The sequence below is a fragment of the Aotus nancymaae genome, unplaced genomic scaffold (genome assembly GCF_030222135.1).
Source record: "Aotus nancymaae isolate 86718 unplaced genomic scaffold, 86718_ANA_hifiasm-v0.15.2.pri h1tg000007l, whole genome shotgun sequence".
Lineage (NCBI taxonomy): Eukaryota > Metazoa > Chordata > Mammalia > Primates > Aotidae > Aotus > Aotus nancymaae.
The window spans coordinates 48,294,031-48,434,110 of NW_026988418.1; the positions used below are offsets into that span (position 1 = coordinate 48,294,031).

Genomic DNA, 140,080 nt, shown 5'->3' on the forward strand with positions numbered 1-140,080 from the left:
TCAAGCAATTCTACTGCCTCAGCCTCCTAAGTAGCTGGGATTACAGGCTTGCGGCACCACACCTGGCTAATTTTGTATTTTTAGTAGAGACGGGGTTTATCCATGTTGGTTAGGCTGGTCTTGAGCTCCTGACCTCAGGTGAGCTGCCCGCCTTAACCTCCCAAAGTGCTGGGATTACAAGTGTGAGGCAGCGTGCCCAGCCTATTTATTCTTATTGTATGTTGTTTATTTAGCTCCCAGGTTAAATTAAGTATAGGAGTTCATTCCACCCTTTACTGCAGACTTTATCAGACATTAAGGCTCCATCTATCTCCAGCTGGCCACCATCTAGCAATCTTCAGTCATGGCTGTGCCTTGTTGGAGCCTGAATACTTCACCTACTGCTCCGTGCCCTGAGCCTAAATATGAACAGGGCTCTGTGTACCACTCTGGGCTCATGTCAGTCTAGCAGCCAATAAAAACCTGATGTTAGCCGTGTCTTTCCATACTAAAATTGGGTAGCTGTTCTTTTAAGATCTAATTTTGTAGTTATCCCTATTAAATGTTATTTGCTTCTTTCTAACTTGTCTAGTTTTGATTCTGTCATCTCGTGCATTATTTATTACTTCTAATTTGTGCCATCTGAAATTTGATAAGCATACCTTCTGTCTTCTCTAAGCAGTTGTCAAAAAGTGTTAGAATGTATGTATTAGTAAAAGGATAATAAACATACCAAATCCAGTAGATGATTGTTTACAGCCCTTCAAGCTTCAGCAATGAAGGACTGTTTTTAGAAAAATGGACTTTATTGAACTTAATACATTGATATGTTCATTTTTCCCATGAATATTTATGGAAAATTCCCAAGGCACACCACCATGTTATGCACTTCAGAGTCACACAAGAAGCAAGCACAAAGACATGATCCTTACCTTGAAGAGCTCACGATCTCACTAGGAAAACAAAACATCCAGAATTGGAGCTGTGGTAAGTGCACATGAGAGGTATAGATAACAAAGTGCTACAGGAAGGTGAGGGAAAGAGAGATCTCTATGGCTGGTGGGAGTGGAAGAAAGCTGCCTGAAGGTGATTGGACTTGGTTTAGGCCTTGAATAATTTTTGGATATGAGTAATTGAAGGAGAGAATGAGAATTCCAAAGGAAAGGCATTTTCAAGGGACAGTAGGTAGATCAATTTACACATCTATAGCTGCTGTAACAAAACAACTCTAACACATATAATGGCACAACGTTGATAGAAGCTTATCTCTTGTTCACTTAAAGTCTAACTCAGATGTTCCTGATTGGCTCTCTCCTCTTTTTTTCCAAGCAACATCCAGGGATCCAGCCTTCTTCTACTTTGTGGCTCCAACCCTTCAACATGTGGCATCCAAGTTTACTGTGCTCTCTGCTATCAGTTCTCATGCTGCTAATAAGGACATACCCAAGCCTGGGTAATTTATAAAGGAAAGAGGTTTAATGGACTCACAGTTCCACATGGCTGGGGAGGCCTCACAATCATGGCAGAAGATGAAGGAAGAGCAAAGAGACGTCTTAACATGGTGGCAGGCAAGACAGCTTGTGTAGAGGAACTCCCCTTTATTAAACCATCAGATCTCATGAGACTTATTCACTACCACGAGAATAGTACAGGAAAGACTTGCAACCATGATTCAATTGCTACCTCCAACCTGGTCCCTTCTACAATACTTGGGAATTATAGGAGCTACAGTTCAAGGTGAGATTTGGGTGGGGACACAACCAAACCATATCATTCTTCCTCCTCAAACTGAAAGAACAGGAAAGAATATACAGCACCACATGTGAAAGGCTTAATGGGTCAGCCCTGGAAGGGATGCATATAACCTCTGCTCCCATTCTTCTGGCTAAAATTCTGCCACCCAGCTACAATAACGATGAGAGAGGGCTGGAAAATACAGTCTGCTGTAGGCTCAGAAAGAAAAGAAAACAAGAGGTTGGGAAAACAGCTAGCTGGTGTCTGCCCCCAGAGAAGTAGTGGGGAAAATGGAAAACAGAAGTGAGCTAAGCCTTCATCACATAAGCTGTGGAGAGGCATATGGTGTGGAAATTAAGAGCATAGCTTCTGGAGCCAGACTGTGGCTCTACTATTTCCTTGTTGCATGATCTTAGGCATGTTACTTAAAATGTTACTTTGCCTCAATTTCATTGTCATCTATAAATGAGGAGTAATGAATGAATTATCATAGAGTTATTATAAACGTTAATATTGCAAAGTGCTTAAAATGTGTATAGAGTAGTAACAAGAGCCTAATAGATGCTCAGTAAATATTATGCATTGAGAGGTTTTGAACAGAAAGCTTTGCACATGGTTTCCTACTGAAGGCCAAACCACACATGCACATTCATTGAATTACCAGAGTCATATAGCTACTTGAAGGTATGCTTTCCAATAGAACTAGTGGCCTTCCTAGGTTAACAGGCCAAATCTCATCCACAAGTGTGATCATAGATTCAATAAATATTTATTGAACCCTGGTTATATGTCAGGTATTGTGCTAGGCACTGGGGATGTAATTATGAATGATAATGTATGGCTATGGTCAAATTGTTCCTTTTGTTCTTCTGGACATTTCAAGACCTTTATAATCAATTTCATTTAAATTCCCTCTGTTCAACATACCTAAAGCTATTTCTGTTCTGGTTGGATGTTGATTAATACAGGGGCAAGTTTCTTTTCCATTGATAATATTGCTGGTACCTAGCTTTATTTGAAGTCAATTTTAGATAGTGAGTATCTGAGGATTAACACAGGCATTCCTGTCTTGCTCTTTTCTTATTCCATTTTAGCAGAGACAAGATTTACTTTCATAGGAGATAGGTGCTTTGAGGTGGAGGTGTGTATTAGTCTGTTTTCACACTGCTGATAAGGACATACCCAAGACCAAGTAATTTATAAAGAAAAAGAAGTTGAGTGGACTAACAGTTCCATGTGGCTGGGGAGGCCTTCCAATCATGGCGGAAGGCAAAAGGCACATCTTACATGGCCACAAGCAAGAGAGAAAATGAGAGTCAAGCGAAAGGGGTTTCCCCTCATAAAACCATCAGATCTTGTAAGACTTATTCAGTACCATGAGAAGAGTATGAGGGAAACTGCTCTGCATGGTTCAATTATCTCCCACTGGGTCCCTCCCACAACATATGGGAATTATGGGAGCTACAATTCAAGATGAGATTTGGATGAGGTCACAGCCAAGCCATATCAGAGTGGGAATTCTCAAAGAGAATGAGGGCTTAAGGGTGTCCTTGTCCATCCTAAGTACTAGAAATATTGGATCAAGTAAGTACCATAAATCTGCAATTTGAACTAAGTCCTGAGTGTTTCAACATAATCATTACATACATGTTTACTGTGAAAGAAACCCATTGCTGCAGATTGCCTTTTATATCCAAAGAGTGAGTGACGTTTGGTTGAATGGGCAGGCAGTGAGTTACAAACCAGGAGATGGTTCCATGGTAACCAGGACTGTTGTTCCTAAAGTCATGATATATAGCCTTGTAATCTCAGTTTCTCCAATTTTCATTTGGGATTTCATTCATTAAACAAATATTTACTAAGCATCTACAGTATGTATGGTAGAGGAATACATAAAAGCAGTGGATAAGCCATGGGTTTTAGATTCAGACAAACCTGAATTTGATTCCTGGCCCTCCTGCATTCTGGCTGTATCATCTTAGTGTACCCAAGATCTGTGTTTTACCATTTTCTATCTTGCTTGAAGATGTAGAGGACTGATCTTCATGAACTTCGTCACCTGGGATTCCATTTTTGTTGGTTTTGGCCAATGGGACACACCTACAGGAGACTGGAGGACAAGAGGGGACACAGATTGGGGTATTTATTTCTCTGACTCCCTTCCTACTTTTTTATGGTTGTAGCAACAGCTCCATCCTTCTAAAATGCATAGCTTCTGCTGGCGGCCCCTCTTCCATGGTTCTAGCCGTCAGCTGGGTTCTGATAAGGCTGTTGCCTTCCACAATGCATAGCTTCTGCTGGCCGCCCCTATTCCATGGTTCTAGTTGTCAGCTGGGTTCTGATAATGCTGGTGCCGTCCATTATTCCATCTAGGGGTGGTATTGGCTTCTCGTTTTTTGCTAATTCCTGGGTGCCTCAATGTTCCTTGCTGTTTCTCTTTACGCTGCCTACACCTCTGAAAACATTCCTCTTATTAAATATGCTCTTCAGAATTCTTTAAGTATGTCATTTGTTTTTTTCACCAGGGCCCTCACTTAGAACTCACTTGTTATACATACATATGTGTATATGTGTGCACACACAATGTCTTGAATTAATGTGTAAAGTGGGAGTTATAATACCTTGTTCTCAGAGTTGTTGTGAGGCTGAAATGTGACTGCATATACAAAGGATCTGAGCATTGTCTCTAGGACACAGGAAGTACTCAATTATGATAGCCACTGATATTAACAGATACTATGCTCTTGTGCCAGCATTGTATTCATTATGAAGTATCCGTCTGCCTCTGTATAAAATGCCCATTTTCTCCACTTAAAATACCCAAGTCCTTCAAATGAGATAACATAAAGTGCCCACCACAATGACAGGCACACTGCAAGCACTCAGTGCTTTCTGCTCTTCAAAGCTCAGCCTTCTCTGCTCCCCACCTCCTCCTGTGCAAGCAACACATTCCCTTTCTGAATTTCTGTAACTCTTTATTCCTCTGTTGGGGCTCAGAAAACAATGCCCCAAAATGAAGGCCTCAGAAGCAGCCTCAGATGTGTAGGTTTGTTCTGTGACCTTCTCCTCTCTTCCTGTCTCTCAGTCCCATGCCCTGCTGAGGCTAGCCTTGGAAACTAGAATCCTTCCCCAAGGTGGGTCATAGAAACCAAAATGCCTTTTTCCCCAAAGCCAGACATAAAACCTAAAAATATTACTCTAACTTTCCTTCTGCCCTATTTCTGTGAAAACTTGCCATAAAGAAATTATCTGACATACCTTGTTTGTAGATCATAAGACCCCCATTCCAGAGAGGGTCCTGTCCTATCCCCTGAAGGAATGCTACTCAGAGAGACCAAGAAGAATCTAGACAGACAGGCCTGGCTGGGCTTCCTCGTTCAGTTTATTAGCATTAGATCCTACCCTTTTGGTCCAATCATATTTCTACACAGCTGTCCAGACCTTCTTAAACGTAAGCATAAAAATGGACAATTTCTCCTGTGTCTTTGGGTCTTCATTCTGAAGCCTCCTATGTATACACAATAAATAAATTTATATGCGTTTTCTCTTACTAAACTGCCTTTTGAGAGTTGCTTTTTCAGTGAAACTTCAAAGGGCCCTTGGTCTCCACACCACTCTTATCCTGCTTATTACTTTCTCCTAGCACAGTGTAATAACCCACTGATGCCAGAGTCATCTACTTCATTACAACCACATTAGGGGCTAATGAGATAATCAAAATATCCTGCAAAGTACAAAGTACTATATAAATATGTTGAATTTTAACAAGTTTGTGATGTATTATGGTAATAAGCAGAGGTGAATGTTGCCCCAAACTTCTTTTTTTAGATTCAGCAGGTACATGTGCAGGTTTGTCACATGGATATGTTACATAATGCTGAGGTTTGGGCTTCTATTGAACCCATCATCCACATGGTGAACACAGTACCCAATAGCAAGTTTTTCAGCCCTTCCCACCTTCCCTCCTGCTTCTTTTTGGAGTCCCTAGTGTCTGTTGTTTTCATCTTTATATCCATGTATATTCACTGTTTAGCTCCCACTTATAAGTGAGAACATGAAGTATTTGATTTTCTGTTTCTGCATTAATTCACTTAGGATAATGACCTCCAGCTGCATCCATGTTGTTGCAAAGGACATTATTTCATTATTTTTATGGCTGTGTAGTATTCCATGGTGTATTTCAGTATACACCAGTATTCCATATACGCCAGTATTCCATGGTGTATATGTAACACATTTTCTTTATCTAATACAACACCGATGGGCACTTAGGTTGATTCCATTACTTTTCTGTTGTGAGTAGTGCTGTGATAAATATATGCGTAGCAGTGTCTCTTTGGTAGAACAATTTCTTTTCCTTTGGGTAGAAGGGGATTGCTGGGTCAAATGGTAGTTCTCCATACTTTTATATCAGCTACTTTTTTTTTTTAGTTTTTCAGAGCTTTTGGCAACACTATTTTTCCAGAAGTATGTTTATGACCATTTGATATTCAATATATATTTATAAGGAAAGAAATAGTTTGAGGGGAAAGACCTTTCAAATTCTAGGAAATCTAAATGTAGAAGAAAAGAAAAACATTTCTCTACAGTTAAAACTGTTATATATGTACATGTATGTATGTGTACACACACACACACACGTAACAGGGCTCTGATAACCCTCTTCATTTCCTTGTGAAATGAAGTTGCTTCATTTTCTTATGAAGCACAAAGAAATGTCAGTTTCACAATGCCAGGAAATCACTCCATTTGCTTTTGTGGCACTATGGTTTTAACATAACATTGATACACACATATCCAAAGAATCCTTTGCTTCAGTGATGCTTCTCTCTCATGGCTTCTTTTTTTCTGCTAGTCTGTCTTTCTCCCTCTGCTCCTACTCCATTGCTTTTCCTCATTCTTTCCTTTAAATGTTGGTATTTCCCAGAGTTCCCTAGCCTCCATCTCTTTTCTTCCAACTTTACATGCTCCCTCCTTTGGATGAGCAAATCTAGGCCCATGACTTCAAATATACCCCAGCGCCAACATGGCTCAAACCTTCATTTCTGGTCTTGTCCTGCCCAGCTTCAGAACTGCCTAAAAGTCATCCTTATTTGGATGTGCTCCACAGGCACTCCAAAGTCGACATTCCAAAGCACAGCTCATCCTGTCGTGCCCAGGACTGCTCCTTCCAATCCCGATTCCATTCATACTGGTAGTTGCTTAAGCCAGTAATCTGAGTGTTATCCTTTGCCTCACATTCTCCTTTACCTACACATTACTCAATCACCATGTTTTGACCAATCAATCCCCTTGAAATGATTCAAATCCCCCCATGTCTCTCCATCCACTCTGCTACCACTTAGTCCAGAAAATAATTATTGGTTTCTTGGATTACTGCGACAGCCATCTTATCCAAAGCAGTCTTTCTAAACTGCAAATATAACTGTCACTCTCTTGTCTAAATCCTCCAATAGCTTCCCAGTACCCTCAGAATGAGGTCCACATGTCTTACTATGGCCCACCAGACACTCCAGCCCTGTGATGTGGCTTCTGCCTACTTGCATCCTCATTCTGATCTCTTCTCTATTCTCTCTTACTTGGGCTTCTGTGCATGGTTTCCTATTTCCTGGAATGTGTGTGGCCCCATCTCTGCTTGGGTAATTCCTAATCCTCTTTAGACTCACTAAAGGCATCACTCCATTCAAGAAGACTTCCCAGGGTCACCAGGTTGGATGAGATGCACCTGTATCCCTGTTTTGACTCCTAGGACAAAGCACTGTTTTACTTGCTAATCCAAGGAGCTCTTGGCAGACAGGCATATCTTGTTATTACTGGATCTTCAATTCAGGTGTACAGAGAATGGCTTAATTAAAGCAATAGATGGTATTCCTCTCTTCCTACTCTCATCAGCCCACCTTCATAAGAATGGGTTTCAGTTCCTATAAAATAAGAAGATTATACTAGGCCCTCTTCCAGCACTAAGAACCTATGATTCTGTGGTTCCCAATGCTTATAAATTGCTGTGGGAGTGTGGAGAGTTCATGGTCAGGGTTTGGACCTTGGCTTTGTCACAGCTGTGTGATCTTGTACAACTTGGTTGACCTTCCTGAGTGTCAGACCCTCACTTGAAAAATGGGAATAGTAATATCGCTTTTACATAGTTATTATGAGGTCTAAATGAAATTAACTTAGACAACATATGAAATATGTTCTTCCTCTCCCTTCTGCTGAGGGAGCCCTTTGTTCAAAGGAGCCCTTTGTTCAAATGCTGGCTCCACGACTTACTATCTGTACAATCCTTGTCAATTAACTTCACACACAGAGCTTCAGTTTTTTTCATTTGTAAAATAAAGATTACACCTATATTATGATGTAATAAAGATTAATGAGATGATCCATGTAAAGCTTTGCAGCATGCATATATAGCAAGTGCTCAACAAATGTTAGCCACTTCTGTGATGATGGAGGAGGAGAAATAGTAGAGAAGGGAAGAAGAAGAAAATATGCAAAGCATCATAGCAATAGTTGACTTTCGACAAAGGTTACTCCCTCTCCTCTTTCCTATTCCATTCTTGGTTGGGGAAAGCTTCATTTATCCATTCTAGGGTCAAATCCCATTACAATAAAATTGTTGCCCAACTTCCCCTGCTGAATGGGAACCTTCTTGTGTTAAATTTTATTAATAATTTCCTAGACTTAAAATAATTCAGGTTACTTAATTCCATGTTTGACAACGTATAGGCATAACTCTTAGATACATAGATCATATAAACACTGTCAGATTATTTCCCTACACTTTTTTTCTTGCCAGCACCATTATAAAATTATAGAGGGATTCCATATATGGGCACCTGCATCATGCATAAATGGTTGGAGCGGAGTGGGGGTAGGGGTTCCAAATTTCCAGTGGTTTTATGGAGAAAGCCTCACCATCCCTATTGCCTAAACTCTTACCTCTGAGGTGGTTGGGGGTTTGTTTGTTTTTGTTTTTGTTTTTTTTGGTTGTTTTTTGAGACATGGTCTCTCTCTACAACCCAGGCTGGAGTGCAGTGGCAAAATCTCAACTCACTGCAACCTCCACCTCCCGGGCTCAAGCAATTATTCCACCTTAGCCTCCTGAGTAGCTGGGACTAGAGGTGCACGCCCCCACCCCCAGCTAAGTTTTGGTTTTGGTCTTGGTGTTTTATAGAGACAAGGTTTCACTATATTGCCCAGTCTGGTCTCAGACTCCTGAACTCAAGCGATCTGCCTGCCTCAGCCTCTCAAAGTACTGGGATTACAGGTGTGAGCCACTATGTCCAGCCTCAAGGTAATTGTTACAAGTGTCTTTATTTTGCCCTTCACCTACTTTCTCCTTTGAATTCTCTTTCCTCAGCTCCTTCTTATCATGCATTTACTTTTCTTACTCTTTGTTTCAGTATTATTGATGCACAAAAAACTACCCTGAAACCTAGTGACTTAAAACAATCATTTTGTTTTGCCCATGATTTGTGGACTAGGAACTGGGGAAAGACTTGTGTCTCTGATCCACATGGAGTCCACTGGGGCAGCTGAAGCTGGGAACCACTTTCCAGCTGATTTTCTCACTCACATCTCTGGTGCCTCAGTGTTGCTCAGCCAGACCTTCCCACTCCCCGCTCACCCCCTCCGCATAAGTATCTTCTTCCAGAGCTTCTTCATGTGGCTTAGGATTTTCACAGAATGGTGGTCTTAGAATAGTCTCGTTTCTTGGTGGTTGGCTTCCTACAGGTGAGAGGTGGAAGCTGCCATGTCCTTTAGGGGCTATGCACATAACTGGCATGGTGTGATTTCTGCTATCCTGTACTGGTCGAAGAAGTCACAGGCCTGCCCATCAAAGGGAGGAGAACAGACACCTTTTCTTAATGGAAGGAGTGTCTATCATTAACCAGTCACACTCTTAGTTTCAAGTTCTGTTATTCTTCCAAGATAGTATTTCAATAATATTTTCAGAGAATTTGTCTTTCATCTTCTGAAGTTTTGCTAACTTTTTCCTAATTAAAATCAGGGTCCATACATAAAAGTTATTTACACAACTAGGAATAGTCACTGACTAGTAGGAGGTGCCAATACTGTCTAGCAGAGAGACAGCTATGAATCAAACCATCACTAAATACTCACAAACTAAGTGCTGTAAAGGAAAAGGACTGGGTACCATGACCATGTATAATCATATAAATCCCATACATCTGGGGGAATTGGAAGGCTTCCCTGCAGAGGTGACTTCTGAGCTGAGAAATGAAAGATGAGTAGGTATTAATTAGGAGTGGAGAGAAATTGCCAAACTGAGCCAAGCATATGAGCAAAGTCACAAGATGGGAAGGAATTTAGCATGTTGGAGGAAGGAAGAGAAAAATCTTTGTGCTACAGCTAGAATGTCAGTGATATTGTTAATCTTGTTTTAAAGCCGAGGGTCAGCTCCTGGCTGAGAGCCCTGATACAGGTAAGGGCTCCATAAATATGCACTTCCCCACTGTTAGGGAGCCTGTCAATGATATGCAACCTACCCTCAGGACTCTTCTACAGTCTTTGCAACTAGAAGAGTGTCCCCTACAACCTCATCACATCTTACATGAGAACCATCCAGATTCAGAGAAGTCAGCATCGAAAACCACCCAAAGAAAACATTACTGAAAATAAAACACATCCTGATGGTTATTATAGAGTGGAGTTAAAATGTAAATCAAGATTAACTCACACCAAGATTATTCTACTCTTTAGAGATGATATATTACTCACACTACTATCTCTGCTATACTATATATAGTAGAGATAGTGTATACATATAGTATATTTTAATGTGAAAGCCAGAAGAAAATGGTAATTTGTGTTCATACAGGTCACATATGTAGCTACTTACTAAATTTTTCAGGGAATTTATTTAAACATCTCAACCGTCAAATTAGCACGTGCATAAATAAATGCTGTACAGATTGTCTATAATTTACTGTATAGGATATTTTATGCCTTTATACCCTAGTATACAGACTTCTATTCTCTGTTTATTGTTATTTTAATATATCAACCATAATTGGAAAAAAATGATCTATGCCATCTGCCAACTCAAAGCCTCCTAATCTCAGTTTCTCCAACTTTCTTTCTAAAAAATTTTTTTAGAAAAACCTTTAAAGAAAGGATTTTTCAAAAATATAGGGAAAAAAGGAAAGGAAATTGCCTTGGAAAGCAAATTTTTCTTCTGTGAAAATGCTGACAGATAAACCATTTTGGAGAGATGTGGGCAAGAATATTATATAGAAAAATCAGAGTTTCACTTTTATGGAAAATATGAGTTCCCACTAAAGACCATATCATCGGATACATCTTTAAAAAGAAAAGAGAAGTTTCCACTCTAACTTGCTTTTTGCTAAGAACTCTTTCTGACACCTGAATTAATTTTAAGAATTACCTGTATTAGTTTGTTCTCATATTGCTAATGAAGATATACCTGAGATGGGTAATTTATAATGGAAAGAAGTTTAATGGACTCACAGTTCCACATGGCTGAGGAGGCCTCACAATCATGGCAGAAGGTGAAGGAAGAGCAAAGTCACGTCTTACATGGTGGCAGGTGACAGAGCCTATGCGGGGGAACTGTCATTATGAAACCATCAGATCTCATGAGACTTATTCACTACCATGAGAAGAGAATAGGAAAAACCCACCCCCATGATTCAATAACTTCCCACCAGGTCCTTCTCACAACATGGGGATTATGGGAACTACAGTTCAAGATGAGATTTGGGTAGGGACACAGCCAAACCATATTATCCTTTCAGTCGTATCCTTCCTATTGTGTCTTGAACTTTACAATATTGTCTGCCTTGTTGCAATAGTGTTCAGATCCTCATTAGAACTGGTTATTGACAGGTAAGTTGGAGATCAGGGCATAGGTTTGGCATTGTCAGGGAAGACTAATGACTATCAATTGATAAAGAATGGGTTGTCAATATTATGGGGGATAGTCTATAGCATATTACCTGTATAATGCTGTATTCTATATAATTGTGTATTACTTTACAATATTTATTCTAGAAATATGGTGAAACTAATAAATGCTTTAAAAGAAATTATACTTTTATTGCTTTTTGAAAGTTTAAATTTAATTTTTATTTTACTTTATTTTGTATTTTGCTTTTAAAAGATTCATGATTTGCTATAGCCCAACAGGTAGTAGGTGAAAAGCTTAAAGTAGTTAATAATCTGAGATTATTTTTTCTCCCTCCTGTTTTTCTTTTATAAAGACACCAGAAGGAAATTAAATGCTTAATTAAATTAAACAAATTAGGCACTAATATTACCACAATCAGGGTTTGCACCACTAACTGCTTATTAAGTGTTGCAACAGTGTTCACAGGGTCTGAAAGTAAAGCGGTTTTGGCCACATATCAAAACAGGTAGTGTTATAACAGTTCCAGATGTTATGGTAACAGGCACTCTGGAGGTGGAGTCCATGTGAGCATTATCAGAACACCAGACAATTAAATCTTGCTAGTTCAGTTTGCTGGGCCTTGTCTTGATCCCTTTAGGATGAAAATGGTGCTTCCAGCTTCCATCTGTTTGGCCCTGCTTGGGAGAGAGTCATGTTGGGCCAGGCTAATCACATGTTCTGGAAGAGGTCACAAAATTCTGATTTGGGAATTTTTAGAAACCACTATGCCCATCTTACACATACTGAAATCTAAGAAGATAATATTTCCTTGTCACATTGTTCTGAAGCAGACATTCAATTAAATTCAAAGAGCACATGTCTGCTCTCATAGGAACAACTATGAGCAATTAAAAGAGAAACAGAACATGTGACAAAACAGCTCCTTCTTCAGAAGAGCAGGAGAACTAACCCACTGTGGATGGTTCAACACTGCTGTCAGAAGGCAAAATTGTGACAGAGTTAACATTCATCTTAGAAATTCTTCTATGTGCCCCTGCTCCACCCCACACACTGTGAGCAGTTCTCTATCCCTCTCTTAGTACAGGCTTAAACTACTCCCTTCCACACCAAAATGTATGTGCTCTGGAGTTCATTTCATTTTCTCAGATTCCTCTTAAGCTTCTAATAAAACCCAATAAGCTTATTTGGGCTAGGATCTCAGATAAAAGTGACTTTTCAATTCAATACTTTTATATTAAGTGACTAAGTATACTAGATACTGTGGCTAACAATCTGATTAAGAAACTGTTTCTCTATTCATCATTCTAAAAATTAGGGACAGGCAGGTGCGGTGGTTCACACCTATAATCCCAGCACTTTAGGAGGCTGAAGCTGGTGAATCACCTGAGGATAGGAGTTTGAGGCCAGCCTGATCATCTCTACTAAAAATACAAAAAGTAGCTGGACGTGGTGGTGGGCACCTGTAATCCCAACTACTCATGGGACTAAGCCACAAGAATCACTGAACCTGGGAGATAAAGGTTGCAGTGATCCAAGATCATGCCACTGCACTCCAACCTGAGAAACAGAGCAAGACTCTGTCTCGAAATAAATAAATAAATACAATTTTAAAATAGAAAATTAGGAACAATTGGAAAGCCCTACAATAAAAGAGTAGTTAAATAAATCATGGTACATCCATGCCTGTGGGATATTTTGTAGCCATTAAAAATAATGCTTTTGAAAATAATGTTTTAGTATGATCACAATTTTATTTTATTTTATTATTTTTTTCTCTCAATCCAGTAACAACAATTTTATTTTAAAACATACATAGGAGAAAAGGCTTAATAAAATATAATAACTTTTGTTATCTTTAAGAAGTGGGATTATGTGTGATTTTTGTTTTCTTTAAAATTTTATGTATTTTCCAATTTTTCTTTAAGAAGTATATACTTTATAAAATAATAAAAATCATTTCTTGTGTTTTTTTGTGGTTTTTCTTGAGATGGAGTCTCACTCTGTCACCCAGGCTGTGTGCAGTGGAGTGATCTCAGCTCACTGCAGCCTCTGCCTCCCAGGTTGAAGTGATTCTCCTGCCTCAGCCTCCTGAGTAGCTGGATGACAGGTGTGCACCACTATACCCAGCTACTTTTTGTAGTTTTAGTAGAGATGGTTTCACCATGTTGGCCAGGCTGGTCTTGAACTCCTGGCCTCAGGCAATCTGCCCGCCTCGGCCTCCCACAGTGTTGGGACTACAGATGTGAGACACTGACCCAGCCTAAAGACAATTTCTCTATGTTTAGTCCAAATTAAAAGATTGAAAACAAATTATTAATACATTATGATTAGTGCTATAGTTACATCCAAGATGTTAGGAGAACAACTACCCATATGGATGATATCACTTAATATGATACCACTCCCAATGATTTCTCAAAAATCTTCTTTTTAAACATTATAAACCAGCTAGTTTATTATTTTATAGTAAGATGTAGAACTTTTACCATGCAGACTGAAATACCCACGTCAACATGAACAGTACTTTTCTTCCTGGAGGCAGTTACATGGAAAACCCGGTTATTATCAGTTTATTATGAGTATGGAATTCCAACAAGAGGAGACTTAATTTTAAGACCTGTAACTCATCCATGAAGGCTAGGGGCCACTTTCCCACATGGGAACACCTTAGCCTCCAGAAAGCTCATTGACTGTTCCCTCCTCGTCTTGGTCTGGCTGAGCACTGCCACTGGTCAGTCACCTCCTGTAGCCATACAGTCCAGCCAACTTGGCCTAAGAGCTGTGTCTCTGCTCACTGATTTGTGTTGTTACTGCCACTGTTACTGATAGTTAAGGTTCTGAAGGGCGCATGTCAGTTGCTCCCTTCACAATAATCCTGTTTGTTCTCCCAAACCCACTCCACTCAAGTTTATCAGGTAATATGCTCTGTAAGGTTCTTTCCAACCCCATTAGCACACACACAGATTACCTACAATTCACCTAATACAACCTACTTCCTACTGAGGATTGAAGTTTTAAAGTTTTGTTTTTCCACTTTCTTGATCAGTGATTCCCAACCATGTAGGAGTTAGCAAAACCAATTCTGCATCACCACTGCAACCAAGAGAGAGATGCCAAGTGATATGTATTTTTCAAATCAACAGTATTTTGTTCTCTATAATGTAAAAAATGAGAAGATGCAGTACTCAACTTAGTACTCAATACTAGGAAGAGTCAAGTTGTCAAAAAATGTCTTTCAATGGTAGAAAAGGTTGCTTTCCAATTAAAAAACAATGCATGTATTGCAATCATGTAATAATGATAAAATTACAGAAAAAAAAATATATTCAGACTGATCCACAGCATGAATGATCACACCACACTAGAATTTTGGCTGCAACAAAACAGTGAATTTTATCCCAAAAAGTAGGTTAGGTCCATGCTGGCCCAAAACTTCAGTACCAGACCCAATAAATGAGAACATAGTGCATGATTAAAAGACATAGCATATACATCAACCATTCTTTAGTGCCCCTCACTAGGGTTTTGAGGGATGGAGAGATAAAATGTGGATGGACATGTGCATTCACAAAGGCAGAATTTTCTTCCAATTATAAAAAATCATACATGTGACCCTTTACTATGTCAAGGGCAATAGCTAAGATTTTATCTGTGGGAATCTACCTTTGAAAATCACAACAAAAATCAATAGGACTTAATATAAAGTATATAACTTTCTTAGGATGAGAACTTTTACAGAAAAGGAAGAAGGGGACAACAATAAAAGTACATTTTTGGCCAGGCACGGCGGCTCACACCTGTAATCCCAGCACTTTGGGAGGCTGAGGTGGATGGATCATCTGAGGTCAGGAGTTTGAAGCCAGCCTGGCCAATGTGGTGAAACTCTGTCTCTACTAAAATACAAAAATTAGTCAGGCATGGTGGCACATGCCTGTAATTCCAGCTACTCCGGAGGCTGAGGCAGGAGAATTGCTTGAACCTTGAAGGCAGAGATTACAGTGAGTGTAGATCATTCCACTGCTCTCCAGGCTGGGTGACAGAGCAAGACTCTGTCTCAGAAAAAAAAAAATTTTTTTTTCATAAAAAATAACATTCCCAGGCCAGGTGCAGCGGCTCACGCCTGTAATTCCAGCACTTTGAGAGGCCAAGGCGGGCAGATCATGAAGTCAGGAGTTAGAGACCAGCCTGGCCAACATGGTGAAACCCCATCTCTACTAAAAATACAAAAATTAGCTGGCATGGTGGTGTGCGCCTGTAATCCCAGCTACTCGGGAGGCTGAGGCAGGAGAATCACTTGACCTGGAAGGTGGAGGTTGTGGTGAGTGGAGATCACACCACTGCACTCCAGCTTGGGCAACAGAGCGAGATTCTGTCTCAAGAAAAAACAAAACAAACAAAAACCCAAACAAAAATTCCCTTATTTTGTCCCCTTATTTTAACCAACACTCAAAAACAAATCTGTACAAAACTAGGAACACAGAAAAGAACCAGAGAGGATGTAACATTGTAAAGTGTTAGGACCTACCCTAAACTTCTGCCCTCATCAAGACCGTCATCTACAGAGTTGAGGGTTCTCAGGTCCACTGGAGAAGTGAGTGGTCTCTGATCATCACCCCTGCATCACCAAAGATGGCCCCGGGTCACTCGCTGTCATACTTAATGAAATTGACCTGGACAGAGATTGAGCCTCCCGAATAGCTGCCCCATTTATTGGTTTTCTCATGCCAGAAGGATTTGCCTTTCATGAACTTCAAAATCTGATTGGCTCCCTCTCGCTAGTCAAAAATCTTTAGTATTTTAAGGAAAGATAAAGTTAACAATTCCTTATCCAAAATATTTGATGCCAGATATGAATTATTTTTAGATTTTAGGAGAATAATTTGGTGAGTTTATCTGTTTAACACCCCAAGTGGGTCCTGGGCAGCAACCCATAATCAAACATATTAATATTTCCATTAAGTGAGATGAATGGGGACTATAAGCCTTCACATCAATTTTGGCCACCGAATTTTGTTACCACAACTCTTGCTTTTCAGAGCCCTTTGGCTTTCTGAATCGCAGATCAAGGATTGCGAACCTGTGTGAGCAATGTGGAGGCTCGGTGCCACAGCCTGTGAAAGATGCATCTTCTGCTATCTAGTCTCAACTCATTAAGCCCAACACTTGCTCTGATTGTAGAAGTCATAAAGCTAATTTCAATTCAGAATAGAGCATGTGATCATATTTGATCACAATTACATACTCCAAGAGTGAAAATTCTCTAATGCCATGTCTTAAAGACATAAGTGCCTAAGGGTTTGGGGTTGTTTTGAAGGATGAAAAAATGTTAGAAACCCAGTTCACAAACATTTAAAGAATATCAAGAAATATGTGGGTCATCTAGATAGAAGTAATATTAATAGAGCTGGCAAAAATGCACTTCTCAGTACCTTTTAAACGTTGTCTCTATGCCAAACATTTCTTAATCTCTCTTGGAAGGATACTGGTGGCAAGTGACCAAAAGGCTGTGGTTTCAGAACTTAACTGCAAAACTGCTGAGTTTATTGATACATAACTGGTTCAGGAGAAATTTTATCTATTTACCTATTTATTTATGTTTAACATATAATATATTTATATATATTATATACATATATATATTCAACTTTGCAGCATAATGAATTATGTGTAATATCTGAGCTAATATTACATACCACTGAGGACAAGTAGCAATTTCCACAAAGTGACAGATAAGCAGTTTTAGGGGGAAAAATGCTGCCAAGGATGACTCATTTGAAATCAACCCTGACAGTTTTCCTGCTGATGAAGCTGACAGAAGGAAGGACTAGAACAAAGGTTAAATTCTTTACTTCTAGGAAACTGTGCTCTGTGCTTAAGGCTTCCTCCTCTGAGCTCTGCTAGTCCATCAAGACTAGCATGTGGATATAAGATCTATAGTCAGACTAACCATGTAGAGCTTTTGATAGAAACAGAAATTTCTTCACAGTTCTACAAACAGTGAATTTGATAATGCATGTCAATTTACTGATGCAAACTGACCACTAAAATGTAAATTCCACATTAGTCCCTAAAAATAATGGTTTAACAATCATTATCACCATCTCTCTCAGTAACCCTATCACCAGAACCACCAAAATGTAGAAGTTGGCTGATTTGACCTCCTGTATGCCTTTTCAGCCTCTTTCTGGAAACATAAAGGCTAAAATGTGGCTCTAGAGCAAAAGCACATGAGCAATTTAAGGGACAAATGTACTCTGAGTCATTGGAAGCTGGCTATTTTGAACATTTCATTGACTGCTTTCACATAATACTAAACCCTTCTTAGGAAATGATGCAGGTTACTGTGTACTATGAATAGCACACCAGAGCTTCAGTAACTTTATTTTTTGATGTTAAATTCACATTTCATCAGCATGCTATAGATTCCTGTCTTCATCACACTAAAATAATAATTACCTGTTTAATATCATATAATGCTGTGTGGGTGTCACAGAAAATAAGGATACTCAGGTCTTGCCTTTTGGAACCTAACAATTTTCTACAGATAATGACAATGACAACACAGAGAGACACATAAGCCATATGATAAAAACTGCATGAAGTAGGTAAAGCATCATATTAAGAACAAATAAGAGAGTTAGCTTAGGCAGCTTCTTAATGAGTAAAAAGGCAATTATAGAAGCAAACCACAGGAGAACCACTGGCTTTTAAAAGAGCTTAATTAATTATTTAATTAAGACAATGTTTCCTGGAGGAGGACAGATCCAGAAATTCTGCAGATTTGGTAACTGCAGAATAACTAAAATCCTAGAGTGGGAAAAATATTCCAGGGCCTCCTGTCATTTTTATCCCCAAATTTTGCAAGAAATGGCATCAGAACTAAAGTCCAGCAAATTTTGTTGGATTTATGTTTTGCCTTCAGCCACGTCAGTAAGATCAAATGTGCTATTTATATTGAGATTAGTGCCAGGATTGTGCTCAAATGTATACTGAACTCAGGCTTGTGACTATGCTCGTTACTACAGAAAATGAGCACTAACACATGAAATATATCAATGGACACATTTAAACAGCATCCATAGGACAATTAAAGTCAATGGACTCTGAAAACCAACTATTTATAAAGCCATATTTATGCAAGCATGTCTAAATAGGTGGGGTTCAAGCATTTATTTTGTCTGTTTTGTTCAGAGTGAACTGAATTAACAAAAGATGGGCCTATCTCTGAAATCTGTCTCACTAGTGGCCTATTGACACAACTGAAGCCCACCAAAATCAGCCCTTTTAGCTTGGAAAGTGAAGTATTTTGGCTAGAAACTGTTAGATTTTTCTGGAAATTTCACATTTTAAAAGAATATCTTTGAGAAAGACACATGAGAAAGACATCTAACTACAAAGTGGTTGAGTTTGCCCTGCTGTCACTCTTGGTCTCTGGCAAGCAAATGTGGATCTGAGGTTTGAGCTGAAGACTCACTTTCGTGAGGTGATTTTGATAGATATGGAACTTACTACCACAATACCTAAGATAAGGTTGAAAATACTACCACAATACCTAAGATAAGGAGATAAGGTTGAAAATCCACTGGACTGCAAGCTGTCATCTATGTTTTAGAATGTAAGAAGTAAAATGCTCTTAAACAGAGGAGAGTGTCAAAGAGCTACCTTAGTATGGGGATGCTCACCAGAGTTTTCAAACGACACATACACAAATCTACAAAATTGAAAGCCTTCCAAAAATCAAAAGGCTCAAGGAGAATTGTCCTGACAGCATTCAGCTCTTACAAGTCAATCTGAGGCTGAATTACACTCTTAAAATGCAGAGTTAGAATCCTCCTGCAAGGCACTTTTCCTAAGCCTTGGTTAGGATTTTATTATAGGGTATTACAATGTTCTGTCTTTAAAACTTCAGCCAGACTACATATTTATTCATTCATTCAACCATCAAATGCTTACTGGATGCCAGCACTGGAGATGCAAAATGAATCTGCTATGGCCCCTGAACTTCTGACAGAAAGGATAAGCACATAGAGAATCTCAATGGTGTGCAATAAATATACGGTGATATAAGAAAAAGAACACTCACTTTAATTTGGAAAAGCATCATCAAAAGGAAGAAATAGAAGGGCAGTACAGGCAATGGAAATGGCATTTAAAAGGGTATGGAGGTCTGAGAAAGAAAAGCACTTTGGGGTCACTGCAAAACAGCTCAAAAGGAACAGATGGGGTTAGATAGGCTGAAGCTGGATAACCAGAGTCTTTGAATATCGTATTTTAAACTTTGGATTTTACCATGAAACTAATGGAGAAGAATTCTTTGATAGATATTAAACAGAAATAAAATGATCAGAAATACATAAGGACAATGCTTTAGGGTGTATAATATAGTGTCTGTAAATCAATTGGATGTTTAACTGGCCAAAATAGGTTTGAGAAAAGTTACATTTGTGTTCTTGGAATAGACATTAACCTACTTCAAATGGATGACTGGATCCTTTTCTCAGCAGTTGCTATCCTTGTATTTAGGACCTCCAACCAAGGGAAGTTGAAGGAGGTGTTACTCTCAGGCACCATTACTGAGAGAGTACTTGAGAACTTGTGGTCATCATTTTTTAATTGAATACATGTCATGTGGGCACTTCCAGCTCTGCTGGCAGTAGCCAATGCAGATCCAAGAAAAGGTCAGTAGGCAATAAGAACTGCCTACACTGTCATGGGGGTTATTAAAGGGCTGCCTGAGAAAGCTACTTAATACATGTGCTCCTATTCCTTTATCTTGCTCAAATTGTGCCTGCATCAAATGTAAACTTCTGCTTTAGCTATTCTGCTACTCAGCCATCTTCTTTCAGTATAATCAGTATTTTTCTTCTTTGAATATAACCTGATTTTTCTAAATGCTTTTGTTATTAATGTTTTGTTATTAAATGTTTTTGTTTTATTACTCTAAAAGAGTAAATTTTATTTATTTAATTTCTTGAACTGGTAGCACATTCACATAGTTCAAGCATCAAAAAGCATAAAAAGATACACAGCAATGTCTTCTTTCCTCCCCTGTTCTCTATCTGCCAAGTTTGTAACCCCACAAAACAGGTAACCAACATTATCAGTTTCTCATTTATACTTCAAGATTTAAAAAATATATATGCAAGCCAGTACAACTATGTTTCTCTTTTTTTTTCACTCCCATTGCAGTATACTTTGGCACCCTTTTCTCTCCCACTTAAAAATAAATATTGAAGGCTGGGTGCAGTGACTTACACCTATAATCCCAGCACTTTGGGAGGCTGAGGCAGGAGGATCACTGGAGGTCAGGAGTTTGAGACCAGTCTGGCCAACATGGTGAAACCCCGTTTCTACTAAAAATACAAAACTTAGCCAGGTGTGGTGCCACACACCTGTAATCCCAGCTACTTAGGAGGCTGAGGCAGGAGAATCACTTGAACCTGGGAGGTAGAGGTTGCAGTGAGCTGAGATCGATCACTGGACTCCAGCCTGGGTGACAGAGCAAGACTCCATCTCAAAATAATAATAATAATAATAATAATAATAAATCTTGGAGATTATATTAGTCAGCTCAGACTGCCATAACAAAATATTATAAATGGTTGGCTTAAACAATGGAAATTAATTTTCTTACACTTCTGGAGGCTGAAAGTCCAAGATCAGGGTGCCAGCATGGTCAGGTTCTGGTGAGGGCTCTCTTCCTTGTTTCAGATAGCTATGTTTTCGCTATGTCCTCACATGGTAGATAGAGAACCAACAAGCTCTCTGGCATCCAGTCTTATAAAGGCACTAATCACATCACAAGAATCCCACCCTCATAATGTCATCTAACCCCAATTACATCCCAAGGCCTCATCTCCAAATATCATCATCATATCGAGGGTTAGGACTTAAACACATCAATTTTGAGAGAGATATGAACATTCAGTTCCCAATAGAGATCTTTCCATATAGACACATAAAGAGCTTCCCTATTCTTTTTTACAGCTGCACAGTATGCTGTGGCATCAAATATCCTTAATGTCAAAACTGGGAAAACTGAAGCTGTCCTTAATCATTTTTTGTTAATAGGATCTGTAGAAATAAAGTAAGAGAGCTAGACTCCTAAAAACTGAAAGGTGATGTTTCTGATGAGGTGAGACATAAACTGGAATTATATTCTGATGACTGGTGAAAACGTATTAAAACTCAGACAACATGTTCAGTGTATATTAATTAGCATGTCTTTAGATCCTCACAATTTCAGCTTTCTGAATCAAATACGGTTGAATTTGCTAATATGAAGATGCTGACTGTATTTGAAAATGCAAATTAATAAAGACATATAGCTATGAAATGTATTTCTGTCACATCACTACTTACAAACAATAGTCAACTTGCACCCAGCTATTACTTACCAGGCACGTTATACAGTCCATTCTAGCCATTCTAAATATGTTCAGTGGAAGTTCTGAGAAAGGTATTAGCATAGAAGATTTAACACTCTTTGTGAATAAAGTTAAAATAGTTATTCAGCCCAGAAAAGGGAAGGAACTAAGGAATGAAGAAGAGCAAAAGAGTATGACCACAAAATACGTTCGGACAACCCCACTGAAAGCAAAAATAATAGTCTATGTGCTATTCCAGCAGCCTGAACTATCACTACCTGAAGGAAGAGAAGGCAGAGACAGAGTAAATGTCTGCAAAATATGACTGAAATTAGATTCAGGGATAAGAGGGAGGGAAAAATCAATCATGGAACTAGGGTCACCAACTTACCTAGGTGACTTGGTAAAAGAGTAACACTGCTGGCTGAGATATTTGGAGTGGGATAAGAAGAATGATAGAGACCACTCACATTTAGAGGTTGAAAAGAAAAGATGGGCATTGAAGGAAAGAGGAATAGTTAAAGGGAGAGGAGGCAAACCAAGGTAAGGAGGTTACAGAAACCAAGGAAGGAGGATGTAGTTAACCTTGTCAAATATTGGAAGATAAAGTTATGAACCCCCGAAATAGCATTTTAGGAGACAGAGTCAGATTTTAAGATATTAGGTAATGAGTTGAACAGTGATATAGTAAAATCAAAAATACTTTATACTAACGGTTTTTTGAAATGATCATGGAGGGAAGAAGAAAGGCAGGATTATGATATTATTCCATATTTATTTTCCACTTCAGAATAACAGAGCACTTTCCCATACATGATCTCATTTGATACTATTTCAATAGGTGGCCTGTGGTGGATAAGTGAAGAAAGGTGCAATTAAGAAAGATAGCTGAAGATGCAGAGAGAAGATGAAGTAATGAATGAAATTAGTTTTCTAAGGAGATGGAAGAGGGAAGAATTTAGTGCTGAAAAAGACCAGGAATACCTCTAATTTTGAGAAAGAAAAGAAGAAAAAGTGAGTTCAGGAAAAGATAGGAACATTTTGAGGTAAAAATAGTTTAGAAAGATTCATGACTAAAAGACCTGAAAGTTATAAAGGTAACCTTGAATTGAGGGCTGAACTGATAGGAGAAATGTGAAATGAGTGGGAAATAATGATGTTGGCATAAAAAGTCAAAACACTGACTCTTCACCCAGTCACAAGCTCTCCATATCTCTAATTCAGCATAGTAGTTCTCCTACTAATGTAATGATGAGTGGTCACTGAACCACTGGAGGCAAGGGCAAACAGTTCAATGTCTTAAATAAACCCAGCAAAGCCATTAAGAAAAGTTCATTCACTATACAATCCAATTTACAAGTGCTTTGAGTACCACTCCCCCAAGTCCATGCCACAAGAAGGAAAAGCATCAAGCAATCTGTTAGAAAAATGCTTTCTACCAGGACAAGACATCCTGTAATTTTTCAACCAACAGGGATGTTAGTCTGTGGTCTAGCCTCAAGTCCCTCTCTTTAGAAAGTTTTGCTTTCTCTAAGATAATGCCCAAATGTTTATAACTTCCTTCTTTAAATAGTATGCATATTAAGGAATAAATTTAAGTCTGTAGTCTATGAGATAACACAATTGGGGGACAAAAGTATGACAGGCCTCCCTTCCTGGCTGGGCCATCCTGTGACATGTTCACTCATGGCTCATGGCATCTCAGCCAGACATTCTGAGATTCTGGCCTCATGGCATCTTGGCCAGACATTCTGAGATTCTGGACTCATGGCATCTTGGCCAGACATTCTGAGATTCTGGCCTCTTGGCTCTTTGAACCAACTCTACCATTAAAATGTTAATTTCTCAGGCCAGGTGCGGTGCCCTACGCCTATAATCCCAGCACTTTGGGAGGCCGAGGCAGGTGGATCACGAGGTCAAGAGATCGAGACCATCCTGATCAACATGGTGAAACCCCGTCTCTACTAAAAATACAAAAATTAGCTGGGCATGGTGGCGCATGCCTGTAGTCCCAGCTACTCGGGAGGCTAAGTCAGGATAATTGCCTGAACCCAGGAGGCGGAGGTTGCGGTGAGCCGAGATCGTGCCATTGCACTCCAGCCTGGGTAACAACAGCAAAACTCCGTCTCAAAAAAAAAAAAAAAAAATATATATATATATATATATATTAATTTCTCACCGGGCGCAGTGGCTCATGCCTGTAATCCCAGCACTTTGGGAGGCCAAGGCAGGCTGATCACCTCAGGTTCAGAGTTCGAGACCAGCCTGACCAATATGGTTAAACCCTGTCTCTAAAAAAATAAATAAAATAAAATAATTAATTTCTCTATTATATCTCATTGAAGGTAAAGGTTATGATTTTTGCTTGCCCAATACATTTCCCTCTATTTTAATGACAACGGTAACATATACTTTCTTTTCATTTTTTTTTTTTTTTTTTTTTTTTTTTTTGAGACAGTCTTGCTCTGTTGCCCAGGCTGGAGTGCAGTGGTGCAATCTCCACTCACTGCAACTTCTGCCTCCCAGGCTCAAGCAATCCTCCCACCTCAGCCTCCCAAGTAGCTGGAAGTACAGGTGTGTGCTATCATGCCCAGCCAGTTTTTTTGTATTTCTGTAGAGAAGAGGTTTCACCACGTTGCCCAGGCTGGTCTCAAACTGCTAACATGTAGTGTGCTCTTAATTGGATCAATTCTATTACCCTGTCTTCCTGGCTTGGTGATTGGTTTAGGGAAGAGTATGTGACCCAAATTGATTCAATGCAAATAATTCTTAGGATTGTTTTCAAACTGTAGACAAAGACAAAGAAATCCTCTTTCTTTGCTGGTAGAACTGCTGTTAGGATGAGATGTGTGATCATAGTTGCTAGGAATCATGTCCCCCATGGCACAAAGAAAGCTCATCTGCAAAGAGAACTGGAAACATATTTCAGAAATAGAGAGGATAAGCCCTAAAACTATACTTGCTACTAAGTCCAGATATCCACGGGATCAGCTGTCCCCATTCTGTGTTTGGGTGACATCAGCCAGCAAATTCTCCTTTTTGTGTGATCAAGTTGGAATTCTGTCATTTGCAAAGTAGCCCAACTTGTGCACAGAATGTCTTATACTTATAAGGTGCCCAATAAACATATATTGGTTATCTGGTTGGTTTGATGTCAGTGTTTTTTACTGTATCTTTTGCTTCAATACTTTGCACTCTATATCTTCATTCTCAATAAGGTTTGTTCAAAACAAAGTCTGCAGTTTGCCTGTAATAACTAGGTACCCTAACCCCCTATATTGGCATGATGAATATGTCTGTGTTTCAGTTTCCTAACTTATAAAATATGGCAAATAATAATAGCAGCTACTTACCTAGCATCTACTAAATTCCAGGTGCTGGTCTAATACTTAACATACATTATCCTAATTCTTATGGCAACTTTATGAGACATGCATAATAATCCTCATTTTATGGATGAGGAAGCTGAGATGCAAATGAGGTTAAATGAAGTGACCAAAGTAATACAGCCTGATTGGCAGAATTCAGATTCATACCCAGGCTTGTTTGAGTCTGTGTTCTTTTGAATGTTCTATGTATGATGTCCTACTTCTTCAAAAAGCTTTCGTGTGTGTAATAAGATAATGCAGGTAAAATAGCTCTAAAAATAGAAAATGTTCAGAAATCATTCTCTAATTGACAACCAAAAAACACAAAAATGGGCTCAAATATTAACAAGGGGAGATTTAGGTTAAGGGGAACATTGTGACTACCCAAATTATGGCATTAGAAACAGTTACTGAAAAAAATAAATGCTGAATCTCATGTAAATGTGAAATTTTATGAAGAGGGAAAGTGCAGCCAGGATTCTGTTCCGTTTCTGAAACCTTGATAAAACTCGGAAGGACACAGGTAAGTCAGCATTGCTAAGCTAGGGAGAACCAGATCTCACTTCTCATTTTCCTCATTGGACCATTGATACCAGCATGTGGAATTCCTTTGTGGTCCTGTTGATGGACAGTACTTATAAAATAATGAACATTCTGACTTACAGATCTGGATGGCAATATCAGTAATGTTTAAAATGAACAAACATATATACTTACGCTGTCCACATAGCATGAAAATATATATAAACCTAATTTTTGTATAAGTTTAACTGAAAGAAACATAAGGCCAAATCAATGTGTTAAATGACATTTTGTAGTAAAATCCTTGTGTTTTTCAGCTTGTAATTACTATTTTAAACAATTTCAAGGGAACCAACCACATTATGAACTGTCTGTTTTATGTCCATTTTCTTCATTAGACTGTGAGTGCTTTGGGTACAGAAACTGTGCCCCACAGATCTTCTTACCTCTAGAATCTAGCACAGGTAAAACTTGGCATATGTCATGCAGGATTGTGCTATCACTTTTATGGGACCTGGAAACTTTTGCCTTCATGGGTCCCTTCCTCCATTAAAAAATACTTAAAATTAGGCTGGGCGCGGTGGCTCACGCCTGTAATCCCAGCACTTTGGGAGGCCGAGGCGGGTGGATCACGAGGTCAAGAGATTGAGCCATCCTGGTCAACATGGTGAAACCCCGTCTCTACTAAAAATACAAAAAATTAGCTGGGCACGGTGGCGCGTGCCTGTAATCCCAGCTACTCAGGCGGCTGAGGCAGGAGAATTGCCTGAACCCAGGAGGTGGAGGTTGCGGTGAGCTGAGATCGTGCCATTGCACTCCAGCCTGGGTAACAAGAGCGAAACTCCGTCTCAAAAAAAAATACTTAAAATTATATTTTATGACTATGCTAGTATGAAAATGAATATATTAGTATTATACATAAATACTTTATTTGACTTTTTTCTTCTGATTTTAAAAGACTGTTTTCATAGGCCTCCAAAAGTATTGTGGACCCCAGGTCCTATGCCTACCTTACTTAGGGATAAGTCAGTCAAGTCCTATGTGTTAAATATATTTTTGTTGACTGAATGAAATGAATAAATGACTTAAAATTAACTTGGTGGTAGTGATTCTTAAAGTTTCTATTTTGGAGTAACTTTCAGCTTAAAAAATGTTTCAAAAGCAACTAATTAATAAAATCACCACGACATACTAATATTAATTTAATCTGAAGCCAACTATGGAAATTCAGTACTGTAAACAAAATTAAAACCCAAGGGCAGTGTAGAAGAAGGCTGTCAAAGTGGCAAAATAAATATTTTAAAATAATAATCAGAGGTTGCTGCAATATTGAACAAACATAGCACACCTCTTAAATAGAGAAATTTAAATATTTTCTTTTTAAAATTCTGACATTCCAAAAGAGTCAGTTCAGAAGGTAGATACTTTAAAAAATATGGGTTTATACTTGGAACCACATAGTTATTGACTAGAATTTAGTTAAGCATGTGCCTGGAATGCTAGACCTGCTGCCTTGAACAACATTGCTTTTGGAACTCAGCATCTCTCCACTGTTGCTTCCAGAGACAGCTTTTTAAAATCGAAAATTGATTGATGAAATCTTAGGCATGAATAAATGCTAATGCATCTAATAAATTAAAATACTGTCATTTTATAAGAAAGGTTTATTGGCTAACTGTGCTATTTCTTCTAGTAATTCAAAGTCTAGTGTTTAATTTACAGAATGAAATGCAGAAATCAATTACTTGGTCGGTAGTAAGGTGAAATTGATGTTCAAGAGTATGTTTTGGGATGCAACCAGGCTGACTTATCCACTGACTTAAAATGTAGAAGGTCATATCTGAGCAGTTTTCCCCCCACTTCTGAATGTATTGAACAATGTTCAAAATATGAGGAAGCATCTTTGCTTTGTCTGGATGGGGTTGTGTGCAGATTAATATCTGGATAATAATTCAGATTTGCCCTTCCAAAAAGGATATCACACATATAAAGTAGTGCTAGTATTTATAGGATGGGCATTTACCAGAACAGCTCTTAAAGGCTATATAATAAAACTGCATTAAGGCTGCCTAAATTAATTAACCATAGATACTGAAATGAATTCAGCTAATGGATTCTGCTTCCCCAAAGAGTATTCTCTTTTAATAATAGTTTTGAAAGCAAAAACATGTTTTTCCTCCTCTTTTTCATGATATGTAGCCACCTGACCAAGAGTGGGGCTGGGAGGGAGACTGTCCCTACCACCCAGGAGAAATCTAGAGGGAGAGGTCATCTAGTGATCACGCTCCTGCTTCTCCTCTCCAAGGGCAAAAGGCTGCCTCAGCAGCTGTCACATCCTGCTGCCCTTTGAAACAGAAAACCAGTCTAGAGTTTCACACTTATCTCTAGCTTTGCATTACCAAATTGGCAGTCTTGCTACACCCTAGTAAATGCCTTTCATAGATAAATGTGGTGAAGGCTCTAGGGAATGGTGAATGGAGAGGGCATTTGTGTTTAGGAAGGGGCAGTACCTGGCTCAGCTGTCTGCCATCCACCAGATGTTTATGGAGATGAAACAAGCACAGAGGAGGAAGATAATACACAAGGTCACCTGGTCCATCTCATGCAGGCAGGCAGAATTATATCTTTGTGCACAGTCAACCATAGAGTCTTGTGAGGAGGCTGCTAGTTATGCAAAGGCACATCATGAAGGACTTCAAAGATCTCCATTGTGGACTCACAAATCACAGTTACTCAACTCCCCTTCTAGTCAGACCAGCCCTGGTTTTCCCACATTTCTCATACAATGTCCTGCTTTGGCCATCTTACTGCTCATTAGCAGTTCCAGCAGAGGGCAGGCGGGGTAAAGGAGAGGAGTTGTATATTATAGCCGAAGATCTCTTCTGATCGTGTTAAGGCAAATTTTCTGGATTACTTAGAGCAACAGATGTCTTTCTGTCCATTTTTTTTTTTTAAACTATCTGTCTATATAGGTATTGCTAGTTTTCAGGGTCTCCTCTCTCAAGGAATTTAAAATCTGGCTCAGGAAAGCAAAATGAGGACACATGAAATAATGAGAAAGCCATGCTATAAAGCCATCCCTGTTATCCCAAGCAAAGTCATGGGTTTCAAGAGGAGGAAGAGAAGTCTTCATGCACTGCAGTTGGTGATAGCATTTGTACATTAAAAATATAAATTGAAGTCAATAATTAGTGCAGAGAAGTGAGACTCAGCAAATGGGCAGATTGTAATTGTTAAAAATTCTCTAAGCAGGCTTGGGTAACAGTCCCATGGACAGGACTTGTAAGCATCCAGTGAGAATGTGGTTTTTGTAGGGCAAAGGTCTCATTGGATCTCAGTACCAAGACTTTGCGGTGATCAGCTAGAGTGAAGGGGCTGGGACACTGAGGATTGGTTGGCATTCCGGGAGGAAAAATATTTAGTATCTTTCCATATCATTCATTAAGGCCTGTGTGACGACGTCATGAGCAATTCACTACTGGGAGGTCTTCATCAGATAAACAGGGCTGCAAAATTCATGGCCAAGGAATGTGGGCTAGAGAGACACTCCCAGCCACAGCTGCTACCTGAACAGCCAGAGCTGGCTGGGAACCAAGGAGACATGCTGAAACCAGGAGCCTCAGCGACCAGTGGCAACGTTACAGCCGCTTAATCCTGAAATGAAAAGTAATTGCTTCTGGCTTAAAGAATAAAGGAAAAACAAGATCAGCCTTGGCTGGATTACATTTTTTTCAAATACAACCATGCTGAAGACCAGATTCTTGCTAGGTATTTGAAAATGTGAGGAAATGGATGTTTCCTGTCAATGTAATTTAAATGTATCCAGGAGTATTGACAGATAAGAACACTTGAATACAAGTATATTTTGATTAATATAATTAAATCAAATGTGTTTACTTTTACTGTAAAGGAGGACATCTAAAATTTAACTTACCTAATATAAATTAAAAAGATCTTTCTTGAAAATAGCTCTTTTGTAGCTTTGTATTTTGAAGCATTTTCTACTGAAAATTGTTGACCAAAGCTACCAGAGCTCCTTTTCTGTACAGATGAAACTGCAAATGGATAAATATGGAAGAAGAGAGAGGGGAAAAGCATTTCAATACTTCTAATACATTTCTGTGATGAAATTGTCTTCTCTAGAGAAAAAAGAATTCATAAAAATTCATTAAGGAAGAGCTGCAAATTTAAGTTATTGTTAAAATAATAGAAAGATGACTTTAACCCACAACTGAGTAGCAATATTTGTGTTGTTACTCGTTTACCTCTCAAGACCTATAGAATGGCAAATGTCAGGAGATGTTCTGTATATTGAGTCTGTATTTTCCTTGAAAGCAAGACAGCAATGACACAGAGTAAAAACAAAGTAGAATAAGAGGAAAACAAATCTTGTTTTTACAGTTCCAATTTTTAAATTATATGTACGAATTTAAGATATTTGTAGCAGACTCACAATGATGTAGAGAGCATTAATTGAATTATATCTTGTATTGTAGAACTAAAGCTGCTTCGTTTCCTGTTAGGTTGAGTCATATGAAATTGTCTACACAAATAGCAATTTCACATGGCTTCACCTAATACCATAAACTCTCACAGGAATTCATCAACCAATAATGAGCAGTAAGAAATAAAACCTAGCTGGTTTTCCTGCCATCATTCTACATGAACACTAATATTATAAAACAAATATAACACATACTATCTTCTTGCAGGTGTTAACATTGAGGATATTCTGCATAAAAGAACAAAGCCTATTTACAGACATTGCTCACAGTTTGTGTTTCTGCTTCATTAACTCAAAACAGAAAAAAGTAATTCTTATACCAGAAATTTTTTGGATACCACCAGGATGACTTAACCTAACAGAACAGCACCATAACTCTGACAATTGTGTCTGCTTCTTGTCAGCTCAGGCTGATGAACAGTGGGAAGGCCAGCCACAGACCGGATAACCTGACACGCAGTGATCACAAACATGAGGACTTATTTAAATAAAAGGTGTCATACAGCACATGAGGTAAAGAAACAGTCACGAAAGGCTCTAAGAATGCAAAAAATGGCCATGAGTTGTACTGTCTGTTGGTATATAATACACAGCTGGTGACCCAAAAAGCCATGGTATTTCCAAAGGCGAGGGACTATGGTACTTAGTAACACTTTGCAGATTTCAAAATAAAAGAAAAAAAAGCAGTCCTTTTTTACACCAGTGCTCTATCAATCTCTGCCAAGAAAGGATACTAAGTGTTAAATTGGCCCTGATTCTCTTTTTCACATTGAACATGATTCAGATGTTAACAAGGTTTCCATTACCATTACAGAAAAGTTTTAGATAATCTTTCTGTTCTTGCAAAATATAACGTTCAAAGGAAATACAGATTTAAAGTATAACGTGAACATATATTTTAACTGAGATATACAATGATTGCAAATATTTAAATGATTAGGAAGCATATTTATGGTATGTTGAATGCAATTTTAACTCAATCTCTATGATACCTGCAGATTTAAGGCAATCTGTTTTCTACATAAAAAATAAGATTATAAAATGTAATATAATTATATTAATGCAAATTCTCAAGTCATAAATAATTAAATCATCAATGACACATTTTCTTTAAACACCAGATGACTTCGAGAGAAGCAAAGTTCTTTCTTCCCCTAGAGATTTCAAGTAAAGAGTCATCCTTTACTACTTGCATTTTGCTTTCTGGTGATGGAACTAGAATTACTGACAATTCAAATATAATTATCAGCATCTCCCTGGGTGAACTAACTCCCTAGCGTCTTAAAACTTGCCTTCCAAAAGGAAATATATCTCTTCAAATTATACTTCATTAAACGTGAAGCTTAATGAGCCTTTAAAATACAGTCTTAAAGTGGTTTCATTCTCCCCATCCCTTTGCCAGTATTTCCCTTCCTCTCTAAGCATCTTTCTCTTCTCCTTCTCCAGGGTGAATTTTGAAAAGATTCTTTTCAAAATTTCAAAGAAGGATAGCCAACAAGACTATAGCGGTGACTTCCCTCAAGGATTGCTTCATCCAACCCATCAGGTAGGGCCTATAAAATACCTCACATACGACATTTGGAAAATATAGTAATCAGAGTAAACCTATGAAGTTTTCCAGAATTGCTCTAATATCAAACTTTATTTCACTTCTTTTAAAGACAATTGATGATTTAAAGCAAATATAATACAACTTATTGTGGAGCTTTTAACTTAAGTATGACAATAGCACAAAGAACACATTGGAAGACAGAAAATTTGCTTTTGTGTATTTTTTATACTACACATGCAGTATGTGAAATCATAGTAGATTCTGCTAAGAATGCATATTTCAGTCCCTAGATCAGTCACCCAAAATAAATCAACAACATATAGTTTTCAAGCTGATAGAGGAAATATTTAAAAATTATTGAGCCCCCTGTGGTGGCTCATGCCTATAATCCCAGCATTTTCAGAGGCTGAAGTGGGCAGATCATTTGAGGTCAGGAGTTCAAGACCAGCCTGGACAATATGGTGAAACCCCATCTCTACCAAAAAATACAAAAATTAGCTGGGGGTGGTGGCATGTGCCTACAGTCCCAGATACTTGGGAAGCTGAGGTGGGAGAATCACTTGAACCCAGGAGGTGGAGGTTGCAGGGAACAGAGATTGGGCCACTGCCTTCCAGCCTGGGCGACAGAGTGAGACCCCGTCTGAAAAAATAAATAAATAAATAAATCTCAAATCCAAAAGAAGGAAGAAAAGGAGAAACAAAGGAACAACAACAAAAAAGAGACAAAACAAAACAAATAGATGGGAGAAAACAAATAGCAAAATACTAGATGTAACCTCAACATCAAAAATTGTATTAAGTGTAAGCAAACAAAACACTACAATTAACAGGCAGAGATTATCAAACTGAATTAAAAAAACAAGAACCAATGCTATAGAGTTTATAAGAGAGATGCTTTATGTATAAAGTATAAATATAAACAGTAAGTTAGAAGTAAAAGGGATAAAAAAGAATATATATTTATTTATTTCATTGATCTTGTCTATCTTTTCACTTGTCTATCTTTTTACTATACCACAATATCTTTATTATTGTATCTTCAATTTAACAAGATTCCTAGGTAATTCATACATACATTAAATTTAAGAACTAATAAGTAGATACCCTTTTGAGGTATTCAGCAATGATAAAAAGAAACTTCTTTTTGCTTTCTGGTGATGGAACTAGAATTACTGACAATTCAAATACACCAATTATTTGGTATATTTGAATTATTGCCAATTAGAGAGGAATATCAAGTATTGATTAAGCCACTTACCTAAGGTTACAAAAGTGGACCAGATCCCAGATTTCCTGACTCCCAGACTATTTCCACATCCACCAAAACCTCAGCTTTATAATTAAGTTTTACTCATTCAATAATAGTCAAGGAAAAAAGTAATTTCTATTTACCCACATATTTACCACTTCTAGCACTAGTCATTTTTTTAAATGCTGATCTGAGTTTCTATCTGGTGTCATTTCCTTTAGCCTGAAGAATTTCCTTTAGTATATCTTATAGTATATGTGTACCATGGATACATCCAGGTCTGGCTTGGCAGTGTTTTTCTTCTTCCCCTTCCTCTTCCCCTTTCTTTTCTTCCCTCCCTCCCTTCCTCCCTCCCTCCCTCCCTTCCTTTCTTCCTTCCTCTCCTTCCTTTCCTTCCTGTCTCCCTTCTCCCCTCTCCTCCCCTCCCCTCTCCTTCCTTTCTCTTCCCATATTCTCTTTTTTCTTTCATTTTTAAGGGATCTTTATCTTTCACTAAGTTTCTCATTCCAGGTTGACAGGTTTTCTTTCTTTTAGCACCTTAAAGGTGTTATTCAATTCTCTTTTGGTCTATTGATAAGTCAGCATTGTGGTTCCCCTGGGTCTTGTGTAGAAAAGGTCTTTTTCTCATACTGCTAGTAAGACTTTTCTCTTTGATCCTTGGCTTTCATAAATTTGGTTATAATGTGCCCAGGAGTGGTTTTCTTTGTTTTTTATCCTGCATGGGGTTTATTCAGATTCTTAGTTTATGGGTTAATATTTTTCACCAAATTGGGAATTTTTTCAGCTATCACTTCTTCAAATATATTTTCTGCCCCAATTTCTCTTTCATCTTTTTCTAGAACTCCAGTTTCACAAATGTTAGGCCACCTCATACTATTCCACAAGTGAGTGAGGCTCTGTTCATTTTTTTCAGTGCTTTTTTCACCATGTGCTTCAGCTCAGATAGTTCATACTGCCCTGTCTTCAGTGTCACTATATTTTTTTTCTTCCATGGAATCCATTTTGCTGTCAAGCCCATTTGTTTTTCGGGTTTTTTTTTTTTTTCATTTTAGGTATTACATTTTTCAATTCTAGAATTTCAAGCTTCTTTTCTTTTATAATTTCCATTTTTCTGCTGAGAATTTCTCTCTATTGACTGGAGTCCATATTTTCTTTAAAATTTTAAACACATTTATAAGAACTGTTTTAAAGCCTTTGCTTGCTAATGTTAACAGATCTGCCATCTCTGTGTATGTTTCTTTTAACTTAAAAAAATCTACTGTGGTCATGCCTCTTCACATATCTAGTAATTTTTAAATTGCTAGATATGAAATGCTACATTATCAGGTCTGGATTTAAAGAGTGTTTAGTTTTGTTATGTTAATTTACGAGTGGATATGCTTAATTTTTAGGAAGCTGTTTTTAAGCTTTCTTTGGATGAATTTAGAATAGCCTTGAGTCCAGGGCTAGAGCAGCCCTGTTCCTCCTGCCTGGCCTTTCTGGGGCCTTCACTGAAAACCCAGGGAATCACTGAGAACATCTCCACGCAGAACATCTACATCTCCAGTTCTGTGCACCTTCTAGAATCTCCATCCAGCTTACAGCTCCCCAGTAGTTGTTTTCCACCAGACTTCGTAGAGTCTTACCCTGAAAGTGAGAAGCTTAGCATTCGACCAAAGACTTTACAGTACCCATATGCAGATTTCTGGACCTGTTTCTCTGTGCAGCTTTCTCTTCATTACCTTGACCTATAAATTTCAACCACCTCGACAGCCCTGAACTGTGATCTCTGCCTCCTCAGGATAGTAAAGCAACTGTTATCAACTTGGGCTCCACTTTCCTGTGCCTTCAGAAAAAAAGACAAGGTGACCAAGGGGTTCATTTCATGTATTTCCCTTTTGCCAGGGATCAAAGTTCAACACTGCCTGAATTCCAATGTCTGAAAACAGTTGCTCCATATATTTTGTCCAGTTTTACAGCTATTTATGGCAAGAGGGCTGTTACTAGAAACTTCATCAAAGCCAGAAGTGGAAGTCCTTCACACTGGATACTTTTTTTTTTTTTTTTGGAGTCAGAGTTTTGCTTTTGTTGCCCAGGCTGGAGTGCAATGGTGCAATCCCTGCTCACTGCAACCTCTGTCTCCCGGGTTCAAGCAATTCTCCTGCTTCAGCCTCCTGAGTAGCTGGAACTATAGGCACATGCCACCACACCCAGCTAATTTTTGTATTTTTAGTAGAGATGGGTTTTCACCATGTTGACCAGGATGGTATCGATGTCTTGACCTTGTGATCCGCCCGCCTCAGCCTCCCAAAGTGCTGGGATTACAGGCATGAGCTACCGCACCTGGCCCACGCTCGACACTTTTGATCATCACCTCCTGTTTGAAATTCTCCCTTATATTTACTACTCTAATCTTGGTTTTCCTCCTAAATTTCTTATTATTCCTTCACTATCTTCTCCTCTTCTTTACCCTGTACCCATGCTTCCCATGCCTAAATTATATCCATTCTTTAAGACCCAAGGTTTCTCCATAAAGCTTATCCAGTCCCCTTTGCTGGAATTTATGCCACCCATATTCATATACTTAACATTTTATTGGCACTGCTTCAGATAGTACTTTGCACTTTCTGCCTTTTGAATGATCATGTCACTTCCATATTGTCAACTCTTTGAAGACATGGACAATGCCTAATTTATCATTGTTTCTTCCACAGAGCTTAACACAGCATTCATCCATTTGGCTTAATTCTGATATGGTGGTACTGGTGCTTGCCCAATAACGAGAGGAAACATTTGCTGATGACACCCACACACTCTGCTAGATGCTTTGCATACATTATTTTGCTTAATTCTTGAGAATGATACTGAAAGGTAAATCAACCCAAATGACAACAAAGCCAATGGCTGTAACTGAGATCACACATGCTCAGCTGCTGGAATTTCAGGTCTTTGAATCCCTTCCTGTCTCCGGGAAAAGTGTGACACTTTCAAGGACCTCCTTGCTGCCCCTGGCTTGTCACTGCCATCATTGCCCCCTTCTCAGGTCCCTCTGGCTTGAGGCTGGTGGGAGGCTGCTTCCCATGTTAGTACCTCCCTGAGAAGTTGTTCTTGTGGCACAACTGCTGCTTCCACCTATCCCCGCCGCCACCACCAGTGCCATCCTTTCTGCAGTGCTGTAGCCACTGGCACAGGCCTGCTCAAGGCTAGGCATTTTCTTGCTGCAGCCTGGACTGCATTAGAAAGCCCTCTCTAGCTGCTTCTCTTCTGAGTATTCTAGAGATAGCCCTGCCTCTCCTGTCTCCTACCACCTCTCTCTGCAGAGCCATGGGGAAGCCTTGGAGTAGCCGCACTACCAGAACACTTGGTGCTTCTGCCTGCCTTTGTCTCCTGGGGTCAAATCTGCTTCTCCTTCAGCCAGATTTTTTCATTGTCCAAAGCTATCAGTAAGTGGATTGATTTCCCCCTGGTGGTGGATCTCATTGAACAAGGACTCAGTAAATTGTTAAGTGTTTGCTAAGAACTTTTTATGTGTCTGGAGTCCTATTAATTGTTAAAAAAGAAATTAAAGAAAAAAAACCCAAATTAATAATTTAAAACCAAACATTTTGTTTGATAAGAGTTCCTTGCTTTAAAAAAGTTGAAATATATTAGACTATGTGGACGTTCTTTATCTTTAAAGTTCAATCATCAATTTGATAAATATGTACCAAGTCCATGAAGGTACTAGGTTCTGCTTCCAGTACGTGGAATACAAGATAGACAGGATGCCTGCTCTCATGGAGCTTCCAATAAACACATAAACTATTATCACCTACTGATAAGTGCAGTATTGGACAGTGGTAAGTGATGAGAAGAAAATGAACCAGGAAGATGGGATAGGAAGTAATGGCAGAAAACATGAGATTGGGAAGCGAGGGAAGATCTCTGAGGTGACATCTGGGCTAAGTGTCAGGTGATAATGGAGAAAAGGACAGTCTAGGCAGGGAGAAATTCAGTGTTGCTGGAATGTAACAATCTAGGAGATGAATCACAGGGGATGAGGTCAGACAGACAGACAGACTAGCCCAAATCAGGTAAGGCTTACAAGTCCACAGTAAAGAGTTTGGATTTTATTATAAATACAGGAGAAAGCAATGAAAGATTTCAAACAGGACTGGCTTGCTGTGATGATATTGCTCAAAGATCACTTTGGCTGCAGTGTAGAATGCACTGTAGGGAAGCAAGAGGATAAGACATCAAGACCTCAAGACCCATTAGGAGCTGTCCTAACCTAAGTAAGAGATGATGGCTCTATAACTCCATGAAATAAATGTGTGTTTTATTAGGTCATGCCCTCTGTTGACAGCCCACTGTACAGGATACTGGATCTACTATATAACAAAACTAGATGACAGGGTCACTGGACTCAAAGACCTTTCTATAATTCAATGGAGATGGCAGGTAAAATTAAAGAGAACAAAGGGTGATAACTTATTGAGGCAATAAAAAGTTGGGAGAGAGGAGCAGGCTCTCAACAATAGTCTTTGGCTATGATAAAATCTCCTGGGTCACTCTATCCTGAATCACCCTAGTGCTACAGAAGAACCAAGGTAACCATTGTTCAGATTTTGAATCACAGTAACATAACCAAGCAAACTACAAGCAAAATATGAATATGATTGTCACATATTTGCTGAGCACTTAGAATGTTCCAGACATTCTAAGTGCTATGCTCTAAATGAGTCATTTAGTCCCCAGAACAACACTGGGACAGTGATTATCATCCCCATCTTCTAGATGAAAAAATCACAACTTAGGACGTGGTGACTTGCCCACTATTACATATGCTAAAAAGCATGAGAACCCATCCTCAAACCCTGACTAGTCTGCTCCCAAACACAAGCTTATAAGGATGATGGTAGTGTTTCCCAGGGTTGCCTGATGATAAGAACTATCTGTGGCAGTCATTAAAAATACAAATACCTATCCTCATTCCCTACCCACGCCAGACCCACTGAATCAGAATTTCCAGGGAGGGGTCTGGGAAGCTATTTTTTTAAACAATTGGCCTCAAATGATTATTTTTTTTTATTTTTGAGATGGAATTTCACTCTTGTTGCCCAGGCTGGAGTGCAATGGCGTGATCTCAGCTCACTGCAACCTCCGCCTCCTGGGTTCAAGCAATTCTCTTGCCTCAGCCTCCCAAGTAGTTGAGATTACAGGCACATGCCACCATGCCTGGCTAATTTTTTTATTTTTAATAGAGAGGGTTTCACCATGTTGGTCAGGCTTGTCTCAAACTCCTGACCTCAGGTGATCCACTCGCCTCAGCTTCCCAAAGTCAAATTATCATAATTATTATATGTCCTACACCAGAGTAGGCCATACCTAACAAAAAAGGAACACAGATAAATGGAGAATGTAACATAGAGGAACAATCAAGGCAGGTGATATGTATCAGACCTCTAGGAAGTAAGTTTTGAGCTGAATTGTGGAAGGAATGCTAAGAGGGCGAAAACATTTCATTAAAGAAAGGCATGAAAGAGACAAGAATGAGAGAATCAGGTGCGTAGGACACTGATAAGAATTGATGTCCCAAGGAGAGAAGGTGATTTGATTCAGTGCACAAGCCACCACAAAGTTCTTACATAGGTTCAAGCAGGTTTAGAGCACTTGTGCTTTATTGAAGCTGTCTATATCCTTGGCCTGATCTTGACCAAGATTGTGCTAGAAGGGGAGAATCCTTGAAATGATACTCTATTAACATTCTCTGAGATTAAAGGGTCAGAAAGAATCCTGATTTGAGAATTTTTTGTTTTTTAAAACTGAACTATTTACCTGACTTCCTACAACAGACAAAAGGGAATCTTACTTGGAATGTTACAATAATAGAAAATTTTCTTTAATTGATTTATAGACATTCTTAGTACATTTTAAACTGGATGACATATAAACCATGTCCTAAATTCTTCTATTGCATTACCTTTAACAGCCTGCAACTTAACCAACAGATGTTCATTGAATACTGACTTTATACCAGACACTGTGAGCAGCTCAGGGGAGACAAAGATGTATAAAATGTGGCTATTAATCACAAGTATTCAGAATCCAGTAGGAGAAGACAGACAACCAGCTATGTATTTCCATGACAAGTTCTAGAAGGACGGTTGCACAAATGAATGGCTGGAGTGCACTAAAGAGGGAGCCCGTCAGTCTGCCTGGACCTGACAGGGCCACATGAATGGCCTTGCCTGCTGGGTTTTGAAGGATTCACCAGATTTCACTAGGAAAAGGAAGCAGAAAGTATTCCCACCATGGAGAGAGAAGGAAAAATGACAAAGAGGTCAGTGTGAAAGAGTGAGCATTCAGTCCCATGGGTTATCACAGTCACACTCTACAGTTCACAATTTTTTCATTCTGCAGTTTTTTTTTTAATTACCTATTAACATTTAAAATAGGGCAGTATTAATATTACAAATATTTATTTCTGAGTTAATGGAAACAAACATTTCACAATACTTGCCCTACATCCTCTCACAGCATCACTCACTTGATCCCAAGTAACAGCTGCCCTCATCAGACAGGGCATCTGATCACTGATCCACCCTAGATCCCACCCTCAACTCTTTTATTCCAAGCCCTCTATGTGGGCATTTGAGTGTGTGACCTGGGTAGAGTTTAAGCTATGAGGTGGTAGGAGAACACCTTGAACAAGGGTGTGATGTCAGTGTAGATTGAAGCAGAAGTGTGAATGGCCTTACTCGATAAGCTTACTCAGACTTTATCATGTGGGTGATGAGAAAGGGAGTGACTACTGATAGAGTAAAGCAAGGTAGAGAAATGGTAACAACTGAACTGGAAAAAACCACCTTAAACTTCATATGGAACCAAAAGAGAGCCCACATAGCCAAGTCAATTCTAAGCAAACAGAACAAAGCTGGAGGCATCACACTACCTGACTTCAAACTATACTACAAATAATATACACTACATATGTATATACTACAAGTAATCAAAACAGCATGGTACTGGTACCAAAACAGAGATATAGACCAATGGAACAGAACAGAGCCCTTGGAAGCAATGCCACACATCTACAACCATCTGATCTTTGACAAACCTGACAAAAACAAGCAATGGGGAAAGGATTCCCTGTTTAATAAATGGTGTTGGGAAAACTGGCTAGCCATGTGCAGAAAGCAGAAACTGGACCCCTTCCTGACACCTTACACTAAAATTAACTCCAGATGGATTAAAGACTTAAACATGAGACCTAACACCATAAAAACCATAGAAGAAAATCTAGGCAAAACCATTCAGGACATAGGCGTAGGCAAGGACTTCATGACTAAAACACCAAAAGCACTGGCAACAAAAGCCAAAATAGACAAATGGGACCTAATTAAACTCCAGAGCTTCTGCACAGCAAAAGAAATAATCATTAGAGTGAATCAGCAACCAACAGAATGGGAAAAAATTTTTGCAATCTACCCATCTGACAAAGGGCTAATGTCCAGAATCTGCAAAGAACTAAAACAGATTTACAAGAAAAAAACAAGCCCATTCTAAAACAGGTGAAGGATATGAACAGACATTTTTCAAAAGAAGACATATATGAGGCCAACAAACATATGAAAAAATGCTCATCATCACTGGTCATTAGAGAAATGCAAATTAAAACTACATTGAGATACCGTCTCACGCCAGTTAGAATGGCGATCATTAAAAAATCTGGAGACAACAGATGCGGGAGAGGATGTGGAGAAATAGGAACACTTTTACACTGTTGGTGGGAGTGTAAATTAGTTCAACCATTGTGGAAGACAGTGTGGCGATTCCTCAAAGACCTAGGAATAGAAATTCCATTTGACCCAGCAATCCCATTACTGGGTATATATCCAAAGGATTATAAATCATTCTACTATAAGGACACATGCACACGAATGTTCATTGCAGCACAGTTTACAATAGCAAAGACTTGGAACCAACCCAAATGCCCACTGATGATAGACTGGACCGGGAAAATGTGGCACATATACACCATGGAATACTATGTGGCCATAAAAAAATGATGAGTTCGTGTCCTTTGTAGGGACATGGATGAACCTGGAAACGATCATTCTCAGCAAACTGACACAAGAACAGAAAATCAAACACCGCATGTTCTCACTCATAGGTGGGTGTTGAACAATGAGAACACATGGACACAGGGAGGGGAGCGTCACACACTGGGGTCTGTTGGGGGGAAATAGGGGTGGGACAGTTGGGGATGGAGAGTTGGGGAGGGATAACATGGGGAGAAATGCCAGATATAGATGATGGGGAGAAAGGCAGCAAACCACATTGCCATGTATGTACCTATGCAACAATCTTGCATGTTCTTCACATGTACCCCAAAACCTAAAACGTAATAAAATTTTTAAAAAATGGTAACAACTGATTTTTAGGAAGCTAACTCCGGTAGATGGCTTGGAGGCATGTGGACTGAAGACAGAAACACAGGAGGCCACCACAAAGGTTCAAGTAAGAGGTGATGAAGAGTGGTAGTTGGAGAGTGACCATAAGGATAGAAAGGCATGCCAGAGGCAGAAAAGAAGAGTCATAAAATTTTTTCTAAATTGTTTGATGTGAAACATCTAGAAAATTTGAAAGAACAGTAAAATAAATCTCTACCATCTCTTCAATGTAGATTCAACAATTGTTACTATTTTGCCATATTGGCTTTATCTTTCCACACACGCATGTGTGTGTATATATATTTTGAAAGTTGTTGAAATCATTACACCTCACACCTAAACATCAACATCTAAATATACATCTTCTATAGGCCAGATGCAGTGGCTCGTGACTGTAATCCCAGCACTTTAGGAGGCTGAGACAGGCAGACTGCTTCAGCCCAGGAGTTTGAGACCAGTCTAGACAACATAGTGAAACCCTGTCTCTACAAAAAAATACAAAAATTAGCCAGGTGTGTTGACATGCACCTGTAGTCCCAGCTACTTGGGAGGCTAGAGTGGAAGGATTACTTGAGCCCAGGAGGTTGAGGCTGCAGTGAGCTGTGTTTGTGCCACTGTACTCTAGGCTGGGTGAAAAAGTAAGACCCTGCCTCACAATAAATAAATAAATATCATCTCCTAAAAATAAGAATTTTCTTATATATAACTGCAATGTCATTATCATATCTAATAAAATTAATATTAGCTCCTTAGCATCATATAATATCCATATTATTTAATATATGGCTCATATTCAGATTTTCCCTGTTTCTTAAAAAACTTTTAGCTGTTTTTATCAAACTAAGAGTCCTTTGAGGTTCATATATTTGGTTGTTACAGCCTTTTAGTCTCTTTTAATGTGGGACAGCTCCCAAGTTCTTCTGCCCTCATGAAAATGACTTTTGGAGGAATAAAAAAAAATAACCTTTGTTTTGTAGAATATCTTAAATTCAGATTCTTCTGCAGCTTTCTTTGTAATTTGATTTTTTTTTTATTCCCTATAACTCCTATATATTTGAGTTTAAGCCTGCCTAAAAGCTTACTTAGATTCAGGTTAAGCACTTTTGGCAAGAATACTTTATAAATGATTTCATGAATTTCATCTGTACCCCATGAGGAGGAACATAATACAAACTTGTCCCATATCAGTGATTCTAAGGTTGATCACTTGGTTAAGGTGGTGACTGCCAATTCTCTCCTTTGCACTTTTTACAGTCAGGATGTATCTGTGCGAATAACCTATTCTGCAATAGTCTTTTACTATTAAAGATCCTTGCCTGAATTATTTTATTGGGAGTTGCAAATTAGTAACTTTCAAATATTGTAACTCCTTTATTGGTATTCTTCTCTAAAGATGAGTTTTCCTTCATCACATAGATGATATAAAATTCCTTTTAAAAAGGCAAAGCAAATGTTCAGTCCTTTCCCTTTACTACCGATGTCAGAGTAAGCATTTATTGAATAATCACTGCCAATGATGGCAAATTCTTTTTTTTTTCTTTTTCTTTTACGTTTTCGGGTATTACTATGGACTAATGAATTTTTATGTATTCGATATTTTATAATCAATATAGTCATGTTCAAACTGTCCAAAATTTGGCTAGTGGGAGACCTTTCACGCTAGCCCCTGTGTCCTTGTATCATGCTCCCATCAATATAGTCATGTTCAAACTGTCCAAAATTTGGCTAGTGGGAGACCTTTCACGCTAGCCCCTGTGTCCCTTGTATCATACTTCCTTGATACAGCAAAATGTCCTAAACTTACCTTGTGGTTTCCATGCTCAACACCTGGAATCAGCTATTTCTCCAAAGATCTTTTCAGTAAGCAAAGATGAGTACAAACCAAGATCTGGGTTCTAGGTATTGCTCATTGCTAGAGGAATATCATTGCTTCAGTCAACAGAACTAGAAAAACACATGCATATATATTTTTAAGTCATGAGTCCATATTATATTGCCAATTCAAATTTAATATGGTTTAAAATTACAAGTGTTGACTGGGCACGGTGGCTCATGCCTGAAATCCCAGCATGTTGGGAGGCCAAGGCAGGCAGATTACTTGAGGTCAGGACTTCGAGACCAGCCTGGCCAACATGGCGAAATCCCATCTCTAAAAACAAAAATTAAAAAATTATAAGGGTTTTTATTAGACATTTTTAAAGAAGCGTGAACAGATTTTGAATAACGAGTTAAATGTAAGAGGCAAGGACAAAGAAAGAATGAAGAATAAATCCCTGAGTTCCTAGTTTGAGAACCTGAACTTGGGTTGATGGTGCCGCTATTGACATTTTACCCAAGGTAAGGAGTAGGAGAAAAAGAAAAATTCATAGGGCAGGGGTGGGGGATGAGAAGTCAGTTATACATAATTCAGTGCTTTGTTTTATTTGCTGCTTCACCATAAAATTAAATAATCTATTTGAGAACTGATGCAAACAGGTGAGCAATAAAAAAAGGAATTTATAGAGGTATAAAAATGTAAGTTACATCCGAAGCACCCGTCAAGATTCACCTTAAGGATTGGGCACTCTTCAAATACCGTTAAAATCTGTGGAACCTCCAGTATGTGGATGAAGTCATAAACCTGAGTATGACTTCTTAGGGTATAGAAATCTAGCTCAAGCAAAGAAGAAAAGAAAAACAAATTTAAAATTAAGGTGAGAAACTTCTGGAAAATAAAGAGAAACTTAAAAAAACAAAAACCACCCTGGATTTAAAACATGGCGGATGACTTTGCTAGGGCTGCCATAACAAAATACCACAGGCTAGGTAGTTTAAACAACAGAAATATATTTTCTCACAGTGCTAGAGAATAGAAGGCTAAGATCAAGGTGATGTTGATAGGTTTGTTTTCTTCTGAGATCTTTCTTCTTGACTTGTGATGTCTCCTTCTTGTTGTGTCCTCATATAGTTGCCCTTTGGTCTCTGTGTTATTTGTGTCCTAGTCCTCTTTTCTTCTAAAGGCACCAGTCATAGTGAATTAGGGACCATCTGTATGGCCTCATTCTACCTTAATTACCTCATTAAATGCCCTATACCCAAACAGTCACATTCTGAGATACTAGGGCTTAGAATTTCAACATATAAATTTGTTGGGGAGAATACAGTTCAGCCCCATAACACATGGGATAGAGAAAAGCTATGTGATAGAACAGATACATGCTTAAGAGACGCAGGAAGTCTTCTCTATGGCTGGATCTCATTTCTAGCTGGACAAAGTTTGGTGGCATTATTACCCCACAATAGCTTGAGCAAGTTTGAGATGATGATTAACGGTGAGCCACATGTTTGTCTATATTTCTATGGTCAACAATGAATACACACAGAGAAAATTGAAGACAGAATATATCCACCCTGTTTCCACCAAGATTTTCTAGGCTTTGGATTTGAGTCATTATGCTTAGTTTGCTTTCTGCCCAGGGAGCAGGGGTGGCCTTTAACCATTGCATTTTCCCTCTTTTTTCCGGACAAGCAGCCCTGTGCCGATGGCCTCATCTGACACCAGCCTTAGTTGCCATAAGTGATATGGGAATGATGGGTTTCATCTACTGTAGTACAGGAAAAACTAAAGAAGAGGAAATCAAGTTTTGTTAAGGATGCTAGAAGTTTGGCACTTTTACAGATGAGAAAAGCACAGGGCTGGGGCTAGTAAAGTGACTGGTTCAGGGACTTGCTCGGCTAGTTAGACACACAGCTAGGGCTCCGTCTCCTGACTCACATCCCAGTGTTCATTCTGTTCTACAGTACTAAGTAGTTCTGTGTTTAGTTTTTCCTGGTTAAAAATGTTCCTGGAAGCATTGCTTATGAATAACTGGAAATGCCAAGGAGCACTATAGTACAGTGGTTAAGAGTGCAGACTGGCCAAACGAGCCTGCGTTTGCATCTCATCTTTATCATTCTACTACTATACAGCCTTGAGCAGGTTGTCTAACTTCCTAAAACTTCAGCTTCCTCAACAGTGAAATCAGGATAACAATAGCACCTACCACAAAACAGCCCTGAGGACTTAAATAAGTTAAAGCATTTTGAAAAACTAATGGGTACATAGCAAGTGTTCAATAAATAGGAGGTGCTATTATTCATGATAACACTCTAAAATTTATCAGAATTCAAATTTCCATTCTTGTTTCTTAGATAAAATGAAGCAAAAATAAAGTAATAATGGGCAAATTTCTTTAATTTGACATCTTCCCAATTCACAACCAAGAGGATGCTTACTACAGCATCCTAGGATCAAGCAGTTGAGCACAAGGACACAAAACAGGCCTAATAATTGAGTCAAACGGTTTCACAACTCTCATTATTTAAAATCACAACCGAAGGAGAAAACAAAAACCCCCAAGGCAGTAGAATAAGAGAAAAGGAAGTTCTGAAACAAAGGAAAGAGCATGGAAAAAAAATAAAGGATGCTATCAGATCTGCAAGCTCATCAAAATATTGGGGTAAGCCAGGAATGAAAAAAAACACTTTCTAGCTTTTTCCTCAAGATAGCCTCTAAAGCAAAAGGAGCCCTTCCCCCTCCCAAAGCAGAAGGCAAAGCAAGGGTTTTAAGGCCAAGTAGATAGCAGACATGAAGAGGTTTGTTCTGAGGAAGGGTCACATGCGGAATTGGCCATTTTATCCTGATGGGGGCCTTCATCAGTGACTCCTGTAAAACGCTGGCTACTCACTAGGCCCTCATGTTTGAGCTGGCTGCTATGTTAATTTTTTAAAATCAGTGGTTTCTTTCAACAGTTGGGTTCCAGGGCCCTGTTGGACAGCCTATCATTCAAAATTGATGAGATGCTATTCATAAAGTAGCTAATTGTGCACATGGGAAACTCTAGCCTCAGTTGAAGAAACATAGCATTTTTAGAACAGATGTGTGGCACAAGTGATACTTAAAAACTATTTATTTTGTCAGTCTTTATTGCTTCAAGGGCCAAAGAGCAAGGCCCAGAAGTAAAAGCACAAAGTAATGAATTTACACAGCATATAAAGAAGACAGAGCCAGAGGGATTCTTCCAGAACAGACATCTGCAGGCTTTCCAGCTAAATTGAGGGAGAAAGGGACTTTCAGTTACATGGTCATTTCAGTTCTTTGCTTTGATGAAATGGTCACCAATGAGCCAGACCCATTAATACTCTTTGTTAATTTTATTTCTTCTTATTCTCAAACTGCATTGGGAAACCTTCGTAAGGCGATTTGACAGTATTTATTTAAAAATGTACACCTGTAATCCCAGCACTTTGGGAGGCCGAGGCGGGTGGATCACGACCATCCTGGTCAACATGGTGAAACCCCGTCTCTACTAAAAATACAAAAAATTAGCTGGGCACGGTGGCGCGTGCCTGTAATCCCAGCTACTCAGGAGGCTGAGGCAAGAGAATTGCCTGAACCCAGGAGGCGGAGGTTGCGGTGAGCCGAGATCGCGCCATTGCACTCCAGCCTGGGTAACAAGAGCGAAACTCCGTCTCAAAAAAAAAAAAAAATGTTTAAAGTGCATATCCTTTGACCTAATAATTTCATTTTTTAGGAATTTCTCTACAGAAATTCTAGTTCTAAAGTGTATAAAGAGATAGCTATGAGGAAATCTGTCCCATTGTCTGAAATACTGTAAATTGAAAGCCACCTAATGCCCACCAGTATGGACTTGCTAAATAAACTCTGATTTAGCCATATACACACCTTGAGATCGGACTACCTGAGCTCCCATTTCACTACAACTTATTAGCTGTGGCTGCTTGTATTCATTTTCTGTTGCTGCCTTAACAAATCACCACAATTTTATAGGCCTTAAACAACACTGATTTATTATGTTACAGTTCAGCAGGACAGAAGTCTGGTATGAACTAAAATCAGTGGGTGGGCAGGTTGCACTCCTTCCTGTACAGTCTAAGAGAAAATCCCTTTCCTTGCTCATTCAGGTGTTGGCAGAATTCAGTTCCATGAGGTTGTAAGACTGAGATCCCTGTTTCCTTGCTGGCTATTAGCTGAGTGCTGCTCTTAGCTCCTAGAGGCCCCGTGCTTGTTCCCGCACATAAATCTCAAGATCTCAAAAACAGTGACAGGGTGTTGAATCCTCCTCATGCTATCGTTTTTCTGACCCCGCTTTCACCATCTTATCTCTCTCTAACTCAGCTGGAAAAGGCTTCCCCTTTAAGGACTCAAGCGATTAGATTGGGTCCACCTAGATAATCCAACATAATCTCCCCATTTCACAGTTCTTAGTCTTAATCACATCTGCAAAGTCCCCTTTGCCACATAAAATAACATAGTCACAGGTTCCAGGGATTTGGACATAGACATCTTTGGGGACTACTATTCTATCTGCCACTCCTCTCTAAGCCTCAGGCCCCTCACCTCTAAAATGGGGCTTCTTTTGACATATAATTGTTGTGACTTTTAGTTGACACAAAGTTCTTAGCATATAGTATATCCAGAAAATGTTAGTTATCATCATCATTGCTATGTAGCCATTAGAAAGAATGAGATAGAAATGTGTTACTGACATAGAAAGATATTCAAAAGTTCTAACAGCAAAGTAAGCTATCAAAGAGTACATATAGTGTAACCATTTTTCTGTAAAAGAAGAAAAAAGAAGGAAAGACGGATCATCGTTTTGGCTTAGGAAAAAAACTGGATGATTTTACCAATAGATTGAGATTGAGAAGGTAATACAGACTTGGAGTTTTAAAAATAATGTGTAAGTTTTATTTTCATAAAGTGGCAGCCTCATTAAAAAAGAGAAATAGAATATTTATTTTTCAAACCAATGTGGAAACAAAAAGGAATTTTAAAATGATTACTTACAAGGACAAAAAAGAAGAAGGAAAGCATGAAAAATTTCAATAAATAAAAAATTCCAAGAAAAATGTTAAAAACAATCTCAAACATATCTATAATCACAATAAGTATAATAGATCACATCTGCTTATTAAAATACAGAGATTCTCAAGTTGGAGAAAATAACAAAATCCGTATGTGTAAAAATATCACTTGGGTAAAAATTTAAAACTCAAACATTAATATATCGATCACAGAAAGATACATATTTAGTAAAATTACAGGAACAGAGACGGGAAACAAATACACCAATTTCAGGCTTATGGTTGCCTCTAGGAATAAAAGGAGGGAAATGCATAGGCAAGACTACAAAAAGGATATCAACTATATCTGTAATGTTTCATTTCTTTTTCTTTTTTCCCTTTATTTATTTTTTACATAAGTAAGTTCTTCAGTGGTGATTTCTGAGATTTTGATGCACCCATCACCCAAGCAGTACCCAATGTGTAGTCTTATATCTCTCATTCTCCTCCCACACTTCCCCCTGAGTCCCCAAAGTCCATTGTATCATTCTTATGCCTTTGCATTCTCATAGCTTAGCTCCCAATCTTTTTAATAAAATTAAAATATCTGAAACATGGGACAAGATATTTACCTTTTTAAATTCTGCTCTGTTACATTCTGTACTTTTCTGTGCATATAAAATATTTTGAATATTTGTTCAAAGAACTGTACTTAGAAGTCAGAAATAGAGATGCCAACCTAATGGCACATATAATTTGGGTTCTAGAAAAAATTCTGAACTTTTAAAGGTAGACATGGAACTAGGGCAGACAGAAGGAGATGTATTTTCACTTGTCCATTAGTTAAGGTTGTTATCTATTGAACAGTTACACTAGGTTAAGGATGATACTGTTTCAAAATGCCCAAAATATGTACATGAAATGTTTAAGAAGACTTAAGTAGACATGTGTATGCAAAGTTAATGTAGTTCAGAAATGTCAAAAAACAAACAAGCAATTGGAATAGTGACTAAATTTCTCAGAGAAGTTTAATTTTGAGCCAGAATATGAAGGAGAAGTTCATGGCTTTCTAAGAGGGATTTCTCTGGCAGCCTAGGTGGAGAGAGCATCTAGAAGCTGCCTCAGTGTTGGGGCAAAATGGGATGAGCCCAGATCTGAAACAACACTGGCAGGAATCAGGGAGTGGAGGGCGATAAAGAGGCCAAGGCAATGGGACCTAGTGATGAACCAGGCAGGTCACAGGTGAGAACAATTCAGATAGGAAAATGGACTGTGCCAAGGCACAAAGAAGGGACCTTGTTACCTAATACAGTGAACAGTAGGAGTTCAGTGTGATTGGAGTAGATTTCCTTCCTGAAACTCTGAAGACCTGTGAAAGCAGATACAGGAATTTATATGAACATAAGCACAAGAATACGTCAATGTGCAATTAAATAGAAGAGGTAGGCTACCAGGAGAATAGGTCTAATGTCACAGATTTAGATTAACCATGCCAATCAACTTCTTCCTTCTACATTTGCTGGTTCCACAGTAAAAATGTAAAGCATAAAGAAGGTATTTATGAACTGCTTTGAAAGAAAAATGGGAAATGCTGATGGAGAGCTGCGAGTGAGCCTCAGCTTCTTCCCTGCTGAAAGTGTTAAAGTTACCTCTCCAGGGCCAGATACAGTCAGTTATTTAACAGACACAGCCAAATAGCCTCCTCTAGAAAGGATCATCTATTTTGAAAACATCCCACTTCATGTCATCACAATACTTTAATGTCTGGCTATTCATTCTGCTTTCAAATTAGTTTGAGTGCAGGGCTCAACCTATGTTCTATTTGGGGTGACGCAGATGGCCACCACCACTGATTGGAAACTTGAGACCTTCCAGATCTTGCGGCTTACAGCCCAAGGCACCTGTGACCTGCCTGGTTCATCACTGGGTTCCACTGCCTTGGCCTCATCATTGCCCTCCACAACCTGATTCCTTCCAGTGTTGTTTCAGATCTGGGCTCATCCCATTTTGCCCTAACACTGAGGCAGCTTCTAGATGCTCTCTCCACCATACAGCCACCAGCATGTACACATGCTGTCTTTAATGACCAATTTGAAAGATTCCCGCTATGCTGAAAACCTTCCCAAGAGAGCCTTACAACGGATTGCTTCACAGTAATGTGTTTCTGTGAGTTGTGAGGTGGGTCACAGGCCATTTGCTGCTAATAATAAAGCCCCAAAAACTCCATAGACTCACTTCTGTATCTAGAGTGCCTTCCCCCATCGCTGAGTCACCAGCTGTGCTGCCTGGCAAATTCCTTTTCCTCCCGCAGGTCTCAGCTCAGATGCTCTCTCTGTGAATCCATAATCCTCAGCACCCACTCCCACCCCATCCGGCTCATGTCCTTCTCCTACAGCCTTGCTGTGCTTTGTATAGATTTCCATTTAAGAATTGTCTTGTTTCATTGCCATTGTTTATACAAATGTCTCCCGTTTCATTGTAAGCTCCTTAAGGACAGAGACCAAGTCTTAGCTCTTCTTGTATCTTTAGTAAACAGCAGTTTCCGGCACATATTAGGCACACAACAAATGTTAATGGATGAATTAGTAAATTAGTACTATCACTCACATGGAGTAGACTCCCCAGTTGATCAGAGCAACAATTTTTTTCCCATTCCTACTATATGTGGCAGCAAAGAAAAACCTTTCTTCCTAATTATTTCATGTAACACTGTATCATGAAATATTTGCATTTCGAGAGTAAAGGTGGAAGGAAGTTATTTTTTCCCTCATAAAATTAAAGACCTTAATTATTGGCAATGAGAGGATACTATATTCATTGGAGGAAGAGTGGTCTAGCGATTCTTTCTATGTTCCTGTAACTAATTATGGATGAGTAATTTTAAAAAAATTGGTACCCATAAAAATTGACCACAAACCAATGAGGACAATGAGTTGAATCATAAAAATTCCATGCTATTTATATTTCTCCACACACACTCAGTACATTTATTCTAAATGGAAAAGTACAAATACTGGGATAAAAACATTTAAACTACAGAAATAAGAAACTCCAAAGGCTGATTCTGCCTAAGGGGCAGAATTTAATTTTGAGCTAAGCTACTGTATGTGGAATTAAGAGGCACAGTTAACCAAACATCTGAGAACAAGTACTTACCACTGCATCTCTCTATCACATATTTGCCTCACACATAATTTATACAAGTCCACAGAGGGAAAAAGTAAAATGCTGTTTGAAACATTTTTTTTTCCAGCTATACATTTTTCAGGCTTATTTTTTTTTCCTCATCAAAGACTACTCATTTCTATGGTCTTATGTTGGATAAGAGTGGGATGTTTTCTCTCTGATATATAGGGACAGAGAAATAACATCTCTAACTAGTTATTCTTAGCTGTGTCCTTCCCACCAAATCTTGGGCCTCTAAATGTGGAGGCACACAGCCCCTGTAATTGGTTTATGTAACACTTTCAGAGTGGAATGGACTGCAAAGAACACTCATTTATTCATTCGACAAACATTATGAGACACTTTCTATGTGCCCAGAATTGTGGTGGGCTCTCAGGATACCCATGAATAAGACAGGATCCCTGCCCTTGATGAGACTGTAGTCGAGTAGTAGAGACAGTTAAACCAACAATTACAAAATAAAACACTGAGAGTTGTTGGCGACGGGATGCACGAGGAGTTGCAGGGATATCAACACCTGTCTGAGATGGTCAGAGGCCATTTAAGTTGCTTCTCGAACGGCCTGTAGTTGAAGGAGGGTAGGAAGGTGGAAAACTCAAAGCTGAGGGAATACCTGGAAGAGATCAGAGAATGATAGAGAAAGTGGAAGTAGACGAGGCGGGGTGAAGCCTACTGATGCAGCAGAGCAGATACTTACAAACAGAAGTGAGTCTGAGTCTCTAGGTGACGGTTTTCTGTGCTCACAAACAAGTAACACCTTCTATAGCCCTCCTCCCCTTCTCTACCTGGGCCACCTACAATACAGAGAACAGTTGAGAGCTCAAGTATATTTGAGAGGGACATTTAAGCCTCTATGCAGTAGCATCTTGGCTAGATCGATTCTGGTATTTGCTTATTTCAGCATTTTGTATGAAACATGGAGAAATGGTACCATCAAACCATAACTTGTCTGCAACTCCAGCCCAGCTCTGGCTACAGTGTGGTATTCAGCAAGAGCCTGGCCTGGAGCAATGGATTTAACCTTCTTATACTTCAGTGCCTCCTCTTTAAAATAGATTGCAGCAAGAATTAAGTGAGTGAGTGTGTGACAGAGCACAGAACAGAGCCCAGCATAAAGCACATGCCCAAAAAGTGTTAGCCATAATAATTTTACTCATGTGGGAAGTGTCAGTGAAACTAGTTGCCTAGTTATTTAATAACAAGCAGGTTATTTACAGGAATTGGGTGCAGGGGTAAAGCTGCTATTGTTGGTTGTCTTTGACATTAACATTAAGGATATTAGGAAAGTTAACCCTATGAACACAAAGGCTGAACTTGGGCAGCCTTTCAAAAGAGTTAACAATAGAATGTTTTGCCTATACCCATTCATTGAACATTCGTTATCCCCACAGTTATTGAGTGTCTACTGATGTCAGGCATGAAGGTGCAAAGATACCTGAGAAGGCCGACCATCTATTATTCATTTGACATACATTTACCAAGAACACAGAAAGAGCAAGTCACTGCTGGGAAAAAAAAAAAAAAAAAAAAGATGCATCAGACCCTCCAGTAGCTTACAGGCTAGTGGGGGAGCTAAGCAGTGTGTACACAGTGTAGACACAGGAGGAAGGTGAAATATGCTACAAAGAGGTAGGAACAATAATAATGAACACTTGCTGAACACCTTCTTTACACCAGGCTCCATGCTCAGTGCCCTACTTGGATTATCCCAGGGTACTGTGGGAATTGAGAGGATGGAGAAATGGCTCTCAGCTGGGGTGGTCTGGAAAAACTTCATGGAAGTGGAGGCATTCAAATAGGACCTGGAAAAACACTTTACTTCTGGAGCATTTTGCTCAACCCTGGTTGTATGACAGAATAGGTCCCATGGCTTTCTCTAAAGATGTTTGGTATAAAGACTATCTTAAAGGAAATACTATATCTCATAAAATGGGATTATTTCTATTGAAGACTCATCTGACTACAAAACAGAACTACTATCAACCTGAGAAAGAATCCAGCTGTTGCTTAAAAATTAATAACTTCCCATTACATCATCAAGCCTGATAATCATCTTGCCTGCAACTCGAATTCCATCTCTCCCTTAATACTCCTTCTTTCCCTTAGGTCACTGGGAAGCCTGCTTGTGCCACTCTCTGGGATCCTGTTTCCAATTACTGGTTGTGTAATTTATTGATAAAGCAAAGCCAAATATGAGTAAGAAGAAAAGCCTAATTAGAAATGAAGCACGCAGTGTCCCAACAAGAAAAATGCCAGGGCTTCAAAAATAGGAAAGCAGTGATGCAGTTTCTTCTGTCACTGAAGAAATCATCCCAGTACTTAATAAGCCAGAAAATGGATTAAGCAGATGGGGGAAAGTTGTCAGTGGTAAAGAATGGGCACCTACGGAGAAACAGAATTATTTAGAACCAAAATGACTGGCTGGCACACGTGAAAGAATATCTGTTTGTGTCTTGAAATGAATGCTACAGAAAATCTATAGTAGCTATGTAAAGAAATGCAAAATCAGCCACCAAGAGAGAACGTCACAGGCTATGGGTTGATATAGAAATGCTGGAAGTGTTCACTTTTTTTCTTTATTGAATTGACTATTTGAGTGAAGCAACCAAAATAATAACTTGGAGTAGAGTGTAGATGCAGCTTAATTCTAATAAATCTGCCCTTAAATATAAAGAAAACCTTTTTTTCATAAGAAAGAACCCACTCCTACAGCATATGTATCTGCATATTCTTCTCTCCCTACACACATATCTGAACATGTTTCTAGCAAGTTGACTGCTGACCCTTAGCTCAGTGGATAGGATGTGTTCTCTGGCTATAGGAGAAACAGCAAAGGTTCAGTACATTTAAGTCTTTGAAGATTATAGGAACAAAAACTCAGTTTTAAGTAGTTTTATGCTTTATGACCTTTACCACATAACTTAACTTCTATGTTTTCTAATTATTGTATTGTACAACTGAAAGAATGAGACACACACACACATACACACACACACACACACCCCATACCCTTGAACACTGAGAGACAATAAACTGATCAGGAGGCTCTTATATCTGCAAGAAACAGAAGAGACCAGAAGGACACATAGCTTCTGAGTGATGGTGTAACAAGTTGCTATTTATACCCCATCTTCCATTCACCAGTGTGAACTAGGGGTCTGTCTCTGCAAGAGAGTAATTTTAGGGGATGAGCTTCCTGGTGAGCTCACAGCTTAACACTGCTTGTATCACCATCTTGAGTCAGCAGTGGATAATGCTGTGCAGGATAAACTAATTTTAGTCATCTGTGGGATCCTTGTAAACACTTCATAGTGACTTTAAAAAGTCAGTGGGAACTTGCTATCTCTGCTTCATTTCCTACTCACAATCATTCACTAGAGTTATTTTTAGGTGACCGTGTCTTACAGGATTTGTTTAGGTGAGCTCCTCTGTTTCAGAATGGCCATTTGAAAATTCTACCACAGATTTTGAAGTCAGAAGGCTGTCTGGTTAAATGAATTCAGAAAAATTACTAACACATATGGTGACAAAGTACAAAGGACATATACGTGTCCTCTATGTGCTACAGGAAAAAGTGCTGCCCATCTTTCTCTCATTTCAGCAACACTTTCAGTGAGCCCCAGCTCGTGGAGGGAGAGATGAGGAGAAAAAAAGGCTTATTCCTGAAGCTTATAGCTTTTCTTCTCTCTCTAATAAGGTATGTTTGCAATGAGAAATGATCTCTCAGCTTCTGAATCATCTCCTCATTCTGTGATGTACCACCAGGCTCTGAGTTTTATTTCATTGGCAGTTAGTCACATGCTGAATATAGGCGACCTCAAATTTGTTCAGTGCCTCATGGATCACTGAAAAAGAATAGGGCCTTATGACAAACTCCACTGGTCAAAGCGCCCAGATCTAGGTGTGAGATCACACTTGACCAAGAAGTCATATTTCATGGGGTGAGAATTGTTAGATCTTGCACTAGGGTTTTGTGTTTTCAAGAAAGACACTGGGTTTGGCTGTATTTATCAAAGAATATGGAAACCAAGAGGAGGGGCTGAGTTGGGAAGAAGCGGGTAAAGAGAATTCTAGGCAAATTAAACCTCTCAGTTAGCAATGAATATCCCATAAGCCAGAAAGAGTGTGAAGGGATTCAGTCATATGTGAAAAAAGTTCTGTGGTTTTTGTCTTGTCTTTCTTGAAAACCTCTAGCCCTGGAATGCTGGATATCCATTTTCCCTGGCCTATAAAAAGAATTAGAGAATTTCAAATGAAGTGTATGTGACACGAAGTGAGAAGAGAAGGAGGGAGGGAGAAAAGAGGCAGAATCAGAAATGTTCACAGGAAAATGGAAGAAAATGGTGTGTCCTGTAATTATTTTTATAAGAAAGGCTAGCTAATAAGTGTTACAGTGTAGAATTTCCGTTTCTTGAATTTATTAAAAGTAATTTTGAGACTCCTGGATTGGTGGGGGGGTTGGGGGAGCAATACTTTGCTAAGGAAAGCTTTGTTTAAATGCCTCTTTCCAAAGTAAACACACATCATACCAAGATATACAACCTATGTGTAGCTTCACTGTGCTGCTGGAAACTCTGCCTCACTATGTGATTCTTTTTTACTGAGGATCCTGCTGTCCTCAACTACCCCTTGAAAAGCACGTTTGATGGACTCTGAGTGAGTAAAGCAAGTCTTTCAGAGGAGAGGAGAGGCAGCGCCACTGGCTGGCTGCCAGCCAGTGAAAGGCTTGTGCAGCGGTCCGGTCTCTGAACCATGCAGGCAGTGTTGCTGCAGGATCCTAAGAAACCAACCTTTTCAGGAACGTTGTGTAAAGGAATGTCTGGAATGTGTTTAGCCTTGAGAGTTTGCAAGAAGCCTTCATGGTTCATGATGAAGAATGGGCAAAGCAGTATTACAATGTTAGGCAAGACTGGTTCAGATCAGAGAGAGATGGAGGAAGAAATCATTAAAATGAAGGATAGGATTGTCTCTTCTCAACCATTAAATGCAGTTTCAGAATTTCCTTCTGGATTCTGTGCATCACACAGACCATCTACTATCATCCCAGGCTAATGAGAGAGTAGGTACTATATAAATAGATTATAAACATTAAAATGAAAAAGCAACTCCCTGAAATTTTTTTTCATACTGGTCTTCAGCTTAGATGAATGAATAAACGCTGTGAAAATATCAGCATAACTGAACCTTTTACTTTATATTATTAACAAATGCTATTCATGGAATCAGTTCTATTTCTAATTACATTTTAAAGGTTTAAAAAATTCTATTTATGGATAGATGTCTATATGCATGTACATATACACATGTGGGAGTACATTTTGCCTGCATACCTCTTTTGTTTATTAAACAAATTTGTAAATTTGTTAAAGCTGAAGGCATTGTTTTAACAAAGGTTATTTAGTGTTTAAAATCATATTTATTGTGTAATGTGTTGTTTACTTTTTACCTTTATTTTGAAAGTCTTCATTTTAGGATTTCTCAAATTTTTTGTCTGCATTCCACAGTGAATTAGTATACTCACATGTATATGTTTATATACACATATAAATATGTGTGAATATATATGTATATATGCATGTATGTGTGTGTAAGTGTATATGAAACCAAAACAAAATTTCACAAAAGAAAATCTATCCTTACCAAATGTGATGCATTCTGGTATTTCTATTCCATTCTATTACTTCATTTGTATAAAAATTCAGTCATGACTCCTTTTATTAATTTCCAGACTCACCAATGGGTCATGACCTGGAATTTGAGAAACACTGCTTTACTAAGCCCTTTACAAATTTCATAATTGTATTAAAGAAAATAAAATATTATAGGGCACTAATATGGGTCTGATTTTAAATGATTCAAGGAAATAAAAGTGTGCTTATAAAAAGGCTCTATTTTTGACATATTACTTATGATCACTGTTATCATATTCTGAAGAATATTAACTTTTTAAAGAAGAAGATAGACATGTAACTCCTTTTTTTGCTTTTTAAAGAACATTTTTTGCAACTTTCAAACTTAAAAATTAAGCTACTTCCTTTCTTTAGGCTTCCCACACCCCACCCAATTTTTTTTTAAAGAAAAGAAAAGGATATGTAATAGAATACAGAATTAAAAGTTTGGGTTTTAGAACAGGTTCACTTGAGACTATTCTAAGAAGGTCATATGCAGCAGGAGGATGAATGCAGATTTAGGCTCTAGGCAATCGATGGTTCCTTAAAATGGACATGTAAATTTAACTTTTGAAGATAGGGTCGGATATTAACTACCAAAAAAGGGTAATTATTTAAAGAAACTTTGTGGTGATTACATCTGTGAAAATGAAGAATCGTTTAGTAATATGAATCCTGACTCTAATTCAGAGGTCCTTCACTCATTAATAAAACTGATGGACTGCAGAACCCAGTAGAACTCATGTATTGAACCTTAAGCCATATGGTTTATAAGTTTCAATTTTTGCATGTTGAGCTGGATTAAAATAGGGGCCTATCTGTACCTTTTCTTGATGCTGCCTTCAGAGTTTACAAATTGATACTGAGAAGTATGTATTTCCAAACTCCACACATGACAATATAGAGTCCCCGGACAGCAAAACAGACTCTTCTAATAAGAATGACACTTTGAGAATCTCCTGTTTTGACTGGACCCTTCGTCAGTGGCAGGTAGGGTAGAAACACCACACAAACTTCTCCCCAACCAAGAACAAGGAGTTCTGAGTGCACGATTCTCAATATGTCGTTCCATCCCCATTCCCACCTGGCTTTCTTCATGGCGCCTCCCCTGACTTGCCCATCATCCTCAGTTGTAAGTGCCTCCTGACTTCTGCCTCCTGTGGTAGATTGTGAATGGCAGAGGCCAGGCAGGGTGCTATCCTGTCCAATGTTGCGTCCCTACCCTAGCACATTTACTGGGCACATTTTCTGGTCACTCCATGACAATGCGTTGAGGGAAAGAATAGATAAGTAAATGAATGTTAAATTAATCACCACTTTAACTAGTAGACCCATCCCAGAGTCAGCTTTCTCCATACACCTGGCCCAGTGTGAAGCAGGTGCCAAGTACTCTTCAGGGAGCTCGCTTCCCAGGCCCTCCCACCAGTGTCTAATGACAGCTACACCTCTGTGGGAAGAACCCTGGGCATCTCGGAGGGGTTGGAAACTGCTGACCCAGACCTTTGGAAAACCCAGAAACAGCAGAGCTGGTGGTATGAAAAAAATATTCGGGGTCTGAAAAATATTCAGGGTCAGATGGCATTTTTTGGCTTGTCTGCCTCCAAACTTTTTGCAACAAATATTTCACTCATAAAATGTGAGGGAGGGAGGTAATATTTTACAGGTAAATTGCTATGGACAGCATGGTCTAAAGTATATAATAAGCTTTCCATAAATATTTGCTCAATGGAGGTACAAACTAGGAGAATCCAGTCCGCACACACTAATTGCCCTCCTTCGGGTATTTGGAAGGAGTACCTGAACCAGGTGAACACAGATGGCACTTGCAGTTGAAATTGTCATTTTAATAGGTCAAAAATGGTCAAATACCAGCAATTCCATACAGTTCAAGATGTTACAGGTTGAAATGTGCTGCCTCATCACTAGAAACAAGTCAAGGCTGAATCCTGCTGATAATAAAAAGTCCGAATGGTAAATCAGGCCATTAGCAGCCTTTGGGGAGAACAAAGGACCAAAGCAGACATGAAGGATACACAATTGCCCTTGGTCAGTTCTTTATAAAGTGCATCCTAAGCCATTTTATAAGGAGAAAAGAAAAAGGACTCATTTGGGAAATGCTGCAAACCATGTCCTTTTCCTAGAGTTTCAGAATGTGAATTAAAGGCTGGGCGTGGTGGCTGATGCTTGTAATCCCAGCACTTTGGGAGGCCGAGGTTGTCAGATCACCTGAGGTCAGGAGTTCAAGACCAGCCTGCCCAACATGGTGAAACCCTGTCTCTACTGAAAAAAAAAAAGCAAAAATTAGCTGGGTGTGGTAGCTCATATCTGTAATTGCAGCTACTCGGGAGGCTGAGGCAGGAGAATTGCTTGAACCTGGGAGGCGGAGGTTGCAGTGAGCATAGATTGCGCCATTACCTCCAGCCTGGGTGAAAGAGTGAGACTCTGTCTCAAAAAGACAAAACAAAAAAGTGAATTAAAGTATACATTAGCATATCGAAGAATCTGAGTGTATGTACAATAAAGTCATTTAATGATGTTTAATCCAGGACATTCTAAATTTATTTGACTAGTGAAACCTTATTTGAAGGTAATGCCTACTCTCACAGTTAACAGTTTGGGACTAGCAGGACCTACTTTTGCCCCATAATCCAAGTGCCTCTATCCCCTCTCAATCCTGAGTCCTTAGGCCTAAATATACTACACATTTAACCCCATCTGAGACATAGAGGCCCTTGACAGAGGTCCATTTCTATACTTCCTCACTGCTTGCTCATAATGTAAAAAGGGTAGAATCTCAGGATACTCCACATGTCAATACACAAGTCGCATTCTATAGATACAATATTCAGTTTGTGCATATCTCATGTGCTGTCAGCCCAGTGTTCATGTATTTTAGTGAATAATAGCAAGGATAATTTGGGGAATAACAAGACCTACCATTTATTATATGTTTACCATGTGCTTTTCACACTATACTATGTCTTACATTTTGAAGATCTCTCATGTGTGTCACATTCCTTACAATGAGCCAGGGAAGTGGGTATTTTTGTCCCTATTGTACAGACAATTATTAGTGCCTCTAAGATGCCAAGTTTGTGGCCCAAAGTCCATAGAGGGATTAAATGATACCAGTTCCTATGCTTCCTCCACCACATTAATAAAGGCTGATATGAGTATAACGCTTCTTATGAACCAGGCACCAAATTCAAACTCATTTGGCTCATAATAAACCAGTGTAGGTACTATTAGTATTCCCATTTTCAACTGGGAAAACAGGCTGAAGAAATTAACCAATCTGCTTAAAGTCACACACAGCTAGAAAAAGGTAGGGCTAGAATTCAGACTACTACTGAATAGTGAGTGGTTCTACAATAAATTAAGCCATTTAACCATGTTTAAACTCAAACCTATCTGACTAGTTAATCATCATTTGTAGGTCATGCCTATTACCACAGTTAACAATTTTGGAGAATGCAGTTTGGGAATCAAGAAACCAACTTCCTCCCCTTGATCCAGGCACCTCCAGCTCCCAATCCAGAGTCCATGCCCTTTTATTCTACCGGCTATCTTAGAGATCCCGTAGTCTGTTTTCTGCCTGTGCCTGTCTCCTGGTTGCAGAGGCTACATGTCAAAAACTGTCAATCTGCCCTCTTGATTCTCTCCAAATGCCTTATAATGTGACCAAATCAATGTAACACATTTGTAAAGGTTAATGTACAATAAATTATTTCAGAATATAAAGTGACTTTTTCCTCTATAAAGAAAAACAATCTTTTGTGCTCTGAGAAACTAAAAATCTTAGATGTCTCTAGTATTATAAAGCTATGAATTACAATGTGAATACCAAATTCTATGAAGATTTTTCTTAAAAAAATATATTCAACCCAAGTCACCTTCAAGTTTCATCACGTTTGGAATAAATAAAATCTAACATTTATTGTGTGTTTATTATGAACTATGCACTCTGCCACGTGCTTTACATAGATTATCTTAACTCACAACAACTTATGAGTTGGATGCTACTGTTACTCCCATCTTATAGAAGGCACTGGGATTTTAAGTAATTGGCCCAAGACCACACAGCTATCTAGCAAATGGTGGAGCGAGCATACGAAGGGGAGAATCCCTCTTTTAAGTGTCTTTTGCCACTTTAGATGCTAACTCTGGGGTGCACAGAGCAAAGCCAACCAGGAGTCCCCAGGTTCTAACAAAGTGATCATTTGCTTTTTGCAACCATATATTAGAAACTGTATGATAGCTGTCAAATGGGTATCCTTGGGGAACCTTCAAAATCTGTCAACTGGAAATAAGACTCCAGAGGGGGAAACCCTAAAACCTTTAATTGTTCCAAGATGATATGTTGGTTTGGCAGATCTGGCCCATCTTAAAACAAAGTTTTTTTGGAAGGTATAACTGGCATTAAAGAAACATGATGCTTGTTCTTATACTTATAAAATCATAGTTGTCATTTCTAGGTTTGCTGAAGACTTGGTTTTGTCATCTTTTACTAAACTGGAGAAAACTCACTTAGGTACATTCTGCACTTTTTGTCCCTTCACCAAAGAACCTCATAGGGTTTTAAATATTTTTAGTTACTCAAGACACCAAGGATTATTTTTCATTATGTAGACATTAGAGGGAAAATCTCTTTATATTATAAAATAATTTATTTTACATTAACCTTTACAAGTTGCTACAGTGATTTGGTTATATTAAAAAGCTTTAAGAGAAAATCAAAATTGCATTAAGGAAGTATTTGTTCTCTTCTTTTCTTTTTTCAGTTGAAATGGGGTCTCATTATATTGTCCAGGGTATTCTCTAACTCCTGGCCTCAAGCTATCCTCCCGCCCTGGCCTCCTAAAGTGTGATTACAAGCATGAGCCACCACACCCAGCCAAGAAAGTATTATAAAATCTTAAGTAACTGGAGCTTTAATTAGTTTACTGTTTTCTTAGAAAAACAAGTACAGATGGATTTTCAAGGAGGTAAAAAAGTTGAAAACAGAAGGTAAAAATGATAATTTAATGAGGCATAGCGGTGAACTTGAGAATCTGCACTGAAAGGAAAGCTTAAAAAAAGCATAGAATAAATAATCCTGGAGGCTGTACAGCATGGGATTAAGAACAAAGTCTTAGAGTCCTACAGCATGGGCTAATATTAATTAGACATGTGACCTAGTGCAAGATACCTATTCTGCCCTACTTGGCTCCTTCCTATTTAAACGAGCTTGCTAATAAGAACTACTTCATAAGGTTGCTTGCTGTGAAAATTAAATAAGACAATATGCAAAAAGCCCTTAGGACGATGTCTGGTAAGTATTCAATAACTGTTAGCTATTAAAAGCAGAAAATGTCATTATGGCTGCATACTTGGATGGTGGTGGAGAAGGTAAATTAAACAAAGGTAAGTTAAAACAAAACGTGGGCGATGATAGGTCTGCTGAGGCATTCATACTAGAACTGACACATTGTAGGTGCTTAGTAAATACTGAATGAGTGAATGAATCAGTCAGTCAATCAATCAGTGAATGAATCAATGAAAGAAGTCACAGGGAGAAAATCTTACGCTTAGAAAAACTCAATTCTTTGTATTCTGTAGACTCTGGATTATCCCCTAATCTATTCATAAGACAGAAGTTATCCACCACAGTTCAAAATAGCCTTTTCGTGTCTCATGTAGCATCTCACATCAGTGCAGTAAATTCTTAACTTTTTGCAAAACTAGCCTAAAATATGCACAAAGACATCATGAACTTAACAAGAACTATAACTATAAACAAGAAGTCTAACTTGAAGAGACCTCAACATGAGGACGGGAGAAAAAGATGTTTAAAGATGAAGTTATATTTAACACATCCCTTATTTCTGCCTAAATGGTGTGATTTGAAATGTCTGAGTGTTGTGCGGGAAAAAAAAGTATATATATATATATATATATATATATATATATATATTTTTTTTTTTTTGAAAAATATAACTATAAAAGAAAAGGGAGTGTGTTGAGTGAGGAGTTGAAATGAGAAGCCAGGATATTGGTTATTTTCCTGCCATTAGGAGAGGTATCATTATTCTATGTTCCTTTGATTCAGTTATGTACCTTCAGAAATTACTTTTGGCTTCTCTCCAATTCTGAACCATGAGTAAAATCACAAACACATTCAACAACAATATGTTCCTCTTGCATAAATGTCTCTTCTAGGCCACATACATAATTAAAATCCTGTTGACTCAGGAATAACATCTCAGAACTGAATGTCCAAACTCTGTAACTTGCTTCCTTTTCTAACCAGACAGCACAGCTGCCAAGAGCTTCTGGGCCCTCTGCCTCTTTTCTCCACGTATAATTATTATATATTATATAGCATGTATTTGATTTGCCAAAGCCTGCCAGTAAAGGTTCCTGTGACTACTTATTTGAACTTTGTTGTGTATACGTGTGACAAAAAACAGCGTACCAAAGAAAAAGAAGAAAAGGAGGTGCGGTGGGAGTGGATGTGCTTAGCAATTCTTTTTTTTCCTTGGAAATGAAATGAAAGTCTTAAGGCAAAGCAATATATACTGCTTTGTAAAGCAAAATTCACTTAAGGTAAAAGGATATTTTAAAAATTAGTGATACCATTACATAATTCAAATTCTTGACGTACAACATTTGAAATGAGAAAATCAATTTTAAAAGGTCTTCAAAATATATAATGGGGCATAAAATAAAACACTTTGGCTTTCTTTCACCTTTGGGCAGCACCAGATTTAAACCAGACATGAAAATCTATTGTATTTTTAAAGATCTCTAGAGAAAGAAGTTGCACAATGTTTCTTAGGAAGTTGTTCCAATATCCCTCCCAGTCATAAAACTCTTACATTCTAACCTAAATCCTTCACGTTCTAGTTTCAGCCCATTTCCCTTTGCTCTGCCTAAGTATGATTGGAAAACAGTTGCTCACTTACCAAACCAACATTATGAGACTATTCCCAATGCTGTATATATTTTTCAGCAATGGAAATTAAACACATAGCCCGCAGTTGCCTGGATCTCTTCTATTTTTTCAAAAATATTTAGATATGATATTGGCTCTTTTTCAGTTTTCTGAAAGTTCTCCATTCTTCTGCAAATTTTCAGAGTATCTGCCTGTTTTTTAAAGCATTTCCCCAGGCAACAACAAAAACAAAAGTAGAAAAATGGGATTAAATCAAACCAAAAAGCAAAGCACAGCAACTATTAGTACAGGAAATAGCACAGGAAACTATTAACCAAGTGAAGACACTTCCTATAAAGGGAAGAAAACGTTTGCAAACTGTAGATGTGGCAAGATGTTAATATTCAGAATATATAAGAACTTAGCTCAACAGCAAAAAAAGTCCAAATAACCCAATTTTTAAGACGGGCAAAAGGCATTAATAGACATTTTTCAAAAGTAGACATACAGATGGACAACAGGTGAATGAAGAAATGCTCAGCATCAATAATCATCAGGGAAGTGCAAATCAAAACTACAATGAGGCCAGGTGCAGTGGCTCGGGCTTGTGATTCCAGCACTTTGGGAGGCTGAGGTGGGCGGATCACCTGAGATCAGGAGTTCGAGACTAGCCTAGGCAACATGATAAAACCTTAGCTGGGCGTGGTGGTGTGTGTCTGTAATCCCAGCTACTTGGGAGGTTGAGGGATGAGAGTCTCTTGAACCCAGGAGGCAAAAGTTGCAGTGAACTGTGATTACATCACTGTACTCCAGACTGGGCAACAAAGTGAGGCTCTGTCTCAAATAAAAATAAAAATAAAAATAACACAATGAGATACTACCCATTCCAGTTAAAATGGCTATTATCAGAAAGACAAAAGAAAACAGTGTTGGTGAGGATGTAGAGAAAATGGAGCATTTACACACTTGGTGGGATCCTGAACTAGTACAGTTATTATGGGAAAAAAATATGGAAGTTCCTCCAAAAATTAAAAATAAAACTACCATATGATCCAGAAATCCCTGGATATTATTCAAAGGAAATAAAATCAGCTATGATGAAGAGATATCTGCACTCCCGTGTTTATGGCAACACTATTTACAATAGTCAAGTTATAAAATCAACCTATGTCCAACAACAGATGAATGGATAAAGAAAATGTGGTATATACATACAGTGGAATACTATTTAGTAATAAACAAGAATCACCAGATGAGGTGGCTCACACCTGTAATCCCCACACTTTGGGAGGCCAAGGTGGGCAGATTGCTTGAGCTCAGGAGTTTGTGACCAACCTGGCAAAACTTCATCTATACAAAAAATTAGCTGGGCATGGTGACATGCCCCTGTAGTCCCAGCTACTCAGGAGGCTGAGTTGGGAGGATCACTTGACTCTGGGAGGTGGAGGTTGCAGTGAGCTGAGATTCCACCACTGCACTCCAGCCTAGGTGACAGAGCAAGACCCTGTCTCAAAAAAAAAAAAGAATAAAATCCTGTAATACGCAACAATGTGAATGAATCTGAAGAACATCATATTAAGTGAAATGAGCCAGACACAGAAAAACAAATACTGCATGATCTCACTCACATGTGGAATCTGAAAAAATAAAAAAGGTTGCTATCATAAAAGCAGAAAGTAGAACAGTGGTTATCAGAGACTGGGGAAGGGAGATTGGTCAACAGTCACAAAGTTACGATTAGACAGGAAGAATAAGTTCCGGTGTTCTATTGCACAGTAGGAATAACTATGTGCAATAGTTGGTAAGTTATCAGTAATAGTAATAAGTTCCCTACTTATACTAAGTTTTCTAATTTATTTCAAACAGACAGTAATCATTAAAGTACATTAGGAATTAGGGAAGCTTCTTAAAAATAAGATGCCCAAGTCTTGACCCAGACTCAATATATTATAATCTTCAGGACCCTGACATATTTTAACTGTTCAAACATTTTAAACTATTAATAATATTTAATTAATAAGTCCATGTTAAAAGTTATTAAAACATTATAAAAATAGAAACAAAAAAACCCACTAAGCAGTTAAGTGTGTTCTCTTTGTCTTTGGTAAAGCCAATTCTGCTTTTACACTTAAAACCGATGCATTAACAGAGTCAGGCATTTAGGGTGTACTGAATGTAGACATCACAATCTCCATCAGCAGGAAAATAAAAACCAAACCTGATCTGTTTCTACAAGTTTCCCATACTAGAACTAAATGCACTGCCAAAAGGCTATTAATGTATAATACATTATCACATGAAAATGTGATTACGACAGATACAAGACTACCACTGTCTGCAAGTATATAATGCATTCAGCATAAGTTATGCAGGAACTTTCTCAAAATGTAAGCCAGTTTCAGTGGACATGAGCTCATTCAAGGACCCTGAATGGTATGGTATGGAAAGAAATAATTACTGCATAAAATAATATGAAAAGAGAAATATCAACATAGTACCAACAGCTGAAGCGTGGGAAGGTTCTATGTGAGAGGTGGCAGCATCTTTTCCAAGAAACTTTAAGGTGAATCAGGCTAAGTCTGTGCTCAGATCCTACATCATATGGTATCATTATTACTAGTGTTGGATTGCCCTAAAAGGGGAACACCTGGGGGCCTACTTCAACGATCTGTCCAGGTGGGCTTGGTTTCATTTCTTTCTCTGACATTCTTAAGCATCAGTGTTGAATTACCCTAAGGGGCTGCCTCAGACTGCCTGTGCTGTGCATTTTCCCACAAGTACACAGGCAAGAGAGGGGGAAAAAAAAGAGCAACTCAAAGCTACTAAAGCAACCACAGAAACGCAGGTTAAAATGAAAGGGCTCTGAAATTGCTGAGATAGGAAAGAAGTGAAAGCAGCAAAAAGATGGCAGCCAAATGCTCTGATTCAAGGCCAACTCAGGTGTGTAAAGAAAGAGGCATCTGTTCCTACCAATTTGTGTTTATGCTCACAAATGTGTGCCTGTGGGATCAATTAGACTCAACACAGTTGGCCAGCTTTGCTTTTCTCTTGGATTCAGGATCATGACCTTTTTCTAGTTCTTCTCCGAACGTTCAAATCCTTCTTTTTCTGGTTCCCCTACTTTCTTTCCAATGAGTCGTCTACAACATGTTGTTTTCCTCTAGAGTTTCCATCCTTCAACCTCTTGTCTTTTCCCCCACTCTTCCCTTCCTTTAATAATCTTATCTACAGCCAAGGCTTCAATTACCACCTAAATGTAAATGACTCCAACGTTGTATCTTTAGTCCCATCTCTTTCTTAGAATGAAGTTACAGATTTATTTTTTTAGACAGAATTTCACTCTTGCTGCCTTATAAAGTAGGTATTATGCTATATCCTTGAAAATGAAATTGATTTTATAATTATGAAATATTTAAATATTTCCATCAATTATGAATATACATGAATATTCCATTGATTCAATAACCTATTTTTAGGTAATAAAGAATTACTATATTAAATGTACATACTAAGATTTTTCTTGATTAAAAAAACACTAAAATGAGAAAAAATAATGTGAATCTTAGAAACTAGTAAATAGAGTATTATCCCCATTTTAAACTGAGTCAACTATCTTTCCAATATATTATATTCCCTTCTCCTTTGACCTGGGATTACACTTTTTGGTCTTATTTCCCTGTTTGTCTTCATGTTCCTTGTATTTACCCAGTCCTGGGCCTTGGTGGTGATTTCTACTGTGCCTGGACTATGAGTTCCTTCTTACGCTACATGCCCAAAGACAACCAGGCTTCAAAGCCTAGCACAACACCCACTCCTTTCTTAACTCTTTTCTGATTCCCCAAATTAAAAGGACCTCTTATTCCTCTGAACCACACATTTTGCACTTTCGTATGAAACTACTCTTTGCATGTTGTGTAAGGGTTACATATGCCTTTCTCTCCACTAGAGTATGCTTCTTTGAGACGTAGGGTATAAGTCACATCTTCACACAAGTACCTCCAATGCTTTCCTCCTATCCCCACCATAAAGCCCAGCAACTTCTTGCATGTAATAGGCTCTTTAAAAATATTTATCATTTGGCTGGGCGCAGTGGCTCACACCTATAATCCCAGCACTTCGGGAGGCCGAGGTGGGTGGATCACTTGAGGTCAGGAGGTTGAGACCAGCTTGGCCAACATGGTGAAACCCATCTCTACTAAAAAAATACAAAAATTAGCTGGGCATGGTGGCACGTGCCTATAATCTCAGCTACTTGGGAGGCTGAGGCAGGAGAATGGTTTGAACCTGGGAGGCAGAGGTCGCAGTGAGCTGAGATCATGCCACCAGCCTGGGTGACAGAGTGAGACTGTGTATCTCAAAAAAAAAAAAAAAAAAAAGAAAGAAAGAAAAGAAATATTATCATTTGGATGACTAATCAGAACACATTGAGTGATTTTCCTCTTTATTCATCATGACCAAATGAATATCAGTTATTGTGAAGTCACCAAGCATGTTACCACTACTCAGCCAATAATTGAGATGTCATGTTTCAAGACGTTTCCATCATTCTTCTGCCATGATCCAGTCACAACTGATGGGCCTGCATAGTAGCACTTTTCTAAGTGATAGTCTTTATATTTCTGTAGAATCAAAACTTTTTTGAAGGATTCTCTGTAAGCACTTATGCTAAGCACACCTTCCTTTAAAAAATATAAAATCCTTCTAAACAACAAATGGAAGAAGTATCCTGTGTGCTAAAATGGAAACTGTTTGTCATTTTGTTCTTGCTACTGCTCGGAAGAGGGGTTGCTGGAACCCCAAATATGTCTTTGCCCTGGCGCTAGTATTTAATAGGAAACTGTTATTTTATTTATTTATTTTTTTGAAACTGTTATTTTTTTAAAAAGTATTTCTCAGGTATTGCAACTTCAGACATTAGTAAATGATGCTGTATTGGGTTTCTGCTTGTTCATGTGTTTGTTTATGTTTTACAGCTTATAGCAAAATCCTGTGATGATCTATCACTAAAACCCTTTGTTTGGGTGCTGGAGTTCGTAAAAGTTTTTAAACACTTTGTTACAGACTGAATATTGTATTCCCCTAGAATTCATCTGTTGAAACCTAATTCCCAATGTGATGGTATATGGAGGTGGGACCTTTGGGAGGTGATTAGATCATGAAGTTAGAGCCCTCATAATGAGATTAGGGCCCTTGTAAAAGAGGCTGCAGAGAGTTCCTTTGCTCTTTCAGCCACTCAAGGACACAGTGAGAAGATGGCCATCCATGAGCCAGAAAGCAGGGCCTCACCATATATTGAATCTTCTGGCATCTTGATCTTGGACTTCCCAGCTTTCAGAACTGAGAAATAAATGTATGTTGTTAATAGCATCCAGTCTATGATATTTTTGTTATAGCAGGCTGAATGGACTAAAACATAAATTTTCTCATTTAGTCCTCAAAACAACTTCTTGATGTGGATATTAATATGTAAACTTTGCAAATGAATAAACCGAGGCTTAGAATTATTGTAAAATCCTTTCACCTAAGGTCATATAGCTAATAAATGGCAGAGGTTGGATTTTAATCCAGATTTTCTTACTTCAGGGCCTGACGTTGTCCATAATACAACATGGGAATGCATATGGGAAACTGGTGTTTTCAAGTGTGAGGCCATTCATAGAAGAATCTGACAAACTGCTGTTATGTCATGATCTCTGAAAAGACACCAAGAATGAATATTCCAGAAAGTCTGCTGCTTGGACACGCACAGAATCTAAGTGATTTTAAAATGTGTTTCCTTGGTCTGATTTCCTCGGAAATCAGTTTTTCTAGACCCTCAAATCTCTTCTCCAACTTCTCCTATTTTCAGATATCTGGCTGGGAATTTCTGTTACAAGGAAACAAGAGGTTTGTATCACCTCATATCTCAATTTCTGAAAATTTCCCAACACAATAAATGGTGATAAATGGTGATAAAATGTGAGAGTTCAAGAGCTACATTAATGGTTTTCCTGTCTTTTTAAGGGAAGAGCCCTCTATTCATACCCTCAACCAATGTATTGATTTATAAGAAGCTACCCACAAACAGGGAGAAAGTGATGGCACCAATGTATAGACCCACCTTGTCCAACCCAGATACACTTTCATACGTAGGCCCTGCCACTTTCCATTCCCTTTCCACTATAATTAGTACTGTTATTGGTCAATAATGTCAAAGATGAAAAGGAGGAACACATGTTTTTAAGCCGCACCAAGGAAATCTTTGAAATAAACCTATGTTGGTTGGCTAACACTTGGTGATTTCACAAAAGTTTGTACAATATTATGTTTCCTTTTTATAATGACCTGGAGAGATGGGCATCATTATCTCAATTTCATGAATGAACATACTGAGGTTCAGCAAGGTGAAGTAACTCATCCAAGATCACACAGCCAGAAAGTGGGATCCAAAGTGTTTTCCTTCAAAGTCAATACTCTTAATGACTCTACTACACTGCTTCTCAGATCTTTTTTTATATGATATTAAGATGTAGATGAAGTCCAATATTATGTATCCCCAGGTTATGTTCACAAGGAGTCAGGAGATATAACAAAAGACAAAAAAGAGTCAACCCTTCCATTGGTTTCTATTTCCTCCCTCATCTCCAGAATTACTGTTAGTTAAATTCTTAGTCACAACTATCTATATACATGTTCAACACATTGAAATTTTAAAAAATTCAAACATTTTGTTGTTTTGAAGAGAACAACAACTACTGTACAACATGCACAGGGAATGCTGGGATCCACCCGGGTGGCAGGCTTCACCCGGACTGGTAAGAGGCAGACTTGCTCACAGTGCACTCAGGGAACAAGCAACAGCCTCCAGCCCTGTTTCCCATCAATTCCTGTGGCTCTGGACCACTGACCAATGACAATAGTTGATCACTTCAGGGAAACATTGCCACAATGGCATGCAATTTTGATAACTGTTAATTTCTGGAACGGTTTAGGCAGGTTAAAGAAAGGAGAACACTTAAAGAAAGGAGAAGCATAAGCACTTAAATTGGCCACGATAACACTGGACAATGGCATAGCTATGCTGTCCAGGGAGCATGGCGCCATCTTTGTACAAAAATACTTGCTTAAGTAATTATTAGGATAACTTGATGGGTTTTATCCATATACATCAATAAAAGCGGGGCCGAAAATAAATTCTGATACTGTTGATAAGAAGGGTTAGTCTCATAAATTCAATACAGTTAAGATGATCATGGAAAACAGCAAGCAAGCCAAAAGCAGATAAACTTTTGCCTCAATTGGATGATGGTTGGATGTCAGCCAGTACTTCATGGGTCTAGTGGTGAAAGGAAAGCATTAAAGAACAAACAAAATGCTGGAAAGATATGATTAAAGACTACCTCTATAAACATGATGTATTTAGGGATTTAGGGATTTTATAGTATTTTTGGTTCATTGGGACTAGAACTCCATTTATAATTATTTGGTTCTTGCAGATTTGTTCATATTTTCAAGAATGCGTTATGCACTGATGTACATAGAAAACTGTCTGTACCTAGTTGTTTTGTCTCTACCCTTACTCATTTAAGCTAAACAAACAAATTGGATGTGAGAGTGATGAACACTGCAGAATAAGCAAAAGAAAAATAAAACAACTTTAGATCCAGGAGCTGGGGCAAGCATCCAGATTTCCACACAGGGAAGAGCTGAGGTTAATGCAGCTGCAAAAAACCAGGCACATGCACGTGGCGTTGATTGACAGGCAGGAAGCCTTTCTAGGGTTTCCAGCTTCTGTCAGATGCTGTGGGGAATAGTGAAAGGCACTAGATACATGAATTGAATTGCATTTAACTCTGTATTTTAAAGAACGGCTAAATAAAAACTCCCAGAGCACAATGTCTATTCCCATCCCCAGGAATTTCTTGAGCTGGGAGGAATGCCTGCCAGTGAGTGCCCAATTCTGTCCTCAGTTTGCAGTCACAGTTTTTCTCTTCGTTCAGACACCCAGAAGGCTTCTCTTAGGTGTGGTTTCATCCAGCCAGCCCTACCTATCTTAATCAGACTGCCTTCCCCAGTACTAAAAAAGTGGAGAGGAAATTTCTACCTGCCCGCTCATCAGGGACTACAAGACCCAGCTCACATCCTGCAAGCCTCAGGATGGAACACAACTCCTTTTAACTACCTGGGCACAGTAGCTGACTATCAGGAAACTGCCTGTGGCTTCCACACGTTGCCACACTATTTACACAGCTGACGGACGTTTGCCCGCCTTGAGGAATTTGGCTCTAGAGGATTCCCCTTCAAATTCCCAAAGGGTCTATTCACCCTGTCACACCCGCACAGATGCCTGTGGAGATAGCAACAGTGGGGTTCATTTTCTAACTCCTTCTGTACACAATTATAACTCTACATGTTTATTTAAAAGTGGGGGGTTGGAGAAGAGCTGGGGAGCTGCAAAATCTAACATTATATGAGATATTTTCAAGAAATATTTTGAGTAAAGTCAACAACTCCATTCCCCTGACTCTAGACATTCCTCAGCTTCATTCAGCAGCCCAAACTCTGCCCTCCACACTCACAGGCACGAAGCAGAGCCAGGACGTGACTCCCAACAAAAAACCAGCCTTTCTAAGGTAGAGGGAAAGAAGCCGAAAGAGTCAACCAACTCTCAAAGCAGAGGGTCAACATTCTTCTCCGTTAATAATTTAAAGCCCTGCTATTAGTGGAGGAAAATAAAATATCAGACACATGATTGTATCATGACTATAAGGCACAGCAGAGGTGATAAGATGAAGGCATTAATTTCCTGAAGCCTTTCTTGCTTTTTTAAAGATAAGGATCAATTCTTATTCTTTCAACTATTAAAATGTGATAGAAATGGCAGTAAGCTATTAATTTTGCGATGGCAGCGGCAGGCCCATCCTGGCAGTGGTGGGGCCTGCTTTCCCTAGCTGTGAATGACCTCTTTCACTAGGAAAACTATTCAGGAAACAGCTCTCCATTTGGGAAAGAGGTGTATATGAGAGGCAAGTGTATATCCAAAATGTTCCCTTTCTTAATTTCCTTTCCCTCCTCTTTTCTCCTAGCCTAAATAATTAATCTTCTTGTGTTGCTCAAATAAGTTTCATTTAAATCAGTTCACTCTAAAGGAGAAGAGGCTGAGGTGGTGCAGAAGGTGGGAGGAGGAGGAGACGGAGAGGGAAGACGGAGGAGAAGAAGAAACTGATCTTCCCGTATATTGCCCACTTCTTTCCTTCTGAGGAGGTAAAAGTCTAGTTTTAAGTTTGTGGGTTTAGATTTTGTTGCCAAACTCCCTAAGTTTGACTTGGCTTCTGCAAAATGACTATGTGACTTTGGATAAATCACTGGCATCTCAACTTTCTTATTTGTATCAACGTTCTTGCTCGTAAAATGGGAACAACAATAGTCCTAGACTTCTGGGGTGGTTGTGAAGATTGAACATAACAAACCTTGAAAAGTACCTAAAACAAAGCAAACACTGAGTATGAATTTATGACTACTATTAGCTATGATTTGAATGTGTCTCCAAAAAAAAAAATCCATGTGTTGGAAACGTCATTCCATTGCAGAAGTACTAGGAGGCGGGACCTTTAAGAGGTGAATATTCGGGCCGGGCGCGGTGGCTCAAGCCTGTAATCCCAGCACTTTGGGAGGCCGAGGCGGGTGGATCACGAGGTCGAGAGATCGAGACCATCCTGGTCAACATTGTGAAACCCCGTCTCTATTAATACAAAAAAATTAGCTGGGCACGGTGGCGCGTGCCTGTAATCCTAGCTACTCAGGAGGCTGAGGCAGGAGAATTGCCTGAACCCAGGAGGCGGAGGTTGCGATGAGCCGAGATCGCGCCATTGCACTCCAGCCTGGGTAACGAGAGCGAGACTCCGTCTCAAAAAAAAAAAAAAAAAAAAAAAAGAGGTGAATATTCCTGCCGGCGCTGCCCTCATGAATGAATTAATGCCATTTTCTCAGGAGTTACCTTGGGAGTGGGTTCTTTATAAAAGGATAAGTGTGGCCTCCTTTTGTCTCTCTAGCTCTCTTGCCTTCTACCATGGGATGATATAGCAAAAAGGCACTGGCCTTTACTGGCTATATCAGTATTGATACTGAAGTTCTCAGCCTCCAGAACTATGAGCTAGTAAGTTTCTGTTCATTATAAATTCCCCAGCTTGTGGTATTGTTGCAGCAGCACAAAATGAACTAAGACATTATTGTTGACTCCTCCATCTCTAAACTGTCAGATTCAAGGCAGATCATGCAAGAATAGAAGGCAAACAACGCTAATTAGAGATAAAAGTCACTATAGAATAGCCCTAAATCCTTACTGGAACAGAAAAATAATGGAAGTTAATACAGTCATTCTTTTATTAAAAATCTAAATATGATATTAAACTGGTAATTACTAACAAGCTTATGATTTATAAGAGATGAGGAGAAAATGGTCTTTCTGCATACATGAAAATAGGCAGAGCTTTATTTGAGAAATTAAGGAGAACTTAGAAAAAAGCAACTAAAAAACTACCAAAGAATTAAAAAAAGCAGTAGAAATAAATAAACACCTATAGGAGGAAAGTTAATGAATAAGCAATAAATCAACTTCATGTTTAGCTGATCTCTATAATAATACTGGTGTCTGGGGACAGAAATAACTTCATATTACAGGCTTTCTGAGATTCAGGGAAGGAACTGCACTATAAATTACCCTGTACTCTGGGGATTGAGTTAGACCCACAGTGTAACTCAATCTCTGCCCTCATCCCTCTCAGAAAGTTCAGCTCAAACCTTTTCCCATCCTCTCAGAGGAGAAATTTGGCCTTGTGGTTGACAGCAAAGGAGGCCAGAGTGGAGAAAACCCAGGTAGGAGTACTGGAACCACCACCCAATAACTATTTGTTAGCAGGTTAGCAACCTCACTGAGCCTCAATGTCCTCATTTCAAAAATAAGGCCACTAATAGTACCTATGTCAGAGGGCTGTGTGGGCATTCAGTATGAGAACGCACAATGTGGATAAAGGTTTTTCTACCAGATGTTGGCACCAGGCAGAACCTAATTCAATTATCCATTTTACAGATAAGAAGACTAAGATCTAGAGAAGTTCAGATATCCCAGGGTCACACAGTGAGTTTGTTTCAAAGTCTGGAAACCTAAATTAGAACCTTAGTCCTGATTCCTATAGTGTTTTTGCACTAAACATGCTTTCACCTCCACAGTTTCACAAATATTCTCCCACACTGATTTTGTCTTTCGCCAAACATCAAGCACATTTTCAACCAGAACCATCAGAATAGCACACGAATACTCTCTAATTATGACTGTATTCCGTCAACTACAATATAAGTTCCTTGAAGTGACAAAAGTGGTTTAACATGTCTTCTATCTATCTAAAGAAGTCTACTCAAATACTGGGTACATAATTGATTGATAGTAATTGATAGATAGAGTGGTTTATTTAGGAAGAGCTTTTACTCTGAATAAAATATGACTGTGAGGAAGATGCTGACTGGCCATCCAGATCTGCAGAAGATTAGACCGGGGAAATGGATTTTGAACATGCCCCAAGAAACCTATAAAAAATTAACTGCAAGGGTGTTTAAACACAGGAATAACGGAACAAAGAAGGCTGAGGGATTTCTCCTCGAGTGAATGTTTTAAAAATAGTCTATTTGTAGATAAAATAAGTTGACACAGGCCACTGGTTCTTAACCTACAGTCTGTAAACCCCAAATGTTGCTGTTATTGCTAAGGATCTGCAAACTGATTTGCATACCAAACACTGTAGAACGGAAAATGCCTTAAACTTATATGCAATACATTTTTTCAAATCCATGTGGAGAAATGTTTCTAATTTGACTTAATAAAATACAAATTCTTTAAAAGCTTATTCCTAAAAGTATTAGGAATTCTGTTGTAACTTTTAATTATGTAGATTTTAATCAAGCAATAAAACAGTGGCTAACATTATTGAACATTTATAGAGATTTTGTTTACCTCTCATTAGCACTCAGGAGGTAGGTATAATTGTCATCCACATTTTAGACATAAGAAACTGATATTTGAAGAGTTTAACTAATTCACCCTTTAGTTTTACTGGTATAAATAATGGAGTTGGCATCTGACTCCAAGGCTTGTACTATAATTAGCCGGCATTAGGTCACTTTTTAATTGACCAGTGTAAAACATTTTACCCGTTTTCACCCATGTACACATGTGTAAGGGGTGGATGATTATCCATAACATTTATGTTTAAAGAAGATTCTCATTTCTGCAAAGGTTAATAACAACACGAACTATAGGTAAAGGGTAGCTTCAGAATAATTCACTTTGACTTTCAGTAAGCCAGATACTACTCAGAAGTAAGGAATTCAACTGGTTGATCCCTAGGGATAGCTCCAAGACAGAAATTCTATCATTCTATAATTTAGATTTGCATTTCCCAAAATGGATTCTGTGGAATTCTGGTCTTAAGAGATGCTTCACAGAAGTTTGAGGAACACCATAAGCTAAAAGAACCACCATACACAAAAGTGAATATCCTCTTTCGGAGATTCATAATTACGTTCACATAGTGTAAGCTCTGAGAAGTCCTTCACAGCACTGGGTCACACAAAATGAAACAGTTCCCTTATTATAAGACTTAGCACGAAACCCTTTCTCATTTTGTGTAGCCTGGGGTACCCTGAAAATATTTGGGCATCAAACTCCTGTTCTACGTAAATATTTTAAATATTTCATGGAACTGGTTCCACAGAAAAGATTTAGGCTAGAACTCAAATTGGGCAGTTGAAACATTTCTGTATTATGTGGTAGGCTTCAGAAAGTGAACTTTTGAGATTCTTCCTAAAACAGTCACTCTATAGGATACTATGGGTTTTCATAAAGCTCTTTAGTTAAGAGCCACATTATCTAAGCACTGTACAGACTGCTAAGTATTTTTGTCTCTCTTCCAGTATGGAATAAACATTTTATTACACTACATCACTCTAAATGTTCTTTCTATTCTTCAAAATTCATTCTAGACTAAAGGTTCTCAAACTTCACCGTCCTCAGAACCATCTGGAGGGCTTGTTCAAAGAAGAGTTGCTGAGCCCCTCTCCCATAGTTTCTCATTCAGTAAATCTGGAAAGAGGCCTGGGAATTGACATTACTCATGGTTCCCAGGGAATACTGATGCTGCTGGTCAGGAACCATACCACTCATCTAGGCCTCTTGTGTTAGATGCAGACCATCAGGTGGACACGAAAGACACTGGTCCATCTCTGCTTCTATCATCAAGGGCTGTTATCTTTTCTCTTGCTTTCTGTAAGCCTGGCTCTTGGATATCCAGCCAAATATTTATGGTCCTTGTGCTTTATATTTTTTAATTACAAACATTTTAAAACGTCAATCAGTGATAAAGAAAGGAGTTAAGAGAAAAGAGAGTGTCTTTGAGCTTTAAGAGAAGATATTCTGAAAATATTCTGCAATAATTTATGTGAGTTAATCTCTTATTTCTCATTCCATGATATAAATTAAATTTCAGTAGAATGAGTTTATTCCTCTTACCTTGGAAGAGTGATTAAGTAATCATTTGTAAATATAAGCGGACAAGTTTTGTATCACTGACACTTTGGCTGAGGATCTATTCACTGGAACCCAGAGCTCTTCTAGACCTTTAATTTCTATAATAGAATATTCTGCGATGCCAGAGAATCTATACTGCCAAGGGGCTCTTTAAAATGGTGACTAAATGTAGCTACAGAGTCATAAAATCCTCAGCATATCTGGTATAATAGATGTGTTTCCAGGAAATTGCAAGTCAAATTACCGTCAATTGGATTCTATTTACATATTTATGTATTCTAATTTTAGATATGCCCAACTACCACTGCTTCCCAACTCTTTAAAGTTTCTGCTCCTTTTGCCCCTCCCCAGACCTACTGACCTGTCTAGGAAACAAGGACAGAAATTAATCTTTGCTGAGAATCTTCTAAGGGCTACACCATTCCGTCTATACCAAATCTGTACTGAGGGTTTCATCTAATGAAAACCCGAGGCCTGGAGAGGTTCTGGTCAACGGAGCATGGTAGCGTGAGGCTGCCAGGCGTGCCCACTCCAAAGACCACTCTCCCTTCACCCCACCTCATGAACTACTCTGCTCTAAGTTCTGGGTGATCCTTAAATAAAATAGGGAGTTCCCTCCTTAAAGGACAGCTACAAGAGAGAGAGATTTGGTGTTGTGATGAATTGCCTATAATCTGTATGTTTCAAAAATTGTCATTTTCATAAATGTGTCACCTTAGAGGTAGAAACATCTGAAACTGAAATTAAGTGAGAGAGGCAGCATAGATGCTAATGGGTAAAATTAAGTCAAACATTTCAGCCTGGGAGATGCAAAATGTTACACTTTTACAGACCATTGTTTCATAAGCCCAGTGAATAACCCAAGCAAGTAATTTAAAAAACACAATTTAAAGGCTCTCCCTGAGCGCACATGTATTAACTTGAGGCTTAAGAAGGCAGATGTAGCCAGGCACGGTGGTTCATGCCTGTAATCCCAGCATTTGGAAGGCCGAGGTGGGTGGATCACAAGGTCAGGAGCTCGAGACCAAACTGGCCAACATGGTGAAACCCTGTCTCTACTAAAATACAAAAAAATTAGCCAGTTGTGGTGGCGCATGCCGGTAGTCCCCGCTACTCAGGAGGTTGAGGCAGAGGAATCACTTGAACCTGAGAGGTGGAGGTTGCAGTGAGCCGAGATCGCATTATTGCACTTTAGCCTGGCGTCAGAGTAAGACTCCATCTCAAAAAATAATAATAATAATAAAAGGCAGACATGTTATCTATCTGCTCTAGCCATATTGAAAGCAGAAACAACTTGCCAGCACTGACTGGATTATATAAAGCTGTTCATGGCAGAGTTCTTGGTAAAAAGGAAAACATCTGCTCTACCCAAGTTCTGAAACCTTGTGCAAACAAAGTTCTCTCAAGTAAGTTGAGCTCTGCCCACGGAGCATTCTTCAGGGTTTAGCATATGTACAAGCTGAGTTACCTGCTATTATTCACACAATGTCAGGAAGGATTTATGAATGTATGACCTTAGCTTTTAAAAGGTGACCACAGAAGTTGACAATGACCTAAACTACTCATGAATGTCAGGCTTTCAGAAAAGAGAATGCTACTGACAATCCAGGGGACCACACAGGGCTGCTCCACGCTCTGAAACCAGGAAAGGAATTGCCGGTTTTAATAGTTGCTGGGGTGTGAGAGACATGACAATTGGACTGCTCGTGATACTTCTGGGAAATGTTAGAAATAAACAAGGTTGGCCGGGCACGGTGGCTCACGCCTGTAATCCCAGAACTTTGGGAGGCAGAGGTGGGCAGATCACCTGATGCTGGGAGTTCAAGACTAGCCTTACCAACATGGAGAAACCTAAAAATACAAAATTAGCTAGGTGTGGTAGTGCATGCCTGTAACTCCAGCTACTTGGGAGGCTGCAGCAGGAGAATCACTTGAACCCGGGAGGCGGAAGTTGCAGTGAGCCGAGATCGTGCCATTGCACTCCAGCCTGGGCAACCAGAGGGAAACTCTGTCTCAAAAGAAAAAAAAAAAAAGAAAAAGAAATAAACAAGGTTTGTAAATAGAGCTCTACTCCTCTGGAATCTGCTGGTTTTCACTGGCTAATTTCCCAGATTACTTTGGTAACTCTATGTCAACAGAAACCCAGTTTCTTCTGAGCACATTTAACCACCACTGTTTGCACAGAATGGAACCAACCCCTTGCTCATTCAGAGTGTTAGGATTTCTAGATCAGAAACCCAGACCAATATGAGTTAAATGAAGTTCCAATTTTCATTCCTTCACATAACATTTACTGATCACCTACTTTGTGCCAGGTCTTATGAGAGACACTAGTGACACAAAGATGATAAGGAGTGCTCTGCTCCTTCAAGGGGCTCAGTCTAATCCACAAAATAAATGAAATACACATGATGTTGCAATGGGACAGATGTTACAGTAGAAGAGAGAACATCTTGGGAGATCAGAAGCAGTAGCCTATGCATCATGCTTCACAGAGGTGGCATTTCAATTGGGTGCTAACTAATGGCTAGGAAGGCAGAGAGATGATCGTATGCAAACACATGGCAGTGAGACAGAGCATAGCACGCTCAGGGAATGGCTACGTGGTTGCAGCAAAGAGAGTTCAGAGGATTGGGGAAGAAACAGCTGAGGGTCTGGGCCCTCTAAGCTAGGACGAGAGTTTGAAGCAGACTTGAGAAATTGAAGATTTCCAGGGAGAGTGAGACACAGATTCACTGGGAAAGGGGTACGAGGGGTGGGATGAAATCCTAGGGGGATAACTAGTCCTATCCAGTATCCAATCTGAATACATTTGGACAAATCTTCGCTGAAAGAAGGCCCTAGCCTAGTGATGAATAGTACCAGTTTCAGCCATCATCTCTGGCCATGACTGTTTCTCTTGTAGACTAGAAAAGAAAGAAAGCCCTTTCCATTCACCTGGATACACTAGCCACCTACATACACTGGTCACCTTATTTTCTCTACGATCTCACTTCTCCAATGCATCTTCCACACTGCTGTCAGAGTTGTCTTCTTAAAACGCAACTTAAAAACCTGGTTTCTCAGTGGCTATAGAATCTGAATCCCCAATTCTTTAGTACTCTTAGCTTTTCCTCATACAATATACCTTTCCTTTCTACATTGCTGTGTCTTTGCTCATGTAGGAATGACATGCCTTTCTCCCCTATTCTCAATGTATCAAATTCTACTTGTCCATCAAAGTTCAGCATAATGGCCACTTCCTCAAGGAGCTCCCTTAATTCTTCTCATGATGATTACATCTTCCTCTGACCCATATCATCTTGCTGGTTCCAGCTAAGCCCTATGAACTCTACCTTGTCTTTTAGATGGTCTGTGGGAAGCCTCTTAGAAGCAGGAGTCTTAATTAGGTGGAAAGGAAAGAAGGGAGACTGGAAGGGAGGAAGCAGCTTGGCTTTTGAATAGACAAAATAACTGACTCTCGGACAAGAATCAGGTATTCAGAGGCAGTTGAATAGCAAATGGGTAAATCAGGGTTAAAGGCCAAAGTAGATTATATTTTCCAAAGATGACCTCAACAAAATTTCCTAAGCTCTTCTATAAGTGGTCTCACATCAAGAAATGGAGCCTAACTTCCCTCCCCTTGAATCTGGGATGGCCTTATGACTGCTTGAAACCAACAGAATGCAGCAGGACTTTTGAGGCTAGATTAGAAAAAATGGGAGCTTCCTCCTTGTTCTTTTGAAATTCTTGCTCTGAGGGGAGGCAGCTGCCATGTAAGATATCTAATCACCCTGAGACTAAGGTGCTGGAGAGACCACATTGTGTATTCTAATAGACAGTCCTAGGTGAGCTCATACTTCCAGCCACCCATACCAAGGTACCAGATGTGTGAGTAAAATCACCTTGGAACCTCTCAGCCAGCCCAGCTGGGTAGCACTGAGTGACTTTAGTCATCTCCAGGAGGAACAGTAGAATCACTCAGAGGAGGCTTGCCAAATTGCTGACCCACAAAATCCATGTTTTAAGTTACTAAGTTTGGGGGTAGTTTATTACACAGCAGTAAATATTGGAAAAGCCAGGGAGTGAATTTTTGACCCTGCTTTTTATTCCTAAAGCTAACCAGTCTTCTGAAAGAGTCAAAATCATTGTTCAATTCAAGATAAAAACTTTTGGGATCTCTTGAAAACACGTAGTTGTAGTTGCTTGGTGAGAACCAGGGAGTGACTTGGATCCTAACTGTGAACATGAGGCCAGAAGAAACTAGGGGCCCAGAGGTTACCAGCGAAGGGCAGTATTGCTGACCTAACTGTAGACAGCAGGCAGACAGGCCTAGGCCTGCAGACGCTGACTGTACTTTGTAGAAGCACAAATTGGAGGTCAGAGGCATGAATAGATTCTTCATTTCTAATAGACAGTATAGTCTAGAGATGTGATATTTGTTGTATGAATCCACTGAATCTGGGGACTGTCAGCATTATTGGTGGTAGTGTTTACTGTGAGACAATGGGTCACTAAGGGGTCACAGGAGCCACATAACTGGATATGTGATCTGGACTCTCCTCCCGTCTGAAACATTTTAGTGAGAAAGCTCAAAGGCTGGAGAGTTGGAGCCAGTCTGCCAGACTTTCCATGGAGGGAATTTCTGGGGATTCGGGTTGGGGGTTGTCTGTCCTGGTTCATAAGGGAGCCCAGGACTCTGTGCCTGCCCTGGACATCTTGGCTTGAAGATTATACTTGCTGCTCAAACAGTGTTTACATCTCGCTTCCCACCATCCCATGGAACTCATTTGTTAAATGTTAGCACCCACATGTCCTTCACTGGTTTTCAACTGTTCTTCTGAGCACTAAATGGAACATTCCTCTTTTCTGAGTTCACAATAGCTTCTTTTTGTTTTAAGGACCATCCTTAAGATCTCTCATACTGATTTAGATCTATTAATGCCTGAAAGAGGCCAGCTCAAGACCAATGTGCAGGCCCTCGTAGTTTTCCTAAAAAGGAAATTGTAAGTTTTTTTTTTTTTAATCTCTCAAGCAGCTTTCTTTTACTGGGAGAAGAGATCAGTATCATGTCCTATACTTTCAAAAGACCTTTAATATTTTTATTCAAGGAATATTTTTAAAGCCAGAATTCTGACTATGTGCTTTAAGCTATATTTTCACAAGAATAAGATTTTGTGGTGATTTTCAAATGACTGGAAATTGCATAATTTTCAGGATTACAACTGTGCATATTTCCCTCATGTAAATATTAAAATTCCTCAGTCTTCTGGAGAAGTCTTAATTTTGTCTCTAGTTTTAAAGTCAAAGATTTATTAACTACACTGCAACTAAAATATTAAACAAAAGGACCTTTCACACATGGATTCAGCCTTAAAAAGCCTCAAATCAAAACAAATGGGGAAATTGGCTTTAAAGCCAGAAAGAATCAATTGTTTTTGGGTCAATTTTGGTTTGGGGAGCCTAATGAACACTGATCACTCAACAAGGGCTGGGATTAGTGAACTGTCAGTCATTGCTAATCACTGCAGTACCTCACATTGCCTGTCCTGAATCAAGACACCTTTGCCTGTAAACTCTTTCAGAGTTTACATCCCCCTAAATCTTCAAACCATGTATAATAAAAATGTACAGGCATTTCTCACTATTCTTGACTGCTAGCATACATGTTAATGAGTCTATTAACAGGTGAATGTATACTAATTAACATGTACATTGTTATTTAAATATTTAAGAGGGACTGCTAAATTCATTTTTAAACATCATATTATGCTCAGTTATGCCATCATTTGAAGCTAAATTAGAGAAACCAAGCAGTGCAGTTTTCAGTGGTTTATCCGCCTTCTTGTACCCTAAGTTCTTTGAGGGCAGGATCTGGGTATGATTCATCTTTAAATGCTTCTTGGCACCTGGCATACATAGTGCCTTGCACACTGGAGTGGCATAGTAAACAGTTTAGGAATGAATGAAAAGAAAGAAACCTCCTTGAATAGGAGAGAGTAGATTCAGCTTGAACATATAGACTGGTTCTCTGACAGCCACATGATTTAAGGAACATTTGTACAGCACTGTTTAGTTGGCAAGCACTTCCACACATTTATGGTCTGTCAGCCAAGTGTCAATAAATTTATTTTACTATGGAGGAAATTGACCTTTAGGAAAGTTATGGGATTCATCACAAATTTTTTCATTCCCTAGTATATGGAATTAGAAAATGAAACCATACATGAACACAAATACATACATATAATATCTGCCAAACATTCCTTCAAGGGGCCTATGTTTTTAACATGTCCTCATCTTCCTGCCTCATTATTGTCAAAGCTATATTTGCAGGCAAAGGATTGAACAGTATATCTAAGATAAAAATTTCTTCACCTACAGCCAGATTTGCCCATACCCATGCCTACAGAATACACAGAGTGGCTGATTGACCCAATTTCTCATGAATGCACAAAAACTCAGTGCTTGGCACTCACAATTAATCATCAGGTATGGTTTAGGGAGTTAACAAAATGTCAATTTGAACTGGTAAAACCTAAAGATCTGGTCCAGAAGAAAGCTGAAGTTAAGGATTCTTGATTTCTTGATTCAAAATATTTAGGTCTTCCTTGCAATATGGCAGTAAGGTAAAATTCTCCATGTTTCTTATTTTGATATGTTTTTAAGCATTATATAAATACACTTTCCAATCAAATGATTTAAAGGCAGTCAGCATCCAGGACAGGAAAATGTGCTAACCATCCTCCCAACCCTGCATTTCTGCAACATGGGTATGAGTGGCGGGTAGAACAGAAGGCACGAGCAGGTTGGGGGTGTTTCCTCCTCCTCCTCCTCCTCCTCCTCCTCCTCCTCCTTCCCTCCCCCTCCTTCCCTCTCCTCCTCCTCCTCCAAACCAAAGCCAAAAAAGGTTCCTCATTAGAGGAACCAAAGCCAAAAAAGGTTCCTCATTACCGCTGGTTCTTTGATCTCTTACTCTCTATTTTTAGAACTCTTCTGTCCAACATCCTCTGCCCCATTGCCATGACCTTTCATGACATGCTTCTCTTCTCCTGGTGGTTATTTTGGGATCATATTCCTTTCCCAAAGTATTACTACAGCTAGAATTAATGTATGAGGTAGATCAGCACAAGTCCTTGCTTGAAAATGTACCCAAAGCACATGTTCTTACACGCGGGTGAGACAGCGCATGTACAAAGGACACGTCATCTGTATTTTTAGTCATCAAAGCATTCTAGAAGGACTGCTTAATGAGGTAGATACCACATGTCACAAGACAACACTATCTAGATGCAGAATTTGGGCACGTGGAATTAGATAATGTGTCCAGCACAGCTAAAGTGGTGTGTGTGTTGTTTAAGGGGTGGAGAAAGAGACATCATCATAAGGGAGATACAGGATTTATTACTTTCAAGTTTCTTTCAGAGTTTACATCCCCCTAAATCTTCAAACCATGTATAATAAGAATCAGTGCTTTCAATGAAGGAAAGTCAGAGAGATCAAACATGCTTTGACTATTCAGTACTCCTTAGACAGGTATTTCTACACAGAATTTTTTAAAGTAGAATAAAAGTGGCCGAGTGGGGTGGCTTGTAATCTGAGCACTTTGGGAGGCCGAGGTGGGTGGATCACGAGGTCAGGAGTTCAAGACCAGCCTGGCCAACATGGTGAAGCCCCATTTCTACTAAAAATACAAAAATTAGCTGAGTGTGGTGGTGGCCACCTGTAATCCCAGCTAGTCAGAAGGCTGAGGCAGGAGAATCACTTGAACCCAGGAGTTGAAGGCTATAGTGAACCGAGATCATGCCACTGCACTCCAGCCTGGATGACAGAGCAAAACTCTGTCTCAAAAAAATAAAAAATAAAAGCTTCCTCACGAGAAATAAGACCAACATCTAGATCCAGGGGAAAATCTCTCTTCGGTGAAGTCAGGAACTATCTTTTGCGTTTACCACTATATTTCCATGTTAAGTACAGTGTTAAGTAGCTACATCGATGAGATAATTTGATATAACAGCTAATCTTTATTGAGCACTTAGTGAATGGCTATGTGACATGCACTATTCTGTGAGTTCTGCATCAATTAAATAATTGAATGCTTACAATAATGTTATGAGATACGTGCTTGTGTCATCCCCATTTGAGAGATGAGGATACTGAAGTATAGAAAGGCCAGATACCTTATTCAAAGTCAGACAGCTCTTAAGTGAGAGAGCCAAAATTCAACATCAGACCCTTTGGATTCAAAACCTATGCTTGGAAAGTGAAGAAATTAGCTTTCTTTCACTGTAACATCCATGAAAAATTTAAAGAGAAGAACTGAACTTAGTGTTATGGGCTAAATTGTATCTTCCCCACCCCAAATTCATCTATTAGAGTCCTAAAGCACAGTATCTCAGAATGTGATTGCATTTGGAGATGGGGTCTTTAAAGAGGAAATTAGGTTAAGTGAGGTCATCAGGGTGGCCCTATTCCAACATGACTGGCATTCTTATAGGAAGAGGAAATCGGGACACAAGCATGTGTAGTAGGAAGAATGTCTGAAGACACAGAGAGAAGGTGGTCATCTGCAAGCCAAGGAGAGAGGCCTCAGAAGAAACCAACTCTGCTGACACCTTGATCTCAGACTTCTAGCTTCCAGAATCATGAGAAAATTAGTTTGTGCTGTTTAAGCTACCCTATCTGTGAGACTCTGTTATGGCAGTCCTAGCAATTGAATACATTCAGTGTTAAGGTGTAAAACAGGAGCCAAAGAAAATGCACTTGGTCCAAACTATAAAAACAAAGTCTATCTGGTCGGGTGCAGTGGCTCATGCCTGTAATCCCAGCACTTTAGGAGGCTGAAGGTCACTTCACTTGAGGTCAGGATCACTTGAGGTCAGGAGTTCGAGACTGGCCAACATGGTGAAACCTTGTCTCTCCTAAAAACACAAAAATTAGCTGGGCCTGGTGGCAGGCGCCTGTAGTCCCAGCTACTCAGGAGGCTGAGGCAGGAGAATTGCTTGAACCCGGGAGGGAGAGGTTTCAGTGAGCCAAGATCGCTCCAGCCTGGGCGATGGAGCAAGACTCTTGCTTGTCTCAAAACAAGCAAACAAAACCAAAGTCAGTTTATGCCATATAGTTGTTTCCATTCCATGGATATAAATTGACCAGTTATATGACTTCTGCAAGTTCCATTAGGTGGGATGCTTATTCCTTTTGATGGCCCAGACAGCTCCATTGTCACAAGACGAATACAGAGACAAAAAAGTGACTCCAGTTCAAGTTTATGGTGGGTCTCTATGTTTTTGTATTTGCTTGCCCTCAGGTATTTTCATGTTCTGAGTAAAGCCTTTTTCTTTTCTATATACTCATTTATCAGGTGCCTCATGTTTTAAAATAAAAGTTTTAAAAGTAATAATACTAAAAGTAGTATAAAAGTTATATTAAAATAAAATAATAAGAATATTGATAATCTTATCATCTGGAGATAAATGCTATTAAAAGAATACATATGATCTTTATGTAAAAATGAGATCTTGATGTACATAGAATTTTTGCTCTGCTTTTGTTTAATTAACATTGGTTTGAGAGCTTTATCCCAAGTCATTAAATAGTCTTCAAAAATCATGCTTCTTAATGGCTACATAATTCCTCCCAAAGGATATATTATAAATTATTAAACTCAATACCAACAAGGTTATTGTGAAGCAGGCATTTTTCTAAACTGGTAGTGGAAGTATAAACTGGAAAGCAGTTTGACATTACGTATCATTATTAAAAGAGTTCATATCCTCTGACTCAGTAATGAAAGTTTCAAGAAAAGTATTAATATGCAAGCCATCACCTTCTCAGTGAAGTCATCTCTGACCATTGTATTTGAAATTGCAAACCTGACTTTTCACTTTGACTAGTAGAGAGCCCTCAGTGGCATCCTAGCTCATTCAGCAGGGACACTACCAGTAGAGTCACATCTTAGGAGTAGGACTGAACTATCTCTTGAGTGAAAGTTATTCTAGACCTGCCTTTAGAAACGCATTAAAATAGGCCTTTATTGGGTCAAACTGATCTACATGTAACTTAACTACTTACCAAGACAAAGCTCAACACTATTTAAAGAATGACAACAAATCTCAAACTCAACAACGTAAAAGCCATAATACTCAGCTTTCAGTTAAAAGTTACTGGACATACAAAGAAGCAAGAAAATGCGATCCAAAATAGGAGAAAAAAAACAATCAATAGAAGTAAATTTAGAAATGATAGAGATAATGAAGTTAGAATTTAATAACATTAAAACAACAATTATAGCTAAGTATAAGTATTTAAAGTAAAACATAATGTGATAAGAAGTGAAAATCTTTTTTTAAAGAATCAAAACTTCTAGGGTTGATGAGTATAATATCTAAAAAAAAGATTTCATTCTATGAGTGTAGAAGCAGATAAGACTCTGCTGAAGAAAAGATCGGTGAACATGAGGGCATAGCAAATTAGAATATATCCAAAATGAAGCATACAGAAAAAGACGGAAAAAAAAAATGAACAGAGATTTTGTCTTGTGGAATAGTAGCAAGCAGTCTAATACATGCAAAATTGAATTCCCAGATGGAGAGAAGTAGGAGAAGAGAAAAAGTATAAATTATGGTGAGAAATTTTCTCAATTTCATAAAAAATCATAAACCTACAGATGCAGGAATTTCAATAAATTCCATGCAGGATAAAAATGAATGACATCAAGACAAATTATTGAAAACTAGTGCTAAAAAGAAAACATCAAAGCAGCCAGAGAAAAAAAGATGAATTAACTACAGAGTAATCAACGTGAAATAAACAGCAGACTTTTTGTCAGAAATGTGCAAGCCAAAAGACAATGGAGCAACATCTTTAACATACTAAAAGAGGCAGGGGAGGGAAAAGCCTGTCAATCTACAATTCCAAATCCAGCAAAGATATTTTTCATAAATGAAGTCAAAATAAAAACTGTTTTAGAAAAATAAAAGCAGACAGAACTTATTGTTGGCAGACCTGAACTATAAGAAATATTCAACTCCAGCCTGGGTAACAAGAGCGAAACTCCATCTCAAAAAAAAAAGAAATATTCAAGGGCCAGGCGCTGTGGCTCACACCTGTAATCCCAGCTCTTAGGGAGGTAGAGGCGGAAGGATAGCTTGAGCCCAGGAGTTCGAGACCTGCCTGGGCAATATAGCAAGACCCTGTTCTCCACAAAAAAAGGCAAAACTATTCAGGTCATAGGCATAGACAAGGACTTCATGACTAAAACACCAAAAGCATTGGCAACAAAAGCCAAAATAGACAAATGGGACCTAATCAAACTCCAGAACTTCTGCACAGCAAAAGAAACAGTCATTAGAGTGAATCGGCAACCAACAGAATGGGAAAACATTTTTGCAATCTACCTATCTGACAAAGGGCTAATATCCAGAATCTACAAAGAGCTAAAACAGATTTACAAGAAAAAAACAAACAAGCCCATTCAAAAGTGGGTGAAGGATATGAACGGACACTTTACAAAAGAAGACATACATGAGGCCAACAAACATATGAAAAAATGCTCATCATCACTGGTCATTAGAGAAATGCAAATCAAAACTACATTGAGATACCATCTCATGCCAGTTAGAATGGCGATCATTAAAAAATCTGGAGACAACAGATGCTGGAGAGGATGTGGAGAAATAGGAACACTTTTACACTGTTGGTGGGAGTGTAAATTAGTTCAACCATTGTGGAAGACAGTGTGGCGATTCCTCAAGGACCTAGAAATAGAAACTCCATTTGACCCAGCAATCCCATTACTGAGTATATATCCAAAGGATTATAAATTATTCTACTATAAGGACACATGCACACTAATGTTCATTGTGGCACTGTTTACAATAGCAAAGACCTGGAACCAATCCAAATGCCCATCAATGATAGACTGGACAGGGAAAATGCTGCACATATACACCATGGAATATTATGCAGCCATAAAAAACGATGCGTTTGTGTCCTTTGTAGGGACATGGATGAAACTGGAAATTATAATTCTCAGCAAACTGACACAAGAACAGAAAATCAAACACCGCATGTTCTCACTCATAGGCAGGTGTTGAACAATGAGAACACATGGACACAGGGAGGGGAGCATCATACGCTGGGGTCTGTCAGGGGGAAACAGGGGATGGATGGGGGGTGGGGAGTTGGGGAGAGATAGCATGGGGAGAAATGCCAGATATAGGTGATGGGGAGGAAGGCAGCAAATCACACTGTCATGTGTGTACCTATGAAACAATCTTACATGTTCTTCACATGTACCCCAAAACCTAATATGCAATTTAAAAATAAATGGAAAAAGAAAAAAGAAAAATTCAAGGAAGCTCCTCTAGTAAAAGAAAAATCATGAGAGAAATTTCAATCTATACAAAGGAATAATAAATGTCAGAAATGATAAATATGTGAGTAAATATGAAATACTTTTCTTCTAATTTTAAAATTTCTTTAACGATAATTGACTGAAGCAAAAATATTAACAATGAAGTATGGAGTTTGTAACACATGTAGAAGTATAATGTATAATGCAGTAGCCCAAAGAATCTTAGGGGGAAATGAAAATATATTGTTGTAAGGTTCTACATTATATATAAAGTAGTCTAGTACTATTTGAAGAAAGACCAACAAGTTTAACAATGCGTGTTGCAAACTCCAAAGCAATCAATTAAAAAAATAATTAGCATTAGCATGATTTTTACATTGGAACTGTATAAAAAATGATAAAAAGAATAAGGCTTAAATCCTTTGGAGAAATGAAATATCAATTCTAACTGAACTGATTATTGCTTATAAGAAAGCTGTCAACCTATTTTGAAAAAGTGTGTGTTACCTAAAGAATATCTTTAATTTGCTTCTAACTAATATTAGTGTATAAACATTAAGGATTTTTTTCCTATTGATTCAACATTTTATGATGGAAAGTAAATTAATGAGCATCTTTAATACAAAATTAACTGAAATTTTAAAAAAGTATGTTCTTTGTGTAATAAAATCTGTATTATATTATTCTACATTATTAAATATTTGTTTACTTGTCCTCATACAATTTTAACAAAAAGATAAGGTCATTCCATTTCTGGACGCATATCATAGTGGTTTACAGATAGACTCTTAGTGTCTGACTGAGTTCCAATCTCAGCTTGACCATTTACCAGACATTTGACTGTGAGTATGTTACTTAATATCTTCACATTGCAATTTCCTGTAATGTAGGGAAAATAGTACGTACCTCATAGAGTTATCAGGATCAAATGAATACATTGAAAGCACTTAAAAACATACCAGGAAAACAGCAAGTACTGTAAGAGTGTTAACTATAATTTACAAAAATTAGTATACTACAGCTAGAGAACTGAGATTCAAAGATATAATAAATACAGATGTTGTAAAAAGAAAAAACTATTTGAGAACTATTAGGTTGGTGAAAAAATAATTGCAGGATATCCCATACAGGATAAAAATGAATGACACCAAGACAAATCATTGACAGGCAGTGATAAGGAGGAAATATCAAAAGCAGCCCGAGAAAAAAAGATTAATTACCTACAGAGTAGGTAGGTACAAAAGTAATTGCACCAACCTAACAGAAGAGCTACTTTAGTTCTACCTTATGACTTACTAGTTGTGTGGCCACAGACATGATGGTAAATTTCTCTGGGCCGTATTCACTCATTTATTCTCTCCTTCCTCACTTCCTACTGTCATTTCTTGTGCAGATATTAAGAATCTAGCATATTGCATTATGTTAAGTACCAAGATATTCTCTCAAGGTTCTTATTGGGGAAAAACTTACATTTAAAACTAAGGTCATATTTACAATTAAAATTAAAGTCACAATTAAAATGGTATAACATGTTAGGTGTAGTGATGGAGATCAGAGAGCTGCCTGCCACTGCAGAAAGCCAGTGAACCCAGAGGCATTACTAAGCACTGTCGCCCAAAGGAGGGTCAACTTAGAATGTAGACTTTTATGGCTACTGTTCCAAGTTTTATCATGCTTCTGTCATTGCTGATATTAGCTCATGAAACTAAACCTTATTGGATGTTGATTAGTAGGTGAATGATTCCTTTTGCAGCTTTTTTTCTAAGAAGAATTTGTAAATGGCATCAAGGGTCAGCCTAAAAATTTGACAGAGTTGCTTTTAATCTCTCCAAATAATGAAGCCATAATTGCCTATACATTTTTATTCTTAGGCAAGAAGCTACTTTTTTTTTTTCCCAGAGCTTCTGCGTTTTTTTTATTTTTTAATTTTTTTTATTGCATTTTAGGTTTTGGGGTACACGTGAAGAACATGCAAGATTGTTGCATAGGTGCATATGTGGCAGTGTGATTTGCTGCCTTCCTCCCCGTCACCTATATCTGGCATTTCTCCCCATGCTATCCCTCCCCAACTCCCCACCCCCAACTGTTCCTCCCCTATTTCCCCTTGACAGACCCCAGTGTGTAGTGCTCCCCTCCCTGTGTCCATGTGTTCTCATTGTTCAACACCCACCTATGAGTGAGAACATGCGGTGTTTGATTTTCTGTTCTTGTGTCAGTTTGCTGAGAATGATGGTTTCCAGGTTCATCCATGTCCCTACAAAGGACATGAACTCATCATTTTTGATGGCTGCATAATATTCCATGGTGTATATGTGCCACATTTTCCCTGTCCAGTCTATCATCAGTGGGCATTTGGGTTGGTTCCAGGTCTTTGCTATTGTAAACTGTGCTGCAATGAACATGCGTGTGCATGTGTCCTTATAGTAGAATGATTTATAATCCTTTGGATATATACCCAGTAATGGGATTGCTGGGTCAAATGGAATTTCTATTTCTAGGTCCTTGAGGAATCGCCACACTGTCTTCCACAATGGTTGAACTAATTTACACTCCCACCTACAGTGTAAAAGTGTTGTTATTTCTCCACATCCTCTCCAGCATCTTTTGCCTCCAGATTTTTTAATGATCACCGTTCTAACTGGCGTGAGATGGTATCTCAATGTAGTTTTGATTTGCATTTCTCTAATGACCAGTGATGATGAGCATTTTTTCATATGTTTGTTGGCCTCATGTATGTCTTCTTTTGTAAAGTATCTGTTCATATCCTTCACCCACTTTTGAATGGGCTTGTTTGTTTTTTACTTGTAAATCTGTTTTAGTTCTTTGTAAATTCTGGATATCAGCCCTTTGTCAGATGGGTAGATTGCAAAAATGTTTTCCCATTCTGTTGGTTGCCACAAAGCCTCAGGATACAAAATCAATGTGCAAAAATCACAAGCATTCCTATACACCAATAACAGACTTAAAGAGAGCCAAATCAAGAATGAACTGCCATTCACAATTGCTACAAAGAGAATAAAATACCTAGGAATACAACTAACAAAGAATGTAAAGGACCTCTTCAAGGAGAACTACAAACCACTGCTCAACAAAATAAGAGAGGACACAAACAGATGGAGAAACATTTCATGTTCATGGTTAGGAAGAATCAATATCGTGAAAATGGCCATACTGCCCAAAGTAATTTACAGATGCAATGCTATCCCCATCAAGCTACCAATGACCTTCTTCACAGAACTGGAAAAAACCACCTTAAACTTCATATGGAACCAAAAGAGAGCCTGCATAGCCAAGTCAATTCTAAGCAAAAAGAACAAAGCTGGAGGCATCACACTACCGGACTTCAAACTATGCTACAAGGCTACAGTAATCAAAACAGCATGGTACTGGTACCAAAACAGAGATATAGACCAAAGGAACAGAACAGAGGCCTCGGAGGCAACACAACATATCTACAACTATCCGATCTTTGACAAACCTGACAAAAACAAGCAATGGGGAAAGGATTCCCTGTTTGATAAATGGTGTTGGGAAAACTGGCTAGCCATATGCAGAAAGTAGAAACTAGACCCCTTCCTGACACCTTACACTAAAATTAACTCCAGATGGATTAAAGACTTAAACATAAGACCTAACACCATAAAAACCCTAGAAGAAAATCTAGGCAAAATCATTCAGGACATAGGTGTAGGCAAGGACTTCATGACCAAAACACCAAAAGCACTGGCAACAAAAGCCAAAATAGACAAATGGGACCTAATCAAACTCCACAGCTTCTGCGCGGCAAAAGAAACAGTCATTAGAAGCTACTTTTAAGATAGCATCACAGCATTTAATTATCACAATTTCAAGTTTGAACCCCTTCTAATCCCTAGTAATTCTTAAGGTCCAAGATAGAACAAAGGGCCAAAAAATATGCAATGGCTTTATTTAAAAAAACAAAATATAAGAAATTTTAATGCAACAATCTCACTGTATTAACAAATCACATTCAAAAAAGATAAATATGAAGTTGATTTAGAAATTATTATGACTATCACAAATACTTGAGGATATTTAAAGATTAATAATGCAGGGCATTTTTAATAGTTAACCACAAAGACCAATCAAGTTTGTTCTCTTTAAAATGTGATTTAATCAAAAAGAAGAATAAAAGTTTCTGTTATGGGTTGAGTTGTGTCCCCCAGAAAGATGGGTTGAAATCCTAATGCCTACTATCTGGGAATGTGGCCTTATTTGGAAATAGGCTGTTTACAGACATAACCAAGATAAGACAAGGTTATACTGAATTGGGATGGATATAATTCAGTGACTGGTGCCCTTCCATAAAAAGAGGAAATTTCATCACAGAGACACAGGCACATGGAAGAGAAAGCCATGGAAAGATGGAAGCAGATATTGGAGTGACGCATACACAAACCAAGGAATGCTGAGAACTGCTGGGAGCCACCAGAAGCTAGAAGAAAGATTTCTTTTCTATAACCATTGAAGGTAGCATGGCCCTGCCAACACCTTGATTTCAGACTCCCAGCCTCCAGAACTGTGAAAGAATACATTTCTGTTGTTTTAAACCACCTAGTTTACGGTACTTTGGTACAGCAGCCCTCGGGATCTAATACAGTTTCTTCAGCAAAATTCCAATGGCAGGACTTCTAGTTTCAAGCCAAAATGGAGAAACAATGATTTTCCTGCCTGAAACAAATAATAAAACTGGACAAATTATATAAAACAACATTTTTCAGACATAGGACATCAAACGGCACAGCATAGTGACTGCTGAGAGTGGGGAAACGAGACAAGTCCTACAATCATCCAGCTTACTGCTTGAAAAGAAGATCTAGGCTGTGGCACAGGCAGGGGGAACCCAGGCAGTCTAGCAGTCTTCCTGAGTTGATGAGAACTAGGTGTTTGGTGAAGAGAGTATGTCTAGAGATAATGGACAGAGTGTTGGACAGGAAACAGCTACACAAAGAGAGCTCCAGGGATCTGAAAAGGGCACCCCTCATGTCTTCAACTAAGTTCTGTTCAGTACATTCAGATGAAGAAATTATCCCAGGCTGGGGAAAGAACTGCCTAAAAGGAGCAGAATAAACTATTCTTCTGATATACAAAGAGCTGGGACTGTTTTGTGTTCCCAGCAGCCAGAGTGGAAAACTTCGCAAATTATGGGGCATCAAATGGGATACTCAGGAAGGTTTTGCCTCAGTCCTGGGGACAAATTAGCCCGAAACTAAGTGCCATTCTGGTCTCTACAAAGCTTAAAAGTAAGACTTGAAAGCATTAAACAGTTTCCAAGTAACTGTGTTCCAGAACAAAATCCAAGAATATTTCAAGGAATATAATATCGGGCACCCAACAAGGTAGAATTCACAATGTATGATGCCCACTCAAAACTTACCAGGCATGCAAATGAGAAGAAAAAATATGATCTACAATTAGGAGAAAAATTAATCAATATAAACAGACTCAGAAATGACACACATGATAGAATTAGGAGATAAGGAGATTAAGAGTTATTATTTTAACTATTTCCATATATTGAAAAAGGTCAAGGAAAGATTAAGCATGCTAAGTAGCAATATGGAAGATATTTTAAAAGACCCAAGTCAAGCTTCTAGAGTTGAAACTACAATATCTGAGATAAAAAAGGTATATAATAAATGTGATTAATAGCAGATTACATACCTCCCATAAAAGATTAATGAACTTGAGATATAGCATTAGAAATCTTTCATAATGAAACACAGGGAAAAAGAGAAGACTAAGAGTAAAAAACAAAGAGAGTTCCAATGAGTTGGTGAAAACTTCAAATGACCTAATATATATGTAATTGGAGTCTGAAGAGAGGGTTACATTTGAAAAAATAACACATTTGAAAAAATAATAGCTGAAAATTTTGTTTAAACTCACAGATTCAAGAACACCAAGTGTAAGAAACATGAAGAAAATACACCAAGGCACATCACAAATTGCTTAAAAATGGTAATAAAGCTGGGTATAGTGGTTCATGCCTGTAATCCTAGCACTTTGGGAGGCCAAGGCAGACAGATTACTTGAGGTCAGGATTTTGAAACCTGGTGAAATGCCGTGGGAGAAACCCCGTATCTACTAAAAATACAAACAAATTAGAAAGATGTGGTGGTGGGTGCCTGTAATGCCAGCTACTCAGGAGGCTGAGGCACGAGAATTGCTTGAACTAGGAGGTGGAGGTTGCGGTGAGCAGAGGCTGCAGTGAGCCAAGATTGCGCCACTGCACTCTACTCTGGGCAACAGAGAAAGACTATGTCTCAAAATAATAATAATAATAGTAATAAAGAGAAAATTCTTAAAAGCAGCCACAGAAAAGATACATTGTGGCCAGGCACGGTGGCTCACACCTGTAATTCCAGCACTTTAGAAGGCCAAGGTGGGCTGATCATGAAGTCAGAAGTTGCAGACCAATCTGGACAACATGGTGAAACCCCGTCTCTACTAAAAATCCAAAAAAAAAAAAAAAAAAAAAAAAAAAGAAAAAAAGCACTTGAGAGTCTGAGACAAAAGAATCGCTTATACCTGGGAGGCTGAGGTTGCAGTAAGCCAAGATCGTGCCACTGCACTCCAGCCTGGGCAATGGAGTGAGACTCTGTCTCAAAAAAAAAAAAAGAAAAGAAAAGAAAAGAAAAAGACACATTGCATAGAGAAGAACAAATTTTTGAATGTCAGCTGACTTCTAATCAGAAATAACATAAGCCAGAAGCAGCAGAGCTACAAAGCAATGAAAGAAAACACTGCCAACCTAGAAGTCCAATATCCAGTAAAAATATCTTCCAAAAATTAAGGTGCATATACAAATGAGTGCATAAAACAACTGGTTAAAAACTTATTAAAGTCTGTAGTCTAGTTAACAGTATTTCACTCATGTCAGTTTCCTGGTTTGATATTGTACTAGTGATAAGATGCTACTCTTGAAGGAAGCTGGGAGAAGGGCTCATGAGATTGACTCTATTAACTATTTTTGTGACTTCCTATGAGCCTATTTTTATTTTCAAAATAAAAAGTTGAAAAAAAGAAAATGAAATAAAAACTTTTTCAGATATGTAAAATAAAAGAATTCATCACCAGCACACCTGCTCAAGAAACATTAAAATAAATGCTTTGGGCAGAAGCAAAAATAATACCTAAACAAAGGAATAAAGAGCACCAGAAATGGTAAATATGTGGGTAAATATAAAAGACTTTTGTTCCATTTTGTTTATCTTTCTAAAGATAATTGGATGTTTAAGGCCAAAATATTGGCCAGGTGTGGTGGCTCATGCCTGTAATCCCAGCACTTTGGGAGGCCGAGGAGTGTGGATCATTTGAGGTCAGGAGTTTGAGACTAGCCTGGCTAACATGGTGAAACTAAAAATACAAAAATTAGCCAGGCGTGGTGGCACATGCCTGTTACCCCAGCTACTCAGGAGGCTGAGGCAGGAGAATTGCTTGAACCCGGCAGGCAGAGGTTGCAGTGAGCTGAGGTCGCACCATTGCACTCCAGACTGGGCAACAGAGTGAGACTCCACCTCAAAAAAAAACTCCAAAAAGCCAAAATATTAACAATATATCATGGGCTTTATAGCATATGAAGAAATAAAATGTATGGCAAAAATTGCACAAAGGCAGAAAAACGAGAAATAGAAGCACACTATTGTAAGGTTCTTATACTATATGTGAAACAGTATAATATCATTTGAAGGTAAGTTATAATTTTAAAATGTGAATTATAGATCCTAAAGCAACCAGTAAAATGGAACAAAAAACAGTTATAGTTCATAAGCCAATAAAGGAAATACAACAGAATAATAAAACAATTAAATCCCCAAAAGGAAGAAAAGGTAGACATTATTAAAAAGTAGAGAATGGGCCAGGCGAGGTGGCACATGCCTGCAATCCTAGCACTTTGGGAGGTCAAGGTGGGTGGATTGCTCCAGCCTAGAAATTCAGTCTGCGCAATATAGTGAGAGCTCATTTCTACAAAAAATTATCTGGGCATGGTGGCATACACCTGTAGTCCCAGCTACTCAGGAGGCTGACATGAGAGGATGGTTTGAGCCTGGGTGGTGAAGGTTGCAGGGAGCCAAGATCGTGCCACTGCGCTCCAGTTTGGGTGACAGAGTGAGACCCTATAAGCAAGCGAGAGAGAGAGAGAGAGAGAGAGAGAGGAAGAAGAAGAAGAAGAAGAAGTAGTAGTAGAGAGGGAAGGAGGGAGGAAGGAAGGGAGTAGAGAATGTTCACATTGAGTAAGAAGGCAACACCAAATTATAAGAAACCTAGTTTAAATATAAAGACACAAGTAGGTTAAAAGCAAAGGGATTTTTCAAATAGCATATAAATACTAATCAAAAGAAAACTAGAATACGGATTGGATTTCAGAACAAAGAATATTACTAGGGATAAAAAAGTTGTGTTAGATTAGATATGGTTCTCCAAAAAAACAGAACCAGAAAAATGTATGTATGTATGTATGTGTATATGTGTGTGTGTGTAGATATGTGTGTATGTACATGTGTGTGCATGTGTGTACATGTGTGTATGTGGAGAGAGATTTATTATAAGGAATTGGCTCATGTGAGTATGGAGGCTGACAAGCCCCAAGATCTGCAGTTGGCATGCTGAGGACCTAGGAGAGCTGATGGTGTAGTTCCAGTCCAAAGACCAGCAGGCTTGAGACCCAGGAAAAATCAGTATGTCAGACTGAGTCTGAAGGCAGAAAAAAACCTCACATCCCAGTTCAAAGGTAATTAGGCAGGAAGAATTACCTCATACACAAGAGTCGGTCTTGACTCTTGTCAGTTCTATCAGGCCTTCAGCTGATTGGATGTGGTCCGCCCACATTGGAGAAGGCCGTCTGCTTTACTCAGTCTACTGATTCAAATGCTAACCTCATCCAGACACCCACACAGATACACTCAGAATGTTGGACCAAGCATCTGGGAGCCTGTGGCCAGTGAAATTCAACGCATAAAATTAAGCATCACTGATATAGTTTGGCTTTGTGTCCCCACGCAAATCTCATCTTGTAGCTTCCATAATTCCCCCATGCTGTGGGCTGGACCAGTGGGAGATGACTGAATCATGGGGGCAGGTCTTTCCCGTGCTGTTCTCGTGATAGTGAATGGGTCTAACAAGATCTGATGGCTTTAAAAATGAGAGTTTCTCTGAACAAGCTCTTTTTGCCTGCTGCCATCCACATAAGATGTGACTTGCTCCTTTTTGCCTTCTACCATGATTGTGAGGTTTCCCCAGCCATGTGGAGCTGTAAGCCCGATAAACTTCTGTCTTTTGTAAATTGCCCAGTCTCAGGTATGTCTTTATCAGCAGCATTAAAACAGACTAATTATGAAATGAAAGAGTTACTTCATAATTACAGATGAGTCAATTTATCCAGAGGATATGACAATTCTAAATGTTTATCCATTTAACAAGAGAAGTTTAAAAAAAATCAAGCAAAATCTAATAGAACTAAAAGGGAAAATAGACAAATTCATAATTGTAGTTGGAGATTTCAATGCTCCTCTCTCAATTATCCAAAGAATAGGTAGACAAAAAAATCAACACTATGAAACAATTTTGCCTAACTGACATGTATGGATCACTCCACCCACAACAGCAGAATAGACATTCTTTTCAAGATGGACTATATTCTGGGCTATAAAACCAGTCTCAAAAAGTATAAAAGAATTCAGGTCATACCTGTTTGTTTTCTGACCACAATAAAATTAAGCTAGAAAACAAATAACAGAATCATACCTGGAAAAGATCCAAATATCCTAAATAGCACACTTCTAAATAACCTGAGTCAAAAAGAAAGAAATCAAAAAGGAAATTAGAAAGTCTTTTAAACAGATTGAAAATAAAAACATAACATATCAAAATTTGTGGGACGCAGCTGAAGCAGGAGTAGAGGGAAATTTATAGCATTAAGTGCTTGTAATAGAAAGAAAGTGTTTTCAACCGGTGACCTCAGCTTCCATATTAAGAAACTAGACAAATAAGAGCAAATGAAACCCAAAGCTAACAAAGGAAAGGAAATAAAGACAGATGGCACATCGTGAACAGTAGTGGAATCAAATAAAACAATAGCACAAAATGCCACTAAATGTAATGGAATCCTGGAGGACTGTCTTTTTACCCAATATGTTCTCCCTTCTTATCCACTGTGGCCCACTGCCTAAGGAAGGGCGTCAAATAATCAGGCTCACCTTCAACACTATACAACAGAAACCTTGCACTGTTTCAAGTAAGGGCAAGAATATAATTCACATATCCACTAGCTATCATTAGAACACCAGAAAACACAAAACACAGGTTTACCCAAAAGGTTATGCACACTAGGAAACCTAGATTGCTTACCAAAGGGAAGCACGAAGGCATTTAAAATAAAAATATGCAACTCCTTATGAATGAGAGTTCATAATGAAAGGATCCTTATTAAAGGATCCTCAAGTCTTTGCTGATACTATATCCAAATCATAATAAATTATATCCAAGCAGAGAAAAACATAGCTTGCCCTTCCAAGCTTTATGGAGGAAGCACTGGAAGTCTCAAGAGTTCAATTAGATACTTTTTTTTTTGAGACGGAGTCTCGCTCTGCCACCCAGGCTGGAGTGCAGTGGCACAATCTCGGCTTACTGCAACCTCTGCCTCCCAGGTTCAAGTGATTCTTCTGCTTCAGCCTCCTGAGTAGCTACCCGACTACAGGCATGTGCCACCATGCCTGGCTAATTTTTGTATTTTTAGTAGAGACAAAATTTCACCATATTGGCCAGGCTGGTCTTGAACTCCTGACCTTGTGATCTGTTCGCCTCAGCCTCCCAAAGTGCTGGGATTACAGGCATGAGCCACTGCACCTGGATCAACTGGATTTTTAAAACATTTTTTTTTAAGTGGATTTGTTTTGTTTCTGGCCTTCAGTGAGAATTTGAGTGGGTCCAGGTTTTATCTGAAGCAGTCTGCCCATCCTTTTCCCATGGTTCTGGAAGAAAGCAGACTGCTGATGATTCACAACTAAGCACACTTCTTAGTTCCTATGTACTGACACCAAATTGTGTTCCAAAAGAGAGGCCTTGACAAAGGATCAAAATGTGGCCCTAGGATGTGGTTCATGTTCTTTTTAAAATTATCATATTATATTTTTGGAGATGGAGTCTTGCTCTGTCACACAGGCTGGAGTGCAGTGGTGCAATCTCGGCTCACTGCAACCTCCTCCTCCCAGGTTCAAGCGATTCTCCTGCCTCAGACTCTCAAATAGCTGGGCGTGCACACCAGCACGCCCGGCTAATTTTTTGTATTTTGTGGTCAGACTTTCACCATGTGAAAGGCTGGTCTCAAACTCCTGAGCTCAGGCAATCCACCTGCCTCGGCCTCCCAAAGTGCTGGGATTGCCGGCATGAGCCACTGTGCCCAGGCCCAGATGTGGTTCATGTTCTAAGCTTTCCAACACGGTGCTAAATTAACTGCACTTCGTTCCACGTGGGTTAATGACTAATAGCTGCAGAGGTGCTTTCAGGCAGAAATTGTCTCAATTCTCACTTTCTGCCACTTCAGAAGTTTTCCCTGAGTTTGTTTCCAACCCCATCTTCGTCTTCTACCTCTTTCTCTGACCCCAGCTTTCAGGGTTGCAGCTCTTGGAAAAAGCACTTGCAGGATGACCCAGCTATGAAAGCTGGCCCTTTCTGGTTGCTTTTCCTGAACTGGGACTCAAGGACTTCTCCTCTATTTAAAATACCAGAGCAATGAACAGAAAGCTCAGAGGAAAGAAAGGTGGAAGGAGTCTGAATTAGTGGTGGTAACAAGAAATGAATCCGTGAGAAAGTCCTAATTCACAGTTGCTCTTCAGCTTCTCTTGATTTCCACAACCTAGTCTTGCTAAGTCAGTTCTTCCTCATCACTCGCCATACCTCACGCTCACAGTGACTGCTGACTTTCTCTATTCACCATGGAATGTGACCCTCCCCTGCCAAAGGTTTTCCAGGAGCTTCAGATTTAAACCAAGGTGATGCTGATCACAAACATTTGTAGGGCACATCTCAGTTTCTGGAGAGCTGAAACAAGACTTTAATCAATTCTCCCAATAATTCTGTGAGATATTGTTTCTGTTTTACCACCAATGAGACTGAGGCCCCATGAGATTAGGTGGTTAAACTGAGTTGCACCATTGCAAGTGTACCCTCTGACCCTGGCATTCTTTCTTCCTACCACGTGGCCTCAAAGCCTCTACAGAGTTGAGCCTTTTTTCTCCTAATGCCTGATACTTTCTATTTTTGTTTCTGAGACTTCTCTCCCTTGCTTATTCCACATCTCCAATCCTTAACCTCCCCCCTCCAACACACACGCTGTCACACACACACATCACAGTGCACTTGTCTAATACCTTTGTCATATAGTCATCTAACTTCCTTCTCAAAGCAGTTTTCCAGGTTACAGAATAGTACTCTAGTGCAGCCTCAGACTGCCCGTGGCACCTCTCATCCATTTTGCAAACACAAAATATGAAAATCATACTTCATTAGTTATTTTTAATTATGCTGCACCACATCCTCTGGAATCTGTCATCTGTCCCATCTGTCAAGAGATCCCATATGTCTAAATCATCCTACACAGTGCCTACCAAAGAAGCAAAGATAAGTGCAGGCTATCACCACACCTGTTCTCTGACCATAATGATGCTGACAGGAGTGTCCACGTGATGGCAGTGATCCCATCCACTTTAATCTGCATCTCCTCTTAAAAGCTAGAGTTACCAGTGGCTCAAATACTTCAAATCAGTGCATCTGAAAGTGCAAAGGAAAGTATAAAGGGCTGGCTCTATAAGGGCAAAGTGGTGGTGACAATAAAAGAAAAGAGAAAAAGAGCAAACACTCATAAAGGGAGTGAAAACTCAAGGAGTCAGGACTGTGTAGCTGAAATGTAGAAAGGGCATAGAACTTGGAGTCTCAGACAGGCCTGGGTTAGAATGCTTGTTTGGTCACATTCTAACTGTCTGATCCTGGGCAAGCTGCTTAACTTCTCTGAGCCTTCATTCCCTAAACTTAGAAAGATGTCAAAAAGTTTGTCTCAGAGGGCTCTCATGAACATGAACCTGTAAAGCATTTGGCCCATGGCAGGTGCCCTGTAAATGTCACTTCCCTTCTTTTCCCCCCTCTGAAAGAAGGATCCATAGTGATGAGAATTTTCAATAGCACCCAAAGGGTTGGTCTCATCTGTAATCAATGCATTTTAAGAGGCTCACCTGAAAGTTCTCACGTCTCACTTTTAGATGTTTTCTAATATCTTGGGAATTTCCACATTCCTTGCAGTCCCCAGCTTCAAAAGGAACGTATATGTTAGGGAATAACTGTGCCCAATCCCTTTCATCCATAAAAATATATACACTAACAAGATCTCACATCTTTAAAGGGTGAGGCTCAGAGTTGGACATCCCTTGTCTGTACTCCCAAAGCTGCACTGCTTCTGGAGCTTTAATCCACAGTATTGTATTATCTGTTTAAGCATCTGAGTCTCCTCTAGGCAGCTAGAGTCACGAAGCAAAGTCCAGATATTATTTCTCTTTGCATTGTTGCCTAGCATGAAGTATGCCATGAATGTCACGTTTATTAGAATGAACTGAACCATCTATCTTCCAGGTCTGCAATGCTTTAGCATATGGTCTACCCTTTCTAATTATCCCAAAGATATTTCCCAGAGCCTGGGAAATCTTAAGCATGGAATACATATTGTCTTTGTTCTTTTAGAATGAACTGCTTACAAGGCTTTTTTTTATTTTGAAAGCTAAAACCTAACTACAAAAGAAAGGGTAAATGATTTCAGAGAAGCACCTGGCACTATGCTTTTTCTTTATTGTCATAACCTTGGGCACCCCCCAACACACCCAACATTCAAGGCTCAGGGACACCTTGTGTAAGGCGCTCACAGGGTGTGCTTGGCGGGGGCCTGGAGGGCTCCGTGCTTAGTAACTCTGTTGTGAGGATAACCGCAGGCTGTGGGAGGTGGTTGCTCTGCCTGCCTCAGGTAACAAAATTGATGGCAATGACTAAGTTACAGTAGACTTATCTCTCAATCTCTGAGAAGTTCCACCTTTGTTCTGACACATACCTCTCTTTTTTCCTCCCAGAGGAAATAAAAACAAGCTCAGGTAAGGGCCCTAAGGAGGGAACCCTTTTTCATTGTTTAACTTGTTTATTACCAGATTCTCATTAAGAAACTGTGGGCCCCAGTTACTGAGAACACAAGCTAAAGACACATTTAGAACAGTATTTAAGTGACTGATTCACAGTCAGGTGTTAAGGGGAAGTCAAGAAGTTGCAGGCAAGTTCCTGAACTTTAAGGCAGATTTCATGAACAAATATCATGCTCTCACTGAAAGGAATGGTCTTTGCAACAGGTATTCTGCTCTACCTTAACAACCCTGCGCCCTTGTACTAATTTCTGACATCTAGCAAAGCTTCATTTTTCGAATCTTTTTAATGGAAATAAAATACTTACCCTACAGGGTTGTTTATGAAGATCAGATGAGATTGTGTATACTAACTACTTAGCCCATGGTAAGCAAAGCCCAGGCCCCACAGATGGTTCCAACTATCCTTGTGTCTCCCCAGTGCTAAGGCCAAGTGTCAGCCAGCACTAATGCTCAGGGATTTTTTTACCTCTCTGATTCCTGGGGCACTTGAGTGCACCACTCCTGAGCTGGTACGATCCTATCGCCTTATAAGTGAGGAAACCAAAGCAAAACCTCACAGGACTCACCACGGCCTGTAAGCAAAGTCCCAATGCCATGAGAGGTAAGGCCATTTGAGTGTTTTTTCAGACGGACACTGGTGTCTCAGTGCAGCCAGAATACCAGGCTGGATGGATTCTTTTAATCACACCATCTATATGCCATATATCACAGAATGTTATTGAGTTTATAACTAGAGTTCTTAAGAATAGAAAGTATTCTTTAGAGAATAAGACTAGCTCATTCTATGTTAATTGTAGTGAAAGTAAAGATAATGGTGGTGCTTGGCAGTAGAAATAATTGTAATTTATTAAGCACTTACTATGTGCCAGCATCATGCTGAGCAGTAAATATGTCTTATTTCGCATAATAAGTCCTACTGCTCTAATACTCCCTTAAGCTCAATCCCCAGGACTTGCAAAAATTTGGCACAAATAAATCACTTCAATCTCTCTGTAGAATCTGTGTGCTCATCTACTGTGCCCAGAGCAAATCCTTTCCAAATTCTAGATATGCTATGTGTGATGTTAAGTGGTCAGTTAAGAGACAGGTATCTCCAGAAATAAAACATGAAAGGCAGAGGTTAATTGCTGATTCTCTCAATCTGGAGCCAACCCATTTGATAATGACTTACAATTATTATATTTCATATTGCTCAATCATCTCTAGAAGAGGGATTGCAGGGTGTGGTGGGAGAGGTTCCTTCTAGTCCTTTCCAATAAAATGTTTCTGTGTTATCACAAAACAAGAAGTTCTGTAAGGTAAGGGAGTTAGGAATGCTGGCTTCCTGTGGATAGATGCCAGGTGGAGGAAATAAACAGATAGAGTTCCCATGGGATACGGATGCCCTAAAAAATGTTTCCTATCATAGTGCCAAGGCAATGCCAGCTGCTTACAACATCAATTCAGGGGGACAGGAAGGAGGGAGACAGAGTAGTGATTGGAGAGTGGATAAAGTAAAAAGCCACCAATTCCAATTTTGTTAATAGGATATAAATTCCTACAATGAAGAGTTAAGAAGCAGCCCTGATTCTTAAACAGATGAAAGTCTAGTTAACTTTACAATTAAATGGAGCCCAGAGTGCTGTTCCCTTCAATTTCACGGGTGGTTGGGAGTTACAGAATGCTGGAGCAGGACAGATTCTTAGAGATATTCAGTCTGAAGATCACAACTGGCACCCACAGTCATTGTCTTGTTAGGTTTTCCAAGGAGTAGCCTAGATGGCATTTTAATATTGTAATTAATTCCCAACATTTAAAAATTGTGAAGATGACTTCATAAAAAATCCAGATCTCTGGTATCTCTTTTTAAAATGAGAAAATAGGTAAATATTGAACCTACATTTTCACCTAGTAACCATTCAGCCCCTCAGAGTTGGTCCCAGTGTCTCCACAGTTCCCAAGGCTGAGGCCAAATACCAGCCAGCACTAATTCTGAGGCATGGTACCTGGCTGACTCCTGCAAGCACTTGAGTGGGTGTCCTCTTAGCTGGGAGAATCCTATTATCCTATAGACAAGGAAAGCTAGCCAAAAAGCACACATGGCTCACTCTGCAAAGTTACAATGTCATGACAGTAAGGCCATTTGCAGATGGTCCCAACTGACCTCTCTTGCCAGTTTACAAAAGGAATCCTATGGTTCAGTCATGTCAGACTGATCGTTATGCCTGGTCAAGGCCCTGTTCCCTTCCTCTCAAATGTCCTTCCCTGCTATCAAACTCCTGCTCATCCTTTCAGCCCCAGATTAGTTTTTTCCCCTAACTCTTCTCAGGCAGTGAAGTGTCCACACAGCATTTATGTACCCACTTCTGCAATACGCCTCAGAGTCTTCCAGGGGACTGTCAATATTAAAGTCCTCTTTAATGTCACCAGTACCTAGCACTATAAATCTGGGATTCAGAGAAGGGTAAACAAATTGTCCTCAAATATATGGGTAATTATGCTGGGTGTTGTGGGTCGTACCTATAATCCCAGCACTTTGGGAGGCCGAGGTGGACGGATCACTTGAGGCCAGAAATTTGAGACCAGTCTGGCCAACATGGTGAAACCCCATCTCTCTCTTCTCTCTCTTCTCTCTCTTCTCTCTCTTCTCTCTCTCTCTCTCTCTCTCTCTCTCTCTCTCTCTCCCTCCCTCCCTCTCTCTCTCTCTCTCTATATATATATATATATCACAGTTGGGGAGAAAACAGGTTAAAAACAGACTGGGAGCCTGGTGCAGTGGCTCGTGCAGTGGCTCACACCTGCAATCCCAGAACTTGGGGAGGCCAAGACAGGTGGATCACTTGAGACCAGGAGTTTAAAACCAGCCTGAGCAACATGGGGAGACCCCCATCTCTACAAAAATACAAAAATTAGCTGGGTGTGGTGTGTGCGCCTGTAGTCCCAGCTATGCAGGAGGCTGAGGGGGGTGGATGACTTGAGCCCAGGAGGTTGAGGCTATGGTGAGCCTAAACTGAGCCACTGCACTCTAGCCTGGGTGACAGAACTAGATCATGTTTCAAAAATAACCAACAACAAAACAGACTGGGTGCACAATAAACACCCAGACTGATGAACCACCAAGTAAGTGATGCTGAAACCTTTATCTCAGTGACAAATGCAATTCCTACCAGGCCAAAGCCTTACTCCAGAAGTAGGGACTGCCTGAACAATGTGGCTTATGAGGTATCAAAAGAACCCCAGAGGTCCTAAATATCTTCCCCACCAGCCCGCCTAGGTGCTTAAAGACCACTCTATAAATGTATCTGCATTAAGAACTTTTCTGTTAGACTATAACACCCCTTTACTCCCTCCTTTCTAAAAGTCAGTACATTAGGCAATTCTCAGGGGTTAGCACAGCTTCAGTTAATTCATCAACTACTTTTATATCTGATGCATTTCTCCTAGAGTATCTGGGTAAGCTGTGATAGACTTAAATAAAGGTGAATTTCCAGGAGAGGGGGATGGGCCTGAATGTCTGTGGTAAGAGATGGAGTGTAGACAGTATAGCACAGTGGTTAAGTGTGAGACCTTATGATCTGGGTCCAAATCCAGTTTCAGTGCCGACTAGGTAGTGACCTTTGGCTAGTCCTTCCCTCCATTTCTTCATTTAGACAGAAAATGGTGTTACCGAGAGGACCTGCTTCAATGGGGCATTTGAGAGTTAAATGAGTCAATATATAGGAGGCATTTAAAGAGGTGCCCAACCTGTGTGAACCCTATATAATGTGTTAATTTCTGTCATTATTAGAGGGGATGACATGAGATTTGGCTCTGAAAGGAGCTGCTCTGGCTTTACTACTTGCTGTCTCCTTTCCCAGTTTACTGAGAAACAGGCAAGGTCCTGAGAGGATAAGCAGTACCCCTAAGGCCACAGGCTACTGATGGCAGAGCCAGGGCTTCCTATCCGGGGATCCTCATACGCGGAACTTCTCGAGGAGGAAGAGGCGAAGAGGTCGTGGGAGGCCAGGAGAAACCCAGAGCCAGCTCTAGCATGTGTCCCTTCTGGGGATAATGGAATCCAGGCCCTTCGGGGCTTTTCCCCAGAGTCGGCTCCACCTCCCGCTCTCGGATGCGCTCGGTGGCCACGCAAACGCCATCCTCTGACCCCCACCCCCAACACACACACAGCCCCACACCCCCGCGCCGGGCACACCCTCTAAGTCTGGCACAGCGCGGCAACTCGCTGCCCCGCTGGGAGGACGAGTCAACAGGGGGGTGGACGGCAAAAGTGACACAATTGGGCCGGGGCGCCCTCCGCGCCAGCCTCCCACGCAGCGCAGGGCGGACTTCGGCCCTCAGAGGGGTGAGGACCGGGGGCCCAACCGCCCGGGTCTCCCCCGCCGCCAGCAAGTCTCGGGGTCCCGCGCGGCGGGAGACCTGGGCTCGGGCGGCCGCGGTGCAGTTTTCAGACCGCGGCCGCCGCAAGGCTGTCCGACCGGGTCGCAGGGCCGCCGCCGCCACCGTCCTCCAAAGCTAGATGACGGAGTCTTGAAAGACTTTCACCAAATATGGGCCGGGGCTGGAAACGTCCTGCGCCGCGCGCCGCCGGAAACCTCGAGTCCTGGCAACCGCGGTGACTGCGAGCGCGCGGGCGGGGTGGCCGGCAGGGGGCGGCGGCGGCAGCCAGGCAGGCGCGTCCGGATGCCTGGGGTCCCGCGCCCTCCCGCCGTGAGGACCCTGCCCGCTGCCGGCTTCGCAGGGGTGCCGGAGCCCGCCCTCTTCGCGCGTCGGCCACCCAGTTCTTGCTGCCGCCACCAGGATAGGATCCTGGCTTCCTCTGGGAATGGGGGCGGAGAAAAGGTGGAGGAGAGAAATGGGATGGTGCGGGGGGCGCCACCTTAAAGTTGGTCTTTTGCAGACACCGTAAGTTGTTCCGTTCGTTAAGGTGGCTATAAAGAGTGGAGTTGTGACATTGGGTGTGCGGGCGAGTATCTTTGAGACACACACACACCCCCCTACTACACCCACTACGGGCGTCCACGGCAGTGGTTCTCAGGGTGTGATCTCCGGACCAGCAGCATGACCACCACCTGGGGACTTGTTACAAAAGTAACTAATCAGAAACTCTGGGGCGGGACCCAGGAACCATTAACTAGCTCTCCAGGTGATTCTGATGCACGCTAGTCTGAGAGCCTTCCCAGGGCTAGGAAACAAGAGTCGCCAGATTTACCGTTATTATTCTCGGTTGCCGCCAGACAGTGAGCCCTTCATTAGGTAACCTAAAATTCCCTGGCAGCAGCGGGTGAGAGACGTCCCCATTGCTCAGCCCGAAGCCAGGAGCTGCAGAAGACAAGTAGCCCCTTCTCCGTGGATTGCAACCCAAGGCAGCCCAAGGAAACAAGGCAGCCCGTTATTTCCTGCCTGTGCACCCGTATGGGGAGGGTGAGGGAGAAACTAGCAAAAGAGCCATACAGAATTAGTACCCGAAGCAACACTTACCCATAAACATTTGCACATTTCGCCTCCTGTCCGTCAACTTGGACTGATCTGCAGCTCCCATCGGAGGCGGTGAGAAGACGACCGGAGGCTGGGGTTTCTGGACGGTCCTTGGGCAGGACTTGAGGAGCCGCTGTTTCTTTTGCCTAATGTCGTTGATTACTAGCAGGCGCACCAGCACATGGTATATGGAGAGGATATGCACATAGGTTACTCTAGTGTCTCCCGCTCCCACACCTCCTGGCCCTGTTGCTCCAGCTTCCCACCCCCCTCCCACAACACACCCCCTGCTTTAAATGGGCAGCTGACGGTAAGGTTCTCTAAATTTCTCCTCTGGGGGAAACTCATCCTCAAGATTCCCCAGTTGAAGTCCAGAAACAAACCCACACACCCTTGTTAGAAAACTTTAATGTGATTTTAAAGGAATCTCTGGAATGGCTGTGTTTGAACGCAGTGCAGCAGACTGGATCTCTGCCGTCCCCCATCCCCAACCTCCAATTAAGGTATATACGGTCAGTTGGATGATCCACTGTGCTTTTATTTTAAATAATGATAGATTGCATGAAAAACAAGGAATTCCAAAGAATTTCCTGCTCTGGGAAGGGAAGTTAAATCTATATTTAACAACATTTGAAGCTGTCAAGAATGCTTTGTGGTTGGATAACAGAGGCAGAAAAATGTTAAAAACGCAGGCTACTGCTATACCCAAATATGGAAATATTGTTACGTCTGGTGTCTGATTCACCATCTGGAAATACTTACAATCATGAAGTCAAATAGAAAAGACGCCACAACAGAAGCCAGGAACCCTCCTCTCCATTCTCTCTCTACCATCTCCCTCTGTTCACCCCTTACTGTGGCTACACCCCTCCTCCCCCGCCCCACCCCCAGACACTTCATTAAGAAGGAAACTAATGAAATGCTAAGGCAGGAAAAGCAATGTTTTGTAAATAATAATTGATGTATTAACCTGTGTTCGTGTTGGGCCCAGACTTTCCTCACTTGATTTGCATGACACCTGACAATCCATTGTCTTGAAAAGTCTCTCACCCCTAACCCTCCAATAGAGCTTCCCACTCCCTCTAGCAAATGCTGCTTTCAGGTATGAAAGGGCACTTTTGAATGAATAAAACTGAACTCTTTCCTGCAAGAGTTCCCTTCATTGGAGTGTGTTTTCATCATGATAGCTTCTCATTGTGCTTATCAGAAAAGTCAGCATTGGCACTAAGGGCCCTTTTAAGCAAGACTGCCAAATGAAGAAGTGTGAACAGCCCTAAACATTAAAAAGGATAAGTAGTTATCCTAGAGCATATGAGTCTCACGTGATAATTTTTATTAAAAGTACAATTTATTAAAATTAAAGATAGTTTTTGAAACTTGTAGGGAAAGTTGATCAATCACACTAATGGGATTGGTAATGTTCAAGTACATTGTCCTGTGGTGGGGGCCTCTCCTGAGTGTGTTGCAGGTAAAACAGGATCTATAATCTGCTGACATTTTTACTACAGAGTATTACATCCTACATCTCATTGCAATTCATTTAAAATGGGAGGCTTCCAGTGGTCCCTAGGAAAGGAGTTAAAAACCCCACAAAACTTCCAGCTTGAAGGCGTCTGCTTTTCCCAGAGATTCACAGGGCATAATGGTACTGGAATCTGGTTTGGCCTTGCGGTCTTTGCAGGTGATGATTTCAGGCCAAAGCACTCCACGGTGGTCCCCTGCACTTCTGGCTGGCTGCTTGGTTAGCACAGCCTCCGACCCGCGGAGGGAGGTTGGAAGGGCTTACCCTGTCTCCTGCATCCATAAGGAAGTATAAGTCAGCCTCCCGGAGAACTCCCCGAGTTCGTTTCCTCTCGGACTTCCAACCCAGGCTGTGGGCTGGAACTACAGTGGGAACCTCCAAAAACAAACAAGTACAACATACCCAAAAGAGGAGGGCTAGAGGAGTGGGGGAGACCTCTGCCTGGGAATTTGCCAGACGGTGGAGAAGTCCTCTGCTCCCCCCACTCCCCGCTTTTCATTCATAAATGCCACTGAGGGTATTAATTTGCAATTCACTGAACTTTGCTAATAAACATCATGCCAAAGCTTTGGGACCTGATCCGAAACCGCCTCTGTGAAGTCCACAAATATTCCTGGGTCGGAAACACACACTCCTCTTTCTCCTTTACTCTTTCAACAGATAACTTGTCTCTCACCTTCGCTGTAAACAAGCAAACAGCTCGCTGCCTTCCCGGGTGAGGGCTTCCGTGGCTGCCGGGTCAACTCGCATCACCAAACAAAACGACTTTTGTTCCTTCCTCTCAGGTCCTCCCACCCACTCAATCCAGGCAAAGTTCTGAACCGGGCCCTCTCGCCCCTCACGACCCTCCAACCACCATCACCACTATCACGCCCCAAAGAACCCTCCCCAATAGAAGTCGTAATTTAAGGTGGAAAAAACGAAGTGTTTTCTTGAAGGATCTGGGACGGACACACACACACACACACACACACACACACACACACACACACACACACACACAAAGGTGCAATGGAGCCAGGGGAGGCGCTTGGCAGCAGCCCGCGCCAACCAGCATTCCTGAGATGTTTGAGAATTCTGGAACGCGGAGACAGAGCCGACGTCACTGCAACACGCGGCGCCTCCACCGGCCGTATAAAAGGCGGGCTTCGGGGCGCCTGGGCAGACCGCGAGCGAGAGCGCCCCCGAGCAGCGCCCGCGCCCTCCGCGCCTTCTCCGCCCGGACCTCGATCGAAAGACTCCCGCCAGCCGCCTGGCCCTCGCCTCCCTGCCCACCGGGCCTACCGCGCCGCCACCCAGAGCCCATTACGCCCGGCCTGTCCGCTGCGCACCAGCTTGTTGGCGTCTTCGCCGCCGCGCTCGCCCCGGGCTACTCCTGTGCGCCACAATGAGCTCCCGCATCGCCAAGGCGCTCGCCGTCGCCGTCACCCTTCTTCACTTGACCAGGCTGGTGAGTTGGACTCTCCTTTTGCCACCGCTTCCCCGTCCACTCCCCAGTCCCTTCCCTTGGTCCCAGATTGCCCATGGCAGGGAAAGCTAAACTGAAAAGTTCGTGGCCGTTTGAGGGTAGCCGTTTCTTTAAGCACCCCCCCCTCCCCCGAAGACGGGTCGGGGACCTCTTGGTGGGCGCAGCCTCCCGGGGTGGCCGGGCTGGACGAGATCAGAGGCTCCCCGTCGACAAGGTCGTAGACCCCCGTCCCTTCTTGCGGCAGCCGCAGCGCCCCTCCTGCGCACCGCGCTGAGTCTCACGCGTTTCTTCTCCCCGTTCCAGGCGCTCTCCACCTGCCCCGCCGCCTGCCACTGCCCCCTGGAGGCGCCCAAGTGCGCGCCGGGAGTCGGGCTGGTCCGGGACGGCTGCGGCTGCTGTAAGGTCTGCGCCAAGCAGCTCAACGAGGACTGCAGCAAAACGCAGCCCTGCGACCACACCAAGGGGCTGGAATGCAACTTCGGCGCCAGCTCCACCGCTCTGAAGGGGATCTGCAGAGGTAAGATGCTTGTGGTTTGGTCCTTTTTAAAAAAAATACTAGTCCCCATAGTCCAGAAGTTTAGTAATTTTGAGACCATGTATGGTGATGCTTTGTTGTTGGTAGCTTGGCAGAAAGGCACATGATTTCAGCAGTCTGGAATGCAATTCAGTGTGTCTGGGCCCAACGAAAGCGCATACGGAAAAGTGATTCCTGACTAACTTATTGTTCTGGTCTGGAGTCTCTGGGGAATTGTAGGGAACTTTACCATAAATTGAATTTAACAGCAGAAAATATGTATGAGGTTCAGGCGGTGGTTTGGAATCTTAACTTTATCCCCTTCTACCTTTCTCTTTTGGTGATGTTTGCAGCTCAGTCAGAGGGCAGACCCTGTGAATATAACTCCAGAATCTACCAGAATGGGGAAAGTTTCCAGCCCAACTGTAAACATCAGTGCACATGTATTGATGGCGCCGTGGGCTGCATTCCTCTGTGTCCTCAAGAACTGTCTCTCCCCAACTTGGGCTGTCCCAACCCCCGGCTGGTCAAAGTTACCGGGCAGTGCTGCGAGGAGTGGGTCTGTGACGAGGATGGTGTCAAGGACCCCATGGACGACCAGGACGGCCTCATTGGCAAGGAGCTGGGATTCGATGCTTCCGAGGTGGAGTTGACGAGAAACAATGAATTGATTGCAGTTGGAAAAGGCAGCTCACTGAAGCGGCTCCCTGGTAAGTGGAGACTGAGCCCTGAGATACTATATTGAGATGCATTTCTGGTCTGAAGTTTTACAGAAATGAGTACTTGAACCTGTTTGTGTCAGTATGCCTCTGAGAAGTCTTCCCTCTTGTTTGTTTCTCTAGTTTTTGGAATGGAGCCTCGCATCCTATACAACCCTTTACATGGCCAGAAATGTATCGTTCAAACAACTTCATGGTCCCAGTGCTCAAAGACCTGTGGAACTGGTATCTCCACACGAGTTACCAATGACAACCCGGAATGCCGCCTGGTGAAAGAAACCCGGATTTGCGAGGTGCGGCCTTGTGGACAGCCAGTGTACAGCAACCTGAAAGTAAGTTCCTTCAGGGACAAGTAGTCTGTTCCCTGGCAGGTGGGTGGGATGTGAATCTGTTTTTGAGGAAAGAGAAATATCACCCCTAACTTTCCTTCTCTCCTCTCTCTTACAGAAGGGCAAGAAATGTAGCAAGACCAAGAAATCCCCCGAACCAGTCAGGTTTACTTACGCTGGATGTTCCAGTGTGAAGAAATACCGGCCCAAGTACTGCGGTTCCTGCGTGGATGGCCGATGCTGCACGCCCCAGATGACCAGGACTGTGAAGATGCGGTTCCGCTGTGAAGATGGGGAGACATTTTCCAAGAACGTCATGATGATCCAGTCCTGCAAATGCAACTACAACTGCCCGCATGCCAATGAAGCAGCGTTTCCCTTCTACAGGCTGTTCAATGACATTCACAAATTTAGGGACTAAATGCTATTTGGGTTTCCAGTGTGCACCTAGACAAACAAGGGAGAAGAGTGTCAGAATCAGAATCATGGAGATAGTGGGTGGGGGCGGTGTGGGTGATGGGACTCATTGTAGAAGGGATGCCTTGCTTATTCTTGAGGAGCATTAAGGTATTTCAAAACTGCCAAGTGTGCTGGTGCAGATGGACACTAATGCAGCCACGATTGGAGAATACTTTGCTTCATAGTATTGGAGCACATGTTACTGCTTCATTTTGGAGCTTCTGGTGTTGATGACTTTCTGTTTTCTGTTTGTAAATTATTTGCTAAGCATATTTTCTCTAGGCTTTTTTCCTTTTGGGGTTCTACAGTCGTAAAAGAGATAAGATTAGTTGGACAGTTTAAAGCTTTTATTCGTTCTTTGACAAAAGTAAATGGAAGGGCATTCCATCCCTTCCTGAAGGGGACACTCCATGAGTGTCTGTGAGAGGCAGCTAACTGCACTCTAAACTGCAAACAGAAATCAGGTGTTTTAAGACTGAATGTTTTTATTTATCAAAATGTAGCTTTTGGGGAGGGAGGGGAAATGTAATACTGGAATAATTTGTAAATAACTTTAATTTTATATTCAGTGAAAAGATTTTATTTATGGAATTAACCATTTAATAAAGAAATATTTACCTAACATCTGAGTGTATGCCTTTCAGTATTTTTAGAGATGTTAAAATGTACTCAAACAGGACATATTGGGATATAGCAGTGAATTAAGCTATTAAAATAAGACAATGATTGCTTTTATATCTTCAGTAGAGAAAAGTCTTTGCATATAATGTTTAAAAAACATGTATTGAACACAAGATATTGTATGAAGCATGAGGATTCTGAAGCTAAATTTGTGATTTAAGAAAACAGCGCTTTATTTTCATCAGAATTTGAAGTCTAAGGGTCTCCATCACTCTGTGAGATGGCTATAGTAATTTAATATTTTAATCACCAGGTTAGTGGGCATGTCACTTTAGTAGAGAAACCCTTTAATAAGAGGGGTAGTCCGTAACTCAGGCTGCCCACATCCAGATCCATGGGCAAGATTGAATATGGCTAATGTATTCTAAAGGCTTGCTTGTTTATAACTTTATATTTTCCCAATGTTTTCCTAAAATTAAGAGAACTACTTATAAATTTACCCTTGGCTGTTATCAGGAAAAATCTGAGTCTATAGGAGTCAGTTTATTTTCACTAAATGAGCTTGAAGCATGACTTGTGTTAATCCTAATAAGCCGATGATTAGGTAAACATGCTGTTAAATGCAAAGGAATGCAAGGAATTTCAAGTACTTTTCCAATAGCGTGAGGACCAAGCTACCCCATCCCCCTTTCCTTTTTATAATATACATTATATTGATGGGGAAGGGAGCAGTTAGATAGAGTTGGCTATTCAGAAGGTCAAAGGTCCAGAGCATTCCTAAAAGAAAGGGACCCAAATCATAGGTCTAGGAGAGGTTAAGAAAGCTGTGTCAACGTTTGTGAAAATGTTGGTAGCCTGTTTCAGAGGCATCTCCATCTTTAGAAAGTGCTGACAATAAACCTTTTATAGGGAGAAGTTTTCCTTTTATCATCAATGTTGGCGCCTATTCAAATCCATAGTGAAATATTTCAGTCCGCACTTAGTTATGAGAGTACTTGAATTTTTAGGCAGAAGAGAAAGTGCTTTTAAAAGGAATTGAGGAGGACAGCTCCTGGGATCCTGAAGGGATTTTTCCAAATAGATTAAATAATATCTATACTTTAATGAAGACCCACAGAAAAATACTGCCTAAGCAATGGTTTTAAAGCCTTATGGAACTGCATAAGTAAAATGCAATTTTACTAGGAAATGCACTAGTAAAATCTATAGCCAAAAGCCTTCACTCTTCTGATTTTGACTTGCCTGAAATATTACAGCTTGTTCCTTCTGAATAGTCAGTTTTTCTTGCCTGAAGCATTCAAATGTTAAGGTATTTGAGAATTTAAACACCACCTGGTCCAGTCATAGATGCATTTAAACTTGTCAGTGCAATGTAACATGTGAAACATAATAAAGGTGTGAGGTTTTTGTGGTGCAATCTTGTTGAATAGACATCTAAATCCATAGGCAAGATTTACACATTCCCAAGCATCAACCCTGAAGTGTTGCCCTCCAACACTGGAGCTCAACAAATTGCTTTTAATGCAGAGATCAAGAGCAATATTTTATAGATCCTTTCAGTGTGCAGGGAGGTAGTATTTGTCCAAATAAGCTCAAAGGTGAAACAGAACCTAGTATGGGAAAACACTGAATCTTTGGGTTATGAATTTCATCCTAGTAAATATAATGAGGGTGATTGAAAGTGTCAATTCCATTGACAATAAGTGTGTTCAATTAATGAAGAAGACGAATAGAAGCAAATTATGTCTATTTAGCTATAGACAACACTGAAGAAATTAAAAGTAGTAGAGAATAAAATTATGATATTTAGAACATATAAGTTTTACTTATATCCAGAGTGGAGTTCTGCCCACTTTAAATACTGAGAAACCAAAACGAAAAACTATGCATCTGCATATATGAAATAGAAGTTACATATAGAAATATTCATTATAATATATATGTACCTTCCCATGCACAGTAAAGACCCTGGGTTGTTCTTGCTTTTCAATCCAAAAGATCCTGGTGGTTTGAGCTGTGTTTTGGTACAGATTTTAGAACTGAGAGCTAGAGTGATCTCAGAATCTTAGGCATTCCATGAATTTTAAGAAATATTCTATGAGACATTTAGCAGCACAGTAAGTAGTCTCACCAAGACAATTTTTTCATATGAACGCATGTGTTGTCTGCTCCACAAAGAAATGCAACTGTGTCAAAATTAGCAAAGCATATTTTAGAGTTATGTTTTCCAACAGAGGGTACAGACTTGGTTTATTCACAACCTCTTCTTGCAGCCTTCTGGCACTATTTGAAAGTCAGTTGAGCAACAGCAATAGTTCGATATGACCACAGTACAGAGCAAAGCTGTGCTCTGGGCAGAATGGCAGGTGATACAGTGGAAAGAATCCCAGGGAATCAGGAGACATGTCTTTTGGCACCAGCTCTGCCAGGAATTCACTAGGTGACTCTAGGCAGGTTTCTGTTTCACTCCCTCATGTTAAAGTAGGAAAATAGCTTTCAGCATTTTTGACACCCCAAAAACCCTTTCTCATATATCCTCTTTGGTACATTGGCTCTCATACCTTAAAACCTTTGTCTCCTCAAGTAACCAAATGTGTGAACTGAAAACTGCTCAAGCCTTTCTATCATCAAATCCACTTGTTTCCACGAAGGCTTTGAAAATGTTTTGCTGCTAGACCACCTTTACCTTCTAAAGCTCCCTTGGTTACAGGACGCAGCAATCCCTGGATCTCACAGTCTACAGGTCCATACTTTAACCTCACTGTGTAGCCCTATCAAGGCCTCATTAACTCCCTGCCCTAAACAACTGGTGCTTTAAAACCAACCATATTCCGAAACATGACAATGATGCATTTGACCTACGAATAGATTAGATATGTTTGTGACTTACTTCATTGGTGGTGGGTAATATTCTTCCATGTAATCTTATAAACTGCAATTCAATTAACAAATACTCAGATGCATTTGTTACTGCTTTGCTGTTTCCATATATTCTGCTCATATATTCTGAATGTACTCCTTTCTCATCTCCAGAGCAAACCTCTAGATGAGGCCACCATCATCTCTTGTCTGAATTACCAGAATGACCTCCTCATTTATAGCATATTACATTTTCCAAAGGTGGCTGCAACAGTATCTCCCACCCCATGTGCCCTTCTGCAATGTGACCCTGTTGCTCCCCCATTAATAGGTGGGGTCTATTTCTCCACCCTCTTGGATCTGGGTGAGCTCTTTGACTAGTTTGACCTGTGAATGTGCAGGAAGCAATGCAATGTGGCGCCAGTTCCAAGTGCAGCACTGGCCAGGAGTTCCTGCCTCCTTTCCCTTTGAGATGAGCTTCCATTTAAGAAGTACAACTACTCTGAGATCAGCAGACTGTGAGAAGCTGAAGCCACATGAATAGGCATTACAGAATGAGTTGCCATGTGGAGAAAGAGAAAGTTCCAGAAGCACTTGGGCATTACACCTGCGCATGAAGAAACCATCTTGGAAGTGAATCCTCCAGGCTCAGCCACCCCAGCTGATGTCTTGTAAACCAGAGATGAGCTGCCAGTTGAGTCCTTTTCATAGTTTCTGACCCACAAAATAGTGAGCAAACCAATATGATAATTTTAAAGAACTAAGTTTTGGTTTTGTTTGGTACATCATAATAGATAACCAAAGTATCACTGATTTCAGCTTAAAGGCTCCAGTGGTGTCCCACTGCTGTCAAAGTAGAGATTCAGCTGCTTACTTGGCACCCAGCTCCTGGACCTTGCCTACTTCTTACCATTCACCCACATTCACTGTACTTCCACTTGACTTTTCTTCTTTAAAAAAGCCAAGCAAGTTTTCCTGCAGGGCCTTTGCACTAGCTGTTGCTCTGCCTCAAATGCTCCTTCCCCTGACCTAGGCTTCTTCTTGGCATGTACGTCTCAGCATAAATGCTACCTTCTTAGTGACCTTTCCTCACCACTCAGTCTAAATTATTAATAGTTCCTTACATTGCGAAGTATTTTAGGGGGCAGAGCAAGATGGTGGAATAAAAATCCCCAACAATCATCCCCCATGCAGGAACACTGAATTTAACAATTATCTACCCAAAAATGAACCTTTACAAGAACCAGAATTCAGGTGAGCACTCATGGTATCAGTTTCTAACTTCATATCTTTGAAAGAGGCACTGAAGAAGGTAGGAAAGACAGTCTTGAATCACTGCCACCACCTCTCCCCATTCCCTGGCAGCAGCCACATGGTGCAGAGAATCTGTGCTTTGGGAGAGGGAGAGTGCAGCAACTAGGAGACTGCCTGGAACGCAGTGCTGCCCTGTCACAGCAGAGATGCCCACCCATGGAGGAAGCATTCAGACCAGTCCTAGCCAGAGGAGAACCACCCATCCCAACTGTCAGAGCTTGAGTTCCGGCAAGACTTACCACCATGGGCTGAAGTGTTTTGGGCTGTAAATAAACTTAAAAGGCCATCTCAGCAGCAAGGACTGCAAGTCCTAGTACTGAGCTGGGCTCAGAGCTGGTGGATTTTGAGGGCATGTGACTTACTGAGATACCAGCTAGGGCAGCTAAGGGAGAGCTTGCATCACCCTTCCCCCAAACCCAGGCAGTATAGAGTATGGCTCCAAAAGAGCCACTTGAGGAAAAGAGAGGGAAAAATAAGGAGGGCTTTGTCTTGCTTCTTGGATACTAGCTCAGCCACAGTGGGATAGGGCACACGTCAGAGTTGTGAGGCCTCTATTCCATGTCCTAGCTCATCAACCACATTTCTAGACATACCTTGAGGCAGAAGGGAACCTGCTACATTCAAGGACCCAGTCTTCGCAGGACCTGTCACCTGCTGACTAAAGAGCCCTTGGGACCTGAATAACCAGCAGCGATACCCAGATAGTATGCTGAGGGCCTTGGGTGAGACTTTGTGATGTGATGCCTTCAGGTGAGACTCAGCACATTTCCAGCTATTGCAGCTATGATGAGAGACTCCTTCTGCTTGACAAAAGCAGATGGAAAAGCAAAGGAGACTTTGTCTTGCATCATAGGTACCAGCTCAGCCACAGTGGAGTATAGAACCAAGAGGGCTCTTAGGGCCCCAATTCCAGGCCTTGGCTCTTGAATGGCATTTCTGGACCTGCCCTAGGCCAGAGGAGAGCGCACTGCCCTGAAGAGTGAATCCCAGGCCTGGCAGCATTCACCACGAGCTGACTAAAGAGCTCTTGGGCCTGAGAAGAATAGTAGTGGTAGCCTGGCAGTACTCCTCGTGGGTCTGTGGTGGTGGTGGTGGCTACAGGGTGAGACTCCTCTTCCTCTGGAAAGGGGATGAAAGAGTGGGAAGGTCTGTGTCTCATGGTTTGAGTGCTAACCTAGCCACAGTAGTATAGAGCACCAGATAAACTTCTAAAGTTGTTGACTCTAGTCCCTAGATCCTGGATGACATCTCTGGACCTTCCCAGGGCCTGAGGTAACTTGCTGCCCTGAAGAGAAGGACACAACCTGGCTACTTCACCACCTGCTGATTGTAGAGCACGAGGGCTTTGAGTCAACACAGGTGGTAGATAAGTAGTGGTTACAGGGTACCTTGGGTGAGACCCAGTGCTATGCTGTCTTCAAGTCTGACCTGGCACAGCTCCAGAGGTGGTGGCTGCAGTGGTGTTTGTGTCACCCTGCCCCCCAGCCCCAGGTGGCTCAGCACAGAGAGAGAGAGACTCCATTTGTTTAGGAGAACGTAAGGGAAGAGAACAAAAGTCTCTGCCTAGTAACCCAGAGAATTCCTTGGATCTTATCCAAGACCAACAAGGTAGTACCTCTATAAGTCTGCAAGAAGCACAGCATTCCTGGGTTTGGGGTGGCCTCTAATAAAGATATGACCCCAAGTCCTTCTGAATACCTGAAAAGCCTTCCCAAGAAGGATAGGTGCAAACAATGATAGATTGTGAAGAGAACAACAAATACCTAACTCTTCAATGCTCAGACACAGCTGAATGTACACAAGCATCAAGACCATCCAGGAAAATATGACCTCACCAAACAAACTAAATAAGTCACCAGGGACCAATGCTGGAGAAACAGAGATGTGTGGTCTTTCAGACAGAAAATTCAAAAAGGTTGTTTTGAGGAAATTGAAGACAACACAAAGAAGAAATTCAGAATTCTATTAGATAAATTTAGCAAGAGATTGAAATAATTAAATCAAGAAGAAATTCTGGAGTTGAAAAATGCAATTGGTATACTAAAGAATGTGTCAGAGTGTCTTAAAAGCAGAATTCATCAAGCAGAAGAAAGAATTAGTTAGTTTGAAGATATGTGAGATGGTTTGGCTCTGTGCCCCCATCCAAATCTCATCTTGTAGCTCCCATAATTCCCACATGTTGTGGGAGGGAGCTGGTGGGCAATAACGGAATTATGGGGGTGGGTGTTTCCCATGCTGTGCTTATGATAGTGAATAAATCTCATGAGATCTGAGATCTGATGGTTTTAAAGATGAGAGTTTACCAGCACGAACTCTCTTCTCTTGTCTGCCACCATGTGAGACATGACTTTCACCTTCCACCATGATTGAGGCCTCCCCAGCCACGTGGAACTATAAGTCCATTGAACCTCTTTCTTTTGTAAATTACTCAGTCTTGGGTATGTCTTTATCAGCAGTGTGAAAATGGACTAATACAATATGCTATTTGAAACTACACAATCAGAGAAGACAAAGAAAAAAGAATAAAAAAGAACAAAGCATGCCTACAAGATCTAGAAAATAGCATTGAAAGGGAAAACCTGAGTTATCAGCCTTAAAGAGGAAGTAAAGAAAGAGATGGGGTAGAAAGTTTATTCAAAGGGATAATAACAGAGAACTTCCTAATCCTAGAGAAAGATATCAAGGTCCAAGTACAAGAAGGTTGTAGAACAACAAGCAGATTTAACCCAAAGATTACCTAAAGGCATTTAAGAATCAAATTCTCAAAAGCCAAGGATAAAGAAAGGATCCTAAAGGCAGCAAGAGAAAAGAAATCAATAACATAAAATGGAGCTCCAATATGCCTGGCAACAGACTTTTCAGTGGAAATCTTACAGGTCAGGAGAGAGGGGCATGAAATATTTGAAGTGCTAAAGGGAAAATACTTTTAACGTAGAATAGTACATCTGGTGAAAATATTCTTCAAACATGAAGGAACAATAAAGACTTTCCCAGACAAACAAAAGCTGAGGGATTTCATCAACACCAGACCTGTCCTACAAGAAATGTTAAAGGGAGTACTTCAATCAGAAAGAAAAGAATGTTAATAAGTAATAAGACAACATCTGAAGGTAGAAAACTCACTGGGAATAGTAAGTACACAGAAAAACACAGACTAATATAACAGTTTAACTGTGGTGTGTAAACTACTCTTATGTTAAGTGGAAAGACTAAAAGATGAACCAATCAAATATAATAACTACTCCGGGTGCATTGGCTCACACCTGTAATCCCAGCATTTTGGGAGGCTGAGGCAGGTGGATCACCTGAGGTCAGTAGTTCAAGACCAGCCTGGTCAACATGGTGAAATCCCATCTCTACTAAAATATGCAAAAATTAGCTGGGTGGGGTGATGCATGCCTGTAGTCCCAGCTACTGAGGGAAATTGAGGCAGGAGAATTGCTTAAACTTGGGAGGTGGAGGTTGCAGTGAGCTGAGATCATACCACTACACTCCAGCCTGGGTGACAGAGTGAGACTCCATCTCAAAATAAATAAATAAAATAACTACAATAATTTTCAAGACACAGTACAATAAAATATAAATGGAAACACAAAAAGTCTTGAAGTTAAAGTATAGAATTTTTATTAGTTTTCTTTTTGCTTGTTTGTTTATGTAAGCAGTGTTAGGTTGTTATCAGCTTAAAATAATGAGTTATATGATAGTATTTGCAGATCTCATGGTAATCACAGGTCAAAAATCATACAATGGATACACATAAAATAAGAAGAAATGAAATCATAACACCAGAGAAAATTATCTTCACTAAAAGGAAGACAAGGAAGGAATGAAGGAATAGAAGAGGACAAAACAACCAGAAAACAAATAACAAAATAACAAGAGTAAGTGCTTACTTATCAGTAATAACGGTGAATGTAAATGAACTAAACTCTCCAATAAAAAGACATAAAGTAAGTCAATGAATTAAAAAAACCAAGACTCAAGGACCTGTTGCCTAGAAGAAACACACTTTATCTATAAAGACATAAGTACACTGAAAATAAAGGAAGAGAAAAAGACATTCCATGTCAATGGAAACCAAAAAAGACTAGCCATACCTGTATCAGACAAATTAGATGTCAAGACAAAAACTATAAGAAGAGATAAAGAAAACAAAGCTAGGGGCATCACGCTACCTGATTTCAAACTATACTACAAGGCTACAGTAATCAAAACACCATGGTACTGGTACCAAAACAGAGATATAGACCAATGGAACAGAACAGAGGCCTCGGAGGCAACGCCACACATCTACAACCATCTGATCTTTAACAAACCTGACAAAAACAAGTAATGAGGAAAGGATTCCCTGTTTAATAAATGGTGTTGGGAAAACCGTCTAGCAGTGTGCAGAAAGCAGAAACTGGACCCTTTCCTGACACCTTACACTAAAATTAAGTCCAGATGGATTAAAGACTTAAACATAAGACCTAACACCATAAAAACCCTAGAAGAAAACCTAGGCAAAACCATTCAGGACATAGGCATAGGCAAGGACTTCATGACTAAAACACCAAAAGCATTGGCAACAAAAGCCAAAATAGACAAATGGGACCTAATTAAACTCCAGTGCTTCTGCACAGCAAAAGAAATAATCATTGGAGTGAATCAGCAACCAACAGAATGGGAAAAAATTTTTGCAATCTACCCATCTGACAAAGGGCTAATATCCAGAATCTACAAAGAATTAAAACAGATTTACAAGAAAAAAAAAACCAACCCATCCAAAAGTGGGAGAAGGATATGAACAGACACTTTTCAAAAGAAGACATATATGAGGCTAACAAACACATGAAAAAATGCTCATTATCACTGATTATTAGAGAAATGCAAATCAAAACCACATTGAGATACCACCTCACACCTGTTAGAATGGCGATCATTAAAAAATCTGGAGACAACAGATGCGGGAGAGGATGTGGAGAAATAGGAACACTTTTACACTGTTGGTGGGAGTGTAAATTAGTTCAACCATTGTGGAAGACAGTGTGGTGCTTCCTCAAGGACCTAGAAACAGAAATTCCATTTGACCCAGCAATCCTACTACTGGGTATATACCCAAAGGATTATAAATCATTCTATTAAAAAGACACATGCACATGTATTTTCATAGCAGCACTGTTTGCAATAGCAAAGACCTGGAACCAACCCAAATGCCCATTGATGATAGACTGGACAAGGAAAATGTGGCACATATACACCATGAAATACTATGCAGCCATAAAAAATGATGAGTTTTTGTTCTTTGTAGGGACATGGATGAATCTGGAAACCATAATTCTCAGCAAATTGACACAGAACACAAAATCAAATACCACATGTTCTCACTCATAGGCAGGTGTTGAACAATGAGAACACATGGACACAGGGAGGGGAGCATCACACATTGGGGTCTGTTGTAGGGGGCAAGGGAAGGATAGTGGGGGGTGGAAAGGTCAGGGAGGAAAAACATTGGGAGAAATGCCAGATGTAGGTGATGGGGGGATGGAGGCAGCAAACTACATTGCCATGTGTGTACCTATGCAACAATCCTGCATGATCTGCACATGTACCCCAGAACCTAAAATACAATTAAAAAAAAAAAAGAAGAGACAAAGAAGAGCGTTCATTAATAATAAAGAGGTCAATTCAGCAAGAAAATATACTACAACAATTGCCAACATATATGCACCCAACACTGGACCTACATTTTTAGTTTTGTCAATGAGTGAGTATCAACTAAATATATAAATATATAAATTTATGTATTTATAAATATATAAAGCCAATATTATTAGGGCTAAAGAATGAAATAGACCTCAATACAATAAAAGCTAGAGACTTCAACACTTCACTTTCAGCATTGAACAGATCTTCCAGACAGACTATCAACAAAGTAACATTGAACTTAATCTGTACTATAGACCAAACAGATATTTATACCCCACAGAAAGGAAATCATATATTCACTCCCATGTTTATTGCAGCACTGTTCACAATAGCCAAGATTTGGAAACAACCTAAGTGTTCATCAACAGATGAACAGATCAAGGAAAAAGTCATACACATACACAATGAAGTACTATTCAGTCTTGAAAAAATGAGATTCTGTCATTTGCAACGACATGGATGAAACTGAAGGTTATTACGTTAAGCGAAATAAGCCAGGCACAGGAAGTCCAACTTTGCATGTTCTCACTTATTTGTGGAAGCTAAAATTTAATTAAAACAATTGAACTCATGGAGCTAGAGAATAGAAAGATGGTTACCAGAGGCTGGGAAGTGTATCGGAGGGTTGAAGAGGATGTGGGGATGGTTAACAGGTACAAAAAATAGAACAAATAATACCTAGTATTTGCTAGCACAACAGGGTGACTGCAGTAAAAAATAATTTAATTATACATTTTAAAATAACTTAGAGTATAATTGAATTATTTGTAACACAAAGGATAATTGCCTGAGGTAATGAATACTTCATTTACCCTAATGTGATTATTATGCATTGCCTGCCTGTATCAAAATATCTCATGTAATCCATAAGTATATATACCTTCTGTATACCCACAAAAATTGATAATAAATTTAAAAAGTTTTGTTTCTCATAGCCCCTGCACTATCTGACATTTTCTTGAGTATATCTCCCCCCTCAAGAATGAGAGCATAAGTTTTAATCTGTTTTTACCACTATAAAAATATCACTTTACACTATGCCCAGCATAAAGTAGATGTTAATTAATTTATAGAACACATGTTGTCTTATGCTGAAGTTAAATTATAAGGCACCTACTCACGGGCACAATGTCTTCCTTCTACTTCACCTTGGACTTTTTCCTAGCCAACTGCTAACCAGTCTTTCATTTGTTTCTTACATTCATACATCCAGTCACTAGACACTTATCTGGCACCTCCACATTCCAGGCATAGTGCTATGCAGTAGTTAAAGAAACACAGTTTCTTTACTTTGTGGTAAAGGAGGTATATGTGTAAGCAAAGTTGAGTTAAGATTAGGTTCAGCTGCAAGTAACAGAAAACCCAAATAATAATGGCTTAAGAGGTTGGGCATGGTGGCTTATAACTGTAATCCCAACAATTTAGGAGGCTGAGGCAGAAGGATTGTTTGAGGCCAAAACAGCCTCTGCTATTTTGTTGCTTCACCATGCTTGGCCTCTGTTCCCTAGTTTGCCTCATGGCACATGGCCTTGCTTAGTTGCAGGGAGGGCTAGGAAATGTAGTTTTTACTGTAGGTTGCTATGTACTCAGGTGAAAATTAGAGATCCTGCTACTAGAGAAAGGAGAACAGGTATTAGGGGACACTCAACAGTCTATACCACATAGCCAAAAATATGCTGTAACAAGTCTAATAAGCACAGAGGAGGCTGGAGGAGAGTTAACCAACTGCCTGGTTCTAGGATCAAAGAGACAACTCCTGGAGGAGTTGCCAGTTCAGCTGTGTTTTTTAAAGATAAGTAAATTGGAAATTATTCAAAAGCCTTGGTTAACAGGTTGAAAATTTCTGAAATAACCAGTGATACTTTCCCCTTTTCAGTCATAAAGAGAAATCAAAGACAGCTGCACCACCACCTGGGTTTGGAGCCTGAAAGGCCATTATATTTGAAATAGTTTGTGTTTTTGCTTTGGGTTTAGAAATAGCATTAAAAGTGTACCTGTATTAGGGTTTTCTGGAGAAACAGAAGAGAGAGATCTTTTAAGGAATTGGCTTATGCAATTGTAGGGGCTGGCAAGTCCAAAATCCTTGGGGTAAGCCAGCAGGCTGGAATTCAGGTTGGAGTTAAATCTGTAGTTCACGCCAGGTGGGCTGGAAACTCAGGGATGGTTTCTATGGTGTAATCTTGAAGTCAGATTCCTTCTTCTTTGGAAAACCTCAGCCTTTGCTCTTAATGCCTTCAATTGAATGGCCATCATGTGATGGCCACCCTAATATGGGAGAGTGATTTGCTCTACTCAAAGTCTACTGATTCAAATGTTAATTATATGTGAAAAATACCATCACAGTAATACTAGACTGGTGTTTGGCCAAACAAATAGGTACCACAGCCTAGTCAAGTTGGCATATAAAACTAACCATCACAGTACCCAGTTATTGGAACATTTTCAGAGGAAGAAATTCTTGCCTACTCACTAAACTAGAATGAATTTGAGCAGAGTCAGAAAAGCAAAAGCTTTGCTGAATTATACCTAGGTTTCCCCATGCTTGCCACTGTGCCTACAGATGTGTGGGGAAGGGCTCCAGCATATATTTTGCATTGACTAGGTTCAGGGGATACCTCAAGAAGGCTCCCGGGCCACTGACCTCAAGCTTTATGCAGAACAGCAGGATCTACACACTCCCCAGTCAGGATAGCTATGGAGTGGGAAACTGTAGGGAGAGCCTCCTAAGAGCTCTAGAGAAGGGCCCTCTCCAGATCTGCACAGACATGGCAGGCCACAGCCTAGCACTTACAATTAGTGATCCTTCCTCTGGCCTTTCATATAAATCTCCAGTGTAGCAATGATATCGCCCCACTGTGACTGTCTGTTTCCCCACCAATCTTTAACTCCCTGAAGTTTTGTCAATGAGTGAGTATCAACTAAGAATAGATTGAAAGGAATCTGAGGGCTATTTTACAGCACCTCTAGATCTCCTTTGGAGAGGAGAGAACAAGCTTGTTCTACATTGCCCCAGGACAGAGGTCCAAGGCTAGTGGTCCCACTAGAATCTGACAAATAGACATGTTTTGTTCAGCCTACATGGCTGAATGTTTATAAACTGGTTTGGGCTGGGCACAGTGGCTTATGCCTGTACTGTAATCCCAGCATTTTGGGAGGCCAAGGTTGGAGGATCTCTTGAGCCCAGGAGTTCAAGAGCAGCCTGGGCCACAAAGTGAGACCTGTCTCTACAAAAAAATTTAAAAAATAGCCTGGAATTGTGGTGAATGCCTGTGGTCCCAGCTACATGGGAATGCTGAGGCAGGAGAATATCTTGAGCCCAGAAGGTTGAGGCTATAGTGAAACAGGTTCATATTAGTACCCTCCAGCTTGGGTGACAGAGTGAGACCCTGTTTCACACATACACACATACACGCACACACACACACACACACACACACACACAGCACAAAAACTGGCTTGTCGCCAATGTTTGAAAAATGGAGTTTTTTTTTTTTAGTAAAATTTATGCTTCCTTTGAAAAATGTATACATATGGGCAATTTCTACATGGTGGGAGCTGAGTTGCAGCTCTATCCTGAGAGTAGGTGCTCTGCAATTCACCAGCATAGAGACTGATGGAGAACAGACCAGGCATGGTGGCTCATGCCTGTAGTCCCGGCACTTTGAGAGGCCCAGGCAGGCAGATCACTTGAGGTGAGGAGTTGGAAAACAGCTTGGCCAATATGGTGAAACCCCGTCTACTAAAAATAAAAAAAAATTAGCTGGGTGTGGTGGCGGGTGGCTGTAATCCCAGCTACTTGAGAGGCTGAAGTAGGAGAATCCTTTGAATCCGGGAGGCAGAGATTGCAGTGAGCCGAGCTCGCACCCCTGCACTCCAGCCTGGGTGACAGAGTGAGAATATGTCTCCAAAAAAAAAGAGAAGAGATTGACTGATGGAGAACAGGTGTGTGTGTGCGCATCTGCATGTGCACATACACACATGTGGTTGGGGTAGTTAAAGGGCAAGAAGAGATGGTCTTTAAAAATTCGGGGCTGGGCAAGGTGGCTCACACCTGTAATCCCAGCACTTTGGGAGGCAGAGGCAGGTGGATCACGAGGTCAGGAGTTTGAGACCAGCCTGGTCAACATGGTGAAACCCTGTGTCTACTAAAAATACAAAAATTAGCGGGGCGTGGTGGCATGCACCTGTAGTCCCAGCTACTTGGGGGGCTGAGGCTGGAGAATCACTTGAACCCAGGAGGTGAAGGTTGCAGTGAGGGCCAAGATCATGTCACTGCACTCCAGCCTGGCAACAGAGCAATACTTTGTCTCGGAAAAAAAAAAAAAAAATTCAGATTCTTTCTAAAGAAAGTACGACCTGGACCACCCCTTTCACTGTGGAAATACTTAGAAGAATTATTTTAGGCATGGAAATGCTGTTATAAACTCAGGAAAGAACAGAGACCATCTCAAATCACCATGCTGCTGTAAACATGCCCCACCGCCACCCGCCCAGCCTAGCTTCCTTCTACAATTCCAGTCTGTGTATTCTTGCGAAGAAGTGTACCTATTCCATTTATAATACCATGTCACATTTTCCAACTGACACTGGATAAGTTAATCAAAGATATACACTGCATCCTGAATGTCTGCTGAATTTAACCATCTATTTTTATGGTAACCAAAGAGACTTCCCAGGGGCATTGCTGCAGATAGCCAAGGGGTTTGCTCTAAATTTTTTTTTAATGACTCAAAGTCCTTATTTCAAGTGCTATTGAATAGATAACACTCACATTTGCAGACGCATTCAATGAACTCCAGAGAGATGGAAGGCTTGCCCAAGTAGTTATTATAGTTAGCCACTTACGGAGTGAAAGGTAGACCCCAGAGGATTTATCCTCTGACCTCCCTGACAAAGGCATTTGGGGCACAAGAAGGCACTTGGGTCACAGGGAGGTCTGTCTTTGAGACAGGTTCTTGGTGTCAACCGGGCTCCTGGGAAGACTTCCGCCCATGGATTTCCTAGAGGCGAGTCAGCACTACCAAATTCCCATAAGAGAGGTGACACCTTTCTCCAGTAAACGGAGAATGATCCGAGTGGTGAAGACTCAGCTACTCTGTTAAGAGCATTTGCTGGTTAAAATAAAGGAGATCATCCACAGTGAGAGTTTACATCCTGGGCTCCTAAAAAACACTTTTAGACAGGTCCCTCTCATCCTCCAAATGAGTTTGTTCTTGGAAAAGAGCCCATGTCTTGAGTTGACCTCTTGTATTTAAGATGAGACCTGGCAATTTAAGATGTTCTCTTTATTTATTTATTTATTTAGAGAGGGAGTTTTGCTCTTGCTGCCCAGGCTGGAGTGCAATGGTGCAATCTCAGCTCACTGCAACCTCTGCCTCCCTGGTTCAAGCAATTCTCCTGCCTCAGCCTCCCGAGTAGCTGGGATTACTGGTATGCACCACCACATCCAGCTAATTTTGTATTTTTAGCAGAGATGTTGGTCAGACTGGTCTCAAACTCCCATCCTCAGGTGATCTGCCCGCCTCAGCCTCCCAAAGTGCTGGGATTACAGGCGTGAGCCACTGTGCCTGGCCCAAGATGTTCTCTGTAAAAGGTTGGGTGGGGTAGCTCATGCCTGTAATCCTAGCACTTTGGGAGGCCGAGATGGGCAGATCACCCGAGGTCGGGAGTTTGAGACCAGCCTGACCAACATGGAGAAACTCCATCTCTACTGAAAATACAAAATTAGCTGGGTGTGGTGGTGCATGCCTGTAATCCCAGCTACTCAGGAGGCTGAGGCAGGACAATCACTTGAACCCCAGAGGCGGAGGTTGTAGTGAGCTGAGATCACACCACTGCACTCCAGCCTGGTGACAGAGCGAGACTCCATCTCAAAAGAAAAAAAAGAAAGATGCTCTCTTTAATGTTTGAGTTTTGTTCTTGTTGGTTTGCCTTTAAAAGCAGGCATACTTATACAGATTCAGTATTATAAGAAATATAGAATGTCGAAAATGAAGCTTCCTAGTAAGCTCCCCTTCTCAATCTCTCTCTCTCTCTCTCTCTCTCTCTCTCACACACACACACACACACACACACACAGAATGCAGAGAGCCACTTTTAAGCACGTATATATTCTTACAGATTTGGGGATGTGTCCACCTAGTATTTACTAATAAATAATTATTAAATAAATAAGATTAGAGTACACATATAGCTTTGCATTTATTATACCTTGAAAGGCATTTAATGCTGATACATGTAGTTTTCCCTCAGTCTTTGTAATGGTTTCATAGATTTTCATTCTATTATTGAAGTGCCATAGTTATTTAAATGCTGTACCTGGTGTGCCCACCCAAAAGCCATACCCCATCTCCTTGACTCCTCATCAGCAAAGCCTCAGATTTGTCTGAGTGTTCTTCCTCCCATGTGTTCTGGGAAGGCAATCCCCTGTCTCCACCCCTCAACCCAAGGATTATATCAGGACTGACATGATGAACTCATTTCACTTTCAATGATGGGTTGTAACTCATTATTGATCAACGACACTGAAGGAAAAATCTGTGGGGAGAGAAACCTTCTGGGAAAGGAAATCCTTGATAATAAAAATAAATTAGTAGACAAAATTCCTTCTTCTTTGCTGAACATCACCTTTCTTGAGCCAGGAAGGAGACATGACTGACACATTGGAGATGGTGGAGCAGAAAGGGAAAAGCCTCAGGTTCCCTAAAGAGATCACTGAACTGCTGGATTACCTGGCCCTGGAACCAGCTGCATCCAGACCTCTTGCTTGGTGGATAATGAATTCCCTATTGTTTAAATTATTTCTGTTAAGCTGTTACTTGCAGCCAAAACTATCCTAACTGATATACTTGGCTCTTTTTTTTTTTTTACCTATTGACTTCATAAATAATACAACAATGGCTACTTCCAAAGGAGAAGAAAGTACTTTCTGAGATGTGAATGAATGAACCAGCAAACAAATATTTGGCAGGAATATAATTCTTTCACTCATTTACCTATCATTTGCTAAGTGTATAGTGCATGACAGGCCATGGGCCAGCCAGATGTGGTGCCCAAAGAAATAATAAGACATCATCCCTAGCATCAAGGATGTCACACCTAGCAGAAATGGCCATGTATAAAAATAATCATGGCGCACTGTAACAGTGTGAGAGAACCTAGTAATATGAGAGCATAGAGGGTAGTCAGAGAAAGCTTCATAGAAGACAAAACATTCAAAGTGGGTCTAGAAGGATGAATAAGAGTCTGCTATTTGGGGTTAACTCCAACAGTGGAAAACACCATCATATTGGAAGCCTTGAGGTACCTTCAAAGTCAGCAAATTTATAGCCTCATGCAAGACCTGAGTAGTAACAGCCATTTTGCATCTTGTTTTTTATGGCTAATAAGAGAAAACGCAATCCTCAACAGGGACCTATGGGAAATGGGAGATGTGCCGTGGTGATGGGGACAGGCCTGTCCCTTCCATGGGAGGTATCTTTGGAAATCCTCCATCTCCACGGTAATAAGAGCTGCTAGCCAGCAGAGGGTGAATTAGTACTGGTACCATCAGGTACAAGCTGGAAACAGCTGAGTGCAGCCAGGATACCACACCATCTGGAGACAAGAGAGCAGTCTGCCACTCCCACAGAGCAGCCTCAATATGACAGGTTGGTCTCAGGCCGACAGGACCCAGCCTCGGCCTGACCCGGTGGTGAGTCACCCAGGGCAGCTCAGTTGACTCCCTGGACCCAGCAGCAAAGGCAAAACACCCAGAGAGAGGAAGCCTGGATGACTTGGTTACTGCCACCTGATGTTCTTGTGTTTGTGCCACAGGTCAGATCCCTGCAGGAAGCCAGTTCCTTAACAGCTTCCGGTTCCTCCTGGAGTAGTGTTCCTGTTTACCACTAGCTGTGCACAGCAATCTTGTCCAGGATTTTAAAGCCTGCAGCAATGTGACAGGTAAACAAAAGGCCACAGAAGCAGCTCCATGCCGGTTCCTTAAACCTCACATATTCCCCAGGCTCAAAAGAACTATTATAGCTACACTTTCAATCAAAGTGAATGTCAAAAAAAGGTATAAACAGTAAATGTCTTTACATCCTGTATGGGCAAGAATGATAAAGCAATACATAGTCTCTATGTCTCATATTAATAATGAAAACTAAAATAATTTGGATTATGTTATTATGTCAATACACTTGGTCTGAACCATTTCAGATGTTTGAATATGCTACTAAAAACATATTTAATCACCATGGTCACTCTCAGTGTCTGCCTAGAAGTCATATATTCTCCTTCTGCTCTCATAAGTTTGAAGCCAGATCCCTTGGCACGCTATATAAACACAGCCATTTAAATAAATAGAACATGGCCACAGTTCAGCACCAGCAACGGGAGCCACTGCTTTTTTGGGTGAGGAATGGTGAAGCCAAAAAAAGAAAAGGAAGAAATCCCTGGTAACATTAGACAGATTCTAAGAAATGTTTCTGAATTTTGGCCAAGGAGCTAAGATTAGCAGTCATATTACACTCTTTTTATAATAAACTTTTGGCCTCAATCACAGAAATTCATTCATTCGACATACATCTATATACCAGATATGGTTTGGCTGTATGTCCCCACCCAAATCTCATGTCGAATTGAAATCCCCAGTGTTGGGGGAGGGACCTGGTGAGAGGTGATTGGATGATGGGAGTGGATTTCTCCCTTGCTGTTCTTGTGAGTTATCCTGAGATCTGGTTGTTTGAAAGTGTGTAGCAATTCTTCCTTAGTTCTCTCTCTCCTGCCACCATGTGAAGATGTGCTTGCTTCCCCTTTGCCCTTCTGCCATGATTGTAAGTTTCCTGACGCCTCCCCAGCCATGCTTCCTGTATAGCCTGTGGAACTGTGAGTCAACTAAACCTCTTTTCTTCGTGAATTACCCAGTCTCAGGCAGTTCTGTATAGCAGTATGAGAACAGACTAATACAATATCTATCTATATCTATATCCATACTTACATATCTTTATGTCTATATCTATGCTCATGTACACACAGAAATGTCTTTTATATTTCTGTTACAGGTTAAACATTGGAAGGCACAGATAAGTGAGGACTTGCTATCTAGGAGTCAGAGAATCAGCACGAATCTTGTGATGTCACAGCTGAAGAGCCGCTACCTAGATCTGTTCCTGCTGCTTCGCTCTGATTTTCCCATGGCTTGTATGGAAGGGAATCAGGGTTGGGCCACCACCATTCTGTGCTCCCAGATTGGAGGATAGGTGAGTCCTCTCCATCCCAGCTTCCCTGTATAACTGTGGGAAATGAACCTTAATTTAAGCTTATGACACATATTCTCTGCAAAGGCAAACCCATGAGGTGTATTCACACAGAGGGAAAATTTCATCCGTCAAACATGAAATCCCACTTGGAGTCCTATGTCATTAAACCATTATATTCAGCCCTCTGTATCCCCAGTTTCTACATCCATGGATTCAACCATCCATGAATCAAAAATATCCAGAAAAAAAAGCTGATGGTTGTGTCTGTGCTGAACATGTTCAGACTTTTTTATGTCTTTTTTCCCTAAACAATACAGTATAACAACTATTTACATAGCATGTATATCGTATTTGGTATTATAAGCAATGTAGAGGTGATTTAAAATATAAGGGAGGATGCGTATAGGTTATATGCAAATACTATGTCATTTTATACAAGTGATTTGAGCATCTGTGGGTTTTGGTATCCATGGGGGTCCTGGAACCAGTCCCCCACAGATACCAAGGGACAAGTGTATTTAGCATTTTAATATACCCTGTTTCATCTGCATAAGACCCTGGTGATTCCAGGATACACTATCATTTTACACACAACTAAGAAAAAGCAGCCAACTAGACCATAGCATGCCATCTGCAGCAAGATGGATTCTGATTTCAGAACTGTTAAAGGATTTTTTTATAAGTACTTTCTAGAATCAACAAAATCCAAAGGCTTTCCTCTCCAACTAGACTGTGAGTTCCTAGAGGGCCGGGAACACATCTTACAATTTTGTGTACTTTGCTGTGCCTAGCATAATGTCATGCACATGGAAAATATACTGTAAAACACTCAAATGGGTGAATGAAAAGTGAATAGTTAAAACAAATTTTATATTCTCCCAACAGGAAAGTGCACTGAGCAATCAACCAGCCCATTTAAGTAGAGGCAGGAAGGTTCTGATTGGGCCTTGTTCTTCCTATTGGACCTAACACTGGAAACAGCCAGACTCGCTGAGTCTGCTGTGCCCTGAAGCAGGCAGGGAGGGAGCTTCCAAACCACAGCTTCTCCAGCACTTGGAGCAGCTCGAGGCTGCTCACCTTAAGGTCTGGTCAACCAGCTGCTGGCCAGACACACTGCAGTGCTGGCCTCCCCGGGGACCTATTTATGTTACTCCTGAAAACCGGTGTGTAATATCAAACTCCTGAAAGTAAAATCACAGTTTAAGTGGACTGTGGGAGCTTGCTATTTCGGGGAAGCTTCTGGTGAGTTCTCCGGTAACGTCAATAACCACTCCCTGATTTATCTATTTTATAACTTTGGATTTTTGCGTATCCTGTTCCCTTAGAACAAGGCACACCCTTATATTGGGTTTCCCCACAGTAGAGTCTTTGTGCAGGGTCAGTGGCTTGAAGGGTATTTGCTGTGACTGGCCTCTCTCCCTTGAGGGTTCCTGCTCTGCTCAGGCCCCAGTTAGACCAAACCCCTTCCCCAGGTGCCAGGGCTTCCCTGCTATGAAAGCAGCAAATGGAAACCATGTGTTGCTTTATTTCACTTTATTTTAGAACAAAGTTACTTCTGAGCAGTTGCATTCCAACTTTTGAGAGATGGACTATAGAGAGATGCATGCTGCACACGACAGAGCATCAGTGGGCATGCCACATGTGTGCAGGGGCAAGGAATGTGCTCCACACATTCGACCCCTGTGTGCTGAGCATCTGAGGTATCCCAGGTTCTGCACCACCTCTTTTGGGGACTGCAGAGATGCCCCAGACTCAGCCTCTAGCCTTGGGAAACTCATAGTCTAGTTACAGTAAACTGCTGCATGATACCATGCAGGTCTGAGGCTGCCCCTTCCTGAGAGAGTTGGGGAAGGTTTTACCTGGGGTAGAATCTGGAAGTTGGGTGTTGGGAGAAAAGGAAAGGGCAAAGAGTCACCAGATAGTGAGGCAGCACGTGCAAAAGCACAGGTGTGTGAAAGTGCGCAGTGGGGGGCAGGGAACGGTCAGATAGGGGGCGCTCTGCAGCCTCGCCCTTTACTCCTACCCTGAGTCAGTGACAGAGAGGCCGAAGCCTTCCCTTGCCTGGGCCCATAATTGCAAGGTCTCCAGGAAACCCTAAACTTGACCTCCTAGATCTCGTTTCCCACAAACCTCTGAGCCTGCATTCCTCTCTCCTGTCCTAGGTGCTGCTGTTGGTCTTGCAGCACCCAGTGACAGGAAATGGGGCCCCTGAAAAGATCTTTGCTCCTTAAGTTTTACAGGCTAGAGGGTGAGAAAAGCAGGAGAGGGCCAGTTAGGAGCACTGAGCATAGTCCCAGGACAGGGCTGTGACACTCATTTAGAAATGCCTGATGACGTCCTGATACTTGCTTAGTATCTTTCCTGGTCCTTCCTAAATTGCCATGTGCTTGAGAAAACTGGACCTCCATATATGCATGGCCTGTTCCTCTGTATCTGCCCCCAGAGTGTGATAATCCCTGGAATGCACAAGCTCTCATGACCCCTTCAAATTTCCTTTAAAGTGGTGAGAGACTTCAGAGGCAGCAGCCATGTGTCTCTCTGAGACTTCAGTCCTCATATCGCTAATCTCTGAGCTCAGTCTCCTGGGTTCAGAAATCAGGGATAACTCCTTAATCCCTAATCTCAGGCCAACTCCTTAGGGCTGGAACCGAGCCCAGTCATCATCTGTGGACAATTCTCCCACTCACAATTGGCAGGCAGGTGCCATCTATTTTACTTTTTAACACTATTTAGTCAGGATAAGGATGATAGAATTCAAGGGGTGAATGATGAGACCTTACATTTGGGAGCGACTTGGAGGTCCCTGGCTCCACCGACGGCCAGACCCCTTTCCTACCTCCTTGGCCAGAGGGGGTCCTGGCCTCTGCCTCTTTCCAGCAGCTCATACTCCAGAAGCATTAGCCACTCTTCTATTAACTTCACATCCATCTCCTTATAGCTTTCAGTAACTGTTCAGGTTTTCCTTCCAGCATTCCTCAGAATGAATTTAATCCTCTTTCCTATTGCCATATTTAAGACCTCTAAATTATGTGCTCCTTCCCCATGTGCACTCTCAACCTTTTATTTCTAGGATAAGCACAGCAGCTACAATTATTCCTCACATGATCTGTCTTCAGGACTTTCATTTCCCTGGTTGCTTGCTTCCAAATACACCTCAGTCTGTTAAAGTCACTCTAAAAATGAGATATTGCTAGGGTAACAGAACCCTCCAGGTCTTCCCTACGTGCCAACTGCAGCGTGTCTATTAGTTCTGTAGGATCCTGAGGTGGACTGTTTACAAATCCACCCTCCCTACTGAACCATGAGCACTTACTTTCTTGGTGTCTTGGTCCCCACACCCCCAACCCCACTACCCACAAGCTGAACTCAAGTACAGACATACATTTCAGAATCCAAGAGACAACACAGTATAGGAGAATTGAGCCTTAACTTTCTTGGTATTACTAGCTCCCAGCACAAAACCTAGGAGCCAGCAGGCACTCAATAACTGTACAGCCAATCAACCAGTACATTTGTTTAATGTAGGTAGGGTAAGCTTGCATGTAGTTTCTTAGCAGTATGTCAATGTTTATGGTTAACTGCAATCTCATGGTCTATTTCATATGACCTTCTATAAGGAGAATCTGTTAGTTCTACTTATAGTGTTGACTTTCCGGAATGTAAATTTAGGAACTGACATTTGTGTAACAAACCCTTTCAAAATTGGGTGGGCTTAAAACAACAACAATTTATAATTGTGACAATCTTGTTGGTTGACGAAGTTCAGCTGGGAGGTTACTCATGCAGTCACTCACCCAGGTGGGAGCTTGGCTGGGGCTGGAACATTCCAAATGACTCCTTATCCTCTGGGGTTGCTCTTCTTGTGGCTTTTCATCACTCAGTATTCTACCCTGAGCTTCTTTGCAGCCAAGGAGCTGGCTTCTAAGAGGGAGTGTCATAAGAGGACAAGCCTCAATGTACAGGTACCTATTAAGCCTCTGACTGTTCCAAACTTACTAATGCCTTGTTGGTCAAAACAAGTCACATGATCAAGCCCAGCATCAAGGTGGAAGGGAACTACACAAAGCCATGGACACTGGGAGGTGGTTCACTGGACAGTCTACCACATTTATCCTTATTAGATGTCATCGTTACACTTTTGAGAGGGAAGGTTTTTGCTCAGATCTCTACAAAAATTCAAATTTTTCAGGATATGGGCTCCATGATGATGGTGATGACAATGATATATCATTTATTATCTACAGTATCCTAGGTTGTTCTTTTCATGTTTAAAATTTATGTAAAAATCCCAAGGACAGAATTATTGCTCCCGCTGGAGAGATAAGAAAAGTGAGATTCACAGAGCCTCGTAAGTTTGTTAGTTTCAATCTTAGCTGAAGGCAAGATTTCAACCTAGGTCTCTTTAATTCCAAGGCATTTGTTTTTTCCACTGTACCATTCTGACTCTGAGTTTACTTTTGACTCAAAGAAACATATAATTCCCTGCAAAAAAAGTTTTTTAAATTTTAATAAGGAATTCCAGTAGTCAGAAAATGCAAAATAACTTTTCTTTCTCTGGAGTTCTTTAAATGTCTAAATTTCATTTTGTTCTAGGGCATTTTGGTTTCTTTTGCTTTATATAGCAAATTCTCCTGAATAGTGAAGGAGCCCTAAAGTGCTGATCATACAGTAGGGCTGGGATGTTTAAATATCAGAATGAAGGTTCTGATAAGACTTCATATACATAGCTATAAGGTAGGATTCCCATATAAAAAACATGTTTGAACTTGAAGTTAGTCTTAACTCCATCTATACTGTCTGGATTGCCAGTGTAATTGGCCTCCAAGTAGAGAACTATGCTTTTTTCTTTATCTACCCTGGTAAATTATTAAAGGGCTCTTCTGCCCAGGGGGAGATCATTAACTACCCGGGAGGCCTGGCAGGTGCAGCAAGGTGAACCAGGGCAGCTGTGGTTGGGACGGCGGGACTGAGCTTCCTCAGGCAGCTTCTACTGCTCGGCCAGAATGAGGGAAAGATCACCCTGAGCAGGGCTGCAGGGACTGGACTGGTGGGCAAGAATAGAGGCAAAGACAGGATGGAGAAAGAGGGCCTCCCTGTCCAGCCTGCAAGCAGACTTCCAACTCTTTATGTCACTCGACTCCCATTTGCCGGATGGAACGTGGCCATGTGCATCTGCCTTTACCCACATTCCCTCCTTCCTCTTGGGGGGTGAAACCACTGAGTGACAGCTCTTTACTGAGGAAGTGGAGGCAAGGATGAGTCCCAGATTGGTAAATGGAGAAACAACATTTGTGCGGATGACACAGGAGAGCAGGGGGAGAGAGCAGGAGTGATAGAACCTCAGCTAAACCCATCATCAACCCAACGTCTTCATGACCCACATGAGGTGACATGGGAGGTTACATGATAAGGCCACGCCCACCGACTTCCTTAGCACCAGACATGGCACTAGATGGCACTAGAACCCACACCTCCCACCCCAGGCAGGGCTTTTTCTTTGGCACTGGTGCTGTTGCCAGTCTCAGTAGCTTTCATGAGCCTACTGGGCAGACAGTTGAAAGCACTTTTCTCAATGGCTTTACATCTTGGTCTTTAGGCCAATAACCCACAGCCTAGTTAGTTTTACTTCC

General features: G+C 40.3%; 1 protein-coding gene and 1 long non-coding RNA gene across 2 annotated transcripts; one reads left to right on the forward strand and one right to left on the reverse strand.

Moving 5' to 3' along the window:
* Positions 1-2,854: 2,854 nt before the first annotated feature.
* LOC105710318 (uncharacterized) lies at positions 2,855-112,234 on the reverse strand. Its single transcript, XR_010341221.1, has 3 exons — positions 111,914-112,234; positions 109,719-109,877; positions 2,855-3,823 (listed from the first exon to the last, which is right to left on the reverse strand). It is a non-coding gene; the product is annotated as an uncharacterized LOC105710318 (long non-coding RNA).
* Positions 112,235-112,601: 367 nt separating this feature from the next.
* Positions 112,602-115,348, forward strand: CCN1 (cellular communication network factor 1). Its single transcript, XM_012442761.2, has 5 exons — positions 112,602-112,687; positions 113,009-113,222; positions 113,573-113,929; positions 114,062-114,270; positions 114,386-115,348. Exons 1-5 carry the CDS (start codon positions 112,625-112,627, stop codon positions 114,686-114,688), a joined length of 1,146 nt encoding a protein of 381 aa, XP_012298184.1. The 5' UTR covers positions 112,602-112,624; the 3' UTR covers positions 114,689-115,348.
* The last annotated feature ends 24,732 nt before the right edge of the window (positions 115,349-140,080 follow it).

Coding starts and splice junctions, on each gene's coding strand:
- CCN1 (XM_012442761.2), top strand. CDS start 112,625: ATGAGCTCCCGCATCGCCAAGGCGCTCGCCGTCGCCGTCACCCTTCTT. Junction 113,223..113,572: donor TCTGAAGGGGATCTGCAGAG/GTAAGATGCTTG, acceptor TGATGTTTGCAG/CTCAGTCAGAGGGCAGACCC. Junction 114,271..114,385: donor CAGTGTACAGCAACCTGAAA/GTAAGTTCCTTC, acceptor TCTCTCTTACAG/AAGGGCAAGAAATGTAGCAA.